Source organism: Tiliqua scincoides, chromosome 3, assembly GCF_035046505.1.
Source record: "Tiliqua scincoides isolate rTilSci1 chromosome 3, rTilSci1.hap2, whole genome shotgun sequence".
Lineage (NCBI taxonomy): Eukaryota > Metazoa > Chordata > Lepidosauria > Squamata > Scincidae > Tiliqua > Tiliqua scincoides.
Window position 1 is genome coordinate 214,413,926 of NC_089823.1, and position 143,551 is coordinate 214,557,476.

Sequence of the window (143,551 nt, forward strand, 5' to 3'; positions counted from 1 at the left end):
GCAACCACCCTGAACTACAACTCCCAGGATCCTTGGGGGGAGCCACGTCAGTTGCTCTCGTTAAAACTACTGTCTCTGAGGTATTCAGCCACCCTCAGTCCTTGAGCTTCCTCGAACTACAACTCCCAGGACCCTTTGGGGGCAGCCATGTCAGTTGCTCCCGTTAAAACGACCGTCTCTCGGAGGTATTCTGGTGGGACCGCCCAGTTCCCTTGATTGACAGCCGAGCGTCTAGGGCGCGGCGCTTTTAACCGTAGCGCGGTGAAACTGGCTGGGGAAGCGCCTGTTCTCGCGACGGGTGCAGGAGCAGCGTGGCGCATGCGCACTCGGCCGCCGCCGGCTCGCATGATCTTTGCGGCTGGTGCCTGAGGGGAGGGAGCGGGAGAGCCAAGGCGCGTCCGTGGAGCTGTGTGGCAGCGGCAAGATGAGGCCGGCGCTGGCGGCGCTGCTGCTGCTGGCGGCGGGGCTGAGTGGGGCGTGGGCGCAGCCGGACGGGGCCCCACCGGCGAGGAAGCTGCGCATGGCCTACGCCACGGGGCCGCTGCTCAAGTTCCAGATCTGGTGAGGGGCGCGGGCGCTGGGGGAGGGGCGCGGGCGCTGCGCCAGGCCTCTTGCGGCCTGGGCTCGCTTCCTCCTCAGGCCTCGGTTGCGAGGGGGGGGTGAAGGAGCGAGTGGGGCCTGAGGAGGAGGGGGCCGAGGATGGAGCAGGCCGGGGACCCGCGCGGGGGACTGAGGGGAATCTCCTCGCTCAGGAACGGGGGCAGCCGTGGGCAGGTCCACGAGGGATTGTGGGGCCACTGGGCGCCTGAGTGGGGACATGACTGAGACACACAAAGCTATGCAGGGAACGAATAAAGTGGGTGAGGGGTGCTCTTTCCCCCTCACACAACACCAGAACCAGGGGACAGCTGCTGAAACTGAGTGTCTGTGGAACTCCTTGCCACAGGATATGGTCATAGCATGGACACAGGGGTGCTCTTGTCCCTCTCACACGACACCAGAAGCAGGGAACATCTGCTAACATTGAGTGTCAGCAGGGTTAGGACAGACAAAAGAAAACATTTCTTTACCCAGCATGTTGTTAGTCTGTGGAGCTCCTTGCCATATGATGTAGTGACAGCATCTGGCCTGGATACCTTTAAAAGTGGTCTGGACAAATTTCTGGAAGAAAAGTGCATTGCAGGATACAAGCTGTGATGACTATGTACGATCTTTTGATTTTAGAAGTAGGCTACCTTAAAATGCCAGATGCAAGGAAGATCACCAGGATGCAGGTCTCTTCTTGTCTTGTGTGCTCCCTGAGGCATCTGTTGGGCAACTGTGAGATACAGTAAGCTGGACTAGATGGGCCTTTGACCTGATCCAGTGGGGCTCTTCTTATGTTCTTACATTTAACTTCTGCCTTGAGTGTGAGACATGGGGGTAGAGCACCCCCTGCAGTCAAGATCTTGATGCAGACTGCATGCTTTGTCGGAGCAGAGATAGGGTTAAGAGATACAAATGGAGGGGCAGAGTAGGGAGGGGATTGCAAGTAGTACATCATCATCTGGTAAGGGGAGTCAGTATTTGGCATGCCTTTTCAGGTGTCAGGTCTTGGAGCTGGAGGCAGGGCCTCCCCAGTACCAGAAGTGAGCTGGGCATAGAGGAAAGCATTTGACTGAAAGGAGGCAAGTTTTGGTCATTTGGATTGTTAGCAACCCTCTCTGTACGTTCTTCTTTGGCTGCTAAAATGAGATTCGCTCCTTCTTATGTGTGAATGGGACAGACACATGGATGAAACGGCTTTCTGCCGTCACTGCACCTAGTTTGGTGCTAAGAGTAATACCTGCATTCAGTAAGAGGGCTAACCCAAGATCTCCTGGTACCTGAGACAGTGATGTGCCAGCCTGTGACCCAAGACTTCTTGTCATAGGGTTATCAAATACAAAGTGCCTATACCTTTAACCATTGTATGGAAGAGGGAATCTTGGCAGGTGCAGCTTAACACAAAGGTTTAAAAAACTGCCATTGCCAAAATTCCCTCTTCTATACTATGGTTAAAGGTATAGGCACTCTGCCCCCCTTTGTATCTGGTAACCCTAGGCAGAGACCTTCTCTCTGTAAAGGGTCACCCAACATAAAAGAAATAAGAAGATGTGAGAAAGCAGGGAAGGTGGGGAATGTGACTGGGGTATTGTGAGAGTAGAGAACTGATGGCAGAGAGATTCTGGCACTACCTCAGTCCTGAGTCCAGCAGTACTGTACTGAGAGTGTGGTGACTTTGAATATATGCAAAAGGAGGGGGAAACCTGTGGGAGGAAGAATGGAGAACCTTGAGGGGTGAATAGGGGTGGGGCACTGAGGTGGGTTGAAAGCCTGAGGTGAGTAGGAATGGCACACAGGTGTTCGGGAGTAAAAGGTGAGGTTAGTGCATGATGGACTAAGGTTGGAAGAAGCCAGACAGGAAGGTGGTGGCACTTGTTTGGGGAAGAATAGGGAGGAGACTGTGTGTGTGTGTACGCGCGTGCACAATAGATAAAATTAAGGATTTTATGTACTCCAGCGTAATGGAGGAACCAGTTCAGAGAATGGGAATAGGTGGGTGATGAGGGAAGATGTATTCACAATGATGTGTGTTAGGCTGGACACACAGTGGTGTGTCCTACACTGAAGGAGGCAGTACAAAGGTTTTCTACTCCCTCCCTTTCATTTTACAGTGATTAGGGCAATAGATCACACATCCTGTTTAGTGTCCTAGACATGCTCCCTAGGGAGTAACAGCCTAAAGTATGCATATCTACTCAGAAGTAAGTTCCATTATAGTCAATGGGACTTGCTCTGAAGTAAGTGCAGCTAGGATTGCAACTTAAGTCCTAATGAATATAATGGGTTTACTTCTGAATAAACATGTATAGAATTGTACTGTGTAGTTATCTAACATGTCTGCTGTGAATGGAGCTTCCATAAATTTTTCTTAAAATCATGTAGTTAAATGTTTCTTTTGGATGCTCATTCATAATGTTTAGTGTCTACTAAGGGAAAGAATCTAAAATTTGCACTTAACAGTTTTAAATAAAGAATATGCTGTGCAGTCCTGTACTTGCTTATTTGGAAGTAAGTTCTGTGATCAGTTGGGCTAATTCTTAGGTATACAAAATGATAGTCTTTCAGTACAGTTTTGTGCATGGAAGTGGGTATCATAGAGTTCAATAGATTGCTTCCAAGTAGCATGCATAGGAGTGTGACCTTAGGCTGGAATTCTGTGCATTCTTACTTGGGAGCAAGCCCTCCTGAATTCACTAAAGCTCACTTGTGAGTAAACATGCATAGGATTGTGCTATTAGTGGAACTTCCAAATAACTCTATTGATGGCTAAAGTTCCAAGTTCTTTACTGTCGCATGAGTGTAATAAACACTGACTTGTCTTTCCAAATTCTTAGGTTCTCTATGATAGGAACAAAATTATTAGTACACTTTTTAACTTTTGGAAAGAGGTTCTGATCTTAGTATGAATGGTGGATTTGAATTCAAACAAAATTTAGAGGGGTAATTAAAGTTCTGGGCCTGTTTCTTTAAAAATAACTATTTAGTACAGGGATGGGAAAATCCCAGCTTGGAGGCCATTTGTGACCCTTGGGGGGTCCCCACATCTGGTCTGCAGGGAACCCCCAGACTCCAATGAGCCTCTGGCCCATAGGGGACTGGTGAAGCCTGCGCTGGCCCACAACTGCTGGTCATGGCCATCAAATGCAAGCTGCAGGTCAAGGTAGAACGAGGTGTTTTACGGACTCCATGTGTTTTCTGCTTTTCTCTGGGCATTATTTTACACACACACACCACCAATTGCCTCTAATCAACTTATGTCTCCATGTGTTTCTGGCTTGGTCTGTATGCTTTTACTGTGCAAGAGGTGTGTGGCAAACAGTTCCTAGTTCTCATGTGGTTCTACATACTTGTATTATAGTCCTCACATGTATTATAAATAAACTTAGTAAAATTCATTCATTCATAAGAGTTCCATCTCTGGTGCATTTGTTTATATAAATTTATTCAAATTTGAAATGCAAATTCTTTTTTCCCCTGCCCCCTCCCCCACACAGTATCAAGAGATGATGTGGCTCTCCTACCAAAATATTTGCCCACCCCTGATTAGTAGAATAGGAGTTGTTAAAAGTTATGAAGTTCAAGCAATATTTCCATAAGAACAGCCCCACTGGATCAGGCCATAGGCCCATCTAGTCCAGCTTCCTGTATCTCACAGCGGCCCACCAAATGCCCCAGGGAGCACACCAGATAACAAGAGACCTCATCCTGGTGCCCTCCCTTGCATCTGGCATTCTGACATAACCCATTTCTAAAATCAGGAGGTTGCGCATACACATCACGGCTTGTACCCCATAATGGATTTTTCCTCCAGAAACTTGTCCAATCCCCTTTTAAAGGCGTCTAGGCTAGACGCCAGCATCACATCCTGCGGCAAGGAGTTCCACAGACCGACCACACGCTGAGTAAAGAAATATTTTCTTTTGTCCTAACCCGCCCAACACTCAATTTTAGTGGAGTGTTCTGAATTCCCCTGTTTCTGGTATTATGTGAGAGTGTAAAAAGCATCTCCCTATCCACTCTGTCCATCCACTGCATAATTTTGTATGTCTCAATCATGTCCCCCCTCAGGCGTCTCTTTTCTAGGCTGAAGAGACCCAAACACCGTAGCCTTTCCTCATAAGGAAGGTGCCCCAGCCCAGTAATCATCTTAGTTGCTCTCTTTTGCACCTTTTCCATTTCCACTATGTCTTTTTTGAGATGCGGCGACCAGAACTGGACACAATACTCCATCCTGGCCTCATTTTCTCTTTGATGCATGATATGTCCTAGCATTTTATTCTAAAAACATTTTTCATGCTGCTTGTGCTAGTGAAACTTTCAAACTCAAGAATGTTTCCACCTATTTATTACTATTTTTAACAGGCATTGTTACTTCTCTTGTGTACCAGTGTTACATCAGCATAGCAACGCATTGCAGTTGGGACCAAAGGGGGAAAAAAAAGCAGAGACATTTTAAATAAACATTTCACTTATATAATCTTGGTTCCTTGTTAGTGGCCCTTCTAAATAGTACTGTATACATCATTAGTAGCTATTAAGTTCTGAGCAATAACTTTGGAAATGAATTATTTGAAGGAGCCTAACAGCCTAATCCAGTTCAGGAGCAGCAGTGCCAAATGGCTACCACTGCAACCTGTTCTGGGTTTGAGTAGGCTGGTGGTCTCCTTGGAATAAGAGGACATTCATCTCCTTACCCCGAATAAAACCCTTGCTCAATGGGGCTTCTTGGAGTTGTCAGTTAAAGTGCTGGTGCAGACTAGAAAAGCCCCATGTCAGGCTTTTGAGCCAGAGAGAGAATATAGAATTTGAAGGAGAAGGCCTATTTTGCATGCAGTAATCCAATCCAGATTCAATCCACAGTATCTTAAGGTAGGGCAGTAAAAAATATATGTATGTCTGGAACTTTGGAGAGTTGCATCCAGCCAGTGTCAACAGTACTGACCTTAGTGGACCAGTAGTGTGAACTCTGTGTAAGGAAACTTTCTCTGATCCTAAACTATACAGTTATTGTATAAATTTGCATAAGTTGTAAGTTATTGGTAAATGCAGTTATGTGTTCTTAAAACTTGGTTACAGTTGGGAAGAGGATTAGGTAGACAAAATGGTCATAAAGAAATGGTGGGTTTTTAGGAGGGGCATGCTAGAGGAGAGAGGTGTGATCATACCCTTGTTTGGAGTGGTAGCAAGTGGAACTGTGAGTGAGCAGGAGACCTTTAAGTTAATTGTGCTAAAATATTTCTGTTCAGTGTTTCCTGAGGCTACAGGCGGGTGTTTGAGGAGTACATGCGGGTTATTAGCCAGCGGTACCCAGACATCCGCATTGAAGGGGAGAACTATCTTCCTCAGCCTATTTATAGGTAAGTCAATTATGAATTAAAATGTGATAAATAAACACTTAATAGTTTTGGCATATTAAAATATATTTTTCTTGTAATTTCAATCTGTTGTTTAATTATGACCAATTCACTAACAATTCCTATGGCAAGCATTCAGTTTCATGAACACCATAGATTCCTAGATTGGGCTGCTAGACTTTACACACCTGACTAACAAGCCAGTAATGTTAAAGTTGTTTCAGACTGTGTTCTTGGAAGCTACTCTGAGCATTATGGTGAAGCATATAAAATAACAATGGATATGTCTTTCAGCGTGTTTTATAATGGTATTGTCATACTTAACAATTTGAAAATAATAATTCAGAGTGCTGAGGTACATGATAACTCGCTTAACTGAATATAATGCTCTTAGGTATTGCATTTAAGTGAAGACTGATGATGTAGATGTAGCATAATTTTGGTCTTTAGGATTTGGATAAAACTAGGTATCAACCTTTCCAGAGATTGACATGTTTCTTTCTTTTAACAGACATATAGCATCTTTCCTGTCAGTCTTCAAAATAGTGTTAATAGGCTTCATTATTGTTGGCAAGGATCCTTTTGCTTTCTTTGGCATGCAAGCTCCAAGTATCTGGCAGTGGGGCCAAGAAAATAAGGTACAAAGTTTACTTCTCTATAAATAATTTTCTAATGTTGTTGGGGATGATTTTACTGTGCCGTTGCATAAGTGAAGATCTGTTGACATGAATGCTTGCTTCAATTTAACAGACCTTTAACATGCTTTTGCTGAAAATAAGTTGTCTTGCTGTTTGTGAATAATTTGCCTTTTGAGCTCCTATAAAAATAAGAGTTTCTGATTTGGGGAAATCACTGCTGCTGGCAACAGTACAGAAGCAGGTGTTACTATTTGTTTGCTTGGGAGAACATAGTGCAACTTTGCCATGTGAGTAGTGTAGAGCACTTTTATGATAGAAACTCAATTCTCCCACCTTTTCTGGTATTAGTAATATCCTCAACTTCCTTAATTCTAAAACTTTTGAAATAAATGACCAGGACTCGTTTTTAAATTCGTTGGTCCATTTTCATTCTGCTCTTCCTTGAAGAAACTCAGGAAAGCATACATCCCCCCCGTGCCCTTTATGTTGATGACAGCTCTATGAAATAGGCTTAGTCTGAGAAAGAGACTTGTCCAAGGTTACCCAGTGAGCTTTGTGACTAAGTAGTGATTTGAACCCAGCTCTACCCCAAGTTCAACATTGTAGTTCTGTGCTTTTCAACTAGTGGTACTTAACCCCACAGCTATGGTGCTCATTTGGCACTATGCCTTGTCTGACTTCAGTGGAAGTAGAGATGGCTGGGGAAGTGGTGCACCAGTGGGCAAGATTTGTCTTTCTTACCCTTCAGAAGAGGCATGGTTTGGGGAAGGAGGATGCTAAGTTAAGCCCCAGCTGTGGGGCAAGCTGCCCACTCAGCTGCCATTTCGGGTGGCACTTCAAAAAGTGGTACCTGGAAAAATGGTATTTAGAAAGAAAACCCCCTAAAAGTAAAGCTCTGCTGTAGTTCCTACATGACACTGGCTCCCACAAATAAAGGGAAGGGTTCATCTGTGACCTTGTAGTAGCTTATCAAGAGAAATGTAATCTTTTATGATGAGCTGAAACTTACCCTTTTGGTTATGAGCTTTTACAGTGCCACATTGCTAAAGATTGCATCATTTCATGCCTGGTGTATAGTGCAAAAGATTGATGAACAGATTGATGTAAAGGGAATGACGCAACTCAGCTTTAGAACAAATAATAATGAAACTGCAAATATCTGGAACATTTGTTTGCCCACCTTTATTTTAGGCTGTATTTTAGAAATAGTGGCTTTCTTGTAACCATTTAGTATATATTATACACGGGAATGTGGTAGTCTGCTGGGAATGTGGTAGTCTGCTAGGATGCATTTTCTACTAGGTATATAAGTTAATGATAATAGGCAAATTCTAATCATAGTCTTGAACCCAGGAGGGATTATGTGCACCAAGTGTTAAAAGCATCAGTTGCATAACAATATGGTGGGGACCTGATAATGTATGACATGTTTTAAAGATAGTTGCTAATACTAATGCTCTTAATTAATGTTCTTTAGGTCTATGCTTGTATGATGGTTTTCTTCCTAAGCAACATGATTGAGAACCAATGTATGTCAACAGGTGCATTTGAAATAACTTTAAATGGTGAGTTCTAAGACACACAAAGCTGTTCAGTTGAGTGTTTTTTCCCTTTGAGGGGAACTTTGTGTGAATTATACCCATTAAAGTTTTTGTAATATTAGCAACTGCATTTTGGGACATAAAGGCTTGTGTAACACCTAAAGGCCAGGAGGGGATTAAGAAACAGCATGCGCTGCTGCCACCAATCCCATCCTCTTCCTGGGCCTGAACCTCCCCTTGTTCCCCCACCACCACCTTGTTCCCCCACCACCCAATAGCGCCCCCTCCTCACCACCAAATGCCCTCCCAGCACCCTCTCCCACCTCCTGCACCACCCAGCATGAACTTACCTATGCTGACCAGCATGGGAAACAGATCTGGCTCTGCTTATCCAACACTGGCCTCTCTGCCAGCCCAGATGGCTCTAGCATAGTCACAAACTTGCCTTACAGCATGTTTGCAACACTGAGCCAGCACAGCAGCCACTGCACTGACTGAAAACAGCATTAGGATTGGGCTGCCTGTTAGAAACTATGGGGGTGGAGCTCAGTCAGAGACTCAGTTTTGCCCCTACCTTTCCTGTGTTTGCGCAGATGGCAGTTATTGTCAAAAGTTGACAGCTTTCCAGTTTTTCTTACTTGGGAACCTTAAGAGCAAATAAAAATGGTCTTTTCCTCGGGCTACCTTTGCAGCCTTCATATCTTTACTGACACCTTAAACCAGAGCTCACCAAACCCTGGCCCAGGGGCAGATCTGGCACCCACCCAAGTTCCTCCCCTCTGTGAGCAGCTCTTACCATTCTGCTGCTCTGTTCTTCACCCATGTGTGCATAAGGACACTCTGGGCAGTTGCTTCTGTGGCCCACGTCCCAGCAGGCTTTGCATCAGGATGTCCAGGCCATAGACGCAACTGTCCAGAGCATCCTTATGCTCACATGGGTGAAGAATGAAGCAGCAGAACAGTAAGAGATGCTTTGGATGGGGAGGGAGTTATTGTTGCGCAATGGTGTCCAGTTTGGAGACCGCTGCCTTAAACTCTTGTGCATGTATAATTGAGGAACCATTTGTGTTGCAGCAGAATAAACAGAATTATACTTGTTTGCATGTGTAAATGTCTTGTGTGTCATGTATGCAAGATGAGAATGACATTTTCATGTGTGGAATTTTGTCCAAGGACAATTTTTGAATTTTTGCTTTTTAAGCAGGATGTCCAGATTAATTTTGTTAACATTCAAAAACTTGTAAGCAGTAGTTTGACTCTGGATGACCCAGGGTGGATATGATCAAAGTAGCAGCTGGCTATTCCTACATGTTATAAAAAGTAGGGTAGTGTGCATACCCCTAATAACTTCCTAATTACATTCTTTCCCTCCTGTCCTTTCACTAGATGTTCCAGTCTGGTCAAAGCTGGAGTCAGGGCACCTTCCTTCCATGCAGCAGCTTGTTCAAATCCTTGATAATGAAATGAAACTCAATGTGCACGTGGAGCAAATGCCTCATCATAGATCATAGCCCCTTCCTTCAGTACTGAAAACCTCTTGTAAGTTGGTTTGAAGATTGGTCAGTTAGATATAGTCATGCTCCCATATCCATAGGGGTTCCGTTGTGAACCCCCCCATGGTTAAGTGAAACTGTGGATATGGAGGAACACCCCCCCCACACAGCTGTGGGGATCTCCACTACCCTTGCCTCTGGAGAGTCCTCTGAGCCCAGCAGAGGCCACAGACATCTGTCCATGGCCTTTGCCACGCTCAGACTGAGCCTTTCTGTTTAAAAAAAAAAAGTGGCTTGTGGTTTCTCTGTGAAATGTAAAGTGATGTTTTTAGTGCCTTATAAGGAATTAAAAGACCAAGTCTGAAAGAATCAACCTGAGTCCTGTAGAGGCCACAGATGGATGTCCGCAGCCTCTGCTGGGCTCACCCACCAGAGGGAAGGGTAGTGGAGATCCTTTCAGCTCTGGAGGGTGCGCAGGGGGGGCATGTGTGGGGGGGCCCACAGACCCAATCTTCAGATAACTGAATCCATGGATATAGGTGCCCCCATATTTGATTTTTTAAATATCAAATAGATGATAGCTGTAACTTGCAAGTGATGATAATCAATTAATGCATTAAACTTCTAGTCCAGAGGGAGGTTTTGGAACTTGCCGACAGCTTTAGATCTTTCCTTTAATATATCTCCTTTCCACTTGTCTAAAGGACTTCTCTTTGTAGCAGTGACGTAACATGCATTTTATATTATTATTTTGGCTTCCTGAACTTCTCTAATGTGTTGTCCAAGTGAATATTGTTTGTTTTCCTTGGCAACCCATGATATGCAACAGGATGGATTTGATTTAAATGACTGTTTACGTCACTACTGAGAGAGACCCTGTTTAATCATTATTTTCTACAAAAGGTGCATTATTGTTGGATATATCACTACACATTCTTCCCAAGTCATAGATAGATCTAGGCTTGATTTCTTGAAGGTACACACCATATATTATTAAAGTGACTTTCACATACATTTTGAAAATGTCAGAATAATTTTGCTGCTAATCAGAAAATGAATGCTTTGGCATTCATTTGGTGATGACACCACTGGTTACTTCTGGGTTGAGAGGCTAGATGCAACATGACAAACACCAGTACAGGGCTCAGGGTGGAGGGGAAAGTTATTTGAGCACAATAAAGCATGCTTTGGAGCTCTACCCACCAGGCCTCCTATTGCTATTTTTCCCATCGCATTGCTTGTCTCCACTAGACATCACGTCAAGTACCGCCGGTGGTACTGGTACCACTGGTTGAGAAACTGCACTAAAGAATCTTCTAGACTGATTTGCATTGTGTAGATTGGTCATTCTTTATAAATTTATACAGGAGCCTCTAGAACCCAATAAGATTGGGTCCTTAGTAAATGACGTATTTACAGAACTTTTCTTTAGAAAGGTTACATGAGTATATTGTCTGATGGTGTAAAATTAGAATATATTGTTTCTGTTACAAAATAAGAGATTTTTGAGCTATAACATTTTCCTGTGGTTTCTTACAAGTTTTAAAATCCAATCAAAACTAAAACCATATTCCTAAAAATCATGAATTTTTTAAACTCACTATAGAACACTTTTGCAGTGATCTTACTTTATGTAGCTATTTATGTTTGTCTTGCTGTGTTTTCAGACATTAAGTGAATCTTTCCAAAGGCAGCATGAACGAAATGAATGAAGGCCTGTACTGAAGACAGCAAGCTGTTGGTACAGACTGGATGCTCTCCTCGCCTTCATGTTGTTCCTCCTGAAAATCTTAATGCGAGACCCTTTCAGTGCTGGCATGTTTCCAAATACTGCACATTCATGGAGTGCAATAATACTGTATAGTTTTTTTAAAAAGTTAATTCAACCAGTTCAGCTCTAGACATGCAGGCATTAACTGATTGCCATCTTTTAAAACATAAACATAAAACAAAGTTGTAAAGTGAGTTAATACCCTAATTTTTTCATTGAAAAAATTGTTGTCTGATCTGCTTTATATGGAATTTACATTCTGTTTGTAGTTTAAAATGGAATTTTAGGAGTTAATCTTTTGAGCTGGTTTGAATAATAGATGGCTGTCAAACATTGCTGATTTAGTTATGTAAGTTTTTGTATATTTTCAGAGTATATTGCTGAGTGAATGGTGCATTCTATACTAAATTATATAAACAGAATTATATGTAGAGTAACTAACCTCAGAGTCGTGACTACAGAGAAGTCCGACTGCTTTTCAAATTCCCTTGGCAATTTGAAGTCTGTTTTCTGAACCAATCTAAATGATCAAACAGCTGGATCTCGATACTGTCCTAAATATGAGCTAAGCAAACTAATTTAAATAAAGAAATTTACTGAGTGTAAAGTGTCTTGAATCATTTTGTGAATTTGACAAAACTAAAATTAAGGCAGTTCTTGTTTGAAACCTCCTGTTTCCCAAGTTGGAGTACTTGAAACCTACCAGATTATACAGTGAAGAAAATTAGCCAAGAGATAATCCCATTCATTCCCAGAGTTAACTTTTAACCCCATTCTGCAAATGGGTACAGCCCTTCCCTCTCCTTCTCTTTGGTTCCATCGAAAGGAAGCATGACAATTTGGGCAGAGCCCTGGTACTCTTGCCTCCCCTCTTGCCCTGATTTGTCCCTGTGCTGGGACCAAAATCAGTAGACTCCATAGTTACCATGAGGGCAAAGTTCGGCAGAGGCAGACTGACTTCAAAAGCCTTCTCCCAATAAAAAGCCTTCTTCCAACACATCTGTGCTGTAGGGTTTCAGGAATGGGACTAGGTTGAGTTCAACTAGTTGTGGGCAGATAAAGGGTTGAAATTAAATTTATTTGAAATAAAAAGAGGAGGAAAAGGGTTGCATAATAAATGAGGAAATCAAGTTTGGAAAATGGCTGTGGTGTTGGCAGTGTCCAAGTGTAGCTCTTAGTCAAATACACAACCAGGCAAACTTAAGACAAAATAATTCTTTCACCCATTTGATTGAATTTTGTTGGTCAATTTGCCATACTTCAGGTCTGTACCTTTTAAACCATAAAGACATTGCTTTAGGCAAGCCATTCTCTGGTGGAATCTCTATGGCAGGGTGACATCTAGAAGCTCCTTCCTCTCAGGCAGGCAGGTCAGGTTACAAAGTCTTCCTAATGGGAGGGGCTCCCTCGATTCCCCAGACTGACCTTGGCTCTAGGCATGGTAGGTTGGGTTTTTTCTTGGTCAGCTTACCTGACCTTCATAACTTTTTTTCTGGGTTTTTGGCCCCTTTACTTTTAAACAAGTCATGAGGAAAAGGACTGCAGCTGTCCTGCCTGAGCTCCCCTGACTGCTGTCCTTTTTGGGGCAGAAAATGGGGTTGCTTCTCACCCCTTAAGAAGCTGGGCAACTGTAGGGCTCATGCTTCCCCCTGGTTTTGGGACAGCATAGGAGCCTGGCTGCAGAGCAATTCTTGGCCATGCTCCCCTGACTGCCATCCTTGTTGGGGCAGAAAATGGGGTTGCTTCTTGCCCCTTATGCAGCTGGACAACTATAGGGCTCATGCTCCCCCCTGGTTTTGGGAACAGCATAGGAGCCTGGCTGGAGGGCAATTCTTGGCGGTGGATGACAGCACCACAGCAGTGGGTGGTATTTTTCCCACCAAAACTGCACCACAGCAGTAGGCTGTCGCCCAGAAGCTGTGTGGAGAAGGCAGATCTACTCTCCCTATTCCTGCTCAAACAGTGCTGCTGCAAGACAATCCTGTTTCCTGCCAAAGCACCACACAGCAGGTAAATTGCTGCCAAGACCCCATGAGGGCCAGACAGAGGGCGACACAGACCTTCAGAAGCCAGGTGAGGCATCTTCTGATTCAATAAGGGTGATTTGTGCAAGGTGGCAAGCCCGTCTAGAGAGGCATCTGAGAGCCCAGGTCCAGGCTCTCTGCCTCTACAACTGGGAGGAAATGGCCGTGATTCAGGCCAATGTCTCCTCCAGCTCAGCCACAGCTGTGGCGACCCTCCAAAGATTGCTGGCCCAATGCAGATTTGATCCCTTCTAAGCCTGAGCTGGCCATTGAGCTTTCTCCTCCCCCCCCCCAGTACTAATTCCCTCAATGTTGGGGGGGGGATTTAACCTCAGAATTTTTCCCTCAGTAGCGGCTACTGCAGTTAGAGGATTGTTTAGCTCATGCCTGGCCCATCCCTCTTCTCAGCATCTCAGCTGAGAGGGATTTCGGCCTGTTCCATCAGGCATGGAGGCTGCACTCCTAAGAAATCATGCGGCTGCCAACAGAGTTGTCCCTGACTGAGGCACCACATCCTGCTGGGACTGTTATCCCTTTTCGTCTCAAGTTGCGAGGCGGAGGGTTCAGGAGCTGGCAGACTTAAATTTGGCGTCCAGCCTGTCCCATGTTCCAAGCTTCACCTTTTCTCCACAGTGCTTGCTGTGGAGTGCCTTAAGGACTCCATTTTGTGACTCATGGTTCCCTCATGGCTTCCAGGCATGGGACAACATGCCTGAAGTCTCTGCTTTAGTGTACGCAACGTCAAGTTCCCTCTCCCCAGAGCATTGGGGAAAGTGCTGGTTCGACTGGAGATCGGCCTGAGAGGGGATTTGGGACATCCTGGGGCAGCTGTTTCTCCCCCAGGACAGGATTCCCCAGGCACAGGATGCCTTGCCAGTGTCCCAGGAAGCACAAAATTAAGTGCAAAGCTGGGTTGAAGAGCTTGTGAATCTGACTGCGGCTGACAAATTGAGGCAATTCATGAGGCCTCAGCAGGGGGGAGAGGACAGGACTTTAAGTCCTATAGGTTCAAGCACCAGTGTTCACCTCCCCCCCCAATCTTTATTGGGTTCTATTTTCTCTAACTCTGAGGGGACTCCACTAAGGTGTGCAAGTCTTAATCATCCTCTTCATCTTCCCTGCCGTCCCAAAGCTCTTACAGGGGCAGTCAACATAAGAGGGCTCCAACTACTAAAGGTAACTGGCTTCTTGAAATGGGCACATCAGACTCCATATCCTCTAGAGAGGAAGGATAACTCTTGGGGGAAGAAGCTGCTAACACGGAGTTACCTGAACCGGCTTTTACCAGTGTCGTTTTCTAAACTGTTACCTAAGGCAACTAGGTCTCTCAATCTTGGTTCAGAGGCTGGGTCACCTTCTGCCTCTGCCAGTGTAACCAGGCCAGTGGCCAAGTGTCTGTTTTTTCCTCAGGGTCCCACCAAGTCACCTGAGTGTCTCTTCCAGAAGCATTTAAGTCCATCTCGGGAGCAGAGTGGACAACACCATCTCAGAAGAAACATACTTCCAAATTGCTTGGTAAGCTTTGTTCTCTGCCACAGATTACCCTGCAAACTTGAAGTCATTACTACCTTGTCTTCACATGTGGCGATTCTGTTGGAGGGCGAAGGGGAACTGAGGGACCCTTGTGATACAGAGGTGGCTCTCAAGAGAGACTTAGAACCTCTTCTTATGCTTTCAAGGCAGCTGCCACCAACCTCCTAATGTCTAAAACTACCTTTTTGGGGGCAGAAGAGTTGGCCATTTCTGACCACATCCTATCCAGGAGTGTCAAGAAAGGGCTGAGGAAAATTGCTCTGTAAGTAGCCTTTTGTACAGATGTTCCTCTTGATGCTTGTCAGTTTGCTGCAAGATCCATGGCCTCTGCCTTGGTGGCTAGAAGAAATGCCCAACTCCGACCCTGGGATGTTGACGCAGGTTCCCAGTTCAGGTTGGTGTCCTCCCCTTTGAAGGGAATAAAGCCTTTGAGGAGCTCAATATCCTGTTCCCATTGAGAACTGGACTCAGAGAGAGGTTCTGCCCACTGTCCGAAAGGACTATTCCAAATATAAATAACATCAATTCTTTCATGGTCACAAGCTATCCTTTCATCCCAAGGTTCATTCCAAGTTTAGATCTTAGTGGTCCACATTTAAGTCCCATCATCCCTTGGGCAGGTCTCTAAAATGTACATCCTCCAGCCAGAGCATCAAGTCTAACAGATAATGCAGCACCTGATGCCAGGTTTGCCTTTGAGTCAGCTGGAGTAGGTTAGTAGGACCCCATCACAGGTCTTCTTATACTGATGGGGAAACAGAGATTGATATGTGAGTCTTATAGTAATAAATGGGGTGCTTTGTATTTTCCAGCACATCAGGAGGCACTTCAAGGCTTTCCTGTCACTCAACTGTTTGGGCAAGGGAATGGGTTACTCCCTATAAGAGCAAAGCACACTGGCTGAGCCTCCAGAAGATAGACTAGGCTGAATGGTAAATTCACAGCCAGGTGTTTTCATTTCTGAACAGGAGGTTCAGGCCACTGGGGCTAGACCTGTTGTGTAAGCCGACACTGCAACCAGCTGATAAGATTCTTTTCCAAGGGAGATGCAAAAGGGGTGAACACCCTTCACCTCCCTTGGCCCTGAGGTGTTCTGTATGCTTTCCTTCCTATCAGAGGTGTTCTAAGGGTGTTACTAAAGATAATGCTGGAAGGGGTTTCCACCCTCAAAGTCCCTTGAGTATACTATCTTTTTCACCTTCCACAGGCTGAACCTACTATCTCAGGATCCGAGCATCCATTCTAAGAAAGCGATGCTGCAGCTAACTGTATGGAGCTCGAGCAAGATACACTGTCCTAACTTAAGGTATTGAGAGTTAGTTCTCAAGATCCTACTTGCTGATAGGAGGGCCAGCTAGAGGGTCTGGATAAGGGTCTGAGTACAGCCACTCTGATAAGATAAATATTCGCAATTTCATGTATATTGGGGTATCCAGAGGGTTGACTCCTGTCTTCTTATCCTCATGTTGGAAAATTCACTAGCAGAGTGGCCTTGACCAACCCCCTCTGGTGACCAGAGCCCCTTTGTGGAACTTAGGTCTAGTTCTCAAGGCAATAACACAGCCTCCTTTCAGGCCTATGGCTACTTGTCCTTTTTCCCAGAAAACTGCCCTTTTTTAGTGGGAATAACATCATCTTGATGGGTGTCTGCATTGACTTTTTTCTGTAGCTAGGACTTGTGTTTGTTTCAGAAGAACAGGGTGGTTCTCCTCACCAACCCTACCCAAGGTTAATTCTCTGTTTACCAGATCCTGTCTGTCTTTCCAAACCTTTCAACCTAGAGAGTGGGATTGGCACATTTTGGAAGTGTGCTGGACAGGGAGTATATCTCCAGAAACTCTACCTTCAGTCATATGAAAGCTGTTTTTTGCTGCACAAGGCAAACAGAGATTTAAAGTTTCACCATCCACCATCTCCAGATGGGTAAGGGATGCGATAGTTGAAGCCTACAGGGCTCATGGAATGGAGCCACCTCAGGGCATAGTTTCTCATTCACTAAGGGGTGCTGCTACCTTTAGCATTCAGAGCATTTTTTGTCTTTGGAGATGGTTTGTAGAGCAGCCACCTGCAGCTTTCCCCATATGTTCATTAAGTACTACTAGGCAGATGCCTATGCTTCCAGGGATGCAGCCTTTGCCAGGCACATGCTGTAGAGCATAGTTTCAGATGCTTCAGGCAGCTCCCACCCTTGAGGAGGCACAGCTTGGGTATTTCCCAGATGTCAAGGACTGACCCTGCCATGGAGATTCCACCTGAGACAGGGGAGATTTGAGCTTACCTGTGAATTCCCCTTCTCGGTGGTCTCCATGGCAGGGTCAGTCCACCCACCCTCACAGCCTGAAGCATATGAAAAAAAAGACAGCAAGCACAAAACAATGGGGTGGTAGAAGATAAGGACGAAACATCCCTGACAGGTCCTTGCTGGGATCCTGAACTGGGGTACAGTATGGTCCTAGGTTTTCTTGGTTCAGAGTGTTGAGATTTAGGTCGGCGGAGTTCATCCAGATGGCTTTTCGACACATTGAACTTCAAGGATGGACATCTACCTGAACAAGTCCAAGAGAGAACTGATCTGGGGAGGGGCCATCGAGGCTTTTGTAGTCTGGGGAATTGAGGGAGCCCCTCCCATCAGGAAGACTTTGTAACCTAACCTGCCTGCCTGAGAGGGAGAAGCTTCCAGATGTCAAGGACTGACTCTGCCATGGAGATCACCGAGAAGGGGAATTCACAGGTAAGCTCAAATCTCCCCTTTTCCAACCACTGTGCCATGGTACATTGGTGTGCCATGAGTGGTCCACAGGTGTGCCACAGGAATTTGGGGGAAGGTCATTTATTAGTAGGGCCAATGGGGGATGTGAGTTCCCCACTGGCTGCAGGTGTGCCTTGTCAATTGTCAAAAACCTGATGGTGTGCCTTGAAAATGTTAGTGCTGTGTCAGTGTGCCATGAGATGAAAAAGGTTGAAAATCACTGCTTTAGTCTTTAGGAAACTTCTAAAATTTGAAACTGACAATCTCTTACAAGAGCCAAGACTTAAAATGCTTTACTTTTACACTTGGAAATGACCTTTTTTGTAGCTAGAGATCTCTGGTGTTGAACACTGGGCTGAATGCATTGTCCAGCTCTGAAAAATCAATTCTGCAGGATTGTCCTGTGAACCTTAAGCTGTAGCATCTCTCCATGGTTGCAACTAGCTACTCTTTTAAATACTCAGGTAAACGCTCCAGACCCTAAATGCTTGGCAAATATTCTGTGTGACTTGCTTAGAAACAGCAGGAAGATACACACCTCTTTAAGCAGTGTTTGTGGAGCTGTTACTGGAACTCTCCTGGTGCCCATTAACTGGAAGCCACTAGTACTACCTATCTTGAAATGGCTGACATAAAATCAGAATCTGCAATAAATGAGACCTTAATGAAAAGACTGTTTGGACAGGGGAAAAAATGACCATGTACTAAAGTGAGTCTGTGTTAAACCAGATATTTGCGTATGACTAAATATAGCAGAGTAAAGAACATCTGTACCTATGTTATAAAGTTCTTTCTGATGACTTTTTGGTGTTTTTTCTTAACATACTTCATTTTTGGAAGCAAAGTATAATTTTAGTTCTTTCTTCCCTATATAGGCTGTTTTTCCTGTCAAGTACCCAAATGTCCATTTTATGTGTTCTTAGCCCCCCCCCCCCCTTTGACCTTGCTCTAGTTGCACTCAGAAATGCTGGTGAGAACATTATACTAATCCACAAATGGTGTGGAGCTGGGCTTGGTTTTGGAATTCAGTTCTTTTTAAACTGTTCTTTAGATTTTGCTCATCTGCCTCTTCTCCTACCACTTTAATTCACAGTGTAATTTGAGAAAGAGCCCTCTTTGTGATCCAAATTGGACTGCTAGTCTCCAAAGACCCTTGTCCTTTTGCTTCTTCCTTGACAATTATGAACATTACCACGGAGCTTGACTTTATATTATAATCAGCCCCTTCACGAAAGGGAAAGACTGAAAAATTAACATGCATTCATAAGCATCCAAGTAGGCTCTTTGGGGAGATATGAAGCATTAGATTATGGTGTCTTCTATTTTTTCTTAGGTTCCATGTTTCATCATCCTACTACTAAAACTATTGTAGTGGTAAACAAAGGAGTGGTCAATTCATCCTTCATCCAATTCATCATTTCAGAAAACACTGCTGATACTTAAATTGTAATTTGAAAATCCCTACCATCATCTGTTTTATTCTGTTTTATTCTCATCTGTTTTATTCTTTATTCTTGTACTGATCTATCCTCCAAATCAGCATCACTCTTCCTTCCAAGAACATTGCCCACAATCTCTCTCCAATCACTGTTTCTCACTCACAGGCCTCAGGACATAACCTTATCTTGTGTTCTTATCTTATCCCTTATGTCTTACATAACGTAAGATAGTCTAATAGGGTTGCCAGCTGGGTAGAATCCCACCAATCAGTTACAAGTTAATTGCCCATGCTGGGAGCTGGTTGATGAAAATCTGGAAGCACTGTCAGCCCAACCATGAAGCAATCTGATATGGCTTGAGTCAGTGGTAGATGACAAGAAGAGTGAGGGGATGGCAAATGTGAGGCACACTTCATTTTGAGTCTACCTCCCTCCAGCCCACCATAAATGCAATCTGCACTGATCCACTACCTGCTCACTTGAGTGAGAAGTGGATCATCCCTCTCCATACTGAGTTGATGTGGTTTTCTCAAACCCCAAGTGCAGGACTTTTAGTTGTAATAATGGACTGTGTGAACAAAGGAGCTTATTTATTGGGGTGGTCCCTTTAAATGAAACCAAAAGTCCTGCTCTTTTGGGTTTGTGAGAACCATGCACAGAACATAGTATGGGGCTTTTTTTCCACTCCAGAGCACCACAGCAGCAGTGGTGGGCAACATCCCAGGTGTCTGGAATCATTCTGGGTGACTGAAGCTTTTGTTTGGCTTTTAATCACATGTGAAACAGCTTTTCAGTCATATAGTGTTTCTTCTGCATGTTCTTCTGCAAGGAAGTTTTTTTTCCACAGCTATGGAGAAAACAAGAAGCAGCTATAGCTACATGGCAACTATTTGGAGGTGTGTAAAAATTCTGATTGTTTCAATACACAAGTAAGATAGTCAAATGAGTGGAAATCGAATGAACAGCTTTATTTACTACATTTCTTGCATCACTGTGGCTGGGGGGGGGGTGTTAAGTGCCTGTGGTCTCCTAAAACTGTAATGAATGGTTATTTGGACCATGAATAAACAATACTGCTGTTTACATGCACGCAGAGATCATGCACTTTCCCTCCTTTTAGCACATGAGCTGCCTCTGTTTAGAAAAAAAAATGCAAAACGATATGTTGGAAACATTCAGACTTGCATATAATGTCTATTTCCAATGCATATGTGTTATCAAGTTCCGGCTATGAATGTTTGCTTTCCTAGATAAGCTCCAGAAACATTATCAATGATCCTTTCAATTAGTTGCATCTGTTCATTTACACAAATATTGCCACAGAACTTCTTACACTGACTTATAACATGATGTACAGAAATTGGTTATAAGTTGTGCACAACAGCATCACTTGCATACTTGCCTATCTAGAAAAATGCAAAACTGTGCAAAGCATGAATTTTTTGCATATGTAGAGGTTTCCCATTGATACGTATGATGAGAGTGAACTGATACGTTTAAGGAAACATAGCCTACCGCTGAAATGAACATGGAAGATACTTGCCAGGATAGCAAATGACTCCATGCATCAGAGTTCCTATAATCAAAAGTAATCTGTAAATTGGGACAAATAACTTGTGACAAGTGATACTTAGAGCCTGATCCTATTCTCTGTGGTGCCAGTGGCTCCTACTGCCTGCTCCAGGTGTCACAAATGTGTTGTAAAGTTTGTGGCACCTGGTGAGGAGGGAGCCCAGGTGCTGGGCCTCAGCGCTAAGAAGAGTTGCTGCAGGAGCACTGGGCAGTAAGTAGCACTGCCAGGCAGCAGTGCAGCTTTTTGGGACAGGAGGGTGGAACTGGGTGGGGGAAGGGACAATCAGCCCTGGGAGGGGGTTGGAGGCCGCAGCAGATTCTGTTGCCATAGCCTGTGCTCCCTCCCTCGCCAGACAGCCTGATATGAGCTTCCTCGAGTCTGCATCTGCTAAAAAGCAGGCACAAAGCCGAGGAGACCCATTGGCACCACAGCTGTGTTACCTAAGGTAAGAGCAAATGCTCCTTTACCCTGAGTAGACTCCTGGAGCTAGCCTGGCACCCATATGATGCAGTGGCAGCCATTTTGGCACCGCTGCCTCCCTGGGCACTGGGAAGGATAGCATTGGGCTGCTCTTACTGTGTCTTTTCCAAGTGCTGGCCAAGTGCTTAACGGGAAGAGTGACTGTTCCTGTTCATCCAGCACAGTGTCTTTTTTAGTGATTGCTCCCTAGTGTCTTTTCTGCATCTTTTTAGATTGTGAGCTCTTGAAATTTAGCATTTTTATAGTTCCACTTTTTGCCATGTATGTTCAGGGCAATTTCAGGAAAGTAGCAAATAATAATAATTAAAATAAAATGACCAAATTAAAAAAAAATCTGTATTTTTGAGGGGGATGTATGAGCAGTTCAGAATTCTGGGGGTGCACGAAGCACAGAATGTTACGAAACCGTTCTAGAGCATATTGACAAATGAAGAAAAACCAAACAAACAAATCACTGAGTCCAGTCAGAATTTATGGACAGTATGAACTGTCCAAGAGTTCATAAGGAACTCAAATGTGAAATTGCTCATCCTCTAACAAAAATATGCACTTCGTCCTTTAAATCAGTGTCCATGCTAGAACACTGTGGTGAGATGGAAGGCTGGTGATGGGAAGCTTCAGAGGTTCAAACCCATTGTTTTGTGGGCCTCAGAGGCCTTGTTTTTCTCCATTGGCAGGATGTCTCAATGTTTGTGCCATGTCCTGCACATCTGGACAATGCAGGTGGAGCAAGGGGAAATTTCCACACAGCTTTACTAAGCAAAAAAACTGGGAAGAGGGGGAAAAAGATGCCCTTTTAAATCCAGCTTGGGCCTAATGTAGGGGTTCTCAGACTCCTTAACTTGCATCGTCTATGGTGGATCTGGGATGTGCTGAGGCCAGGAAGCTGCACAGTAAAATGGTACACAGCCTGGAAGTCCCTTCTAGGTCTGGTTGGTACATGACCCGCTCCACTGTTTGTGTTACAGTGCTTTTCTCAAACTGCATGTTGCAACCCACTGGTGGGTCACAACCCAATTTTTGGACCAGTAACCTCTACGGAGAACTCGTGCAAGGAAAGCGCCTTACAGGTAGACCACAGCTGCGATACAAGGACATCTGCAAGAGGGATCTGAAGGCCTTAGGAGTGGACCTCAACAAGTGGGAAACCCTGGCCTCTGAGCAGCCTGCTTGGAGGCAGGCTGTGCAGCATGGCCTTTCCCAGTTTGAAGAGACACTTGGCCAACAGTCTGAGGCAAAGAGGCAAAGAAGGAAGGCCCATAGCCAGGGAGACAGACCAGGGACAGACTGCACTTGTTCCCAGTGTGGAAGGGATTGTCACTCCTGAATTGGCCTTTTCAGCCACACTAGACGCTGTTCCAGAACCACCTTTCAGAGCGTGATACCAGAGTCTTTTGAGACTGAAGGTTGCCAACAGACAACCTGCAAAGTGGTCCAGGGCACAATGTGGCCAATGAAAGCAGGTGGCGTGCCAGTGTGACCCAGAAGCAATTTATCAGTCATGCACCATTTTACCCTGCAGCTTCCTTGTCTCAATGGGCCTGCAAATCCACCAAAAACAGAGTTGCAACCCTTGTGGGTCATGACCCTCAATCTGAGAAACGCTGGCCTTATGCATTTGGAGCATTGCCCTTGGACAGAATGAGCATATGTATGGTTTGGGCTTTGTAGCAACATGGTGATGGTCACTAACTTGCATGGCTTTACAAGGGAGTTGGACAAATTCAAGGTTTATCAATGGCAGCAAGTCATGATGGCACCCTCCAGGCTCAGCAGCAGGACGCCACTGAATTCCAGGGGCAGGGGAACAATAGTGGGTGAGATTTATGTCTTCCCTGCTTGTGATTTTGGCTTCCGGGGCAGCTAGTAGGCCACTATGGGAAGCAGGATACTGGACTAGATGGGCCTTTGGTCTTATCCAGCAGGAATTTTCTTATGACTATGTTTTAGATTCTTATTTCCAGAGTTTTATGTTTGACATCCAGCACCCAGTTAGCTGGAAAAAAAATTACCTTTTTCCTGGATCTCTGCAGTACCTGAAACGTTTTTCTCGGTGGATCAAATTATCAGCACCATCTCATTGGCGATGCTCTGTGTCTTAACTACATCAATACGCAGGATCATTTTCCTCCATGAATTCAGAAAACACTGAATTATACGGACTCATTTTATATGCCTCATTACAAGGTGACTGGGGGCATGTTACAGTGTCTTTCTGCTTTGTTTGCCAAACGCCTTCCTTATCTCTCTGCGTCAAGACGCTTTCAGGCATTGATTGGACCAGCCTGCCTCTCTCGCTGTTTTCTTTTTCCAGTACAGCTGATGAGTTCATTTTGCAGGTCTTCCGCTGGTAAGACTTTGGTCCTCCGTGCATCTTCAAAACCACTTCTGCCACTAGAAGACGACAAACCTATATTAGCTGAGGGAAAATAAACAGGAGGCTGGAAGCTGCAAAAGCGTCAAAAATGTGTCAGAGGACAGACAGTTTCCATCAACTTGAAGACAGCTATTGATAGCAGAACCAAGCCAAAGGATTATCGCCAAGAGATCTTCGTGGTTTGCTGCTATAAATTTAGCAATTTGCTAACATAGTCCATGTTTCCAGATGACTTCTTGTGGCCTCGTGTGGATTCTGTGTAGCTGGCTCGTTCAAGGCCCACCTTGAAGTCCAAGTTCCCGTCGCTATCTCTTAAGGAAGATGGTCAGTATTGTGTATGCAGTAATACATGCCATCTTGAGTATCCTTATCCCCTCTGCCAATGTTCTGGTGATCATAGTCATCTACCAGCTGAGGAAGAAGAAACCATGCAGAAACTACATTTTCATTCTTAACTTGGCAGCTGCAGATCTTCTGGTTGGTGTGATGTGCATTGGGGAAGCTTATGACCATGCAACTAAAGATCTGTTTGACACAGAGCTGACCCTTTGTCTCTTACGGATCTGTTTGAGCATTACACCGTGCATTGGCTCCATTCTCACCTTGCTCTTGGTTTCTCTGGACAGGTATTTGGCAGTGAAGTTGCCCTTGTATTACCCCACCCTCATGAGCAAGAGACCTATTGTTTTCGCTCTTGTCATCCTGTGGACTGTTTCCTTCTTGGTGGGGCACCTGCCACTGATTGCCAAACCCCTGCAGCAACCAAAATTTTTAAACTACTGTGGGATCCTGAATGCCACCAAGAGTGACTACCTGTACATAATCTGCTTTGGCATTTTCATCCCTGCCCTGCTGACCCTGGTCTGTTTGCATGTCTCAGTGGGGAGGATTGCTTACCTGCACCACAAGCAAATTCAACATGCCTGCCTGTGCACAGACACTACTGTTGCTCATCTCCGCCATTTCAAAGCCCTGAGGACCGTCCTTGTTGTAATCATTTGCTTCATCCTCTTCTGGGGACCTTATTATGTGGCTGCCCTTGTAAGAGCTATCTGTAGTTCCTGCAATCTGAGTGTAGGAGTAAAGGATTTTTTATTCCTTCTAGGAGAAATCAATTCCCTCATAAATCCTTTTATCTATTCACTGTATAGCAAGGATATAAAAACCCAGTTCATCAGCCTGATGAAATGCAAGAGAAAAAAACAAATAAAACCTTACAGGGCTAATGGCACAGCTCAAGCCCATGTCAACAATAGAACTCGAAGCGACTTAACCTCTGGAGGATCTACAAGACAAGATTCGTCTGGGGATCAGGCCTCAAACTCTCCTCCCTTTAACAGTTCTTCCGATTACCAAGCAGTGTTTTCAGTTTCTTGATCTTATGCTGTACTCATACCAAAAGCAGGTGGAAAAGTTTCTTATGCACTGATCAATGAAAAGGTAATGTGGGCCATGTCCTAATCTGTAACCAGGCTTTGTGAACCAAGGTCTGTTTTGTCTGTATGGTCTTCTGTCCTCATGGACAAATAAGTATTGGGTGATACAGGGACCACCCAAGGTGAGTTAAATGATATGAATAGTGATAGAAATAGTTCACTGCCAGAGTGCTTTAAAACAAGAAATACCAGGGATCTCATGCACTTCTTCAGAATCCCATCCCATGCATATGTTGGGAACAGTAGCAGCCATAAATTGAATATTTTCTTCGCATGTTTTGATGTCCATTTAAAGGGCTAAAACCAACCTTCAGCAGCTTCCTTGATAAAAGTCTCCCTTTTCTACAGTAAAGAATAGATTCAGATGTGTTTATGGTCTTTCTTCCTAAAAGGAGAGTGTGTCAAGGTTCATTAGTTCATTGAGAATAGCCAGGATGAACCTGGAAGCTCTCTCTCCAAACAAGGACTTTCTCTAGCATTTTCTCTGTGCCCTCAATATTTCATAGATTCTAGAACAGGGGTGCCCAAACCCCAGCCCTGGGCCCACTTGCAGCCCTTGGAGGCTCCCAATCCGGCCCACAGGGAGCTCCCAGTCTCCAATGAGCCTCTGGCCCTCTGGAGACTTGCTGGAGCCCATGCTGGCCCAACACAGCTGCTCTCAGAGTGAAGGCAACTATTTGACGCTTGCATGAGCTGTGGAACAAGAGTTCCCTCCACTGCTTGCTGTTTCATATCTGTGATGCAGCAGTGGCAGCGGAGGAAAGGTCAGCCTTGCTTCGTGCAAGGCTTTTTATAGACCTTGAGCTATTTCAAGACCTTCATTCATTCATGTAAGTTCCATCTCTAATAAATTTTATGTAAATTTATTCAAATTTTAAATGTAAATTGATTCTTTTTTTTCCTGGCCCCTGACACAGTGTTAGAGAGATGATGTGGCCCTCCTGCCAAAATGTTTGGACACCCCTGTTCTAGAAGATCACAGTGCCATTTTTGGATTTTAAAAAATGTTTTCCTTTAACTTTACAAATGTATATATTGCTATGTATTTGGGGAGCCCCCCCCCAACACTATACCCCAGTAAGCAGAAACCGCTTCCTTATTTTTGGGTGGCCAAATTTTCTTCCAGACTGAGAGGCACTGCCCACTGTTAGATGAAATGCTCACCATATGGAACCACCAGACTTAGATGCAGCAATAGAGGCAATACTAGGAAGCATGGCAGGGATTGACTCTTGTCTTTATACCTTTCTTGGGAGTTCCTTAGAAGCATTTGGTTGGTCACTGAGATGTTGAACTAACTACATCTTTTGCCTGATCCAGCAGAGCTCTTTTTCTAAGCTAGAAAGCTATGTTCTATGTTCTAAGCTATGTTCTATGTTCTAAGCTAGATTCTTTTAGCCTCAGTCATCCATCAACAAATGGGGATATTACTACTAGCCTTGCTTACCAGACTTTTTAAAGCATTTCACTGGATGTGTTGTCATTTTCGCACAATATGTTCTTCGTGGTGCTTTTGTGCAGGCAAAAGATACGTATGTTCCAACTTTGGTACAGACTTCAAGAATGGAACTGCTATGAACACAGGAGACCTAGTGTACTGAGGGTGCAATCCTAACCCCTTATGTCAGTGCTGCAAAGCACTGACATAAGGGGTTAGGATTGCGCCCTTAGTTAAAACACCACTATTTCAGAGGGCATTTGGGACCAGTTATAATGGTGTATACATTCGTGATTTTTATTTTCTCTGCTCTGTTCTGCTTTGCTATTTTATGATGTATTAATTTTTCTATTTTTATATTATTTCAGTGCTGTTTTGTTGTTTGCTTTTATATTGTCAGCTGCCTTGAGTGTCCTCACTGAACAATTAAAAATAATAATAAAAATTGGGAAGATGATGGCTTAAATTCAGCTAGGATAAATGAACAAGGACAACTTTAGAGAACAAATTGCTCTTCAATAAAGCATTGATCCCTATGTACCTGGAGGTCTTTGAGACCAATTTTTGGACATAATTTGTGTTCCCCAGTTAGCCTCTGTTAGATTTGTTCCCTTCTCCTACCAACAAGAGTGTATATAGTGCTGGATATTATAGCTGCTTTGAATGCTCTTCTGGGAGATAAAGCTAGCTAGCAATGTGGGTGCTCCTCTTCCACTGGCACTAACTGCCATAAAGCAGAAAGCACCAGCAGTGGCACAGCTAGGGGTCGCGTCACCCCGTGTGGGAGGCCAGCGCATCACCCCCCCTTGCAGTGGGTGGGGCAACACTCTAGGCGGTGGGCGTGGTGATCTACCATTGCCCCGCCCCCACTGGTTTTTTGGCTGTACCTTCTGATAGAATAAAGATATTTCAACGTAGTTTGTTTCATCGCATTCTGCATGAAATTACATATTGATTGATATATAACATTATGGTATTATTCCTCCAGACTCTTGATTTTAGTGATTTTGGTCACTAGTGGTGTCACCTCCCCCCAGGGTGTCAAACTTACTAACACCTTATTGGAGCAGTTCTCAAACTTTTAGCACTGGGACCCACTTCTTAGAATGATAATCTGTCCAGGACCCATCATAAAGCAAATTAAAATAAATAATTATAAATAAATTAAAGTAAAATCAATAAATAAGGGAAAGCCAGCCCTGTTCCACCAAGTGAATTTTCTCTGTAGCCTGCCTGCAATAACACCCCCCACAAAAGAATCAGTAAGATTTTCACCCCTGCCCAGTACCCAGTTCAATTTAAGTTCTTATATTTCAAGCATATGACTATCAGGACCCACCTGGCTTTGCAAGTCTGAGAGCCCAACCCTATGCCTGTCTACTCAAAAGTAAGTCCCATTATAGTCACTGGGGCTTACTCCCAGGAAAGTGTGGATAGGACTGCAGCCTAAAACAGAAAAAAATTTCACCTTACCCTGTCAAGCCTGTTTCATTCTTTTTATGGGGGGGGGGGCTGCCTTCTGGAGCATTTGTTGAGCTCCAGTTGCATCAAATCAGGACCATTCTGGTGGCCTCACATTTCCCTTTGCCTGACCTGCCCAGGAGCCAAGGTGCGTTTGCTTACTCACAAGTAAACATGACTATGTGGCTTAGTTTTGCTTTCCATAGGGCTCAATACATTCACCAGCTTGGAGGGAGGGACCTCCTTCTCGGGTGTTTATTGGGGGCTACATTCATTGGATCAGGACCATTCCGCTGTTGTTGGATTCCTCTCAGCCTGCCCTTTCATATGGACTAAGGCATATTCACCTACTCATGCGTAAATGCATGATACCCCTTGGTTTCTCTTTCCATTGGGCTCCATGTATTTTTTGTTTTCTGGTTTTTTGCCAATAACTTTTAATAGAAAGGAGATATTTCACTCCTGTTTTTTGCATTGCATTCTGCTTGAAATTCCACATCCAACGGTATATAACATGATGGTATTACTCCTATCCACCATGATTTTACCGCGTCACCCTCCCAGTGCGCATCACCCCCTCTTGCGTGTCATCCGGTGTGGCCCACACCCCCTAGCGACGCCACTGAGCACCAGTTGTAAAAGTCACTCCAACAGTGCGCTCCTCAGCATGCTGCTGGGAGCGCAGATGGAAAAGCCTGCACCTTCCCGTCAACTTCATCACCTCTGCCACCACCTGTCACAGCAGGGTCAGTGGGAGAGGCGGGAAGGGTGGAATGGGACCAGGGAGGGGGTGAAACTGGGTGGGGAGAGGAAGATTGGGTCTGGGAACGGGGTGCGTTCAGAGGTAGCAGCAGCCACCAAACCCTAGCCCCCTTTTTGGACCCAGTCCTACAGTGAGGGTCCATGCGGACCTATGCCAGCTATTTAGCTAGTGCAGGCCTGGGTAGTTCCTCCCCATGCCCCGGAAGCTTAGTCCCAGCTAAGGGAACAATTGTTTCCTTTCCCAGTGGAGACCTCTGCAACTGCCATGCCACCACAGGATGCCATGGTAGCCATTTTGGCAGGAAGTATGGGTTTGGGCTGTTCAATCAATGTTTGGTTTAACCTGGCCCGATTGCTTTGACGACAAAATCTGTCCAGCAACAAGAGGCTGCTGAGATTTCAGTTTCAGCTGCTGTGTTTCCTTATGAGGTACAGGGAAGTACTCAGAGGATGGAACAGGCTACCAGAGAAGTTTGATATGGCTCATAGGCTACCTGTTTAGAAATTGGTTTTATACTATCTTAACATTATCCAACTGTAGATCAAGTGCTACGGCAATAATCTGTGCAGTTAACTTGTGCCATTGCTGTTTGTGTAAATCCCACAAAAGATTCCACTCATGCGGATGGGTGGTTAAATAAGACAGGAGTCAGGCTAAGCAGGGAGGGATCTAGACTAAGCTCAAATCTAGATTCATTGGCATCAGCAGCTGAATTATAATGTTGGAGGGTACCAAACACTAGCCAGTTGCTCCTCAAGCAGGCTCCATTGTTCTAAGCAAAAGCTAAATGAGTGGGATAATTCAAGAAGGTACTACATGTTTTGCGCCTGGTATAAACAAAACAGTTATTAAATATATACTTAAACTTGTTTGCTGATATGTGCAGAATTCAACATATTTGCAAACATTCCTTAGAATGATGAAACAAACACAATACTCACAATGCCAATCAGGTTGGGGTATTTACTAATGCCGTGATTAAATTGTCCAGAGCAGAAGCTACTTCACACTCTTTACAAAGATGCATTAGCTTCAGAGTCTGTTTTGAAATATATGAAGGAATCTTGAGTTTAGCCCACTGATCGTTGGTAGGAAATTCTAAGCATCCATGTAGTCTGGCAAAGATTTTGAGAATCCTTATTCTGCAGGCAAACAGCATAAGGTCATCTTCGGATACATGCTTTGGCCATGGATGATGATCAGTAGATAGCTTTTAGGAAAACACAAAGCAGAGAGTTGAACAGTGTCATACTGCTTCTGATAGAGATAAATTTATTAAGGGCACAATCCTAACCCATTTTCCAACACTGAGATAGGGCAATGCAATTCCAAGGTAAGGGAACAAACATTCCCTTACCTTGAGGAGACCTCCGTGACTGCCCCCTAACTGCAGGATGCAGCACATGCCCCACTGGCACAGCTGTGCCAGTGCTAGGAATTTGGTTAGGATTGCATCCTAAGTTGCATAAAGTTGGAATAAAACCAGGGTGGATTCTGATTTAAGTGAAAGAAAAACAAATCAGCATTTCAGATCACCGAGAAGACAAATTTAAATTATTGATTAAAATCAAGTTTCCCACTGATACTTCAGATATTTCCTAAACAAATGTAATGGTGACTGGCTGCTACTAGCTATCATGGTGATTTCCAGCTAGCTGGAGCTCTTTTACCAAGGAGAGAAATCAAAAGAAGTTGTTCATGGAGCAATCACTTCTTTTGTAAGTCATTTACGGTCTAATCCTAGCCTGAGCCAGTGCCAATCTCCTGTGTGCTGCCAAGGAGACAGCTGTTGCAAATGTGCCATAAGGCAGATCATGGTGGCCAGAAGGATGGAGGCCTTCAGAGGACCACTAGAAGCTATTGGTGGTCAGCAACCTGTCAAGCAGCAGAGGTGTTCTGGGGGAGGGCAAACATGGAGCAAAACTGAGTGGGGAGAGGGCACTTCAGGCCTGGGAGGGGGTGGGGATGGCCAAGAAGGTTGACACGGCAACCTATCCCCCCTTCCATGCCTGAAAGCCCCATATGAGTCTACTCAGTTCTGCCCAAGCCGTTGAGCTGGACAAGATCCAAGGAGACCTCTGGCTACCTCTTTGGCCCCATAGGATCCAGCAGCAGCTGTTTCTGTGCCACTCTACTGTGGCTTGGGCTGCCCAAGCTGGAAGGGGCCAACTGTTTCTCTGTCTCCTTCTGTGGTGTGTATCTACATGTGTACATATAAACATGTGTTTGCACTTTCATCTAAAAATACAGGCATGTGTACATGACAACAATACATGTTTACAAACACATGTATCAAACATGGATACCCATCAGAAAGCTAGGATTAGTTACAGGTTGTGTTCTTGAATACTCTTTGCAAAACCTGGGTTTGCTGCTACAAGCTTGAATTTGCCCCAAGTACTCCAAATTTTCCAGAAATAGGAGCTGGTAGTGACTAGTAGATGAGTGTTTCGGCATTTGATAAGTAAGTGCCTTTTGTATTTAGTTGGAAAGCTGAGGAATGGGTGTTTATCATTTGAGAATGAAGCACACAGCAGAACTTAGAAAGTTATATGAAATAAAACCGAATTTTGAGATCACGCAGGTGACTTCAACAGTAATCGTACTGAGGATTGGGCTCTTGTGTGGAGCCCATTATAGAAATGACTTCCGCTGTTGGAAAATGGCTGCCGATGGATTATGGAGAACTCTGTCTGTGGCCATTTTGTGTGCACTGCTGCAAGATGCAGAAGGGGCTGCAACTTTGCTGCTGCACCCACCGCACCAGGTAGGGCCATGGTGGGACTGGGAGCTGAGAGGGGGAAACTGGGAGGGAGGATGAATGAGGGCGTGGAGGTGGCAGGAGGAGTGGGTCAGGCAGCAATGGTGCACACTGGATTTTATCCCCTCCGTTTGGAAGCTCCCTGTCCCTTTCTTCTCCTTGGACTTGCAACAGCTAAAGAGCTGGCACAAGTTTGAACATACCCACTGGTAAGCAGGAGACTTATGGAGGAGTAAGGGGGAATAATTTCCCTTTCTCCTCCCAAGTCTCCTGATCTACTCTCCCCACTGGACACAGTGCATGCCTTTTTGGTGTGGCTGCATGGGCAGGCGGGAAGGTAGGATTGGGCTCATAGGATGGTCTCCTGGAGCCAGGCTGATGCCTGTTGATTTCCTAGTCCCCTGCCCCAGAAACAAGACCATAATAACAAATGATCTATGAGTGTCATAGTTAGGACACCATCTCAAATGGCAGCTATTTTTCTCATAGTTCTTTCATGAAGCAGAAAGAAGCAAGAAGCTTGTATCTAAATGTGTTAAACAGAAGGGGAAAGGATTCAACTTTTTAACTACTATTTCAGCTCATAGGACCCAAGCCACCTGGTCCTTGTTCTGTGCACTTTGCATGTTTGCAACATGCAGTTGTACCACAGATGGGGTTGGTGACAGGAAATTCTTGCATGTCCAAAGGGGCGAGTTCAAAAGGCCACCATATTACTATGGAGCCATTACAGCATTTTGGATACAACCCCAGCTTATCCCTTTCCCCCATCCTACCACCTGGCAATTCAGCTTTTATAATAAGTGATCCTTTTATATATTCTCTACGTGGGGTGGATCCAGTGTTTGTGTTTGCGGGGGGGGGGGGGGCATGAGCACTGCCTTAACTCCAGAGCCCAGGTGACCCAGATTGGTAGACCTGGACTCCAGTCCAGACTTGGAGCCCAGGTCTACCTGCTAGGTAGACCTGGGCTCCCAGTTGAGCTTGTGGCTTCTGTGGTTGTTTGCTGGGCAGCTAGACCTGCACTCCCACCTGAACATGGAGCCCTGATCTATCTGCCAAATAGACTGGTCTCCCATTCCAACCCAGCTCCATCAGCCACTAATGCCCCACCCAGTGGGCATTCCCCTGGCTCCCAACTTTGCTCCCTGCTGGTGCAACAGTTTGTGGGGGGGAACCCTTGGACCTGCCCATGTTTCTATGTTAATTTTAGACTTCATTTGAAACCAGCTTCATTTACTGGTGAAATTTGATAAAAATGAAAATTAAAAAATTAAATTCAATTTTTTTGAAATATTTATAAATAATATTCAGTGTTTAAATAAGTTGATGTTTTTTTAAAAAATCATTTACTTTTGATTCATCATAATTCAAACGTACAAATAGCAAGAGTCATAAAACCAAACCAGACCATCTGAGTAGTTCAGAAACATCTCTCTTGGCATGCAATTGTGTGACACCCTTTGTGAAACCTGAGAAGAGTAGAATTCCGTAAAACACCTGTGGAGATGTGTTCTTTTATTCTCACAAATTTGTATTTCTCATCCACTAAAGACCCCAAAGGTCCACAGTTCTTGCTCTTGTTTTCAAATGTTCTCCACATGAATCCAGTGCACAAAGTCTGAAACAAAACCTATTTTGTTGCAATAGAATATTATCCAAACATTTTCTATGGTCCATTGAACCATTTGATCAAATGATGCTGAACACCTTCCTTTGGTAGATTTAATGCCAGTTCAGTAGTTCAAACTAAGCTGATCCTTTTCTTTCTGCCCAAGAGCACAACTCCTCCTCAACTGTGACTCAGGATAACTTCTTGACAATTAGGAGTGAGTTGTGCCTAAATCAACTTTTCAATAGTTTATACTTATTCCTTCTTATCCTGTTCTCAGACTCTGATGTTGTCCCCGTCATTCTAAATATCTGTGTCCTATATGCCACATTGTTTGAATCCTGATTAGCCAACTTTCTTAAGTCTCCAATTCCAGTTTTTGCATACCTGCCCTTGTAACTTCTTATGAACATTCCTTAAGTTCATAAAAAAGTCACCTTCAGTGCAACAGAAGAGCTTTTCCCAAAGTGTGGGTCACGATCCACTGGTGGTTTATGAGCCCATGCAAGATGGGTCAAAGGCTGGGCCCTCACATCATCCTTGTGTCCAAATGGCTGCAAATCTGAGCCATTCTGGAAGCATTGGGTGGCCCTGGAGGCCTTGTTCTGGATCATACTGGGCTGGCAACACACTCTACTGGCCTCCATGGGCAGAAGCCTCCAAAAACTGGTTTGCCTCTGAAAACTGGAAGTGGCTTTTGGAGGCTTCTGAGGCCATTGGTATTCTGAGGCCCGCAGAGGCCAGTAGAGCACCACCAGGAACCTCATGACCCACCATGGAGAATAAGGTGGGTGAAAGAACTGTTAAGATTGGGAATTGTTGCAACAGACTATTATCCAAACATTTTCACTGATCTGGGAGAGTTTGAGAGCCACTACGTTCTTGCGTGGGTGGGAGGGCGGAGGCAGCGGCGCGATCCCCAGGATCGCGCTGCTCAGGGGGGCTGCAGGGGCTTGGGTACAAGTACCCAAGCCCCTGCAGCCTCCCGGGGGTACGGGGAGCCCGGTGTGACTTCCCGCTGGCTTCCCGCAGCAGTGACTTCCTGCTGGCTTCCCGCAGCAGTGAAAGTAGATGCGGAGCGATCGCACCCTGCCTCCGCTAAAGCTAAAGCGGTGCGGGAAGCCCGGCGTGGCCTGCAGCAGGGCTCCCCGCAGCAGTGAAAGTAGATGCAGAGTGATCGCACCCCGCCTCCGCTAAAGCGGAAGAGGAGCGTGATTGCTCCACATCTACTTTCACTGCTGCGGGGAGCCCTGCTGCAGGTTGTGCGGGCCTCCCTGCACCCCCAGGAGGCTGCAGGGGCTTGGGTACATGCCCCCCTGAGCAGTGAGATCCTGGGGATAGCGCCGCTGCCTCCTCCCTGCCTCCAGGCTGCCCCCGCCCCAGCTTGAAAAGCCCTGCCTTAAACCATTTGATCAAATGATGTTGAACACCTTCTTGTATAAATTAGAATAATTTTGCATCTGTCTTTGGTAGATTTAAGTTCAATTTCTAACAATGCCAATGCAGCAGTTCAAACCAAGCTGTTCCTTTTCTTTCTGCCCAAGAGCACAACACCTCCTCAATTGTGACTTGTAACCCATACAATTATTCCCCGTTTTTCTAAAATAAAGTACCTTCACTTTTGTTCCTACGTTGATTTTTGCTTGTTTCCCCATTGCAAGGAAAGAAATGGCAATTTTGTCTTGCCCCAGTATCCTGACACCAACATTTTGGTTCAAGGACAGGAAGACAGGTTTAAATGCTACACTGGGATTGTCCTTCTGCAAGTGATTTGGCCAGTACCAAGTTCTCACTTTGCTGCCACTTTGGTCTGAATAATGTCCTCCTCTAATTGTAATATTTATCCTAAATGAGGAAGAAAAAACAATGAGAAAAGCTCTGATAAAAACATAACATATATTCTATGGACCCAGCCCTGCAAAACTTAACACACCCAAATATTGCCAGCCTGTACTGGAAAACATTGCTAGGGTGTAAGGTCAGATACATGTTCTAGATTCTGGTCAGCAATGACTGGCTGGCGGGCTGGCTTCCCCACCATGCTCAAGACTTCAAGGTTTCAGCTTGCTCACTCCATTCTTAGGACTGCCATCTCTAAAAGGGATGTCCTGTTCACGAGATTGTCTCAGATGGCAAATTAGCAAGAGGTGTTACTGCTGTCCACATCTACCTCATTCACTTTGGTCCAGTCCTATCCCCACTTGTGCTGGAGGAGCTTGCACTGGTGCCAGTGCGTGGAGCAATATCCACCAGAATAGGTGAGTGCTGCACAGGGAAGAGCAGTTCAGACCCAGGAGGGGGAGGGATAGGCAGTGCCACTGCATGCCATAAACAATCCCCATTCCCGGGCCTGATCTGCTGGCACAGAACAACATGAACTTGTGCCAAGCCAACTATATAGCCAGTGCAGTTCTGAGTTGACCTGTTGCACACCCTGGGGCAAGGGGACAAATGTTCCCTTACCCCTCCATTTCCCAAATTCAGAGAGTTTGGGCTGTTTTGTTTGTAGGGATGGAGGGATGGCAGTGACCTGATCGCCATAATCACGCTACTGTCAGGGACAAACTGTCTGCCAGTGCCAGCCTTCTGGTGGGGAGGGTGCAGGGAGCATGCAGACACCTCTGCAGGGTTCCCCGTACCTCAGAAAAGCTAAAATAGCAATCATGACCCACTTCCAATTGTGTGATCGCAAACCGGAACTGAGTAGCAAGAACTATTTTTAGCTTTTTTGTGGTGCGGGGAATCCTGCAGAGGCTCCGCTGGCTCCCTGTAAACCCCCCCCCCCCCAAAGCAGGCTGATACTGGCAGATGTAAGTTTAAAAAGCCCCAGATGTGGCTCAATTGTGATGCCACCATTGTCCTGCCCCACCCCTTAAGGGGGCAGAGACAGGTTTTTCCTGGTTGGGGAGTTGCAACACCCCAGTTTTAGAACCCCTGCCTCACCCTGAGAAGACCTCCAGCCTGCACTGAAGTGGGGGAACTTAGGTAGAATTGGGATGTTTCTCCTTTGTCACTGGTGGTAGAAAGGTGCAGGTGCCTACTCAAACTCTTTATGCCTACTGGTTTGCCACCAAGCCTACTCCTAGATAAGGAGGAAGCAGCACCTGGAACTGCTACCTCAGGTTCTGGCAGAACTTCAGCTTGTCCTGTCTCCTTGCCCATTAAGAAGAATCACAATGTTTAGTTGATTAATCAGTTTAAAATTTGTGATCAGTTAGAAACTGCACTGAATTAATCAGAGTGCAATTCACACACACACACACACTCCTATTTTTTAATTGCAAATACTTATAAAAACTGAACGACTATCCTCAAAGATGAATTTGCCCTCCTGTCTGATGAAGAAAAAAATTCCTCCCTAAAATGGTGGCTGTTTTGACACATAAACCAAAAAATCAGGAAAGTATGCCCCTTTCTTCAAAACAAGTTTCATAGGAAAATACATGCAAATTGAATCAATCAGCTAAACCCCATGGGATTAATCAGCTAAGATTTATTTCACTGGAAGATTACAAATAAAACTACTATATGTCAAGTACACTATAAGTTCAGTTGGTAAAGTTATTCCTATTGCAATGCTGCAGTGGTGGGAACAGCCATATTTGATGAGCCTCTTCCTACCATACAGTTATTAAAGGCACAGCAGCAGCCTCTAAAACTAGGTGGAGGCCAGGGCTTTTTTTCTAATGGAACGCGGGGGGACGGAGTTCCGGCACCTTTTTGCAGGGGCCCCTTCCCTTTGGAGGCATTCCAGGAGGGGGGGAGCAAAATAGAGGCATTTGCTGGGTGGGTGCTAGGGGGTGCAGGGTGGGCGGGTGCCTGGCCCCTGCCTGACCGCACAACAACCCCCTCCTGCCCCATCTCCAAGCTCTTGCCTGAGACCAGCCTGCCTCCCCTCCCCCCGCGCTCTGCTTCCCCGCGCAGCTTCCAAGCTGATGGAGGGCGCAGGGGACATGCACCGACACTGAGGAGGACGGACAGCCAGCCAGCCAGCCAGCCAGCCAGCCAGAGAGACGGGCTGCGGCACCCATGGAATGCCCAGGTACTGGCTTGGCGGAGGAGGAGGGGAAGGAAGCTGGCTGGTGCAGCCCCCGTGCCAATCTGCAGCACGAGCCTAGGCATGTCTACTCAGAAGTATGTCTCATTGTGCTCAATGGGGCTTGCTCCTGGGAAAGGGTGCATAGCCTTGCAGCCTGAGAGCCCAAGCATGTCTACTCAGAAGTAAGTTCTATTGTGTTCAATGGGGCTTACTCCCAGGAAAGTGTCATAGCCTTGCAGCCTGAGTAGACAGGCAGAGAAAGAGCTCTGAGGCTGCAGTCCTCTCCACACTTTCCTGGGAGGAAGCCCCACTGCCTCTAGTGGGACTGACTTCTGAGTAGACAGGCACAGGATTGGGCCCTGAGGCTGCCATCCTATCCACAGTAAGCCCCATTCACTAAAGTGGACTTCTGAGTAGACATGCATAGGATCGGGCTCTTAGGCTGCAATCCTAGGCACTTTCCTGGGAGTAAGCTCCATTGACTAGACTTACTTCAGAGTAGACATACCTAGGATTGGGCTCTTAATCCTGGCAGAGATATATATCTGCACCCGTTTTCACATGCTAAGGGCAGGTGAAAAGGGATTCTACGTGTGTACAACGTGCTGTCCAGCCTTGCCAGAGATCCTCCTCATCCTTCCCCCACAAGCATGCCCTCCGCCAGCCAGCGTTTGCAGCTCCTCTCCAGCAATGCACAGCAGCTGCTCAGGGCAGCAGAGAACATACAATGCATGCCAAGCGCCTTCCCAAAGACAAAGAGTATCCTGATACCTGAATTAAACCATATTTAATTGCTTGTTTGCAAACGTAGCTGTTTCTATGTGCACCTCAGGACCCCTCTCGTGTAAGAATTCCTTTTTTGTTCTTACTCCCACAGTTGCTTAGAGTAATTTTACTACATGGAACTCATGTAAGCCATTTTTCAGAATCCATTCACTGCTTCCTCTCCTCGAAGTAATGCCTCACTACATACTACACGCTACAAGTGCACCTGTACAGTATTTTTCCCCATGTGTAGAAAAAATAGCTAGGGGGAAGGGGATGTAGAGATTGACAGCCCTTTCCTATGCATGTCTACTCAGAAGAAAGTTCATCTTTAGGGGGGAAGCACTTAAAAAATATTTTATTTCTCCAATAAAAAATGGTTTATAAATAAATAAATAAATAAATAAATAAATAAAAGATTAACAAGTTGTGAGTTCCTGCACCCTTTTATTTACAGAAAAAGCACTGGTGGAGGCAAACCCATCACACCTATTCTATCCCTCACTCCTTCTCAACAGCACTTTATCCTGGCCAGCACACTTTGCTCAGATTATGGGTCCTTTGGTATCATATGCTTTCCATTCCTGTGACTGCCCATAAACACCTTCAGCTGTATAGAGGTCGGCAAGCCAGGGCTGCTGGAAGAAGAGGCCTGTTCTCTCTGAGATTTCCAGGTTTCACAACAGGTTAGAGCTTATGCAACTATTATGTAAGTAAGCACAAGTGTTTTGAAACAGCTCTTAAGGTTCCGGTTTTGTATTTCTGGGCCTTAAAAAGTGTCCATTCTAAAAGTTCAGCTGGAACAAACATTTATCAGAACATCACAGTGTGCTTTGTGTCTGTAGCTCTTACCATTTGGAAATTTCATGCATGCTAATATTCAGGCATGGCAGCATCTGAATATATTATGCTGCCTTCTACTGAGACTTTTGATCCATATATGTCAAGATTGTTTTACACTGTCTGGCTGGCAGCAGCTGTCTAGGGTTCCAGATAAGCGTCTTTCCCACTTCTACCTGGAAATGCCAGGCACTGAACCTTGGACCTACTGCACAGAAAGGAGGTGTTCAGTAGCTTTCACATCATGGCTCCTCCCTAGTTCTAGTCATCAAAGGGCACTCAATAGCACAGCATTTGGTTTTGAAGGAACAACTAAATCTCCACTCATTGTTTGTATTAAATACAAAACACAGACGTGTATAATCCATAAATCCAGAGCAATCCTTCCTAATTTAAATCAACATACCACACAAGTCCATTTGGATGATAGCAAGTCCCTTTACCAGAGGAGTCAAACACTGCTTGGATTTCTGCATTCTCAGACTGGTCTTCTTGTACTATACAAACATAGCCTGTGTCGTCCTTCTTTTTTACAACGATGACTGCCAGATTTCCAGAGGGATAGCTGCACGTAGCTAAGGTTCCTAGATCCCTTAGGAATCTTGTCCTATGATCACATGTGTTATCATGAATCAACACCTTTCAGTGAATTTGTTCTTGGGGTTTGTTTATTTTTCTCTGTGATTCCTCCCACAAAAAAACAAAAATAAACCCACCTTTTTGCAATTTTCAAAAGTCCATCACAAACATTATGGCATGGTCGGTTCTCCACTGAAGGGTACACTTCTCATGTTCCATATTGTGAACACAACACAGTCACTTTCTTGATTGCATACAAGGGAAAAATGTCCTGTCAGCCATCCCATCATCTATAAACTGCTTACCTACATTACCTGTATAGTGTCTTTGCACCAACAGCCCAAGTAAACCCCAGGCTTTTGTGGTCCAGCAGCAAACTGGGTGGCATCCAGAAAGTGCCACACTCACTAGATGCAAGTGGGGGTGACTCATAAAACCATTACCTTTACTCTGCATTACCAGATGCAGTAATGGATATGAAGAGTGTGAAACGGAACGGAGTCGGGAGTAGGGAAGATTCCTCTGCCGCCAACATTTAGTTATGTGACTTCATTTGTAAACCACTTTGTGAACTTTCTGTTGAAAAGTGGTATATAAATACTGTTAATAATTAATAATAACAGTCAACTATGTCAATGCAACCATTCACACCTGAAACACTAGTAAGTGTATGTTATGAGGCTGCAGTTGATAGGCAGGAAAAAACACAAAGAGCTCATATGGCATAGTGGCAAAGAGACTGAGGCCCAAATCCTAACCAACTGTTCAGCTCTGACATAGCTATGCCAATCGGGCATGTGCTGCATCCTGCAGTTGGGGGACAGTCACAGAGGCCTCCTCAAGGTAAGGGAATGTTTGTTCCCTTACCTCGAAGCTGCATTTCCCTTAGGTCAGTGCTGGAAAGTTGGTTAGGATTGTGTCCTGAGTTGCTGAGCAGGTCTTTCCTGATTTGTGTATCACCTCTACCATGAGTTCTCATGGTAACCTTTGGCCAGTCACATTCTCTTATCCTCAACTTTCTCCAGCTCCAAAATGGGGATAATAGTTGCTAACCTTACAGGGTTGTTGTAAGGACAAGTTCAAGATAATAAATGTGAAATGTTTTGCACACTCCAAAAGTGCTATACGAAAGTTAAGTACATCTGCAAAACAGGTTGTCCCCCACCTTATTTTGCTTAAGAAGACTCCACTGCAGTCACATCTCTGAAAGCCACAGTGAATCACTGCAATGATGCAGAATTCTAGGACTGGAATGTCTGGTTTCTCACAGGCTTGTACTTCCAAAACTGTGGTAGTCTTAGATTACAGGCCTGTTGAGTAGATACACATGAAACTCATTTCACAATCCTTGTTCACAGGTATGCAGGCATGAATGATATGTGGGATGTGGCCCTTATGAAAATGTTTATCTGTAACTTCTGAATGGCTTTCAAACTGAGGCAGGAAAAATAATAATGGCCAGAGTGCCATGCAAGCCAGTGATGCAACATATGAATGATCATGAACCTAATTCACTGATAATTCCAATAATAATTAATCCCTTGTTCTGTACTGAGATCACTGATGATCTCTCGTCATCACTGATGAGAATGAAAATCTGATCCTTGCCTAGAAACATGCTCTGAAAAACCTCTGTTCTCCTTCCACTTTTTAACCAACCTGACTGTGGTTAAAGGTTAATAGGTACCTGTGTTACATATGTAGATGAAATTGAATTGATTTAGCCCTAGCAAAAACTCCAGTACTAGGACCCAGTTTTGTCTGGTGAATAAAGAAGCTACTGCAAATGGTCACAACTGATGGAATTACAAAAGCATGATCCTACTCAGTATATCTTTTTGGTTGTTATTTTTGTTGTTATTTAAAACATTTTATTTATTTAAAAAATTCAGTTTAAAAACAGGTAAAAAGATAAATCAAGAAGCAATGCAAAGAAAGAAAGAAATGAACACTTGCCATTTACATGGGCATCAGAATGAATACAGCACCCAGCAGTTAGTAATGTCCTTCTTTCCTTTCTTTTCATTTCCTACTTCCTCTTACTGGTCAAAGTGGGTTTAATGGGGAATTGGTAGAATTCCACTGCCACCATCCAGTCAAGTAAGCTCAGACAGAAAGAGGTTGCCTTGAAAAGCCCCTCTTCCAGGATAACTAAGGAGCCAGTAAAATCGAAGGGGTTACCCTTGAAACCCAACAGTGTTGAAACTGGGGTGGTCTGGTAGACTTAGGGTGCAATTCTAACCTGTGCTGGAACAGGCAAGCCAGGAGGCTTGTGCTGTATCCAGCGCAGGATTGTGGCCAGAAGCAGCTCCGCCAGAGGTGATGAAAAACGTTTCCCCTTACCCCTGGGTAAGGGCTGCTGGCCACAATGGGTCTCCTTGGACTTGCGCCACCTTTGGAGGTGGCACAAGTCCAAGGAGAGCAGAGCGGCTTGAAGCCACTCCGTTCTCCCCGGGAATGGGGGTTGGGATCCGGCATAATTGCAAGTTAGGATTGCGCCCTTAACAACTTGCTCTCTCGCTCTCTCTAGCAAACTGCAGCCAGGTAGGTAATTAGTGAAACAGAAGGAGCTTTTTTGAAGCATGGAAAACACCACAATGTGTGTGTGTGTGTGGGGGGGGAACAATGGTAAAAATTACAGGCACAGTTCAAACAGCAACCAGGAGATGTACATAGGAAAGGGGGGTTTGCAGGGTCCTACTGCAGCAGGAGACTGAGGGCTCAGTCCTATCCAACTTTCCAGTGCTGATGCAGCCATGACAACAGGGTGTGTGCTCCATCCTGCAGTGAGGATGCAGTCATGGCAGCCTCAAGTTAAAGGAACATTTGTTCTCATACCTTGGGGCTGCATTGCAGTTGCATCAGTGCTGGAAAGTTAGACAGGATTGGGCCCTTAGTTGCTTTTAGGAGATGAGATAACACAGAAGCCTCAGATGTGTCCAAGATTAGTGAAAATAGGAGAAAAGCAGTGATTATTTTTTTTTAACCACAGTAAAGCTCATTTTTTTTTATTCTCTATTTCAGTGGTTGTCAAACTAGTGGGCCACAACCCATCAGTCTAAGAAATACTGCCCTTTCCACTTAAAGGGAAAGTGCCACTGCTGGGGGAAAGGCAGCAGCACAATCCTCAGAATTTGCTATGCTGCTGGGGATCGAGGGTCTTTTTTCTTGGAATGTTCAAAAAATCTTGGAATATTAATCTTAGAATGTTCAAAAAATGTGATTGCAACCCACTTCCAGCCTGCGTTCGTGAAACTGGAAGTGGATTGCAATCGCTTTTGTTCAACATTCTGAATCACAGGGAACCCTGTACAGGGCTCTGCGGGGCTCCCTGCACCCCTAGGGGACTGACGCAAGGGGGGGTCAGTTGAGTAAAAAAGCCCCTCAGTCCCCAGCAGTGGTGCAATCCTGAGGATCATGCTGCAGCCTTCCCCCCGCCCCTGCAAAGACTTAGTGGTTCACAAACCTTACAGGAGAATTTGAGAACCACTGTTCTAATTGAAATTAATGGGATGTAAATGTGCTTAACTCATTTACTTTTTGATTCTATATCCCACTTTTCTTCCATGGAGCTTGGGATGGCATATAAATTTCTTCCACCCTTTTATCTTTACAACAACCCTGTGAAGCAGGTGAGGCTGAGAGATAACGACTGGTTCAATATCACATGTAACTTTCAAAGCTGAATGGGTATTTGGACTCAGTTCTCTTCCAGCCTGCTTTGATGCTCTAATCACTACACCCTACTGACTCTCCAACTTCAGCTGCTTCCAACTCTAACATTATGAAGGGGGGCAAAACCTCTTCCCGATAGTCAAGTAAGACAAACCATAAAAGGATACAATATTTGTGCAGTTCCATCTGGAAATATAGTAAGAAACTTGATGCCATTTTTGTAATATTGCTGCAAGAACGTGTTTTTCAGTAACTGCACATGAAAGACAAAGAAAAATATCCACATGAAGTCTGTATTTTTTTTTCCATGAGTATTCAGAGGCAAGATTTGTAAGCACATAATGGACTGTCTCTCTAGGAGGACTCAGTTCTCACCAGTTGACCAGAGGGGTGCAAGGGAGGGCACCAGGATACAGGTCTCTTGCTATCTAGTGTGCTCCCTGGGGCATTTGGTGGGCTGCTGTGAGATACAGGAAGCTGGACTAGATGGGCCTATGGCCTGATCCAGTGGGGCTGTTCTTATGTTCTTATGTGCTGTCCTCAGGAGACTGGGTGTTATTTGCCTCTCCTTTAGGTCAGCCCCTCCACACAACATACTGTTTATGCTTTATTACTATAGTACTACTACTGCAGTTATGTCAGCAAATGCATTGTTCTGCCAGTTCTTGAAGATATGCTAAACCCATTACCTGGCCATATAAAGGTTAGGTAGATAACACTTCTATGGCCTCCAGCGCACTGTATTAAAAGTACCCACTTTTCCTCTTCACCACTGGTTGTCAAACTTTTAGCACCAGGACTCACTTTTTAGAAAGAGAATATGTCAGAACCCATCAGAAGTGAAGTCATGACTGGAAGTGACAACAACAAGCTGGAAATTTTTTAACAATCTTAGCATGCAATCCTACCCACGCTTACCAAGGAGTAAGCCCCATTGACTATCATTGTTAAAATCATATACATAGTAGCCTGTAAAAAGTACAAATGTGTAACGTTTCCCCAAATGCATTCACATACCACGGTAGCATTAAGTCTAATATACGAAAAATAAAATATTGAAATGAATGGGAACCCATCTGAAATTGACTTGCAACCCACCTAGTAGATCCTGACCCACAGCTTGAGAAACACTGCTCTACACTCAAGAAATCTTGGGATTTTAGTCATGTATGGCTTTTTCCTACATTTAGCATTACAATTTTGACTTCAGACCTAAATACTCTTACAATTTAAGGTCACAATTCTATATATGCTTTCCTGAATAAGCCTGATTGAAGGCCCAATCCTATCCTCTATGGCAGTGGTTCTCCAACTGGTGGGTTGCGACCCACCAGTTTGTGTAAAGGTCCCTGTCCCTTTAAGATGCAGGGGAAGGGGAGAGGTAGGGAAGCGGATCCACAGGATTGCGTCTGTATAGGGGGGTGCTTTAGACTTACTTTATGAAGGTAGGGCTGCAGGAGGTGCAGGGAGCCCTGCGCAGCCCTCTGCAGTGCTCCCCGACTTGGAACGTTTGGAAAATGCGGGTGCAAAGCACTTACGGTTTTGCAGGAGCTGCTTTGCTCCTGCTGTTTCTGAACGTTTCAAGCCTCCATTCAGCCCTACCGTCAGCCCTCCAAGCCTCTGTGCTGCAGCCCTACCTTCATAAAGGCACCCCCCTCACTCCCCCTTAGCTGCCCTAGCCCTTCCTCCACAAAGATTTACTGAGGGAGTAAATCTCCCTCAGAGTTTGAGAACCTCTGCTCTATGGCCACCAAAGCAGCCTCTGCCAGTACTCGCTGCAGGCCTGCTGATGGGGAGGATGGGGCAGCTTCCTGTGAGCTGGCGGATGGCCAAAGCTCTGGCTCAGGTAAGCTGGTGCAGGTTTGAGGAAGGTGAGGGGGTCGAATGAGGCAGGTGTGGGTGGAACAGGGCGATGATAGGGTGGGGGAGAAGGCAGATCAGGCCTGGAAGGGGGCAGGTTCAGCAGTGGCAGCGCATGCCGAATCCTGACCCCCTCAGGCTAGTTCCTCTCAGGTTCCTCACATTCCTACAGGACATGTAAACTCAGTGACTTCGTCCTGGAAGCACAAAGCCCTGGGAAAGTGGAGCTGAGCTGAGCTGCAGGAAATGCCCTGCGCTTACCTTTCCACCTGCAATGGTGAAGTCACAGCAAGAGACACTGTAGGTAACATTATCACTGTCTTGTTTTTTAACTGCTGATTGAGTTACTCTTGTCCAGCCAGAAGATGTAATTTGGGACATAGTGTATGAAATTGTTTTAAGTTGCTTGTTATCTAAGGAATACAAAGCAGTATAAAAAGGTGTTAGGTTACTAAATACAGTTGATCTATTACACAACAATGCACAATAATATAAAGTAACCTTGCTTAGCTGAGATTTTTAAGGATGACATCAACAATTCTAATGCCCTTTCCCCATCCAGATGTGTTGGTAAGAACATGTTGGATCAGACCCAAGGATCTGTTTAGACCAATACCTTGCTCTCAAGAGTGGCCAGCTACAGATGTTTCCAGGAATTCTACCAGAGGGCCTGAAGGCAATAAGCTTCTCCCACAGCAGTTGTCCTCTACCCCCAGCAACTGGTAGCCTGTGGCGTCTTGTTTTTGAACATGGAGGTTCCATACTGCCACCATGACCAATAGGCATCACTAGACCTGTTCTCCATGAAGTTGTCTATTTTCTAAAAACTGCCACCCCATCTTGTGGTAAACCTTATGCAACTTATGTTGCGCAAAAAATGCATAATATTTTATTTAACCACAAGCTAATTCTGCAGAACAGAAAATGATTTAATCAAGGTCTAATTAGTCCACATCTTCTGAGGCAGCGTCCTGCCTCAGCCTCATACAAGAACCTGAGATGAAAGAAGAGACTGGGTGTGAAACGATACAGAGTTGCTGGACCCCACAGAACTCCAGGAGAGCAAACAGATGTCCCACAAAGTCCCAGCATCAACTAGGCTTTTTTATATCTCCAGATCCAACAACCACTCACACAGAACTGCCCGGTGTGCGGGGCTGCTGTGGCGCCAAAACGGCTACCATGGCATCCTATGGGCATTCAAGCAGCTGCCAGTGGCTCCCGACCCCTTCTCAGGGGAAGAGGATATTCATTGCCTTCGCCCCTGCAAGGAAAGTAGTTGCACAATGGAACTTCTCGACTCTGCAATGGCTATTTAGTTGGCACATAGTAAAGGTGTGCTGTGTCAGGCCAGGAGGCCTGATGCAGGGCTCTGGATCCGGCAGAGCTGAGCTCAGCTGGTCTTGCCCCCCTCCCACCCCAGCCACACTTTCCCCCTGCCCTTCCCATGCCCTGGAATGCCTCCACCTGCCTCCCCCCAGTTGAATTCTACTGTCTCCCTACAACTAGGGGCATGACCGCAGCTTTCTTTGTCGATGGCAAAAGAGCTGCCACGTTATGGATTTTGAGAGATGTGAAAGAGGTCCAGACCAGGAAGTAGGATGGGACTAATGCGCTTGTGTTCTTGCACACTTTTAGACATATTTGTACACAATGGCAACCCTGATTCTCAGCTTGCCTGAGGTCCCATGGGATTAGAGCACATGTGACAGATTTCCAGTTTCTAAGAGCCTTTCTCCGTGTTGCTTACATATGCTAACAAAACTGTACTACGGCATAATCAAACTCACATTCAGTACCAGTGTGCACTATAGGGATGTCCTTTTCTTGCTCTGTTGCCATGTAGGCAAACTGCTTTGCCAGTTGTCTCTCATGCTGCCTGCAAAATCAAAATACAGACAGAAGGAGTTCTCCGTTTCCTTCTCAAGCTGAATGTGAGGCTCTTGGGGCAGGGCCTCCGCTCAGTCTCACTGGTCCTTTAAGGGAGCCCTGGAAAGATCTCAGACTGGCTCAGGGAGAGGGGGTTACAGCATCCTGATCCTCTTCCCTGGCTGGGCTTTTTCTGCCTGGGTGGGGTGCTGGGTGGGCTGTTGGCTGCACGCACACCCACCCACCTCCCAGCTTCTAGTCAGCCCCAGCATCACTGACCTCCAAGCTTTTGTAGGGCCAGCTACCCTCCCCACAGCCCCTCCCCTTATCCTCAGGGGAGGTAAAAAGGGCAGTTCCCTGGTAGCCACCCTTCCCTGGGCTTAAAGACCTGCCTTCTTCCCATGTTGCCTTCACCTCATCCTTCTTCCCGCCCTTCTGGCTTCTCCCCTCTCCTGTTGCCTGACTCCCCAGCCCTGGAGCCTTGTCCTGAGGTAAGGTGGGGGCCCGGGTGCAGGGTGGGGACCCCGACACTGAATTTCAGATGCTCTTGTAGGGATAGCATTAGAAGATCATGGGTTCACAGCCCAATCCTATGCATGTCTACTCAGAAGTAAGTCCCATTAGAGTCAATGGGGCTTACTCCCAGGAAAATGTGGATTGGATTGGGCTGTCAATCTCTTGCTTCTTCAGATAAGGCTGGGAAAGACTCTTATCTGGAACCTTGAAAAATGACTGCTAGTCAGTGTTGATAATTCTGAGCAAGATAGACCACTGGTCAGACTCGGTATAGGGCAGTTTCCCACATTTAAGCTGGTCCACTCCAATTTAGTGATTTTTCTCTAATGCAGTGTTTCTCAACCAGTGGTGCTCATACCACTGGTGGTACTTGAGGTGGTGTTCGCGGGTACATACTGGACTCCCAGATCCCTGCCACTTGGTAGCAAAACCTAGTAGTTGGCAACCTTCAGTCTCCAAAGACGATGGTATCGCGCTCTGAATGGTGGTTCTGGAACAGCGTCTAGTGTGGCTGAAAAGGCCAATTTGGGAGTGACAATCCCTTCCACACTGGGAGCAAGTGCAGTCTGTCCCTGGTCTGTCTCCTTGGCTATGGGCCTTCCTTCTTTGCCTCTTTGCCTCAGTCTGTTGGCCAAGTGTCTCTTCAAACTGGGAAAGGCCATGTTGCACAGCCTGCCTCCAAGTGGGCCGCTCAGAGTCCAGAGTTTCCCACTTGTTGAGGTCCACTCCTAAGGCCTTCAGATTCCTCTTGCAGATGTCCTTGTATCACAGCTGTGATCTACCTGTAGGGCGCTTTCCTTGCACGAGTTCTCCATAGAGGAGATCCTTTGGGATCCGGCCATCATCCATTCTCACGACATGACCGAGCCAACGCAGGCATCTCTGTTTCAGTAGTGCATACATGCTAAGGATTCCAGCACATTCCAGGACTGTGTTGTTTGGAACTTTGTCCTGCCAGGTGATGCCGAGAATGCGTCGGAGGCAGCGCATGTGGAAAGCGTTCAGGACTCTTTGCATCCCCCAATGGTCCTATTAATAAATAAACCTCTTCCAAATTCCCATGGCACATCTGGGGACCATTTGTGGCACACCAGTGTGCCATGGCACAGTGGTTGAAAATGGCTGATCTAAGGTTTAGCTAGGCCTTATGAGTTCAGGCTAGAGCTTCAAAACAGAAGCAGGAAAACTCATATGTTCAGTGGTTCACTTTCCTGTTTGTTCCAATTTTTAATTATTTTTTCCTTTAGCCTTGTCCCAAAGTTATAAATTTGTTCCTGAAAATAACTAGGTAAGTAGGTAAAAAAATCAACCCGCTTGTGATACCTTTGACGGGCTCTTTCTCTGGCCTTTTGCCTCTCTGCCTCAGTTCCATGAGCCTTATGAGGGGAAATGTCAATCAGTTCAGCTCCTTCCTTTGCAAAGCGCATTCTTTCAAGAACGAAGAACTCCTGCAGATCTCTGCATTGCTGGCAACAGAAAAGCTGGAAAGCAAAGCCCTGCTGTTACCTGGGGATGCAGTTCTTGGCTTTGTGGACAGGCTACAGGAGACAGGCTTCCCCATTACTTACAGGTCCATATTCTGCTAATTTTTCTAGACTTTCAAAAGAAGGGAAGTCTCTCAGTAAGCTGCCACAGAACTGACAGCGTGCTGTGTAGCCCCTTTCAAGCTGCAGAAAAGAAATGAGGCATAGTTTAGAAAATTCTGCTGATCATCATCACGCAAGAAAATAAAAATTATCCACTTATTTTGGTTCTGCAATTTTTTTAGACTGGAAAAACATCTTGGTTATAAGCTTGCCTTGCCTGTTACCATCTCCTTAAACAGGCTGAAGTACATCTTAACAATCTTAGGGAGTGAACGTACAAAGGCCAGCCAGTTAGATTAGATTCTGGGGAATGTTGCTTCTGTTATTGTATCACCACTGAAACAGTGCCACTCTTACTCAATACCTGCTGATTTTGAAATTGAAAGGGCAAACAGAGGATGGTCCCAGAGTGCACAGCGGGGTACTAAGGGTAAGTTTGGTACTCAGGTTCCAAACTGTTCAGAGCTTAAGAGGTAAGAGCCTTGAATGAAACCTAGAAATGAATAGGCAATGACTGCAGATTGTGGACATTCAGAGTGCAACTCTCTGACCAACGCCAGCCGGCAATCTGGCTGGTATGTGAAATGTTGCAACGTTTCACAACAGTTGACATTTCCAAACACTTTCAAGGGCAGCACTATGTAAAGAATGTTACAGAACTGAAGACTGGAAGTTATTAAAGCAAGAATGAATGTAGCCAGGTCCAGTTCCTCTAGGAAAAGATGCAGCTGGCAGACTGGATAAAGCTGTCACCGCAATCATCTGAAAAGTATAGCCTGTGAAACTTATGCATGTATAATGCATACATCAATTTATTCCTGTTGTTGGCATCCTTCAGTCTCGGAAGACTATGGTGTCACGCTCTGAATGGTGGTTCTGGAACAGAGTGTCCTCTCCAGTGCGTGAAGCCTGGGTAAAGTAGGTATGGAGGATAGGCTGTTACCCATGCAGCAAATCCCCCCTCTCCACATCGCTGAAATGGTCCAATGGAAAGGCAGAAGCCAATGCGGTTGGTTCCAGCGGCGTCGCAGAAGTTGCCAGAACATGACTGTGTTCAGCCATGAACTGCCTCAGGGACTCCGGCTCCGGATTTTGCCTCAAGGTTAACTCCTGAAGCCTTTTCCATAACTGGATGTAGCCACAAGGCAGTGGAGGTTTGGGATCAGAGTTTTCCTTCTCTCAGATGAGCTGCCTTCCCAGGCTGACGAGTCCCATCTACCCGGTGGCTGTTTAGTCGCCTCTTAGGACAAGTACAGCCAAACTGAGGGCCTATTCTTATCCCCAGCCCCCAGGGGAGCAATTTATTCCTAGACCTCTGTGATTATTGCTAATTGATAGACTAATTGACGGCAAAAAGACCTCACCTTTATTTCCAGAATTTTTCTTGTTGATTCCCGTCTGTATGCCAGGACAGTAGGTGGCCCAACACTGGAGAGTGTGCGCAGTGATTCTTGAAACAGTTTTAAAAATTCTTCTTTAAACTTTAAGAAAAAAAAGATATAATGTACAATAGGAGACGATTCCAGTTCAGTCCTCAAACTACTTTGTCCAGAATACTCTCTTAGTGTTACTCTAGCCTTGGTTTGGCTGCAAAGGGTTAGGCAGTGGATGGAGCAGGAATTTCAGATGAGAATATGTTCTAAACAAAATGTGTACAGACCATAAGTGAACAGTACCTCCATGTCGCACAAAATTTCTAAACTGCTGGTGTCTTGGGACAGGACAGCATAGATATCTAAGCATCAACAAAAAGAATGTTAGATAACCAAATTTTTATGTTTTAGGTCTGAATCTTACAAAATGTCCAACATGACTCTGAGGGCCAAACTAGAATAGATGTTAAATGCATCATCATCTGTTTCCCAAACTGTGGATTGGGACCTCCCAGAGGGTCGCGAGCCAATTTTTGGGTGGGTCGTGAAAAGTTTTTGATACATTAAAAAAAAAAACACAACTTTGCAAGCACCTTTGCTCAGTTCTTCCAGTTTTAGAAATTTTTTAACTGGAATGGTAACCTGTGGTATGAGGCAATCTTTATACCCCCAAATTTAAATGTCACATTTTCCAATGTTCTCTAGTAATTGGTGTGTTATAGATCATGTGAACCCAGTTTCAGCCTTTTGTCTGGCCTGGAAGTCCCTAACTGCACATTTTGCTCTCCAATTCAGCCTTCTGGGAACTCTGGAATGATGGTAATGGTTTGGCAGAACAGTTCATCAACTCCATTTTGACGGAGGGTCTAGCAAATGTCCACACACATACCATAAAGTCTAGAGGTAATAAGAACACATGTTATAATAATTGGAGCACTGATGATGATGATGATGATGATGATTATTATTATTATTAAATAAATTTTTTGTCTAGTGGGTCACAGTAGATTGTAGTTTTAAAAAATGAGTCCTGGTACTAAAAAGTTTGGGAAGCACTGATCTAGTTGTACTTGTGGATTGGTTTGACTTCAAAGTAACAGATCCATTGGGCAAGCACCCCCTACCCCCTCACTAAATTCTTGATCCACAGCCTGGCCCCAAGAGACTGCTGCTTGAGAGTAAAAATGAACCTCTAACTCTAGCCAATGATGCATTTTAATGTCACATCTAGATGGCTCTTATTTAGGATAGTGGAAGTGTTGACACAGCAAATATAATCCCACTATCACCACCCATACCCAAAGAAAGAGGGCTATAGCTTGCCTCAGTCCCTGTCTTGTTGAACATTGGGGCATGAAACAATTGTTGGGTCAGTTGTGCAGCCCTCAGGAATCTTGGAGGAACCTAAACGTTCTCGTCATGCTTGATGCAGCACTAGACTGGAAAGGCCGAACTCAGCCTTGCAGATGTGGCTGAGAGACTCAGGGTCCAATTCTATGGGCTGCTTATTGCCTTCTGCTGTGTAAATGCAGCAACACCAGTGCAAACGGCACACCATTATGGGATAATTCAGAGGTGCTTGACGGAACTGGTTGGCAGTTCTGCACGCCTGCCACCAAGGAGCCTCCCCAGCCAACACAGGCAAGTTGGCAAAGGGGGCTTGTCATGGATGGTTCAGGGGAGGGAGCAGTGGATCCTAGCAGCAGTGACCTGTGCTAGGATCCTATCCCCCATTTCCCAGCCCGCTCTGCTCCCTTCCTCTCCTTAGACCTACACCAGCTACATAGCCAGCATAGGTCTGAGGAGACCCATAGGCCACCAGCCAGCCAACTGATGGGTAAGTAAAAAATTACCATTCATTGGCCTTCTGGTTGTCTCTTTCCCCCACTGGATGCAGAACACACTCCATCAGTGTGTCCATACAATGGCGGGAGATAGGATTGGGTTGTTTGGTTGTAATATTATAACCCTTTCCTGAGAGTAACAGTGAAATCCTATGCTTACCTTACGCAAGGAAAGCAGCTGCTGTGCCAGCCTAAGATGTTGCAAACATGCCAGAAAGCAAGTTTGTGGCACCCTGTGAGTAGGCTGCACTAGTGGGAAGGCCTGTGCTGTCCTGCCAATGCCAGATCTGGAGCAGTGGCCAACAGAGCAGGTAGGTGCTGCTCCAAGCAGTGGGAGGGGGGAATGGGTGTTTGGAGCAGAACAGTGGGGCTGGAGAGGGGTGTAACAGGGAAGTGGGGAGGGGTAGATCAGGCCCGGAAGGGGGTTGAACTAGCGGCACTTACACCATATCCTATTCCCAAGCCTCTTCCCTCTGACCCAGAGTTTCTGAAATTTGTGCTGGTGATTTCGCTTGCGCAGATCCAAGTAGCCCCAATGGGCAGGCTGGGGCTCTACATGGGGTAAGGGACCCCAAGGAGACCTCCAGCCTGCTCCTAACCAGCGCTGGATAAAGCATGGGCTGTGTGGCCCTGCTGTGCCAGCACTGGATAGGATTGTGCTGCCTGTCTCATAGAATACAATGGACATGCATGCAACTGTGCTGTTGTGCTCCAGTTCCACACTTCAGTGCATGTCTACTGGCAGGAACATGACTCAAGAATCATTACTAATACGCAAATCAGCGAGGTTGCTGTTCATCAATATGCTATGCTCAGGGGTTCCAAAGGGCCTGTTTGTATGGCTGCCAGCCTACTCAATAGTTGCAGTCTTGCCCCCATTGACTTTCAAACAATTAAATGCAAGGCCTCTGCTTCCTATGCTGATATCTGCAAAGGCAGACTGCAAATACACCAAAAGTAGCAGAGAAATTACCTGGAAAAACAGCACACTAAAATAAAATAAAATAAATAAAATAAGATATAGAGCATTATCATGAACATCACCTTAGGCTGAAGACAGATATTAAGGACATCAGAAATGCTTTAGGAGAAGCATGACTTCTCATGATGCGTACACACATAACTCACTCTCACCTCTGCTCAGGTCAAACTGGTTTTTCAGGATTTTTTGAAATACCAAAAACCTACAAAACCTGTTGCCAAAAGCAAGAGAGGGAATGTACAGCCCATTTGCTGCTATCCTTCCTGCCAACTGTCTTCTATTCTCTGACAAAACCTTTAGTGTGGAAAATGCTTTTTTCATGGTCATCCTATCATCAGCGTAAAACAGATCCTCAATACTATCACTTTTACACCAGGAATTAAAAGTGAGAAATGCCAATTTGCTTAATACTTTCCAAGGGGTCTACGCTGAACAATTATACCACTTCCTAAGTTCATACCCAACACATTCTTGATTATATTCTATTGATTCACAAAAGAAAGATTACACTCAAAATTAAAAAGAGGTTGATGTTTTGATGGTTGATCTACCATCTTCTGGAGGAGGTTTTTCTTCCTTGCCCTTTTTTTCTTTCCTCTTTTCCTCATGAGCTGAAAAGAAAGCAAAATAGACATGACACTGACATACGAACATTCTTTTTCTCTCCTCAAGGGAAAGAGGTATAGTTGGACTGTATCTTGTCAGGAGACAATAACAGGCAAGCTGAATTCTCCAAGAAAATCTGGCAATTCAGTATGAGAACACAGCAATGGTGTAGCTAGAGGGGGTGCAAAGCACTAAGTTTTGCAGGGAGCCTCACTGCACCATGCAAGTAGCCCCTCTGCCCTTTGGAGCCATTCCAGGCAGTGAGAGCAAAATGGAGGCATTCCATTTTGCTCCCACTGCTTGGAATGGCTATGAAGGGGACGCGGAGGGCAGTTGCGGACCTACCATTAGGTCTGATAGGGCAAAAGCCCCAGGCGAAACCACTAGGTGAAAGCCACTCTCTGAGGCCCCCGACGGGGTGGAAACTGTGCTTCCGGTTTCCTGAAAGCACAGTTTATAGTGTCGGGGAACCTCAGAGAGGTTTCCCTGACCCAGGTGCAGGTCAAGTGAGGCTCCATGAGCCTCAGGTGAGTGGGGGAGATTTTTTGCGGGGGGGGGGGGGTGCCATCACATACCTTTGCCCTGGGTATGGGACTGGGGAGGTCTGCTGCTGGGGAAGGGACCGCTTGCATGCTGTGGTGAAGCTCCCTGCAAAACTTAGTGGTTGCACCCCCTCTAGCTATGCCACTGGAACACAGCAAAAGCAAACATACATATAATGAATGATACACAGTGTCAATGCTAACAACTCCTGCCTCGGTTTAGTTGCCATTGGCTGTGGCTTGGACCAAAGATGTCTTTCCATTAGTGAAAAATGATAGAAGAATTGTTTCTGACCTAGCAAGAGTGCTGTGTGAGAAGATTGACCCCAGACTCAGAGGAATTCCTCTGTGCATGCTGTGGGTAAACTCTTCTCAAAATCTTTGTTTATGGCCCGCTCAAATTTATATGCTGCAGCCTATATCTTCCTTATTCACTATAAATCTTGTAACACAACCGTCAGGGCACTGTAGCTCCGCATCATGAGCACTCACACAAAACCAAATGAACGAAGTCATTTTCTCCCTCTACTCACTGTTATTTTAGTTCAAGCCAAGAGCTACAACAGGAATGTTTCCATGACCAAACATTGGAATATGCATGAAGCACTCTTATATCTGCCAATGAGACAAGGTTCTTTAGAACAGGCAGAAAGGACTCTGAATGTTTCTTGTGTGAGACCTGAAGGATAACGGGTGTGAGGTTTAATGTCCCCAGCAGTTATTTGAAACATGCCACCTCATAAGGGAATACTGTCCACAACCACACATGCAATGTTTCTGTTCTCCTACCTGCTCCTGGAGAACACTGGAAATTCCTTCAAGAATAAACCTCTTGCTCTTTATTTTTTTTTTTTAAAGTGGTTGGAGGCCATATTTAGAAGACTTAGGGTGCAATCCTGCCCTTAACTTGGGCTGGCGCCTTAAGGCACGTTTGCGCCTCCTCAGAAGGAAGCCGGGTTGGCGCTCCAAGAAGCACCGGCCTGTGGAGGCTGATGGAAGCCTCCATGCCAGCTTCCTCCCAGCACGTTGCGTCGGCTTGGATGTGCTGATGCAAGGGCAGAAGGTAGGTGGGGGAGACGGGAGGAAGGCACTCCTGGGCGGGGGAGGGTGGACTGTGGGCAGTCCCAGGAGCAGGGGAGCGGGGAGCAGGAGGTGGGGCTGGGGTCTGGCAGTTATGCCGGATCCCAACCTCCATTCCCAGGGAGAACACAGCAGCTCCAAGCCGCTCCGCTCTCCTCTGACTTGTGCCACCTCAAGAGGTGGTGATATTTCCCCTTGCCTCTGGCTGAGCCTCTTGTGGCCACAATCCTGCGCTGGATACAGTGCAAGCCTCTTGGATTGTGCCCTAAAGCAAGCTACTCTCAGGCTGTAATCCTGTCCAGACTTCACTGGGAGTAAGCCCATTGACTGAAATGGGACTGACTTCTGAGGAGACATGCATAGTATTGGGCTCACAGTCATTTCTGTATTCCTAGTCTTGATTCCTGCTTCTACACTCTATCAGTTTATTGCATGGGATAAGACAATAGTGTTACTAGTGTATAAATTACTACAACTTTTAAATCTTCCCCTTTACCTTCTCTGAAATGAGGAACTGCCGCAAGAACAACAAAAAGCCTGCCAAACACTACAATTCTCTATTCTGCATCTTGGATATACGAGGTTGGGTAAATACAATTGTGCCTTGGCATGCGCAAGGGTTCCATTCCCAGAACTCCAGTGGATGCTGAAACCCGTGGATAATCAAATATGCAGGTCAGGGAAAGCTAACTCTCTGAACGTGATTGGGGCTGCGCTCCAGTTGCATTTGGAGCGCCGGGGTGGCCGTGCGCAGCCTCCCCAACCCTCAGAAAGCCTTCTGAAGCCTCCAAAAGGCTGAAAATAGGCACTTTTGGTTTTTGGCCCCAAACCAGAAGTGCCAATTTTTGGCCTTTCAGAGGTCTCAGAAGGCCTCCTAAGGCTTGGGAAGGCCATGCATGGCCTTACATTTGGAGAATTACAATTGGTAATCCATTTGGAGGATTACCGGTCAGGCAAATCTGCAGGTTTGGGACCCTTAGTCAGGTAAAACCGTGGGTCCTGAATCTACAGATATGCAGGCACAACCCTTATAACAGAACTGTAACTCTATTACAATTTCCTGCTACTTGTTTTATGTTGTAATCACCAAAAACTATGACTTACTTTTTGTCTTTTTGTAAACGTGGTCATAGAGCCAGCTTGCATCTGTCTGCATTGAGATAGATCTTCCTAAGGGTTTCTGAAGTTTATCATCAGCAACAGTATCCAATGCCTCCCTTTCAGTGGATGCAACAAAACACATGTAAGCAAGCTGAATAATTTGTTTAGTCTCCACACAAACTCCAAGCTCCTCTGTTATCTTTGGAATAGATAATTTATCTTCTAAGAATTCATCTTCTCTAAGAAGTGTGAAAGCAATGGATCACTAGGCTCAAGGTAAAATATAAGCTAAGCTAGATAGAATCAGTATGAGAATTCCACTCCTAATGTTGGTGTCATGTTCCTTCTGACTTAGAAATGGCTACTTAATTGTTCATCTGTTATTATACTTGTTCTCCAGGAAAACAGAACAGATAAATATGCAACCTTAAAGAACCAGGCATGAAAAGACTGGAATATATAACCCAAATAAAATCACACAAATCTCAGTTCTAAGTGTGATATTGTGAAGACTAAGGTTCAGTTAAACATGTGAACATAAGAACATAAGAACAGCCCCACTGGATCAGGCCATAGGCCCATCTACTCCAGCTTCCTGTATCTCACAGCGGCCCACCAAATGCCCCAGGGAGCACACCAGGTAACAAGAGACCTCATCCTGGTGCTCTCCCCTACATCTGGCATTCTGACTTAACCCATTCCTAAAATCAGGAGGTTGCGCATACACATCATCGCTTGTACCCCATAATGGATTTTTCCTCCAGAAACTCGTCCAATCCCCTTTTAAAGGCGTCTAGGCTAGATGCCAGCACCAATCAAGTGACCCAATCAAGGCTTAAATTTATTATTATTATTACTATTACTATTACTATTATTACTATTACTATTACTATTATTATTAACAGTATTGATATTCTCCTTTTCAACACAAAGTTCATAAAGCCGTTTACGGAAAAGAAATCAAATAACTAATGGCTCCATGTACCAAAAGGGCTCATAATCTAAAAAGATGCAACACCAGTAGACAACCACTAGAAAAGACACTGCTGGGGTGAGGTGGGCCAGTTACTCTCCCCCTGCTAAATAAAAGAGGAGCACCCACTTGAAAAAGTGTCTCTTACCCAATTAGCAGGGGTTAATTATTAAATTATTAAATTAAATTATTTTATTTAATTATTAATAGTAAAGGGGTCCTCAAAATGGGGCTAAACTACAGGTGGCAGTAGGTAGGCTTTAGAACGTAAGAACAGCCCCACTGGATCAGGCCATAGGCCCATCTAGTCCAGCTTCCTGTATCACACAGCGGGCCCCCCATATGCCCCAGGGAGCACACCTGATAACAAGAGACCTGCATCCTGGTGCCCTCCCTTGCATCTGACATAGCCCATTTCTGAAATCAGGAGGTTACACATCATGGCTTGTAACCCATAATGGATTTTTCCTCCAGAAACTTGTCCAATTCCCTTTTAAAGGCACCCAGGCCAGATGCCGTCACCACATCCTGTGGCAAGGAGTTCCACAGACCAACCACACACTGAGTAAAGAAATATTTTCTTTTGTCTGTCCTAACCCTCCGAACACTCAATTTTAGTGGATGTCCCCTGGTTCTGGTGTTATGTGAGAGTGTAAAGAGCATCTCTCTATCCACTTTATCCTTCCTATGCATAATTTTGTATGTCTCAATCATGTCCCCCCTCAGGCGTCTCTTTTCTAGGCTGAAGAGGCCCAAACACTGTAGCCTTTCCTCATAAGGAAGGTGCTCCAGCCCTGCAATCATCTTAGTTGCCCTCTCTTGCACCTTTTCCATTTCCACTATATCCTTTTTGAGATGAGGCGACCAGAAATGGACACAATACTCCAGGTGTGGCCTTACCATAGATTTGTACAACGGCATTATAATATTAGCCGTTTTGTTCTCAATACCTTTTCTAATGATCCCAAGCATAGAATTGGCCTTCTTTACTGCCGCCGCACACTGGGTCGATACTTTCATCAACTTGTCCACCACCACCCCAAGATCTCTCTCCTGATCTGTCACAGACAGCTCAGAACCCATCAGCCTATATGTGAAGTTTTGATTTTTTGCCCCAATGTGCATGACTTTACACTTACTGACATTGAAAGCATCTGCCATTTTGCTGCCCATTGAGTTTGGAGACATCTTTCTGGAGCTCCTCACAATCACTTCTCGTCTAATAGTTCTGGTTTAATAGTTTGACCCTGATAAGGCCTCCTCATGTGCCATTTTTTTTTTCAAAACTTTTATTGAAAACCAATTGAAGTTTCTTTTTAAAGTGTGTGTGTGTGTGTGTGTGGGTGGGTGGGTGGGTGGGTCCAATCAGGATCCAAAGCATAGTGGGAGAAAACTTCTAAAAACCCCTACCACCTGCAGTTTTGCCTCATTGTGTTATCCCTCACTTCCTATTTGTAATTAAACCTAAGCCCCAATGGAGAAAAGCTGCACAATTAAGCACATATCTGACCCTGAAGTATGTTTAAATGGGGAAGCCAGCTTGACTTTGCACGTCAGTTTCTGAAACTTGCAACAGAGTGCCAGCTTGAATGATACTTTACTTGTCCAACTGACTTTGTGTAATTAAAGACATGTGCACTCCTGGAGCACACATGACCTGGCCCCTGCCCTTGCTTCTATGTAAGGGCTCAATCCTATATTCCCTGAGCACTGGTGTTGAGCTCCAGTGCTCAGTGTTGCAAACATGCCGTCACGCACATCTGCAGCACAGGGGAAGGAGAAGCTGCTGGTGCTGGGCTCACACCAGTCAGTGCTGGGCCTCAGCACCGAGTGGAAATGCCTCGGGACTGCCCAAGGATAAGTTGTACCACTGGTGGCAGTGCAGTTTTTTGGGGCAGGGGGGAGGCATTCCAGGGCAGGGGAGGGTGGGAGAGGCCAGGTCAGGGGGAGTGACCAGCCCTGCTTTGCCAGATCCTATCCTCCATGCCGGGCTGCAAAGTACAACATGGAGGTTCTCCAGTCTACACCAGAAAAATAGCCCCTTCCCCTGAGGAGATCTCCGGTGGCCTCCGTGGGGCTGCAGATAGAGCAGTTGCCATTTTGGCACTGCTGCACTTGGTGCCCCCCCCCCCCCGGAACAGAATTAGACTGTAATTTTCCTTACATGGAAGGGGGGAGGTTCATTTAAACTTCCTCTCTACACACACTGCTAAACCCCTCACACAATTAAGAAAATTCATGTGAAAGCAAGGGGAGGGGCCAGGATGAGCGTCACATGCACTGTGAGCGCACCTTTCTTTAATTCCATGGGGCCTGCTGGATGATTAAGATGCCACCCAAACTGACCTGTTCACTTTTGTCTATTTTTGTGTGTGTTGTGTTCATAAGCTTTCCCTTCCATGGCTAATAGCTGCTTCGGTGTGTGAGTGTACAAGAGTGAGTGTGTATGCCAAGGCCATAATGAAATGAGGAAGGTTTATTGCCCCCCCCCACCCAGTACCAAGTCAAATTCCCTCTCCCACTACAGTTGTTCTCTTACGAAAAAAATGACACGTGGAGTTCTAAACAGAGTTTCCATGTCATGTTTTTCACAGCCCACACTTATGAAACAAACATTAAGTGATTTCTTCCTACTTTCATAACTAGCAGGAGAAGAAAGGATTATTTTCAGTAGTGATACCACAGCAGATTTGTATGATGTCATTTAATGGCAACATGAATGCAGTTTCTTTTGAAACTCCCCTCTTTTATTTAGCAGGGGGAGAGTAACTGGCCCACCTCACCCCAGCACTGTCTGTTCTAGTGGCTGTCTGCTGGTGTTGCATCTTTTTAGATTGTGAGCCCTTTTGGGACAGGGAGCCATTAGATATTTGATTTTCTCTGTAAACCGCTTTGTGAACTTTTGTTGAAAAGCGGTATATAAATACTGTTGTTGTTGTTGTTTGTTGTTGAAAAGCAAAACACTGCAAGCGCTCACCTGCTTAATTTGTATACTGTGGCACTTTCTCTCCTGACTCTTCCCAATATACTAGGATGGCCCTTTAGTCCTGCTGGATGCAAACCAAAATAGTTATACTTGTGTGATTATTAAGGTCTGTGGTGTCTGCTGTTCGAGGAAAAAGTAGATGGATGAGAATTCTTCTGTCTGGACAGGGACCTCTCACTTGGGAGTTGGGGTGCAAAGAATTGTCGTAAAACACCCCAAACATCCTCTTCCAGCCAAAACCTCCTATCCCTTTCGGGAACAAAGAAGGGAGCATAAGAAGGGCAAACGCTTGGCAATGGAAACAGAGACTTTTTGGCAATGGGGAAGGAAGCACATTTGCCTTAATAAAACTAACTTTTTACCTTTCTCTCAAGCACTTCAGCTGGGTCATGTTTACTTCCACCATCTACCATGGCTTTCTTCTCATCAATTCCTGAAGCTATCTCCCCCTGAATAGGTGCCTTGTAAAACCTGGTTAGTAGCTAGATCAACTGGGTCTTCTGAGGAGTCCATTCACACAATATGGGATGATTCCCACTATAGTTCTCATGACAGCTTTCCCATGTCAGTGACACCATCTTGGTTTACCATGTGGCAAAGAATTCACTCCAGTCAGAGGCAACGTGTTCTGCCTTTAATTATGTGGTTATGCTACCTCACCAAGCTGGGAGCTTCTCATCCTGACAGGATAATGTAAGAAGACTAACGGATCAATAATAATCCTCTCCCTGCCCTCATAACTAGCAATGCACAACGGAGGCTGCTGACACCTGCCAGAGTAGGTAAGTCTGCTCAGGGAGTTGGAGAGAGGTGAGGAGGGGGCTGAATAGGGTGCAGGGAGAGGGCTGAGTAGGACGATGACACGGCAGGGAGGTGTGTGGTGCATGCCAAGTCCCAAGCTCCTTCCTGGGCCTGTTCCACCTACATAGTACAACGCTGACTTGCGCCAGTGATCGAGCTGGCACAGGTCTGAGTTTCCCCCTAGCAGTTGCTGGAGGAAATGTCCCCTTATCCCAAGGAGGCCTCCAGCAGCCAAAAATCCTCCACAGGATGCAACAGAAGCTGTGCTGGCACTGTTGAGTTGCCACGCGGGATTTTAGGTAGGATTGGGCTCCCTGCTCAGGTGGGAGAAGCCCATACTGCAACTTCCTTCCTTGCCAGCATCAACCCAGTTCTTGAAAGGTGAATGCTGGAATGAAGGGGAGTCACAGCATGAGCTTCCCTGTGCGGTCCAAATTTTCTCACATTACTTTGGTGACACAGGAAGGAGTGAATGTATATGAATCGACTTTAGACTGAGTCGGATAATATGTAATGATAATTTTTAGGTTTTGCATAGTCCAAGGCAGAGGTCTCCAAACTGGGGCCCAGGGCTACACCCAGCCTGCCACAAGATTTTTTCCGGCCTGCAGTAACTTGCTTTTTTGGTCAGAGCATTTGCTAATGTTTGACATTTTTACTCATTGTATATCACTTCTCAGTTTAAGCATGGCATTTTTTTTTTGTAATTTTCACTTTTCTCTTTTGTTCTGAAACATATCATGCTGATAACAAAAAAAGATCCAAGTAAAACCTATTCATTCATTCATTCAAATTTCATTCATTAATTTATAAAACGTCATTTTTTCGGTCTGTGAAAATGTGTAAAATATACACTGTGACTCTTGTACTGAAAAGTGTGGAGACCACTGGTCCAAGGAAATTGCAGGCAACAGCTCAGATAAATAGCTTTTCAGCTTCCATGTTGCCTACTAAACATGCTGCATATTTCTGCAACAAAGCTAAGCTACTTTGTCAAGGTTATAAAAGGAAGTCCTTCGCTTCCTTACATCATTATTTATCAAACATCAAACATGAAAACATTTGCACTTGAGGGAATTAGGACGCTGCACCTGCTCCTGGAGATGGTAGCTCAGTTCCTTCTGAGGAAGGTGGCTCAGGCATCTCTTCGGAGGGCGTAACAGTCACGCTTGGCTCTGGCCTGCCATCAGCCTCCCCCTCTTGGTTCTCCTTATAAGAAGATCTAAGCATGAAGGAGACAACATATAAACCCCTTTGTGATGGCAACCAACTCAGTGCCCAACCCTTCAGTCACTCTCTTGCACATTCACATTCATTTACAGTATGTTGTTCATTGTAACGCAGGTGTGTTCTTTAACCAATTTCCCACCCTACCTTGAGGAAAATTTTTTTTGTATCCACAGCACACACATTTCACAGGTAAATTTCTTTTGTCAGTTCCTGAAGAATTCTGATTCTGACCACAATGTGGTCTATAGGAAATAAACATATTTTAGTGTAGTTGAGCAGTCTACAAAACAATCACATTTCCTCCCAATGAGCACCGGGGCAGAGTAAGTGAAAACAAATTTGTACTAAAGTTGGAAATACTGTTATGTAGAAGGGAAAATTCTCAAAAAGTATAGGAGCCTGTTTCTTCCAAGCAATACTGCACACAATTCTGAAGTGAGGCAGGTACCCAGCTCTCATGGTACACTGCAGACTAGTCTGAATAAGACAGAGAAAAGTAAAATGATGGTCAAAAATAATGTCTGAACCAGCCCTGAGGACAAATTTTGTTCTATCCTCCCTGTATGTTGATCAGGGTGGATCCCTCTGATTATATACTAGAACAGTGATTCCCAGTCTTACCACAGTCATGGTGCCCTTCTTTCACGGTGGCATAGTCTTCCTGGCTCTTCTGGGTGCCACCATCTTGGATCTTGAGCAATCTAAAATGAAGGCACCTGGGACAGCTGGGAAGAAGAGCTTGCTGGGCTCCTGTGAAGCTTGCTGTGGTGCATAGTTTGGGAACCACTGCACTAAACTTCCTATAATCCACCAGTTCAGGAACCTAGAGGGTGCCAGATTATTGGAAATGCTGAATTATCAAGTGGGTACTATCCCATCATAGTTGATCCCGGGATATAGTATCCTAATTGCTATAAAGAGAAGGTTGCTGCAGTACTTACTTTACTGCCAAGCTGCTTGGGTTGGTCCTTCGTGGCTTCTGTAGCCTGTTTCCGTAATGCCAAGTCAGGTACAACTGCACCTGCACAGGAGCTGGCAATGCTGGGAATATGCTCCTAAACCAGGAGTGCTCCCAGACAATTTTGATGCCAGACAAACGGGGTGCCAGCCAATTGGGTGCCAGATTACTAGAATTCTACTGTAATTAGGAAGAGTACAAGGATGGGAATGTTTGTTGTTGTTACCTATCTGAAGATTTGGAAGCTCTACTTTTAACTCTTCCTGGATGATCTTCAGAACCTGTTCACACAAGCACCATAAACACAGACATGATGGCATTACATGATTAGACATACACAAAGCAACCATCCTGAACGTTTTTAGAACATTTTTTTTTCCCATTTGGACAACCATTATGGGACATCATGTTAAAAAACAGGATATTTACTACAGCAGCTGATGGGAGACTTTCCCAGACCTGCCTTAGGGCCCGATTCAGAACCCTGTGCACTGGCTTGGCTTACCGCTGGCATGCATTGCTGCAAATGTGCCATAAGGCCCCAGCGCTGGAACCAGCATGAACCCGTGCTGGGCCAGCTCCGGGCAGTGGAGAGGTGAGTGAGGGTGTGGGGGAAAGCATTCCAGGGTGGGGGAGGTGGGGGATGTACGGGCAGGGAGGAGGCATGGCAGGGGGAGAGAGTGGGGTGGGAGGGGCCGGGACTAGTGAAGCTCAGATTCACTGAATCCTGAGCCCTACGTCAGGCCTTATGGACCAACATGGGACTTCTTGATTCTGCGCTGGTTCAAGAGCTGCCACAGAATCAAGTAGCCCCATAGTAGGGCTACTTCCCTTACCTGGAGGGACTTTCATCCCCTTCCCCCAAGAAGCCACTGCAGGCTGCCTGGCATACACTGGATGGTGTGTGCGGTAGCCTCGCACACTGGGCAGTTCAGGATTGGATTGGGTTGCCCATGTGCAATGTTCTTATACAAAGTGGAGATATAATCTGCTCTAGTCTGTGGGTCTCTGTATAGCTAGGGAGCTGATGGGATGCCTGGAGAACAGACTCTACTGGATAACCAGCTGCAGCCAGAAACTCCTTTTTCCAGGCAAGGTGGGGGTGGATGGATCACATACACTTCCAAGAATCAGAGCTAAAACCAGTTGTGCCTGATCTGAAAGGCCACAGAGGGAGCTTGCAAAAACCAATGGTTGGCAACCTTCAGTCTCGAAAGACTGTGGTATAAGCCTACAGCACCTGGTATTCCCAGGCGGTCTCCCATCCAAGTACTAACCAGGCCTGACCCTGCTTAGCTTCTGAGATCAGACGAGATCGGGCATGTGCAGGGTAACAGTTGCTGCAAAAACCAGTTTTTAGCTTATGCCAACAGCTAGTTTGGATTTCTGGGTAGCTGACCTAGAACTGCTGCTTGCTTACACCATTGTTACACCTTCTCAACCTGTACATTTGTAAATTGATTACTACAAAAACACTTAAGTTTCTGGTGTGTTCTCTCTCCTCTGAGAGAAACTGTAAATGCTTCTGCCATTCAAGGAAGTGGAGGGTGCAAAACAGTGGTTTGGGTTTTGCTTAGGAAAAGTGGGGGATAAACAGCCAAAGAATCTGATGATACAGAGAACTCAAGGAAAGAAAATGGAACACTCCCAGCAGCAAAAAAGATAAAAAACAGAGTTGGTTTTGGCCTTTGTATGAAACAAAGCTGGTTGAGGAAAAGTAACAGGAATCCAAGCAAGGTGAAATTGGTTTGTGTGTTTATGGGAATATATATGTTGGTTTATGATGAGGTTTCTAAGCCTCAGGTTCTTGGTATCCTTCCCTGGTGTACTTCAGATATAAACCTTTCTTGTTCTGTTCATCAAAAGTCTTAATAATACAGTACTTATGCTTGTACCCTGGTCATCCGATTCCATCTCTCTGCCTCTGTCACAGTCTGGATTTGTCACGCCATCTTCAAGTGCCCTGTGTTCAAAATAAATTAAATTAATTCACAGAGAACAGGTATAATCCTTATGGCACTGAAGACCAAAGTCTACAGCAGGCCGATTTTATTTATTTATTTATTTAGGGCACAAGCCTAACCAGGTCTACTCAGAAGTAAGTCCTATTTTGTTCAATGGGGCTTACTCTCAGGAAAGTGTGGTTAGGATTGCAGCCTTATTTATTTATTTATATCCCGCCTTTCTCCCCAAAGGGCACCTAAAGCTGCTCACAACAACATAATATATAAACATATAAATCTATCACATTGAACTACAATGGAGAATTCCACTTAGCTATTTTCCTATACCGGTGTTTTTCAAACTATGGGTTGGAACCCACTAGGTGGGTTGTGAGCCAATTTCAGGTGGGTTCCCATTCATTTCAATATTTTATTTTTAATATATTAGACTTGATACTACCATGGCATGTGACTGCATTTGGAGAAATGTTAGAGATCTGCACTTTAACAGGCTACTATCTAACAGGCTACTGTCTATAGGCTAACAATGATAGTCATTACTCCTGGGTAAGTGTGGGTAGGATTGCTAAAAATTTTCCTGCTTGATGAGGTCACTTCCAGTCATGACATCACTTCTGGTGAGTCCTGACAGATTCTCCTTCTAAAAAGTGGGTCCTGGTGCTAAAAGTTTGAGAACTACTGTCCTAGACTATTTGCTTTCCCTCACTTTAGGCTGAGGAGTAGCAAGAGGCAGGGCATTTGCTTTCCTAATTTCTATGTCCAGTTGGCTGAAGACTCATGCTGTGCACTGTCCTTAGCTGCCAGCATTCATTTTCAGCATACAGTCAGTGTGCCATGTATAACTCACCCCTCTCCAGGTCTGAAAGCAGATGAGTTTTTTTTGACCCACAATATTTTTTGAAAGAGTAGGAGAGTTTAACTGCAAGGGTTTCCATTCTGGTACCCCCTGCAGATAGCCAAAACTGCAGATACAGCTGAACACCCATCCCCATGGCCTGGACCCTCCAAAGAGGCTTCTGAGCTCAACAGAGGCCACAGACATCCATCCATGGCCTCTTCCAAGCTCAGACTGAGCTTGGCAGCTCAAAACACATGACTTCCGGTTTCACGGAGAAACCGGAAGTGACTTTTTAATGCCTTATACAACATTAGGAGGCCTGGAGAAGCCCTCTGGAGCATGGTGTGCCTTGTCAACTGTCAATAAACGAATGGTGTGTCTTGGTAATTTTAGCACCTCGTCAGTATGCCATGAGATGAAAATGGCTGAAAATCTCTACTCTAGCTCACCACTCTCCTTCTTCTGCTCCATTCCCCTCTCTCTTTTCCAAACCAGAGATGAAGCAGAGCAGAAACTGGTACATCACCAGGTAAGGGGAGGCAGCATTTGGCCTGCTGCTTTAGGTGCCAACAGGTCTTGTGAAAAGCCCTGATACTACATGCATACAGAGATTAAAATATGTCTAAAGAAAAGGGCTACATGGGGGTGGGGGAGGAGTCATTATAGTTTATAATCTGGGAAAGAGATACTCCAGGAAAACCTGCCAACAGGCTTATACTTTTACGTTCTTGCTACTGTTCACAGAGCACAGGGGATTAATGAGTTTAAAGTTCAAAGTTAGCAAAACTTTTAGCCCATCAAGATTAATCTCTGTGCATGCTATTTAATCTTGCTTGTATACCTTGAAAACAAGCATGCAGCATAAATTAACCAATGGGTAGGTACAATAAAGTCATTATTAAAAAAAATAATGGATGGTAGTTCTATCATTTGCTCAGGCTCACATGATAAAAAAACATGTGTATTCATGGTGTGCACATGTCCTGGTGCCTCTCTTTGCTTCCTCTACTTTCTTGGTATTTCTAATCGTGGAAATGAAAGGACGGGTGGGCAGTGATGACGGTTACATGCATTTATTTTCATTTATTTATACAGCTCCATTAAGATACATGACATTTTCTAGACATTGAAAAGGCTCAGTTTCTATCAGTGGCAACACATGGTCAGTCTATTTGATCGGGGTGTCCAAAGTTTTTGGCAGGAGGGCCACATTGTCTCTCTGACACTGTGTCGGGGGCCAGGGAAAAAAAGAATTAATTTACATTTAAAATTTGAATAAATTTATATAAGTTTTCATAAATGAATATATTAAAGATGAACTTATATGAATGAATGAAGGTCTTGGAATAGCTCAAGGCCGATAAAAGGCCTTGCACAAAGCAAGGCTGGCCTCTCCTTTGCTGCCGCTACTGCATCACAGATGTGAAACAGCAAGCAGTGGTGGAAGCCCTCATCCCACAGCTCACATGAGAGGTCAAACAGTCACCCTCACGCTGAGAGAAGTTGCATTGTGCCAGTGCGAGCTCCAACAAATCTTCAGAGGGCCAGAGGCTCATTGGAGACTGGGAGCTCTCTGAGGGCTGCATTGAGAGGCCTCAAGGGCTGCAAGTGGCCCCAGGGCCAGGGTTTGGGCACCCCTGTATTTGATGATAATTTAAACCTGTCTATCATGGGGGTGACACATTGGCCTCCCGCCCCTGGTGACACAAACCGTAGTGATGCCACTGCATAGATGAGCAAAATTTAGTACAAGCTTTCTGAAACTTAAGACCTGCTTTGCTAGATAAGACAAAAACTCAATGTTTCATCACTGCTTTTAACAGCGGTCAGTCAGATAACCCTGGAAAGCTCACAACGAGCTGCAACCCGAAAAAAAGTGATCACAGGTATCTTGCCACTTGGAAGTTCTTTTTATAGCTATCACAACTAATGTTCATTAACATAGGCCTACCCACCAGAATTTGTCTCTTTCTTTAAAGCTTTCTCAGCTATTGGCCATCACCACTTCTTAGGCAATTAATTCTATCAGTTAATGAAGTCTTGTGTGAAGCACTACTTCTTTTTCTTTTCCTGAACTTAATGCTAATGAATTTCACTGAACAGGTTCTTTGAGAGGACATTCCTTCCTTCTTCACACATTGCAAAATTGCTGCAGCACAGTGACAAATGGCAATTGTAGGGCACTGAAGGGGAACGAAAAGAGATAAAAGCAAGTTTACTGTTTACTTGCCTGCCTGAATTATCAGTTGCTGGGGATACACATCGAACTTCTCTGTTCTCTGTTGAAACAAACAGCTGTAAGCAAATTGACTGCAACATAATTCTAAAGATATCCACACATAATTTCCAATACTTTGGTTGAAAGGTTGGATTTGAAGGTATGAAAGTTCCTTTGGAATTTTAGGGCATGAAAGCCTACAGAATATTGGTTATGATCCAGCTGAAGTTAAAGATTGGCAAACCAAATACACACTTACTAGGGAATAAATCCCTCTCAGCTTAGAGGAACTCACCACTGAGTAAACCTGGTAAGGATAGCACTGTATGGTTACCATTCTATGCACTTTCTTGGGTGTACGCCCCAGTGAGCTTTATGGCACTTACTTCCAAGTAAACATGCACAGAATCAGTCGCTACTTTCATTACAACTGAAGCACAACTGAATCTAGTTGGATGTCTTTCCTTTTATTGGATCTCTCAATAGAAAGAACATTATTAAGAGCAACAGTTTAATAACCAAATTGTGCAGAACTAATACATTCACTAGAGACTGCTCTCACTCCTGTGAGCTTCTGCAATGGCCTGTGTTGTGTAGGAAAGGGGTGTGTGTTTTAAAATAGGCATCAGAACAAAACTGGGTTTTGTACGAGTACAGGGATATTGCGTTGATATCTAGTCTTCCCCTCTCACTACACCTTTACCCATTTGGATGATTGACCTATGATGTGACACAAGGGCATCTTTGGAAAGAATCCTAAACTGGTTAGCAGGTCCACCACTGATATGGTATTCTCCCTTAGACAACTGCAGGAGAAATGCAGGGAACAACGACAGCCACTCTTTATAGCCTTCATAGATCTCACGAAGGCTTTCGACCTGGTCAGCAGGGATGGCCTCTTCAAGATTCTCCCCAAGATTGGATGTCCACCCAGGCTCCTCAGCATCATCAGATCCTTCCACAAGGACATGAAGGGCACTGTTGTCTTTGATGGCTCCACATCAGACCCCTTTGACATCCGAAGCGGCGTGAAGCAGGGCTGTGTTCTTGCACCAACCTTGTTTGGGATCTTCTTCGCTGTCCTGCTGAAGCAGGCCTTTGGAACTACAACAGAAGGCATCTATCTCCGGACCAGATCAGATGGAAAGCTCTTCAACCTCTCCAGACTGAGAGCAAAGTCCAAAGTCCAGCTGAAATGTCTGCGTGACTTCCTCTTTGCCGACGATGAAGCTATCACTACCCACTCTGCCAAAGATCTCCAGCAGCTCATGGATCGTTTTAGCAAGGCCTGCCAAGATTTTGGACTGACAATCAGCCTGAAGAAAACACAGGTCATGGTTCAGGATGTGGACTTACCTCCCTGCATTACAATCTCTGCGCATGAACTGGAGGTTGTCCATGACTTTGTGTACCTTGGCTCAACGATCTCCAACACTCTTTCTCTCGATACCGAGCTAAACAAATGCATCGGTAAAGCAGCTACCACGTTTTCCAGACTCACAAAGAGAGTCTGGTCCAACAAGAAGCTGACGGAACATACCAAGATCCAGGTCTACAGAGCTTGCGTCCTGAGTACACTTCTGTACTGCAGCGAGTCATGGACTCTTCACTCACAACAGGAGAGGAAACTGAATGCTTTCCACATGCGCTGCCTCCGACGTATTCTCGGCATCACCTGGCAGGACAAAGTTCCAAACAACACAGTCCTGGAACATGCTGGAATCCCTAGCATGTATGCACTACTGAAACAGAGACGCCTGCGTTGGCTCGGTCATGTTGTGAGAATGGATGATGGCCGGATCCCAAAGGATCTCCTCTATGGAGAACTCGTGCAAGGAAAGCGCCCTACAGGTAGACCACAGCTGCGATACAAGGACATCTGCAAGAGGGATCTGAAGGCCTTAGGAGTGGACCTCAACAAGTGGGAAAGCCTGGCCTCTGAGCAGCCCGCTTGGAGGCAGGCTGTGCAGCATGGCCTTTCCCAGTTTGAAGAGACACTTGGCCAACAGTCTGAGGCAAAGAGGCAAAGAAGGAAGGCCCATAGCCAGGGAGACAGACCAGGGACAGACTGCACTTGCTCCCGGTGTGGAAGGGATTGTCACTCCCGAATCGGCCTTTTCAGCCACACTAGACACTGTTCCAGAACCACCTTTCAGAGCGCGATACCATAGTCTTTCGAGACTGAAGGTTGCCAACTAACTAACTAGCAGGTGACTTCAACCCCCATGTGCTCACTTTCAAACCCCCCCCCCCACAAAATCCCTGGAATCCATTAGCCATAGTATGTTTCTGAGATACTGGATGTTGCATGAGAAACTTAACTTGCAAGCCGTTTAGAGTAGTGATTCCCATACTTTTTAGCACTGGGACCCACTTTTAAAAATGACTATCAGGACCCACCTAGATTTATTAGGCTTTTAAAAAAGGAGATCTAGAAAGAAATAATATTTATTTATTTATAATAACCAGAGAAAAGACTCTCAAAGATTTATCTCCCTATGTTTTCACATGCTTGCAAATAGGAGTTGGGCACTTTGCAGGGTCATTAGCAGCTACAGAATCTGATTTTTGAACGGCCTCAGGGCTTGAGGCAATTAGTTATCTGATCTTCCCAACACCCTTCCCGGACCCGCCAAAAAGCAGGTTGCAACCCACCAGTGGATTCTGACCCACAGTTTGGGAACCACTGCCTGCAGTAACAGAAATTACTTTAAGGAAGAGGTTGAAAGCTGCCCCCAGCCCATTAGATAGGGCAGAATACAGATATAATGAATGAACCTGGAAAGTGATTGGACCCCTTACTGGTGTTATTCGGATCAAAGCGGATGGACAGAGAGAGAGATCCTACTCTTTTTATGAGCGGGACACCAAACAGCAGTACCAAGTTGGAACTGCTTCAGGTGGGGGGGGGGCACCATCACCCTTTAAACATAGCAAAACGCATACATAAGAAGAACCATCGAACTGCTTTCAGCCCACAGGAGAGCCACAATCTACGACATGAGTTTGCATCTCTGGAGGCGGACCAGCCTGAGAACCACCATTTCCTGCAGCCCAAATTCCTGCATCTTGGTGGGTGGGCAAGACTCACAGGGCTGGTAAACTGACCATGACCCCTGCCACCCTCCCACGGATGTTTCCTCGCCTACAGGTCATATCAGCTAACACACACACACCGCACCACTCTCGGAGCCCAACCCTATGCCTGTCTACTTAGAAGTAAGTCCCACTATAGTCAATGGAGATTACTCCCAGGAAAGTGTGGCTAGGACTGCAGCCTTTGTGAGTCCAATCCTATGCCTGACTACTCAGAAGTAAGTCCCATTATAGACAATGGAGCTTACTCCCAAGAAAGTGTGGCTAGGACTGCAGCCTCAGGTTCTGCCCCCAGACTCCAGGAGGTGGGGTCCTGAACCTCCTTGATCTGCCTGATCCCCCATTTCCCACCCCCTTCCGCGTCCCTGATGGTGATACACGTCCCAGGGGGGACGTGTCCCTCGAGAAGCACCTGCAGCTTCATCGCGCTCCTTCCCCGGGTCTCCGGGAGCGCCTTCCATCCAGCAGAGCGCGAGGGAGCGTGCAGGGGCTGCGGCCCCTTTAAAGTCCCAGCGCCTGCTTCAAGAAGCGGCCTTCTGTGGTCTCTGTGACGCGCTCTGTTGTGCCTTCGCATCTCCAGGGAGACGCACCGCAGAACGAGCCAGGCTCTGGCTGGGGATGCTGAGCAAAGGCAGGCGTCGCTGGTGCTTCTTCTCTTGGCATCTTTGCAAAGGCTCCGCCCTCTGCCAAGCAATCCTTCCAGCCGCTTCTGTACTGAGATCCTGCCTTGTTTTCTTGCACTCTCCTCCCTTGTGCTCAGTGGCGTAGCTAGAGGGGAGGCAAAGCCTCAGAATGCCAGATGCAAGGAATGGCACCAGGATGCAGGGCTCCTGTCTTGGGTGCTCCCTGATTCACCTGGTTGGCCACTGTGAGACACAGGAAGCTGGACTTGACCTGTGGCCTATGGCCTATGGCCTGATCCAGCAGGGCTCTGCTTACGCTCTTAAAAGCAATAAGTTTTGCAGGGAGCCTCACCGCAGCATGCAAATAGCCCCTTGATGTCCTAACCACAAAAGAGGACCAGGCACCCCAAAATGTAAGACACCCAAGAAAAATGTAGGGCATGACAACATAAAAGCTAAAAACACTCATGTGTTGATTCCATGTGGTTAATTAAAAACTCTATATTACTTATTGTTAAATTTAAAACCATATTATATATAATTTATTAGTTCCAAGAAGGCTATACGCTGCCTGCAGAGGCCTGCTCACAGGAAAAAGCAGGACATTAAGTTCTTTTCCAGGACACGAGGTTTAAAAAGAGGACATGCCCTGGAAAAGGAGGATGTCTGGTCACCCTGCTACTCCTCCCCTTTGGAGCCGTTCCAGGCAAGGGAAGCAAAACAGAGGCATTATTATATATTTATAATATATTATAGTACTAGTCATTTTCCCATCTGGCATAAAAAGTCAGTGTAATGCACATGAAATATACAAGGCCTTTTGAATACCCTGAATGCACTAGGCAGGCTGTGCTCAGTTCTCTCCACTGTAGTGTGCTACACGGATATGGTCAAAAGGTGATAAGTATTTGTCCGCTGACACCTCCATGTTTGTCCCTTTGGTCCCTCCAAGTAAAGAAACACAAGCACCATCCTAGGAAGTGACAGGGAAAAGCAGCTGCCAGCATTGCTGTGCTGGCATCTTTTGCTTTCAGTATTCGTGAGGTCACTTTTGGAATGTACAGTAGCTATTCTAGGACATGGTGTCACAATTAAAAGGCTCCTGAGCCAACTCTAGAGTTCTAGGAATCAAGAGACTTGCAATCCTCATTGTGCAATAAATCTATCCCAGGGAAATCAGTCACACACCCAGAAATATATTAAGGACACAATCCTAACCAACTTTCCAGCACCGAGGTAAGGGCAATGCAACTTTGAGGTAAGGGAACAAACATTGACTTACCCTGAGGAGACCTCTGTGACTGTCCCCCAACTGCAGGATACAGCACATGCCCCACTGGCACAGCTATGCCAGCGCTGAAAAGTGAGTTAGGATTGTGCCCTAAAATGCTTGACTTCTGCCAGCAGACAAATGTACACACAGACATGCACACAGGCAATACTGCCATTCAATCTGCTTTATGGATGGTGTGTCAACATGGAAAGGCCTGACCTGCTTGTGCAGGAGCAAGCTGCTGCCGACTCCTTGGGGCTTCTAAGCAAGTGGGCATAAGAACATACCCCAAAGAAGATCCTACCCCCCACACCCATTCACAGCCACACTCAGACAAGCAGACAAAGATATTTCAGTTTCCCTTGCCTCACTCTCGTTCATGCACTGCTATGCTGCATGACACTCTCCTGGGAGTAAGCCCCGTTGAACACAATGGAATGTATAGCCCAATCCTATCCAGTGCTGATGCAGCCATGCCAAAATGGGGCATGTTGCATCCCACAGAGGACTTTCAAGCTGTGAGGGCCTCCATGAGGTATGGGAATATTTGTTCCTTGCCTGGGGGTAACCTTCACCTTGTCTCACCATGGTGAGAAATCAGAAGCAGCAATAGTTAGAAGCACAGGGGAAGGTTGGGGTTGCTCCGCGCCCACTTCTGTCGCACAGTGCTGGAGGTTGGGCAGAGTCAATCCTAGGGACAATCCTAGGCACATCTACCCAGAAGTCCCATTTGTTTCACTAACGCTTACTCCCAGGTAAGTGCATATAGGATGGAGCCTTTAAGGCAAGGAAGGAGGCAGGTGGAGTTTTGCCTTATGTTCAAAATAATGATCTCCTAATCTGCCACTTCTTATGCCCTTTACATATCAGTACAGATCAAGAACTCCCACAGACTGAAGTTCTGCTGCATGCAGCCTACTCTGATTTTATATTTACCAAATGAAAACTCCTCTAAGAGACAAAGCACAAAGCTCTGCATGGGGGAAGAGCGCAGAGCATTTCAGCTTCCTGGCTGTTGCAGAGTTTTATATGAAAAATGATGCTTTAAAATACTATTTTGTACACCTCATATTGGTGCCCTAGGAAACTTTCCATGAAGTTTTACAAACCTTTACAACCTTACATATTACATATTTACATATGTAATATGTAAGGTTTCAACCTTTACATATTACAAACCTTCTTCTGCTTCTCTTTTGCTTTTTTCCTACTTTGCTTCCTAGTGTCTTGTTCTTTCTCTCCTTCAGGTGCTTGCTATCTGCCTCTTCATTTATATATATGGGAACGAGTTTAATTAAATGCTTTAGGGCCCAGTCATATCCAACTTTCCAGTGCCAGTGCATTTGCAATGCAGCACCAAAGCAAGGGCACCAATGTTCTCCATAACTACCCTCCCACCACAGGATGCAGCGTACACCCCATTGACACAGCTACACCAGGGCTGGAAAGTTGGATAGGATTTGGCCCTTAATTGGCATTTTATATTTCAATTTTTAGTATTTTGTCAATTTTATTAGCTGAGTTACAGCTCAATTCTATCCACACTTTCTTGGGAGTAAGCCCCATTGACTCTAATGGGACTTACTTCTGAGTAGACATGTATAGGATTGGGCTGTTACTTATTTGAATATATATTTAAAATTTTGATAAGAGTGTTTCTGTTAGTATTAGGGAATTAATAACTCACATTTATTGTTAATTTGAATTTTGGGGTATATCTTAATGAAAGCACTTATTTTTTATCCCTCATTTTAAACAGAGAGAGAGAGAGAGAGAGAGAGAGCGCCATAATAAGTGCTCCCCCTATACTGGTTGAGTTATCCCAGGCCCCACACCCTTCTAGGGATTGCCGTGAAAGGGGGCTGGACTGGTGAACTATAGCTCCTCTTTAGTATCTCGAATGTGTTACATTTCTTCCTTTTTATTGTACTTTATTAAGATTTTGAGCTGTTTTTAATCTACATTTTTAACTGCCTTGTGGACTGTTGGCAAACTGTAGGATATAAATTAGGGCTCAATCAATAAAGCCATATATATATGTGAACACATATATAAGAAGATCTTCCTGGTGTTTCAGCAAACGCCAGAGCATTACACTGGCATAGCCATCTCAAGAGAATCTGTTGTAGGTTAACTCCCTTCAGACCTTAATCTAATTTTTACACTGGGTATCAGCTACCTGACTCTATTGTCTTCATGGATTACTGAGCCTAGTTAACTCCTTCATGTGAGTTTCTGTATATCAGAAACAGTCATAACAATGGATTAAAAGACATGAAATAGAAAATAGCTCCTATTATTATTTGGCAAGTCTCAACATGGCAGACTTGTTCAACATTTCTTATGGAATGCAATCAACATCTGATGTGATTCTAGGTCAGTATTATTAGTTTCACATGGGGGGCTGAGGGAGAGAGAGAATAGCTTGCCTAACAGCATCCAGTAAGTTTGTGGCAGAGGTGAGATTTAAACCAAGAACTCCTTGATTTGTAGCTCATTCTCTTGCACCACACCAGCTCTTCATATAAGTACAGGTGCAGCTGATTTATCCACGGATTTTTTTATCTGCAGATTTGTCTCAAATGGGGCGAATGGGGTGGGGGTACTGAAAGTCACACACACCTTTTCCCTGCACTGGCATCTCTCTCTGTTTCCAGGTAGCCCAAAACACTGCAAAAAGGCCCTGGAAGAGGTTCCCCTTGCGAAGGAACAGTAACATTCCTGGAGCCCCTGAGCCAGCAGAGGCTGAAGAGGGGAAGGGGGGGGGAACGGAAAACCTCTGTAACCAGAACATATACAGCAAGGTGGAGCCCGCTGTCGTGCTCTCTCTCTCACTCACTCACTCACTTGGGGCAGGTGTGGTAGCAACAGAAGGGATTGCTTTAAAAAACCCAGGGAGTATTTGCTGAATTCCCCCCCCCCATGGTACAAGCTATCACCGACACATGGAAGCCTTCCCAGCAAGCAAAGCATGAGATTTAGCCTACAATCCTCTCCACACTTTCCTGGAAGTAAGCCCCATTGACTACAATGGGGCTTACTTCTGAGTAGAATCACATAGGGCTGGACTCTTAAAAGCTCAGCATCCCAACTGTGAAAGAAGTGGGACAGCTGGCAACAGGGAGGGCTGAGTACAGAGCAGAGGGGATTGATAACAGCTGCCTTAGTTTCCTTCCATCCGGAAGTGTCAGGCTGCAGCGCATTTGCGTAACTCTGGAATTTAGCACAACATGTTTTTTAAGTGCACCGAGTCATGGAACGGAACTAATGTGGATAAATAGGCTCCACCTGTAATGGCTATTTGAGGAAATGCAATCAATGGGGGGGGGGCGACGAGAGTTGAGTGAGAAAGAACTGCAAGGCATACACGAATGGGAGGGAAACAGTATCGTGCTGCTTAGGACAGTGATAGACATCTGACAGGACACACAGAACAAGGGCAGGTTTAGCATGGGGTGGGGGTCTCCTGGAAGGCCATGGTACACATTCATTGGGCTGCTCATAAAAGTGTAGTGACAGAAGTGATAGGTTAGAGAGCAGCTCAGCATATGAGGCCCCCTTACCCGGAACCAGAACAATGTTCTCGCAGCACTGTCTACTCTGTGTTGCTGCACCTCCCCAAGGCCCAGGCAGGCATTTTCCCCAGTCCTGCTACTTGAGATTCTTTGTCAACAGGAGATGCCAAGAATGGAAGCTGGGACCTGATGAAAGCAAAGCACGGGTTCTATCACCAAGTGAACTTCTGGGATATCTGTATGCTGCTAACAAACATTTTGCAGGGCAGTGATGATGCCATCGTCTGATGGATGTGCAAGTTGTTTTTTCCAGTCCACAAGTTATTTTTGCAAAATATTTATTTAAAAAACTAGAGTAAATATGGAAACAATAACAACCAGAAGGCCAAAACTTAAATAGGAAAAGAGACAAACCAGAGCCTAGCATGTTGTACTGGGGTTACTGTCAGTTCTTACAATGTCACGGTCAAGCATGTCAAGTAGTCTTCTCAAAAGGAAGCCAAATGTAAACAACCTGGAGATATTTATAGAGGGGGCCTAATTTTAACTGCTCAAAAATAACTTGATTTGTGCCACTCCACACCCAAATAGCTCTCACCAAAGTGTTGAGAGTCTTTAGCCACTGCTGGAAATGAATGGATGATGAAGAGGGTCAAACGTTTTGCAGGTTAATGGAATTGATCTCTGTAAGGGAGCAAACACATCTGTCGAAAAACAGAAGCAAAACACAGTAGAGGAGCACCAAGGTGGCAGAAGTTCTGTACAGTGATATCTCCTGGAGAGTGCCCATGTGATGGGGAGGGGAAAGCAAGAACATGCTGGTAAGCCACACCCCTGCACTAACATGCTCCTAAAGCCATGCCCCCACTCTTCCTGTGGAGAGCATTTGTCACTGCAGAGAGAGAGGTGTGCAGCTTCAGCAGCACATTGGCAGGCTCCCCTATGCTATGTGGACACAGACCATGATATGTCTGTACAGAGCAAAAGCACCTTTTGCTCTTGTGCAGCTGTCAAAGTGTCAACCAAGTCTTAGAAAGTCAAGCATATCCTCCCAGTTGCACCCTTCACCTTTTGCACCAACAAGGTAAGTCACAGAGAATATCAATACTTTCCACCTTAATTTACACTTCCTTCTCTACAAATGCAACCGAATGAAACATTAAAGTTCTGAAACAATGGACTGTACTACTTCAGGCTGCAGGTGAACTATGACAGTTTTTAAAAAAGCTCCCCTGCATTAAAAAAAAATACCTTGCAAGGAAAAACTACCACAGCAGGGAGGTGACTGGACTCAGTATTGCTCTCCTTGATATGTTCAGTTTCTACTTAAAAGGCAGTTGTGTCGTGGAGCATTAAAAAATTGTATCCACCTGCAGCTTGAAGTGACCCCATCCACTTCACTCTCATCCATCCATTTAGCACCTCATTCTGTGGCAGGTGGAAAGTACCTCTTTCTGCACAGGAGATCCATCTCTGATGAATGCCCCCCTCCAATTTTATAGTTCTAAGAAAGCCTTGATTTCAAGAATAGAGAGTTGCTTCCCTCTCTAAAAAACACATCCAATTGTACTTTTAAAAAATAAACTTCTCCCTTCGTTTCAGACTAACAGGACAAACTCATCTTACACTCAGTTTAACTGTCCTGTTAATTGTATCTCTTAAACCCCTTCAAGGGGAAAGAGTTACAAAATGGTAGGCTAAGCAAGAACCCTATTACTTACGGACAGACCTGAATGCCATTTAAAAACCCATTAGAGAGCCAGTGAAGAGCATTATATCCAGCAAGTAAGAGCACTATGTCCACACACAAGGGGAGCTCACTACACAGAAATGTCACGGACAACACGTAGAAATAGTCACATTGATTCCAAGGTTTCCATTATCTGCAAAAAGATGTGCTATGGCAGTATCAAAGACAAGACAGTCACTGTTCATGATGGCCGCTGCCACACCGTCATGGATAGAACGTGGAGTGGCCTCCCAGGTCAGCCTCCGCCGGTTACCGTTCAGTTCAAGTCTGTACGCAAAGTTTTCTGCTTGTTTGCGGGTGCCAATGAGAAGGACAATGGCGAAGAACTGCTGGTGGCCCTCGTACTTTTCCTGTTTCTCTAACACCAGCATGAAGTGATGACCGAAGCAAGACTGCATCATCACCCAGTCAACGGCCCCCGGCAAGTTAATATCTGTGGCAAGGAAGACAATGTCTTCTCCTTGAAGGGTAGTAATGCTCTTGTGGGCGTGCATTAGGTGAGACATGACTGCTTCCAAAGAGCCCTGCCATTTGCAAGAGGCACCAGGACATGGGCAGGAATAAGGGCGGTATTCACAAATGTCTTCATGTTCTGGCTTCTCTGTATGATGGAGTGTCAGAGAACATCCCGTGGTAGCATACTGAAAGGAGATAAAACAGAAAGCATGGTTGAAAACTTAAGGCTGCAATCTTAACCACACTTTCCTGAGAGTAAGCCCCACTGAACAAAATAGGACTTACTTCTGAGCAGGCCTGGTTCTGATTGTGCCCTAAGGCTGCCCCCCCTCCCAACTTTGATTTAATTTTAGTTACTCCTCAAAACATCAGAGTCTTGATTTTGGCTGGTACTGGATGAAGGAACCATGATCTCTTGATGAGATAAAATGTATCATTTTACAGAATATAGAACTCACTGTTAGTTGAGACCTGTCCAAGTCCAGTTATCAAAACTTTAGAGAAGCAGTGGAAGACCATCCTGTCCGGCCTTATGGGACCCAGGTGTGATATTCTAAATCAATGAGTAAGAGTTTGCAGGGGAGGGAAGGGGGCAGCAACTCACCAGTTTGATAACCACTGCCCTAGACATAAAGCAGTGTTTTGCAGGATGCTTTCCATGGATTAATCATATGATGCAGCTGCAATGTACAAAGCTCAGCACCTTAGAGGAGAGCCAATTACTCAGGTTCTTACCGCACAATTGTCTCCTAGCTAGGATCAATGAGCAGGTAGTAAAGACCCACATCTTAAAAGTTACACCATGGAAAAGTGACTTCCATGCCACTGCTGTAATATCCAAAGGCACTCATATATTACCTAAAAGTTAAGTTTAGGGTATTGAGGCCACCTGTATAGGCTCATACAAATGCCCCCTTACCCCAAGGAGGCCTCCAGATGCTGAAACTCCCTGTGGGATACAGTGAACGTTACACTGGTGCCACTGCATTGCAGTGCAGGGAGTTGCACTGGATTGGACTGTTAGGCACGCCAGAGACATCTCAGAAATGCAGTAGCAAAAAAAACTCCCAGCTTTTCTTCCAACATTGGATCTGGAGATGCAATTACCATCAGTCTCTACAACTACAAAGACTGGAAGGAAGGCTGGGGCTTGTCAAGCAAGCCACAAGGTAGTAGCCCTCTTGCCACAGAAGCAAAAATATGGAACCCTATAATTACCTTGTGTTGTGATGTCATGAAATTATTTGTTCCCCATTTGTTCATTTGGAAACCCATTTTGTAATGATCTTCCAGTACAAACCAAGTGTATACACATTTTATTCTTATTCTTATTATTATTAAGAGTATTTACATACTGCTTTTCAGCAAAAATAAAATAAAATTCTATACTGTTCACAGAGCAAAACAAAGAGAAAAAAACAGTTCCATTCCACAGGAGATCAAAATCTACTCATACTAGAGAGAGGGGAGAATCTGAGGAAGATTTCTAGGGCAGATGCTCTCTAGGACCTCAGGGGCTTTGGTAGTGGCAGTGAAAACTACCTTTCCCTAGCTCAGAGTCAAAATGGGTGCCAGTTTTGAGTTTTCCCTTTGCCTACCATTACAATATGAAACTTTAATAGTTTTGTAATTAACCAGAGTAAGTGGCACTTCTAAAACTCCATTTGCTTTATTGCAAACATTTTTAACAACAGTCTCAGCAGCAAACACATTCCATTTTCTCCTGCCCTAGTGACTGCCAGGATTTTTGCTCCCTTAGTAATTCAACTATCACCACGGACTTCACACAAGTGTTGCAAATATAATTAATTTTTAACAGCTACTCAGGATGTTGACAGGGTCCAATGCACACCACCCAAAAGTCACTTGAAAATAATTCACATGCAACCTAAATTCAGATGTAAAAACTTAGCTCACTAAACAGTATTTATATATATAGCCGCTCACTTTCAGTTATATATTTCAAAGTTAGGGAATCACTTGATGGATGTTTTTGAGGAAGATTTTTTCATGGATGTTTTTGAGTCTGGTTTAAATTTCTTTCAGGACTTCAAAACTAAAGTTCCACAATATGGTAGTTTTATCATCAGACACCTTTGTGCATCAAGATGCACAAAGTAGATTGACTTCAGTAAATTGCATTTGATACAGAGTAAGGTTTGCTTGCTCAACTATCCTGTTGTGGATTAATTGCAATTCAATAGCATAAGAACATAAGAACAACCCCACTGGATCAGGCCATAGTCCCATCCAGTCCAGCTTCCTGTATCTCACAGCGGCCCACCAAATGCCACAGGGAGCACCAGATAACAAGAGACCTGCATCCTGGTGCCCTCCCTTGCATTGGCATTCTGACATAACCCATTTCTAAAATCAGAAGGTTGCACATACACATCATGGTTTGTAATCCATAATGGATTATTCCGCCAGAAACGTGTCCAATCCCCTTTTAAGGGTATCTAGGCCAGATGCCGTCAACACTTCCTGCGGCAATGAGTTCCACAGACCAACCACATGCTGAGTAAAGAAATATTTTCTTTTGTCTGTCCTAACCCTCCCAACACTCAATTTTAGTGGATGTCCCCTGGTTCTGGTGTTATGTGAGAGTGTAAAGAGCATCTCTCTAACCACTTTATCCTTCCTATGCATAATTTTGTATGTCTCAATCATGTCCCCCCTCAGGTGTCTCTTTTCTAGGCTGAAGAGGCCCAAACACTGTAGCCTTTCCTCATTAGGAAGGTGCCCCAGCCCAGTAATCATCTTAGTCACTCTCTTTTGCACCTTTTCCATTTCCACTATGTCCTTTATGAGATGTGGCGATCAGAACTGGACACAATACTCCAGGTGTGGCCGTACCATCGATTTGTACAAACTTAAGGGGCATCTTACCAATAGTGTCTGCACAGGGAATTAGGCATGGAGGAAGTCTCTATTCACATAGCCAGTAAAGCCACCTGCAATACGGGGATAACAACACTGGCCGACCTTACGCACTGTTGTAAAGATTACTGAAATAACTTATGTGAAGTGTTTTACATACCTGAATCACACTACGAGTCCAATCTGATCCATTTCCCCATTACAGATGCAGCTGTGCCAAAATAGGCTGCGCTGCAGGTTATGGGGAGGCAGATTTGGAGGCTTGGGAGAGGGAAGGGAAAATATATTTCTTTACCTCCCTGTAAGCCTCCCAATCATCAATGAGTTTTCTCAGATCTGAGCCAGACTTTTGGCTGGTGCAACCCTAGAGAAAGGGCGCGTGTTGGGAGGCAAGGCATCGGATAACATTCTGGTGCGGGTCACACGCTCCAGAACACTGCCCCTTCTGCCTCCTACATGCCCCATTCTGCCCACCCTGCTAGCTTACCCGTGTTCCTCTGAACAGCCAGGTGCAAAAGTGGGCCGCCGCCGCCATCTTGGATGGCGGATTTGAGACAGCTGCCAGTGGCCCGCTGTTTGCAACACTGTAGGGCCTTCATGATGTCGTAACTCGTGTTATGGCATCACAACCAGCCCTATAGGATTGGATCGTAGTATTCCTGTGCCCAAGTCTTTATGATCAGTTCTTTCTGGCCTAGTAGTCATCACTCTATTTTGCAAGGAGACCTTATATAGTAATTGCATTAAATCATTTCCTGTTGTGCAGTGCTTCAGCAGCTAAGCTGCATTAGTAATTGTGCAACATATAAAATCTATGAATTTTGCTGAGGTTGCGAAGTACAATATTACAACAACAGCTTGCATCTACTGTAACAAAGATAGGAAGCATTTTGCTGCCTGAACACTGATGGGAGACATCTGCTGCTGCGTTTACAAAAGTCTCCCTCAAAGAGCCAAAGCTACTGCTTTTTGTTCAGTGCAGCCTAGGGCCGCATCTCAGTTTAGAATTGACATGACCTTGGTAAAGTAGGGGGAAGACAAGAAAATTGGCCAGGCTCTGAAAGCCTGGCAGGCAGCTACTGTGCAGCTCTCTGAGAAGATACACACTGCTTCCTATTATGGAGGGGCCACCTGAAGGCAAATGGGAGGTAAGTAATCTTTGTGTCAGCACTGGGGCGGCCTATGAGTCTTCTCAGACACGACACCTATTTTGGTGGCATATGTCTGAGGAGGGAAAAGGGGCAGGGAGATTTTCAAAACAAAGGATAAGATCCGGTGTGCACCACTGCCGATGGATCCACCTGGTTCCACCCTGGTTTCTCCCAAACCTTTGGTCCTGTCACTGACTTACCAATGCAGGGGATCCAGGAAGGCTGTGGTTGCTCTTTCTGGCCTAGATGCGCACCATAGAGTGTCACATTTTGCAACACTGTAAGTCAGACTGCGCTACCAGAATGCTCGCTCCAACAGCGTAGCATGATGACAGGATTGGGCTGTCAGTAAAGGTGCTGGTGGGGTTGTTCCTTTACTAAAACATTCTGGGGGATCAATCCAAATCTGTGCTGGCACAGCTAGGCTATACTGGCCTGCACTGCATCCAGTGCAGATTAGCTGCCGTCTGGAGGTCACCTTGGGGTAAGGGGATATTTCTACCCTTACCCCATGTTGAGCCCCAGCCTGCCCTGTGAGGCTACCTGGATCTACGCCAGGGAATCTGAGCAGCCTGTGTAAGGGGCGGGCAGGCAGGGAGTGGGAGGTGGGGCCAGGATTCGGCAGTTATGCCAGATACTAACTCTGTTCCTGGGTGGCCCGGGACAGTCCTGGGCTGCTCGGATTTGTGCCAAATTCGAGTAGCCCCATTGGAGCTGCTGTGGCTTTACCTGGGGTAAGGGGAAGTGATTCCCCTTGCCCCAAGCTGAGCTGCTTTCAGCCCCAATCCTGCCTTGGATGCAGTGCAGGCCTGCCGACTTGCCTGCTCCAGGGCAGGTTAGGATTGCGTTGCACGTGTTTTAAGCAAATTCACTTGTGAATAATATATTGCACGTGCACTGTTTCAGTTCACTTGGAATGCAATTCTTCTGGCAAAGAATGCACACAGCCTGGATTACAAGTCTTATCCTACACCGTATACCAACAGTTTAAGAGATTTTCTTACAGCCCAGAAAACGGAGCTTTGGCTTTATAGCCCAAGTTGTAAAGCTCATGTCTCCATCTTTGTAACTGCCTGGAGAGAGAGAGAGAGAGAGAGAGAGGTACTGAAGAACATAGCAGGTATTCCATATAATATATAAGCACAAGCCACAGTGGACTGGTTCCTCAGATGTCAAAACATAGGCAGGAACCTCCTGTGGTTGTAGCACATTACTGCTAACAACACAGAGCTGAACTGACCTGTTTTGATGTCACTCTTATCCATTCATTCTCCCAGCAAGTAAATGTGGTGGAAATCATAACATGACTCATTGGCCTAGAAAGGATGGTCCACAGAGAAATGCCTAGATAAAACATCTCCTTCCCTTGGGCTCGGGATATTTTAGGTGAGATTCTGGCAAATCTAAGGGTCACCTGGATGTTTGGGTTCGGAGTTACTCGTGGGGTAAAGCCAAGGCAGTGCAGGCATGATAGATTTGAGAATCACTGTACATCTGCATACTATGGTGGGGAAAAAAAGAACTATTTGCATACAGATCTCACTTGTGGTCATTTCCATATGCTCCAAAAGTTATTTTAGGAAGACCATGAGTGCCATTTCTCTGTTAAGCAATTAAAACACTGCTCAGAACACGTGTAATAACACATAAGAACAGCCCCACTGGATCAGGCCATAGGCCCATCTAGTCCAGCTTCCTGTATCTCACAGCGGCCCCAACAAATGCCCCATGGAGCACACCTGATAACAAGAGACCTGCATCCTGGTGCCCTCCCTTGCATCTGACATAGCCCATTTCTAAAATCAGGAGGTTGCACATACACATCCTGGCTTGTAACCCATAATGGATTTTTCCTCCAGAAACTTGTCCAATCCCCTTTTAAAGGCATCTAGGCCAGATGCCATCACCACATCCTGCGGCAAGGAGTTCCACAGACCAACCACACGCTGAGTAAAGAAATATTTTCTTTTGTCTGTCCTAACCCTTCCAACACTCAGTTTTAGTGAATGTCCCCTGGTTCTGGTGTTATGTGAGAGAGTAAAGAGCATCTCGATCCACTTTATCCTTCCCATGCATAATTTTGTATGTCTCAATCATGTCCCCCCTCAGGCGCCTCTTTTCTAGGCTGAAGAGGCCCAAACACTGTAGCCTTTCCTCATAAGGAAGGTGCCCCCAGCCCAGTAATCATCTTAGTCGCTCTCTTTTGCACCTTTTCCATTTCCACTATATCCTTTTTGAGATGTGGTGACCAGAACTGGACGCAATACTCCAGGTGTGGCCTTACCACTGATTTGTACAGCATTATAATATTAGCAGTTTTGTTCTCAATACCTTTACTAATGACCCCAAGCATAGAATTGGCCTTCTTTACTGCCGCCGCACATTGGGTCGACACTTTCATCGATCACCACCACCCCAAGATCTCTCTCCTGATCTGTCACAGACAGCTCAGAACCCATCAGCCTATATGTGAAGTTTTGATTTTTTGCCCCAATGTGCATGACTTTACACTTACTGCCATTGAAGCGCATCTGCCATTTTGCTGCCCATTCTGCCAGTTTGGAGAGATCCTTCTGGAGCTCCTCACAATCACTTCTGGTCTTCAACACTCGGAAAAGTTTGGTGTCATCTGCAAACTTAGCCACCTCACTGCTCAACCCTGTCTCCAGGTCGTTTATGAAGAGGTTGAAAAGCACCGGTCCTAGGACAGATCCTTGGGGCACACCGCTTTTCACCTCTCTCCATTGTGAAAATTGCCCATTGACACCCACTCACGGTTTCCTGGTCTTCAACCAGTTCTCAATCCATGAGAGGACCTGTCCTCTAATTCAGGTAACACATGTACAGTATGTTCCTAGTTCTATGTCCCAGGAGTGCATCCTCTTAGGACCGTTGTTCCCAAACTTTTTTGACTGGCGGCTCCCTTCACCTCCTGAGCAATTGGCCATGGTTCCCCATTAGAGCTACAATCCTATACATTGCATAGTGCAGCAGCTTTTTTTGCGAGGATTCCATGGCTCTCTTGGCTTATTTCTGCGGCTCCCCAGGGAGCCATGACTAACAGTTTGGGAATCACTGCCTTAGGAACAAGAGCTGATTGGGGAATTTAATTTTGTGCTAGGGGAGCTCTTTCCCTCTGCAACCTCAGGTTCTGTTCCTTCTGGAGGGCAGGTGGATGTGTCTGATCTGTCTGGTAGAGCTAGTTCAGAAAACCAGCATTTAGCCAACTGAATTGGAGTAATAAGCATAACGGACCAATGGTCTAGAAAAGGGGTGTCCACACCCCGGCCTTGGGGCCATTTGTGGCCTTCAGGAACTCCCAATCCAGCCTGCGGGGAGCCCCCAGTCTCCAATGAGACTCTGGCCCTCTGGAGACCACACTGGCCTGACGCAACTGCTCTCAGTGTGAGACTGTTCAACCTCTCGTGTGAGCTGCGGGCTGAGGGCTCCCTCCAATGCTTGCTGTTTCACGTCTGTGATGCAGCAGAGGCAGCAAAGGAAAGGCTGGCCTTGCTTTGTGCAAGGCCTTTTATAGGCCTTGAGCTATTGCAAGACCATCATCCATTCATATAAATGCTATCTCTAATATATTCATGTATGTAAATTTTTGTAGATTTATTCAAATTTTAATGTAAATTAATTTTTCCCCAGCCCCCAACACAGTATCAGAGCGATGATGTAGCCCTCCTGTCAAGAAAGCCCCAGAGGCAGGCGGACAGGGAGCAGGAGGCGGGGCTGGGATTCAGCTGTTATGCCAGATCCTAGCCCCCATACCAGAGCAACACAGAGCAGCTTCAAGTCACTCTGCTCTCCTTGGACTTGCGCCACCTACTGCAAGTCCAAGCAGACCCATAGGGACTGCAGTGGCTTACCCAGGAGTAAGGGGAAGAGTTTCTTCTTACCTTCGGCTGAGCTATTTTGCAGCCCTATACAGCGCAAGCATCTTGGCTTGCCTGTTCCAGTGCAAGATAGGATTGCACTGAAAGAAGAACAGAAAAGTCTGCCTGTTTGTAGAAGCAACCCACACATCGCCAGTTCATTTCTCTAACTGCCATCGCAGGGCAACCAAATGAGTGAAGTAGCATGTTAGTGTGCCCCCCAATCCCTTGCTATGTCGCAGACCATGCTGGGAGCATGGGAAACTTACTGGTGAGATGCAGCTCGGTATCCTCTCTGTAATGTGTATGTCTGCGCACATGCACTGTACAAATTGAGCTGGCCCTATTTCACTGGAAATGGAATGCGCAGGAAAACCCTTGATTTAAACCAGTGTTATTCAAACTGTGTGGCATGGCTCTTTAGGGAGGTGCCAGGAACTCAAAGGGGAGGTGCGGGATGTCCTGTTGCAACGATACAGTCACACACCTGGGCAGAATACGAGACCGTCTTCTGCCCCGTCATCTGCGCTTTTTTTAAAGCAGAAGAAACGGGAGTTGCTCAGCTGCGAGAGTGGCTGCTGCCGCCCCGCCCTCTTCTACCTCCACTCTGTGGCTGCTGCCTTCTGTGTTCGCTGCATGTTGTTTGCTCTGCTTGCACTCCTTAACCCTCGCTGATCCTTGTCTGGTTGGTTCCTAGTTCCCAGCCTGGGATCGCTTCTCATCAAAGTGAAATCTCTCTTTTCAACCCCTCCCTCTTCCACTCCCCCCTTTCAATCTCCAAACCTTCCCAATTTCCTCCCCCTTCCCAATAAAAGGCTTCCCATTTTACCAGTCACCAGGGGTCTTAAAGTTGCTTCCATGCAGTTGGCAAAGGGGGGGGGGGGGGAGACAAGCACACACTTTACTTGGCCAGGAGCAGAAAAAGGACACTGTTTTTAAAGTGATTTATTAATCTTGTTGTTTGACTGAAAAGGAGAGGCTGTATTTTTAAAGTGATGAATCTTGCTATTTGAAGGAAATACTTATCAGCCATTGATGAAATGATTACCAGCCCAATGCTATCCACACTTTCCTAGGAGTAAGCCCCATTGACTCTAATGGGACTTACTTCTGAGTAGACATGCATAGGCTTGAGCTGTGCATCTTCTAGTATAGGAGACAAATCAGCTTCCTAACCAAACCCTTATCAGCTCTGATATATTTTCATGGTCTATTTTTGTTTTCCCCACCAGCTGCTGGAAAAATTTAAATTCATTAAATTAATAAAGGGTTCAATGCTATCCAATGAGAATAGGAGAAATGACTAGTTGGATTGGGGTCCACGGGGTGTGTGTGTGTGTGTGTGTAATGTTGGTCAGACTGGTTGTTCACAAAGTTCATTTGATAAAACAATTCTATTGGTATGCTTACAAAGTTAAAAAAATGAGTCTTCCTGGACCAGACAAAATCTACCTACTCCAGCATCCTGTCTCCAACAGTGATGAGCAGCTGATCATTTATAAAGCATGTATATTGCTGTGAATTAATAATATATTTTTAAGATCTGCATTTAATTAATGACATGATTAATATAATTAATATTAATATAGTTAATATATTTAATATTATATTATAATAAATATAATATTATAATATTATATTTAATATAGTTTATATAGTTAATATTTCTGGCCACTTCCTGTTTAATGATGTCACTTTCAGCCCTAAGGAACATGATGGGGAATCATGGCCAACAGCCACGGGGGTCAAGGGAGCCACTGGCCAGAAAAGTTTGAGTACCACTGATTTAAACATACAAGGTGGTATGAGGAGGGGTGGAGAACATGCTCTGCATGCACAAGGCCCCAAGCTCAATTGCTTGCATCTCCAAAAGGTGTTGAAAAAGATACCTGTTTAAAGCCTTGCAGTGCCAATGATGAGACTAATGGCTTGAGTCTGTATGAGGCATCTTCGTATTCCCCTGTATACACCTAAACCTCTTATACCTTGCAGAACTCACCGGCCCACTGGCAGCTAGTTAGAATGTCTTGTCACGCAAGTTAGATCTCAAATCTGAAGGTGGAAAGCTTTAAATCCTGTTAACATTTTTGACCTATCCTGGCCCTTTGACTGTTTTCAATTATTCCCTCTAAGATGCGCCTAAAGTTCTCCTTCTCCCAATCACTGTTAATTGCAATCTCAGCAGCTGTATAGGTCAGCACATGCTGTGCCGGGCACATAGCTAATTGCTAAAGTAATAATATAGGCAAGCATTTGTGAAATACCATTCCCTTACACTGCAAATTAAAGGCAAGAGCTCCAAAATACCATCGTTGTCTTCTGCTATTAATATGCTGCTATCAGGGTGCAGGGCAGATTTGCCCCTTGCAAGCACAGAACTTGAATTTGGAGAGTGATGCAGTGTAGCTTAGCCGGCTCAACATTCCACCACCTCCAGGATGTCCAGAATTGGAGTAAGGGAGCTGGGGGTCAGCAACCGCAGTGGCCTCCCACAGATTGGGAGGAAGAGTTGGAGGGAAAAAAGGAAAGGAGGAATACTGGGGTCTGGACACACAAGGGGAAAATAGGAGGGTAATGCTGGAGTTTAGGCACATGCTGCACAAGGGGAAGGGGTGAGATGTGGCTGTGGCTACAGAGCCCTCCTGCACATCAAAGTTTACCACCACACCATTGGTTTTGAATGCAGAATTTTCATCCTGAAAACTTCACCTAGTCAAATAGAAGCTGGGAAGAGATTTTAAGCTTCACAGCAATCAGAAGCTGAGTCTGATTGCTGGTGAACAAAAGTGAGCAACAGTTGCTGGTGAAATAGTGGAAGCCAAAAGGGAACCGAGCAGGACTTCCCATCCCTGGCTAGCAGGTGCAAAACTGTGCACCCACCAACGTGAACGCATCTTGAGCAAATATGCACAATTTGTTGGGGAAAGAGGGTCTACTTTTCTTGGGGTAGAATTGTTTTTTTAAAGTATCAAATATACAAAACCCTCCCACCTTCTGTCAAACCATAAAGATTCTTACACACCATGTGTGATTTCCAGAGAGGGAGTGGGAACTCTGCCCAAAGACAAGGCAAATAAGAGGTATTTAACCCAAAGGCCTGGTTCAGATATCATATTCCAATCCCTAAACTATGGTTAGAAGACTGAGAATGCCCTACACATTTGCACACTGTTCCAATTCAAGGTTCATTCTTTCCCTTACTCTTCACGTCATACTGCAGCAAAGTACCATTGCCTTCTGTTTTGCATTCAAGATTAAACATAATCAACACCAATAAAAGAGACAAGGATTGGTGCGTGAAAATATTCTAATTAACTTCCCCCCAACCAGAGACAAATTTCAGCTACAGCTAACAATAGATGGGAACGATCTGCACCTGGTACAACAATGCTGATAAATCAGCAGATCTGAACAAGCTGTTGCTCAGGCACTGAGCAGGTGCAGAAAGGGAAGAGCTCAGAGGGGAGGGGAGAAACAAAGATGCCTACCAAGATGAACTTTAGGCAGCCGAGCATTGGCAGCTTTACAGGATCAAGGCCCAAGAGATCAGGTCTTGCACAACCATCAGCAGACCCAAGTGCAAAGTAACAGCCTGCGGAGGGAGACAGTGAAGAATACCACATCATGTTGTGCCAAAAGCACTCAGGCTACAGAAGAAACTCCAGTAGACAGATGGGGGAACAGATGGGGGAACAGAGCCGGGGTCAAGGGTGTCGTCAGGTATAAGCACTGGCCAACCTTCTAAATCAAAAGCACAACCAGAGCCCTGAACTGGGTTCAGCAAAGGAAGAAACTTCCTAAGACATAAAGGCCTAATGTCAGGGCTGGGCCAGGAGTGGAGTCAAAAACAGGAGGAACAATGTTAGGCCAAAACAGGCCAGAGAGCCAGGAAGACTGTTATTGCCCAGGCGAAGTCCCAGTACAATCAAGAAGTTTTTTATAGCTCTTCTTGCTTGAGAGGGACCAGTGACCAGGTGAGTGGGCTAGTCCTACACTGCCCAGGCAGCTGTTCCAAACAGTGAGTCCCAGTGGCTCCTGACATGCAGCCCCAGTTGCTTCTTCCTGCACAGACAAGAGGCTAATAGGGCTTTTCACATTTCTAAGGAGGAAGACAAATTGGTATCCTTGTTATATCAACCAACGAGAGAGAGAGAGAGAGAGAGAGTCTGTTGCCCAATTCATACCCTCACTATGTTAGCAGAGTCACCCGTAACATGGCCTACTCCCCTTCCTTCCCCAAAGCCCTGCAGATAACTTCAGGGATGATACTACTGCTTCACAAAATCAGGCAATTTACACAGTACAGTCCTTCCATCTAAACAGGGGAATTCTACTTCACCACTTGAAGGCCAGGTGTGCATGATCTACAGCTGTACATAAGAACATGAGAACATAAGAAGAACCCTGCTGGATCAGGCCAAAGGCTCATCCAGTCCAGCTTCCGGTATCTCACTGTGGCCCACCAAATGCTTCAGGGTGCACACAAGACAACAAGGATGTGCGTCCTGATGCTCTCCCCTGCATCTGGCATTCTGAAGTAGCCTACTTCTAAAATCAGGAGTTTGCACTTACCTATTGTGACTTGTAGCCTGTGATGGACTTTTCCTCCAGAAATTTGCCCAATCCCCTCTTAAAGGCATCTAGGCAAGATCACAGCACATCCTGTGGCAAGGAGTTCCACAGACTAATTACACGCTGGGTAAAGAAATATTTTCTTTTGTCTGTCCTAACTCTCCCATGACATTCCCTAGTTTGGGGAGACCAAGGATGGCTGAAGCACCTTATCCAACTGAAAATATCTGGCTGAACAGTGGAGGAACTAGGTTCATACAAAGCCCAAGATTCCCGACCAAAAAAGAGGAACTCCAGATGATTCTACTGCATGTTGATGTGAATGGATATTGACGTGAATTGATATTATTTTATCAACACTGTGATGACTGAACAACCAGATTCTCACTCTACTGATGCTTGACCATCTTGTAACAAAGCTAAAGTCCATAAAGGTAAGGCAAGGAGAAGTCTATCAAGAGTAGAATCCAAGTATGTTAAAAGATTAGAAATGAACTGGATATAGCTATGGCAAAGCAGGAATAAGGCTGGAAGTACAAACAAGAGTGCACAGCTACAATAGGCTGAGACTCGCTTCATTGATTGGGATTGAAGCAATGGTTGGCAAAGGAGAATTTATATGGATTGTGCGGAAAGGCGGATCCAGTCAGAAGAAGCTTGTTAAGTCTGTATATTGAAAGAGAGACTACAGCAACATCTCCATGCCCCATGAACTTGCCAGGAAGATTAAGAAACTCCCTTTAGTCCCCTAAAGAGCTATTTCACTCAAGACATGCTGGGACCATCAATGCTGACAAGTATTTCATTTGTTGCTAGTTTTCAAGAAACAAAGCCTGATTAGAGCAGAAGTTCAATTTATTACTGACACCGTCCATGACACCATCTGGGGTTTCGTTCCAAAACTGACCAAGCCGCAGCAAAGGTCCACTCTAAAGAATCAAAATTCCACCCCTGTAATTAAGAGCCCTAGGCCTATTCCCAAGTCATTCATTAAATCTATCAACAACTAAGAATAGAACCAATTCTTGTGTCCCTCCCATTGCCCAGTATCATATTTATTAGTAGCATTTCTGTAACCTAAAGCTTCATCCTGCTGCTTTAATCCTACCTTGCAAGTCTTGTTTGATCACTACAAAGCAGGTATGAATCCAGCCAGACAATGGCTAGCCAGAGGCAGGAAAACGGATTATTTTAATATGAAAAACAAAGGTGTACCAATCTGGCATTGATGCACTGATTTCATTAAGACCAACAAAGCAAAACTGCAGAATCAGATTAACAAAGTATATGTTAATAAATGAAAGAGGCAAGCTAGACTAACAGTAACTGTTATTAAAAGCACTCACCATGTAAAAAAGATCTAGATTATTGCTCTGGAAAGAATTGGGCATAGTCAGGTATTTTATTCTGTTAGGATTTTTTTTTTAAACACAAAAGTCACATATAGCTCTCAGCCAGTGTAGATAATACTGAGCTAGATGGAACAATGAGCTAAGGCAGGATAAAGCAGCTTTATCCGTTCAAATGTGGACCTCCAGTACATGGTTGTCATAGATAATCGGCTTGCCTGTGGGACAACTCCAGCTCCTCAGAAATACAGGGCTATCTGCACACTTCATGGAGGTTCTATCTAAGATAATCATATTACTAACACATTTATATAGTTCACAGATAGTGACATAGCTACAACGGGGTGGGGCGGTAAATACTGCAGGTACAGCAATGTGCCGTGTAAGCGGCTCTGACAGTGTGCAGGATGGGCAGCTTACACAGTTTGTTGTGGTGCCTGCAGTATTTACTGTGCTGCCCCCCTATAACTACACCACTGTTCACAGCTCAGTACTGTACTAGTTCACATTATAACATACATTAAATGTCTCCAGTTAAAGAAAAGTACCCCAGATGCAACAGCAAACATTCCAGTATGGGAATATTTTGATTCAGTACAGGACTGAACCAAAGCCAGTTGAGAGGAAACACAGACGGGAGGAATGGGATCAAGCCGGCAGCACCACCAACTCCTCCTGCGTGCTCAGTTACAGCTCGACACACAGCAACGAAGCAGCAGATGTTCTGCCAACCACATCTTCATGCTAGGAAAAAAAGGTTTTCCTGCTAAGTTAGCATGGATCAGGGTTTTGTGAAAGATACAGGGTCAAGGCCGGTAAAATTGTTGGTTAGTCCTAACCTAGATCTTTGGTGAATGATACTCTGCCCTCTTTTTAGTACTAAGGACACAGGAACATAAGAAAAGCCCATCTAGTCCAGCATCCTGTTTCCCACTGTGGCCAACCAGCTGCCACTGGGAAGCCCACAAGCAGGAGAGAAAGCTCTCTCTCTCTCTCTCTCTCTCTCTCCCTTTCTCTGTGTTACTCCTCTGCAACTGGCATTCAGAAGCATACTGCCACTGGACCAGGAGGCCACACACAGCCATCACAACTGATAGACATTGATAGACCTGTCCTCCATGAATATTTCCAATTTCCTTTCAAGGAAAGGCTTGATAAAGAAATCTGCAAAACCAGTGTCCATCGAAAGAGGCTTACTCAGGTCAGATTTGCATTGCAGTGAAGTTACTTATTAGAGCAAGGGTATCAAACATAAGGCCCATGGGCCAGATTGAGCCCTCAGAAGCCATTTTTTCTGACTCCTGTTATAATTCGGCTGTCCCAGCATAATTGGGCTTTCTCATATCTTTAAATTATGAACCAGATTTTCACATTTTCTCTTCTGTCACTTGCAGCTAACGAGTTCCTGGTTGGCAACCTTCAGTCTCAAAAGACTATGGTATAAGCCTACAGCACCTGGTCTTCCCAGACGGTCTCCCATCCAAGTACTAACCAGGCTTGACCCTGCTTAGCTTCCAAGATCAGACGATGTTGGGCATGTGCAGGGTAACAATTAATGAGTTTCTATGTGAGAACAAAGTGCTTATTTCTGGCCATCATCTGTTTAAAGATGTCGCTTCCTGCTTAATGATGTCACTTCTGGCCCTCAGCAGGTGCCATGAATGCTATTCAGCCCACTATATGAAATGAGTTTGACACCCCTGTATTAGAGGGATAACGCTGTGTTGTTTTTTTTTGAAACATCACCTCTCTCTTCACCTCCTGCCCCTGCATTCACTAATATAATCGATTCTTGGAGCAAAAACATTTCATTTGCTGACGTTAGGTGTGATCCAGAGCCACTGAAATCAATAGCAATTTTGCCATTGATTTCAGAGGGATGTGCCCATTTGTTGACATTTTGAATTAAAAATAAAAATTCATGAAGCAATTTTCCCTTCCAACTGCCAAGCAGATCTGCTGCTGCTAGTTTTGGATTAGTAAAGCTGTCCCATAACTTCAAATTATCATATTTTCCATATCATGCCAGCTATGAGAATTTGATTACAAAGCCAGACCTCACACCACAAATCAACACAATTAAGGATCTAATCGTAACAAGTGGTTAATCAGTTTTTCTTCTTCTTTCCTCTGATTCAAATTTTCCCGATTCAAATGGTGAGGCTCTTGAAGGTCACTAATACTGTGATTTCTCTTGTTCTTGGGGTAGCAGTTAGAGCTGGTCTGCTGCTGGAGTAGGTGAAAGGGATGCCTGAATAGAGGCTGGGTGCCTCCAGTAACAGATCAGTGCCAGGCTCTTCTAAAAATGCATTAGCATTGCTCTAAGCCAGGAGTGGCAAACCTGCAGCACGCCACGTACCCCTTTTTATGCAGAGAATCTTAACTAGGCCACTCCACCTTAAAATCACTTTTAGTGATTAACATGATAGCTAAATAGAGCCTCCAGTTTCAAGGGCAGTATATCTTCAAGTGCCAGAAAGTACAGAGCTAAAAACACAGGAGTGCTGTTGCCTATTTGGGGCTTTCCAAATACACCTGGCTGACTGCCAATGAGACCAGAAAGGTGTCCTGCATTAATCTTTAGTCTGACCCTGCAGGATCTGTTCCAAAGTCCATATAAGTTGCATTCATTGCCCTTCTGAACTGCCCATCCCCCCTCTGCCTGTCCACCATCTTATCTTCAATCATGATCTTAGCCAGGATCTCTTTGCAGATGATTTTCCTGAAGATGCTATCTCCACGCAGCTGGACCATCTGGACTTTGCTGATCTCTCCAGCCATCTCTGCACTGTTCTGCTCAGCCTGCATTGTCTTCTACAGCCCGCCCCAGGCCTTCTTGGCTAAGCAAGTGACTCACCGGTATGCAGCTCTCTAGCACCTGCCCTATTGACTTTCTCTCCTGTCCATTGTTCTTTTCCTGCATTTCACCTCATTTTCCAACCAGAGCAAATCAAGTAGAGGAGGTGTGGCCGCCCAGAGTATGCCCACTGCAGTGTTAGAAACTTGAGAGCATGCTGTATAAGGAGTAGCAAAGAAATCAAGCAAACTGTAAACTGCTGTGGTGCTTTTTGTTATTGTTTAAATGTTTTTCCAAAATATATGGCAACTTTGCATGTGTGACTCAGAAAGAGTCCGTGTGCCACTAATGACACCCATGCCGCAGGTTGGCTACCTCTGCTCTACGCAATGATCCACAAATCCCATTCACTAGCAAACTCAGGTTGTAGAAGGCCTACATTTTCAGAAGATGGTATGCTGGAGGCATCATATGAAGCTGCCGTATACAAGATCTAGTCCATTGAGCTCAGTATTGTCTACACTGACCAGAAGCAACTCATGGAGGTTTCAGAGAAGGCTCTTTCTTTGCCCTATTTGAAAGTGCCGGAAATTGAACCCGGGACTTCCTGCATGCAAGGCCAGTGATCTCCCACTGAGTTACAATCTCTCTTCAGTTCCCATATTGTACATTCTCATTTCCTTTCCCCCACAGTTGACTCTGGTCAAACAGGTTTCACAAGTGTTACAAAACCTACAACCTGTACATATAGTTGGCAGAGGGTTCAGTGTGCATATGATGGGAAAAGCTGCCTCTATCGCACCAGCTTCAACTCTCTTTCAAACCTCCTGTTGTATCCAAAGAAATTCATGACTAGTTCAGCACACCCAAGAGACAGTTAGATTTGTGTTTCTTGAATAGCAGTTCCTCACTTCCACGCCATGTGTCAAACCTCCTTTGAAATAGAGCAACATTTGGAAAGTAGTTTGTGATATGGCATGGGGATGTGCCTGACATATGGAAGAAGTCACAGATATTGCTGGGCATGCCTAGTTCTTGGAATTCCAAGCTTTTGTCTGTACTTCAGGGTATTTCTAAAATGTGAATGGGAAGCAACGATAGGATGCTTTGCAATGGTTGAAACTTTGTGCTTCTAAGAAACTGGAGGGAGGTCAGGTCTTGAGATGGGGTTTACACAGGGGTTCAGCTACCATACCATGAAGGACTGCACCATAAGTCTGACAGATTAAGGCTGCAATAGGCAAGCAAGGGACCAGCACACAGCAGTTGCATTGAATCAGCCTCCCTGCAGGCATTCCCCAGATGCTTAAAGCACAGACCACCACATGCTCCCTAGTCAAGGCATTTATAATGGAGCTTTGGTAATATGAAACATTTATTTTATTTTTAATGGATGAGGAATCTGTTTCAAGGCCAGATGGTTAATCCTAAGCACTTTAATTAGTTGACAGCTCTAAGAATGACGTTTCTTCATTGTCAAACAGAGAAAAATCCAGCATGAGTCCTATTCCAGGTGACCTTACACTACAACTAACTGGAACAGTTGGAAAACTGACTAGTCATGCCCTAAGATCTTTCTGTTCTGTTTGGAAGTTACAGGCTTGCCAAGAACTGGGTGATTGTGACATAACCTGATTGCTTCAATTTTTTTTTTTAATGACATGTTTAATACTGACTTAGAGGACAAGCTCCACACTTTCACTGAACAGGCTAGAATACATCTTCTTTGATTTTATGTCAAACTGGTCAGGTTATGTACAGACTTGCCAGTTTCAGTTACCAGGCAAAGCTATAACCAATGTCTAAAGCAGCAAGCTACAAAGTCTCAATTTCAAATCACATCTCAGTCATGAACTAAGTGCAAGTCGGGCAGATTATCTGGGCATTGCATATATGTGCAAATCTAACTTTATACCTGGAACGATGTACAGTACACGGAGACAACATGACGATAGAAAGTTTTTTTTTAGGTGCACGCAATGTGAATGTAGCATGCAGAGCTGCCATTCAAATGGCAGTAGGCCAGCTTCTCTTTCTGCTCCCCCATTTACAATTTAGAATAAATATGGTAGGGCTTCTAAAGTATTTTGAACACTTAAAGAAGTGCTACATTCTATTATTACTGCTAATAAACTTTATTCTGAGACGTTTTTAGAAGCTGTCTGCCATCACACAAGTTGTTCTCAAACTTTTTAGCACCAAGACCCACTTTTTAATATGATACTCTATCTGGATCCACAATTTTTATAAGATTTACAAGATTTAGCTTTACAAGATTTTTTTACAAAGCGGTTGCATGCCTACCATGGCGTGAGATGGGGCAAAAGCCCCAGGCGCTGGCTGCTAGGACCCCACGGACGCCTCTCTGAGGCTCCTGACGGGGGCGGAAACTGTGCTTCCTGTTTGCTGGAAGCACAGTTTATAGTGCCAGGGAAACTCACAGAGGTTTCTCTGGTGTGGGCAGTCACGTGAGGCTCCGTGAGCCTCTGGTGAGTAGGCGGGGGTTAATATCTGCGCAGGGGGGCGGCAATAGCCCGTGGAAGGCACCATCACAGAGCTTTGCCTGGGGTGCGAGGCTGCAGAGGTCCGCAGCTGTTACAAAGGTGATCTAGAAAGAAATATTTTCATTCATTCATTCATTTGAAAAAAGAAACAAAAGATCTATTTCTTATAATGAGACAGCCCTGATGAATAGCTTCTAGGCTTGAAGGGCTTAGTACTGTGATCCAGCCTTCACCTGACCCCACTACCTCTCAACAACAGACTTGGGGGAAAAAAAACCACCAGAAAAAAAGATAGTCAAACATTTATTTTTCTATATTTACACAAGCCTGCAAACTGCAGGAGCTCAGCTCTTTGTAGGACAGCAGCTACCTGCTATTTAAATAGCCTCAGAGCTTGAGGCAAGTAGCTATCTGATCTTTCCATTAACTGTGTTTTCATTGAAAGGTCTGTGCGACCCACCAGAAATTGGGTCCTGACCCACAGTTTGAGAAATGTTATATTAGAGACTTAGAGCCCAATCCTATGCATGACTACTCAGAAGTAAGTCCCATTGAGGTTTACTCCCAGGAAAGTGTGGATAGGATTGCAGTCCTATAAGGTTCTGTTCAGACCCCACATGTACCTATGATGTGTGTATTTAATACATTTTTACTCCCACTTCCCCCAATACCAATTGTGGCTGTTTAAGTAGCTAGGATTGGCATCATAGACAATCACCAAATCCTAGCTGTTTCTGTCTCCTTCCGATTTATTTGTGCTCTGCCTCTTGTGCCTATCCTCCCGTGAAGTTCCAGGATGAAATCCCTTGCCCCTTGTTTCTTCCCGGCTGTTGGTAAAGCATTGCCTTGTCAGTTGTGCTTTTGCCATTGGTCGGGAGAAGAAATGGGGTGTTGTGCACCAAAGAAGCGAGTGATTGGTCACTTCTGCCTCCTCTGCACAGTCCTGCTCTCTGTTCTGCTTTCCTCACCCTCCCAAGAAAAGTTAACAAATACTTGCCTATTCTCTGCAATGAATACATTAAAAGATCTCCAATGTCAATATTAAAAGAAAAACTTTCTGGAATTCTTTAAACAACTGTACAAGATGGTACTCCTCCCCAATCACTTTTAAATTTGGGGGGATTGAGAGAATAACATTTGGGATAAGGTGCTTTTGACCACTTTACATTTCTTTATTTGGTGATGTGGATGGTTAAGCTGCCTGCCTCTGCATTTCAATGCGAGGGGGACATGCGTGAGCAAAACTGTTGCTAAGCAGACAAAGACAGCAGGGACTGTTTGGCTAGAGCACAAGTGAGTGCAGCTTTCAGCCAAGAGCATCTCTCTTTCCTTGCTGATCTAGGCTGGCATCTCTATGGACACCAGTGCTGTGGGGGTGAAGCTGGTGAAACAATGTACAATGAATTTAGGATCCTTAATTTGGATGCAACACGGAAGCAAGTCAGGGCAAACTCTGGTTAACAAACCAACTTCAAAGTATGGGTTCAGGCAGTGTCTTAACCTAGGTTTGTTCGCCCTGAAATAACACAACTGTTAGTTGAAGATCCCAGCCTGGACAATCAAATGGACCACAGTTACATTAAAGCAGGAGTCTCCAAACCCTGGCCCAGGGGCCTGATGCAGCCTGCGGAGTTGACCAAACAACAACCAGAGTTGTGCTATTGGGGTGGAGAAATGGGGAGCTGTGTGCTTTATTTCTTGGGCTGTGTTCATGCTTGGAGAAGTCCTGGACATTTGAGCCCATTCATTTATTCATTCATTGAACTTCCGTCTCTAATGTATTTATTTAAATTTTATATTTAATTTATTTTCCGGCCCTCAACACTGTGCCAGATATTTGATGCAGTCCTTTGGCTGAAAAGTTTAGAAACCCCTTCATTAAAAAACCCATGGCTCCATGTGATGTCCGAGTCAACCCTAAGAAATTGGGGAATGGTTCCTGTAGGTCTGTAAGTCTGCCTCAACATACAAGAAAATGCTTGCTTCTATCAGATATATGTTCACAAAGTGTGGGTTGCACATCTCCAAGCAACTCAGTACAGGGGAGGAACACACTCAACAGTAATTCCTTTCTCAACCCACACATGCACCATATCTCTACCAATAAAATGAAGATGTTTCCAAATGTACGTCTAAAAATTGTTAAACGTGTATGTAAAAACCATGTGTTTTTACACATGCCTTGTGCAGGTTCCTTGCCAGACAGCCTTGATTGGCTGCAATTCCTTGTTGAGTGTACACTCGGAGGGAAATCCTGGTTTGCCTCTGCGTGTCTGAAATGGACCAGGAAGACCCTGGTTCAAATCTCTATGAGGTGCACTGGGTGGCTTTGTGGGAAGTAACTTTCTCTCACTTATCCTAGCTCACAGAGGGACTGCTAGGACAACTGACAGATGTCAACACAAATTCCTTGGAAGAAAAGACAGATAGAGACATAAGTTAATCCATGTCCTAACACCAGAGGAGAATTTCCAAGCACCTTTTGCTCCCAAGGGAAATATATGGATTCACTCCAGCCTCACCCTTCAACAACCTTCATAAAAGAGCGAGCAAGAGCTTTATATTAAGAAGCAAGGCCAATAGAACAATTTTCACTTCCCAAGAGACTGGGCTGGCAGAGGGGAGAAGTTTCCAAGAAATAGAATTCTATCCCTTCAATAGCAACAATATATTTCGGTCCTTTTTGGTCCTTGGGGATGGGGGATAAGAATAGGCCCTCAGTTTGGCTGTACTTGTCGTAAGAGGCAAGTAGATGGAACTCGTTAGCCTGGGAAGGCAGCTCATCTGAGAGAAGGAAAACTCTGATCCCAAACCTCCACTGCCTTGTGGCTACATCCAGTTATGAAAAAGGCTTCAGGAGACAACCTCGAGGCAGAATCCGGAGCCAGAGTCCCCGAGGCAGTTCACGGCTGTATACAGTCATGCTCTGGCAACTCCTGTGACGCCGCTGGAACCAACTGTATTGGCTTCTGCCTTTCCATTGGACCATTTCAGCAACGTGGAGAGAGGGGATTTGCTGCATGGGTAACAGTCTATCCTCCATATCTACTTTACCCAGGCTTCGTGCACTGGAGAGGACACTAACCATCATTCAGAGCGCGATACCATAGTCTTCCGAGACTGAAGGATGCCAACTGTATATTTCGGTCCTTTTCAAATGGGCCTTTTGAACAAGGAACTGCAGCTAAAAATGATCAAGAGGCAGACATCTTTTCCACTGCACATTTATTTCAGGGTGGTGATGCTAACCAGCATTAAGACTAGGTTAAAATGTATGATCCTATGCATGTGTATTCACTCTTACACCTGGGCATGCTTCCACCTCTCTTTACATGCTCACCACGTGAGGTCCACTTGTGTGCTCAGCATACAAATGCAACTGTTTCCTGCATACACGGATCAGCTTTTCCTTCAGAGGACAGAGCTGGACAGCCCTGCACTTAATTGAGGTTTGTGTGACAAAAGAAAGAGGAAGCCTTTCATTCTTGCAAATGCAAGCTGCTCAGAGAGAGCTGCTATAGCGCACCATGTCACAACTATTCAAATATATGGTCAGAAAGTCAGATTAATTTAGAAGTGAGAAAGGCATTTTAAAAATAATAAAACGAAACAATATAGTTTCCAGGACAGCTGTAAGATGGGGAAAGGTAAATCACATTTTTCATTTTGGTGTGAAATTCAGGTGGCGAAAGCAGAAGAAATACCATTGGGCAAATATAGGGTTCATAGATGATATCAATATTAAAACTAGAATATAATGCACACAGCACATCTTGCTGTATTCCCTACACTCTCAATCTTACACAAAAACAAGCTAAGCGTAAGAACTTTAAAACTTTTATAGAATTCCAATGGGAGTATGACCCAGAAAACATTAAGATTCATTTCACTCATAATATGAGACAAATGCAGGTTTTAAAAGTTAAGTACACATCAGAAGGGAAAGTTGACAAATTATGCTCCTCTGGTGCAAGTGCATAAATGTTAGTGTATATGACTTTTAAAGTTTATGTGTCTCCTTCAAGCTTCATATTTAGACTGTTCATGCAAACAGTGCAATGTATAAAGTAACCCTGTCTTGGGGCCCAATCCTAAACAGTGCATGCCATCTTACCACGCATCTTACCACCAAATGCACGCATTTTTGCAAACATGCCATAAAGCATGTTCATGAGGCCAGTGTTGCTCCGCTCAGTGGTCGTGTGGACCACTGGGTAGCAGAGAGATAGGTGGGGGCGAGGGGGGAGGCAGTGTTCTGGAATGGGGGGAGGGTGAGAAGAGGGCAGGGAGGAGGCGTGCTGGGGAGGGAGAAAGGCTGGAAAGAGGCAGGACCGGTGGAACTCTGCTCCACCGGATCCTGAGCCTCCATGTTGGGTCCCCATGTTTGGCCACCCAACATGGAGGCTCTTGATTTTATGGCAATCCAACGTTTGCTGTACAATCGAGTGGCCCCATTGCAGGGCTACTCACCTTACCCGGGGGAAGGGGACGAAAGCTGCCCAGTTAGTGCTTAAGATGCATCGGCAGCCATTTTCGGCGCCGTGGCAGCCCCACACTCCAGGCAGCATAGTATTGGGCTATTAGGCTATAATCCTATCCACACTTTCCTGGGAGCAAGCCCCAGTGAATACAATGGAACTTACATCCAAGTAGATATGCATAGGATTGGGCTCTAATGCCTCATTTTCCCACTTATAGTCCTTAATAGCCTAAAGAGGCCAATAGATTATTGATACTAAGCTTGAAACCACCACATGTCAAACACATGTTAAACGTGTGATTGTGCTACCACATAAGCCCCACTGAGAAACACATTTATCTCTCACCAGATCACAGAAACAGCAACGTTTATTAAAGGCAACTTAATATAGTTCAGTCTCCAAGCAGAGGCTACAAAAAGAAAAAAAAATCACCTCCATATTTGTGCGGGGGCTTTAATGTTTGAGGACCACTGTCCATGAGGCTTGACGTAATTGCAGAGATACTCTCCATGCCAGCACCAGAGCTACTGACAACAATGTGGGAACTCTCCATGGACTTATGCTGAGCCAGACAGAAAGCAGTTTTCAGACATACTGCTGCCGCTGCCCCCCCCCAGGTGCAACATTAACAGGTGAATTTTGGTTGCCTTCATGCAGGGCCATAGAATTTCACTGATTTCACCATCATACACCCCAATACTACACTGGCTAGGTGCTGGCTTATCACACACTGGTGGAGGTTGCTATATGGCAGTCACAAAGCAGCCTCTGCTCACATGCGATGCCAGGCGGCTGGCGGGGAGGCTGGAGTGGCCTCCTGCACCCTGGCAGATGGATAAAGACCTGCAATGGCAGGTAAGGCCATGCAGGAGGTGGAACGGGGCAAGGAGATGGAACGGTGGAGGCAGTGGATGGAGTGGGGCAGGGAGGAGGACAGATCAGGTTTGGGAGGAGGGGTTTGGAAACAGTGGTGTACACCAAATCCTGACCCCCTTCCTGGGCCTGATCTGCCTTCCCAGATCAACAAAGACTTGCATCAGCGATCGAGCTGGTATAGGTCTGGGTTGACCCATGGCAGCTGCTGGGGGTTACCCTGTGGCAAGGGAATTGATATTTCCTTCCCTGAGGCTTCCAATGGACAGATATCCCCCATGGGATACAGTGGAAGCCACACTGGCACTGCTGCATTGTTGCTTGAGGATTTAGGACCCAATTCTATTCAACTCTCCAGTGCCGCAGCCACAATGCAACCCCAAGGTAAGGGAACAAATGTTCCCTTATTTTGGTGAGGCCTCTGTGACTGCCCCCACCACCACAGGATACAGCACATGCCCCATTGGCACAGCTGCATCAGCACTGGAAAGTTTGGACAGGATTGGGCCCTTAGTTACCACTGGGCTAACAATCACTTGTTTCTCCTTAAAGAATCAGAACTTGACAATTTAAACCAGCCATTTTCAACCACTGTGCCACACCTCCTTAGGACAACCCTAACAACCTGTGATTCTGATCTGACAAGCACTGTCTACCAGTTATGAATAGTGGAACTCAACTATAGTGGAGTTCCCTATGAGCTCAATACAGTGTGAAATGGATAGGCAGCCAAAAAGCTGACTGGTCACACTTCTGAGCAGGTGGCCTGAGTCTGGCTTAGTGAGCCACAAATTCCACCAGCTTGAATGTTTGGGAGGGCTCAGTGGTTGAGCACTTCTTCTCCATGCAGAAGGTTCCATGTTCAATCTCTGAAACCTCAGGAAAGGCCCCTACCAGGAGACCTTGGAAAGCAGCTGTTAATCAGAATAGGAAATACTGGGTCAGATCATTTGTTCATTGAGCTCATTATACTGTTCGGCAGTAACTAACTAGCATTTCAGACAAGGACTTTACCCTGCCCTACTACTGGAGATCTTAGGGACTGAACATAGTACTGTTCTACCACCAAACTCCTTCCTTACACATAGAGAGTAGGTACTCTCTCCCACTGTGGTTCTAATCAGGTACTCTCTCCCACAGTGGTTCCCAAACTGGTTTGTGGTGACCCACCATTCGGGAAAGCACTTGTCCCTGCCCCTTTAAGGGGTGGAGAGAGGAGGAAGGCAGCAACACAATCCCCAGGATTGCGCTGCTGAAGGGGACGGGAGGGGTTTTTTTTAACCTACCTGCAGCTAGCACTGCAGTTCTGGAGGGTCCAGAGGTGTCTACAAAAGTGTAAAAAAAGAAAGAAAGAAAAAAAAAACTGGCACTTATGGTTTTCAGGACAAAACCGGAAGTGCCAGTTTTTTTCCCTTTTTTTACACTTTTGCAGATCCCCCTGGACCCGCCAGAACTGCAGTGCTAGCTGCAGGTAGGTTAAAGAAAACCCTCCACCCCCTGCAGCAGGGTGATCCTAGGGATGGCATTGCTGCCTTCCCCCCCTCCCGGAATAACTGAGGACCCAATCCTATCCAACTTTCCAGCACCAGTGTAGCTGTAATGCAGCCCCGAGGTAAGGGAACAAATGTTCCCATACTTTGAGGAGGCCTCTGGGACTGCCTCCCCAGCACAGGATGCAGTGCACGGCCCAGTGGCACGGCTACACTTGCACTGGAAAATTGGATAGGACTGGGCCCTCACAGTGCTTCCAAGTCCCTTGTAGGAATTTGAGAAGCACTGGTTTGACACAAGCAACCATATTTCCCCACACCTTTTCAAACATACCCTCCCAAACCTGGTGTGTTGACTGATGGCCCTTAGTGAGTCAATGGGACAACTCCCTATTTTTGCAAGGTTTCCCCCCCCCCTTTCATCCCAGGAGATTTTCTACTGAAGAATTTAATGTAAGTGACATATTTGCCTCCAGCCTTGCTTTTTATCAACATGACCTTAAGATCTGTGTCAATGTCATTTTAGAATGATTTAGAGTGCATATTGATCAGCTTAAACCTGTGTCTTGGGAGTGAAGCAGCTGTGAAATTGACACCAGTATAGCAGGGGCTGAAAGAGACAAGAGTTTCAAGATCAGCACTGAAAAAGCCAGGTTGGAAGCAGCTCTGGACTCTGCCAGCTGTCATCTGTTTCTTGTTTTCTTTTTTTATTTTAATCCTAAGACGCTTCCAAGTGGCTGCTTTCCCTAGCAAAAGTAGCACTAAACAAGAGAGATTAGAGCATGTCACAGAAGAGGTACTAAATAGCATGGGGTGGGTAGGTGCTTACTGTTGCTGTTTTGAGTCTCATATTCAATCGTGTAGATAATCTGGGCTAGAAATTAGCAATAATAACAGCAATAATAAATAAATACATGAAGGGATTGAAATCGTTTCAGCATGGGGTGCAGATATCAGCCACCCTTAGGCTATAATATTTTCACACATGCGTAAGACTGGGCTGCCCACTTACATTACAAATATAAACTGGTTTCAAATCAAGGAGAAACTGTGGGTGAGAGAACAGAAACACCCCTGGCTATCAGTTCTCTCCCATGTCTGCCCATCTCTGCATGAATGAACACACGGTTAAGAACCCTATGTCTGCCTCACTCCATTTAGTTCTGCCCTTAAAATTTGTCAAGTCAGAAGCATGAAAAGCAGCATCTGAAAAATAAAAGTATCAAGTTGCATAGGTTTGTGCACTTATTTCCATGTTTAAACTGAGGCCACAGTTCTCCTAGTTTGCTGCATGGAGTAGTAGAGGATTAGAACAGGCTCAGCAGTACTACTGATGTACCTCAGTGAAGCTGCAACCCTACTATACACACTTTCCTAAATGTAAGTCCCAATAAACACATAGGACTGCCCTGTGAGTCATGTTGGGATGGCTCCCTATAAAAGGTTCAAGAAACTCTGGCCTAAAATATCTCCTTTAAAGACTCCTGTTTTGCCAGTCAGGCTTCTTTTATAGCTGTAAAATTAGTTCAGCACAGTGATGAGTTAAAGATCTTCAACACCCAGTTTTTTTCCTATCTTTGATAGTCCTTTATTTGGCATTAACATGATAATTCTCCAGTGGAAGGTGACTAAAGCAAGAATGAGGTAGGACAACTACCTGAATCTACAAAATAATAATTAAGAAGGTCAGCATTATACACTGTTTTTTCCGAAGTGCTCCACAGACTTTTATTTTAATAATCCGTACAACAGCCCTGTAAGGTAGGTCTCATGATAAACTAGTATAAGGTGGTAGGGGCTGAGAGATCCTGGCTTTGCTTACATCCCCAGAGCTATGGCTGAGACAGCATTTGTACCAAGCATTTCCTGGTTTACAGGTCAATTTCTGTCTTGACACAAAACTGGGGGGGGGGATCAATGGTCTGTGCTGTGGTCTTAATTTTTCACCTGAGAACTCCTTGTGTGAGCAGCACTCTTGGGAAGCCCGTGAGACTATTGACAAGCCAGAAGGGTGGCTGGCCGGATGTTTTTCCAAAGGGGTCCATCCCAGCCAAGGGGAAGAGGGATGAGAGTACAGTACTGTACACCTTAAGGTAGAGGTGTTTGTTTCCAGTAAGACAGCCCAAGTCTTACTGAACACAGTGGGCTTATTTCTGAGCAAATAACACAATTTCCAAACAGCTCTACCTCAAGGGAAAAGGAGGCTGGAACAGACTTTGGAACTATAACAACAACAACATGTGGCACAGACAGCCTCAGGCTGCAATCCTATCCACACTTCCCTGGGAGGAAGCTCCACTTACTCGAACAGGATTTACTTCCTGAGTAGACAGAAATAGGCTAGGACTGTAAGGCTGCAATCCTTTCCTGGGAGCAAGCCCCTTTGACTCAAATGGGACCTGCTTCTGAGTAGACAGGAACAGGACTGGGCTCTAAGGCTGCTACCCTAGCCACACTTTCCTGGGAGCAAGCCCCTCTGGGACTTGCAGAGGCTGGGCTCTGAATCGGCACAGCGACACCTTCCTGGCAGGGAGAAAGAGCTCCCTGAAGTGGGCAGGGGAGCGACTCTGTCGCATTCGCTTCCCGGTTCGGGGGGCGAGCGGGCTTCTGTGTCCAGCGGGCTCTGAGTCCAGCAGCTGGGGCTTGCGGCAACTTCAGGCGGGCTCCGGAGCTCCTGCGCCCCTCCGGCTCCGCGCTGCTCCCACCCCTTCCCGGCGGCTGTGCCGGACAGCCCCTCCTTACCTTGCAGGGGAAGAGGACGGCCGAGGCCACCTTCTCCATGGCCAGGTTCCGGATGCTGGGGGTGAGGGATCCCCTGCACGTGGGGCAGCAGCTCAGCTTCTGCCGGCATTGGTTGCACACCAGGTGCCCGGCCTGGCACTGCAGGATCGGGGGCAGCACGTAGTCGAAGCAGACCGGGCACTCGAACAGCGAGGTCAGCTCGTGGTGCTGGGGCGACACCGGCCCCCCGCTGCCTTCGCCGCCTCCAGGGCTGGAGATCACGGCTGCGGCGGAGGGGGGCACCGCGGAGGAGGCGGCCCCGGCAGCCGAGATGGTGGCGGCGGCGGCGGCGGAGGAGGCGGCGGCCGGGGACGGCGTGTGCTGCTGCTTGCCGCAGGGCTTGCTAGCGCTGGGTCCGGCGGAGGACGGGCGGCTCATCGCGCTCGGAGCCAACCATCGAAGTGCGCGCAGCGAGCCGGCCGCTCACCCGAGCCCGCAGGGGCCCCGCAGCCGCCGCCGCCGCCGCCTCCGGGGCGCACTGCGAGCCTCCCGCCCGGCCAGGCTGCTCCTCCTCCGGGGAGAGCCACCGGCGGGCCTCTCGCCCCGCGACGTTCCCGAGCGCCGCCGCCTCTGGAGACGTGCCACGGCCAGGCCAGGCCAGCCCTGCCCGGGTGCCTCCTCCCGGGCAGCCCTTTCCGCTCAGCCCCGCGGGAGGACCGTGCCCGGCTGCCTGCCTGCCCTCCCCGCCCGCGCGCCCTGGCACGGGGCTCTGACGCAAGGGAGAGCGGCTGGGGGCGCTGGGGAGGCGCAGCCACGACGCGCCGCTGCGCACTGAGCACGCCCTGCTGCCGCTGGGAGCGAGGCGGAGGCGGAGGCTGGGCGGCTGCCTCGGCTCACCTCTTCGCCGTCGCTCTCCCGCCTCCCCTCCCTGGAAGGCCAGCAGTGGCCGGGGACGGCGAGAGGGGAGCGGGGCGCAGGGGGGCGCTTTCTATTGTTCCCTGGCGCGGCACGGCCGGAGCAGCGACCGCCGACGGCTTCCTGGCATGCAGCCCCTCGCTTCCCACAGCCACGTGGGCAGGCCGAACCGCCCCGGCCCTTTCCTCCCTGCTCGGAACGCCGCCTGATGCGCGGGGGCCAGCTGGCCACGAAGGGCCCGATCCCCCCCCCAGTTTCCCGGTGCCCTGCAGCGGTGCCAACGGGGCGTGCGCTGCATCCTGTGGCGGGAGGCAGGCAGAGGCCTTCTCAAGGTGTGGGAACACCCCAGGGCTGCATCACAGCAGCACCAGTGCTGGAAAGTTGACTAGGATGGGGCACGGAAACGATCACAGGGTCGCTCAGAAGGTGGAGGGCAGCAGCCACTTCCCCGCACTCTGAAGGAGCTGGGAAAATCTGACAAAGAGAATCATGATGGTGAACAGGCATTTGGACTTACTAAGGGCATGATCCTAACCAACTTTCCAGCACTGACATAGCTGTGCCAATGTGGTGTGCACTGCATCCTGCAGTGGGAAGGCAGTGAAGGAGGCCTCCTCAAGGTAAGGGCATGTTTGTTACCTTACCTTGGGGCTGCATTGTGGCTAGAAAGTGCTGGAAAGTTGGTTAGGATTGCACCCTTACTCACTCACTCACTCACAGCCTAATCCTGTCCACACTTTCCTGGGAGAAAGCCCCATTAACTCTAATGGCACTTACTTCTGAGTAGACATGCATAGGATTGGGCTCTTACTTACAGCCCAATCCTGAGCTGCCCAGCAGGCAGGGCTGCCCAGCACCAAAATGGCTACCATGGCATCATGAGTACACTGGGCAGCTGGTGGCAGCTCCTCAGAGGAAGGGGACATTTGTCCCTTCCCCTGAGTAAGGGAAGCAGCCCTGCAATGAGGTTACTCAACTCTGTGTTGGCTAGTTAGCTGGCACAGAGTAAGGACACCTCATGTTGGGATGTGAGGCCCACTACAGGGCTACAGATCTGAGCTCCGGCTATCCCACCCCATTCCCTCCCCCCATGCTTTTCCCAGCCCCAGAATACCTCCTTCCCCTGCCCTGACTTACTTCTCCACTGCCTGGCGCTCTGAGTGAGCACCGGGCAGCAGAGCACCGGCCTCCAACGGGCACTGCCCCAGCACATGCTCACACTGGGCCAGCTCTGGTGCTGGGCCAGTGCTAATGCCCACAGACGTTTCTTATGGTACATTTGTGACAGTGCACATTGGCAATAAGCCTGCACGCACTGCTTTGGATTGGGCCATTACTTACAAGATTTATACCCCGCTTTCCCTGCCAGGTACTGAAAGCAGCTCAAACATTTACATTTCTATCTCACTCTCCAGTTGCTGAGGGGGTATATAAGGTCCCTCCCGTCAATTTTATCTTCATAACAACATTTTTCAGTAGTCTAGGCCGAGAACTTGTAAAACCCCACTTTCATAAGTACTAAGCCAGCAGAGTTCCACAAAAACGACAAGAAGGCAGTTGCCTACCATATGTACATCCCTAAGTTACCATCAACACTGGAGATAAATGCAGCATTTTTGACTCCTACCCAAGACCACATCTCTTAAGTTGCAATGGGGACAGAAGCCCATTCTGTAGTAAAGTAAGAGAGGACTTGAAAGGGGTTGACAACCAGTGACTGGGAATCAAACAGCTCTCCTCTACTTAGCAGGCAATTGTCACTTGCTCAATGAACACCCACTGTTGTACTATGTGCCAAGTATATAACTGGGAGCCCCGGTTTCCTCCAAATAAAAGATGAGACACTCTCAGTGGGAAAAGATGCATGATGCTAGTCAGGCCATGTGGAAAGGCAAGTTGGGTAATCAGGTGAAGGTTCTTGCACCCACTTGCTGCTTTCACCTTAATGAATTAGTTCCAGCATCTGCCCATTCAAGCAGACATTCCTGTCCTTACCTCGATTTTCCTGTGGCATTTCACTTGCATTACAAATAGGCTTAAAGTACTGGTCCTCTAAACCCAAATGCTGGTGTTGTGTTGTGCCCAGATGCCAACAAAAGAGGGACGGGCCATTTTTTGCTTTATCAACGTTAGGGTTGATTGTGGGAGTGTGTTGAATGAATAATGCTTTGCACCTGCAAGATAAATTCTCAAAGCAATTTTACTCATAGGCACACCTGAATCTGACCTGTCCGGCAGTCAGAAAAGAAAAGACTGTGAAATAAGCTCTCTGCATTACAATCTCTGCGCATGAACTGGAGGTTGTCCATGACTTTGTGTACCTTGGCTCAACAATCTCTGACACTCTTTCTCTCGATACCGAGCTAAACAAACGCATCGGTAAAGCAGCTACCACGTTTTCCAGACTCACAGAGTCTGGTCCAACAAGAAGCTGACGGAACATACCAAGATCCAGGTCTACAGAGCTTGCGTCCTGAGTACACTTCTGTACTGCAGCGAGTCATGGACTCTTCACTCACAACAAGAGAGGAAACTGAATGCTTTCCACATGCGCTGCCTCCGACGTATTCTCGGCATCACCTGGCAGGACAAAGTTCCAAACAACACAGTCCTGGAACGTGCTGGAATCCCTAGCATGTATGCACTACTGAAACAGAGACGCCTGCGTTGGCTCGGTCATGTCGTGAGAATGGATGATGGCCGGATCCCAAAGGATCTCCTCTATGGAGAACTCGTGCAAGGAAAGCACCCTACAGGTAGACCACAGCTGCGATACAAGGACATCTGCAAGAGGGATCTGAAGGCCTTAGGAGTGGACCTCAACAAGTGGGAAACCCTGGCCTCTGAGCGGCCCGCTTGGAGGCAGGCTGTGCAACATGGCCTTTCCCAGTTTGAAGAGACACTTGGCCAACAGTCTGAGGCTAAGAGGCAAAGAAGGAAGGCCCATAGCCAGGGAGACAGGCCAGGGACAGACTGCACTTGCTCCCAGTGTGGAAGGGATTGTCACTCCCGAATCGGCCTTTTCAGCCACACTAGACGCTGTTCCAGAACCACCTTTCAGAGCGCGATACCATAGTCTTTCGAGACTGAAGGTTGCCAACAATTAGTATTGGTTCTATTACAGTCTTGACATTTTAAAAACTGAATGGTACAAAATGAGGAGGGGGGAGAGAAAGAAACTTAAGCATAAAATGTAGGAATAATGAGAGTTCCTAGTCAGTTTTATGGAAAGCCTTCAGTGACAACTAATGGAGATGCAACTACAGTAGAACCTCCAAAGTTGACCACCTCTCTATAATGACCACCTCCTTAAGTTGACCTAATTTTCTAGAGCCTTGGGTTTTTCTAGACCTAATTTTCTAGAGCCTTTTTTCCATATGTTGACCACCTCCCTATGTTGACCAATTCCTCCAGTCCCTTGGGTGGTCAACTTAAAGAGGTTCTACTGTATATTGAAAAATGTCGGTTTTTAACTTTAGAAATTATGTACCAGCTGGCCAAAAGCAAAGCAACGAGTTAATGAAAATAAAAAAGACTTTTGTTCCTTGCTTATTGTCTCAGAAGAGGACTTTGTCTCGTCAGCGATATAATACAAAGTTCATTCATGGTTCGTGCACCTGGAAATCCACATTTAATTGGATGCCAGTCTGCTTCCCCTTTTTATTCACAAATTGCCATGTACTAAAACACTGGAGTAAAAGACCTTCAGTAAAAAGTGGAAGAGGGTGTTACCTGTTCAGTTATGACTAGCAACGAGTTTTGCGCAAATCTAATATTTCAAGCTTTGTTTTCAGACAAAACAAGACTGGGCTTGAGTGAATGATGTCCAAATCACCGCATTCAGCCTAGTGCATCAACACTGCCTTTTAGTCACCAAGAAGTGGCATAACCAGGAGCTATGTTTCGAGGTCAGCACATTGGAGCTGCAGAGTTAGGAGTTGATGGATTCCAAACAGCTTCTTCGGCAGATCTAAGGGCCTGAGCATTCCCAGTGGAATTGTTGGCTTCTCCCTTTGGAGTGGCAGCTCCTCATGTTGAATCACAACCTGCTTTTCAAAACTTTCCTGAGGAGATTTGCCATGTGGCATGGGGGATCAAGAAATCCAAGTCTTCTTGGGAACCTGAATCTAGTCATGCCATTCTTTGGACAGGGCTGGCATCAGATTGTGCTGGATCCTTGGGCAAAGGGGTAGATGAGGCCCCTGGTGAGTAGTTCATGTGCACTCCAACCCTGCCTTCCCCCCCGTGGTTTTTCATTTTCTACCCAGCCTTTTTACACACTTTCTTTCTCCCACTGCTTACCTAGTGGTTGGGTGGAAGGATACTCCTCCTCTTCATATGTTCTCAGCCTTGCTCCCATGTTCAGTAGTGGTAACGCTGGGAACCATGCGAGCAAGCTCCGCTGCTGAGAGAAAGAGGTGCTGCCACAGTCACTTCCTGGATTGCTCAGATGGTGAAAAAGGAGGATGGATTTGGTGCTGCTGGGGTGCTGAAAGAGGATTAGCCCAATCTGCCCCCCTTTTATCTCTCCAGGTACCTATTAAGGTAAAAGGGGGATTTTCTTTGTAGGACCCCAGAGAAGCTGAGAAACAAGCATCCAGAGACCTCTCCTTTGCAATCCAGCAATCTAGGAAGGTAACGAAAACTTGTCTGTCTGCATGCTTCATCCTCAGTGCCCCAGGGATGCTAAGGCAGGAACATCCAGTGGCAGCAGCTGTCTTTTCTGCCCTGCAGGGGTCTCTGAGGAAGCCCAACTGCAGATAGGGAGCAGGGAGATAGCGATGTTGCTAGTAGCTTCGTTGAGCATCTCTTGCTGCCACTGCCTGCCAGCAGCTGTGGGCTTCAGGGTCAGCTCAATGGGTCCTTTGGAGCCTATGAGCCCGACCTGCCTGTTCCCTGACACCGTCCATGTCTTTGGATGCAATGAGTTGTACAGTGCAAGCCTCTGTATATTTACCCAGAAGTAAGAGCCGCTATGTTCAGTGAGACTTCCTCCCAGGTAGACGTGCAAAGGATTGCATCTCTAGTCACAGAGAATCATTTTAAGCTGCACTTCAAGTCCTTGGCCGTCTTGAGGGCCCTTAAACAAGGTGGAAAGGCGGAGTATAAATGAATGAATAAATAAATAGTTGTGTTTATTAAGCCCCCCATCCAGGGCTGATGCAGCCACAATGCAGTGCCAAGGGAACAAATGTTCCCTTACCTTGAGGAGGCTTCCATGACTGATCCCCCACTGCAGGATGCAGCACATGCCCCATTGGCACAGCTGCCTGGGTGCTGGAAAAGTTGGATTGGGTTGGGCCCTTTGTTTCTTTATGCCACAAGTAATGCACCTGCTTCGTGCTTGTTCCGTTGCTGTTCCGCAGACTCCAGTGCGCTGCTGTAATTGGCAAGCTGGCCTTTTAGTTACCTGCGGCTGCTTGACTCATCTGTGATTCTAGCCCATTTTTGACTGAGTTGGTCGTTGATTGCGCCGAATTTGGTGGAAGTGCTTTTTCATGAGGCTCCTCACATGAAGACATTCCCCTTTTGAATTCAGCACTGATTACAGTAGCATGAATGAGTGGATCCACAAATTGGCTCTAGCTGTACTTTCGCTCAGGAACAGCCTGACACGATGTCATCTATCTGAATGTAGCATTTATGCAAATGCAGTGGCGTAACTAAGAAGTCAGACAGGTTTCACTTCCTTCATTTCCTTTGCTTACATAAGTGCTGATTCACTGTCTGATAACTCCGGGGTAGGGGGTCAGTGGGGCTTATTCTTCACCTATAATTTTTGTCAGCTGCAACTAAATGTAGAGGTTTGGAAGCCCGTCTCCTGAATTCATCATGGTACAAGGTTTATGTTAAGCACACTATGGCAAATGCTAAATCAGAACATTGGACAATAGTGGATCCTTCAGCTGAACAGTGCACCATCTCTGCATTTAGCATAGCATGGAACATTTCTGTATGGGGAAGTGTGCTTGATATGTACAGTATGTCTTTATTTTTAACATCTGATGTACTATTAGAAAAGGAACTTGTAGTGAGTAGTGGTGCTGGGTATGCAAGTTCTTCCTGAAGCCAGAGCTTTTTTACATCTCTTCTTTTCCAACTTTTACACTTACTGTGTATAAATAAGCATAGTTCACCCTGTGTCCAGGTACTGTGCAAATTCACCATCAGTCTGAGCTGGCAAAACATCACCTCGCATAAAAATAATTTGTTCCAGACATTGGCAGGGGAATCAGTGAGGACATTCATTATGAGTCTCAAGTAAAAGATAATTTCAATCCTTAATAAAGTCACAATATAGGAGTTTTTTTTTTAATGTCTCCATGATTGAACATACATATAATTCTCTAGTTGAGAAAGTGGCAGGGAGCCTTCATTTCCCAACCACTCAACAGAGTCACGAAAGTAGACCATCCTGCTAACATTACAGGACTGATGGCACATCAACTTTTGTATGTGCCTAGGTGTGAAGTCAGAAGTGGTTTTAATATGAATGTATAAAGCTCCCTTATCTTGAGTCAGACTTGCTGGTCCATCTACTCTGGTCCATCTCTGTTCTGGCAGTGGTTCTCCAGTGGAAGTTCTCATACCTTGAAATGCCCTACTTTCCTGTATGCAATCTTTAAGTGCTGATCCTGAACTCTTGCCCCTTCCATTTAGTTAAGGTCCTTTCAAAGGATTGGTTGTTTCTAGCTCATAAAGATCAGTATATAGATTGATGGTACAGCCACATCTAGAGTACTGTGTTCAGTTCTGGTCCCCACATCTTAAAAAAGACATAGTGGAACTAGAAAAGGTGCAGAAGTGAGCTACCAAAATGATTACTGGGCTGAGGCACCTCCCTTATGAGGAAAGGTTGCAGCATTTGAGGCTCTTCAGTCTAGAAAAGAGGCACCTGGGGGGGCATGATTAGACACACAAAATTATGAGATCCATAGAGTGGATGGATAGAGTAGATAGAGGGATGCTCTTTTCCCTCTCACACAACACTGGAACCAGGGAACATCCACTAAAATTGAGAGCCAGGAGAGTTCGAACAGAGAAAAGAAAATATTTCTTTACTCAGTGTAATTAGTCTGTGGAACTCCTTGTCACAGGATGTGGTGAATGTATCTGACGAAGATGCCTTTAGAAAGGGATTGGGCAGATTTGTAGAAGAAAAGTTCATAGCTGGTTACAAGCCGTGATGAATATGTGCAACTTGCTGGTTTTAGAAGTAGGCTACCTCAGAATGCCAGGTGTGAGGCAATGGCACCAGGATGCAGGTCTCTTGTGCTCCCGAGGCATCTAGTGGGCCACTGTGGGATAAAGGAAGCTGTACTAGATGGGCCTTTGGCTTGATCCAGTGGGGCTCTTCTTATGTTCTAACTGCACATCACTGATCAAAATTAATGTGTTAATGGATCAAACATCAAGTATTATGGTAACCAGGCGCAGCTTTTGAGAACATCATGTTAGAATCAATAGATTCTATTGATTAATCAATCAATATTTTTCAAAATCAGTTTCTGTATCAGTGTGCAATTTCCAAAATACCTTTATTAAAAAGGAGCAGTTTACAAAGGTGTTAGTAGCTTAAATTAGCTGTAATCCACACTGCCCATGTAATGAGAGTTGGGACATAATTATCCGCATACTTAAAAACAGCAGCATAATTGTTCCTGAGTTGAAAGCAGGTTTAATAGCGACTACTTCCATGGTGATAACATAGTTGTTGTGGGAACGGTGTGGCTTCATGTGTAGCTGCCAACTGTACAGGTGACATTTTGGATAACACGGCCATTGTTTTGATGAGAGTGTCAGTTTATATTGTAGTGCGCACACTTAGAAACATCACTTGGCCTTTGCCACATCGCCTTCTGCTCGGCTGGTATCCCTGGGGGCATGTAGAGTGCAAAAAGCTTTTTTCATCAGACTCCCTTGTGACAGGTGCTTCGCCTGGAATCTGAGTGCTTCACTGTCTCCACCAGAAATGTTCTCATTAGGCAGGTTTTCTGGAATACTGAGTCATACTGACTTTCTTATTCTATTCTATTTATTTAAAAATTTTTGGCTGCAATTCCATGCACGCTTTCTTGGGAGTAAGCTCCATCGAACACAGTGAAACCTACTTCTGCATAGATGTGGATAGGATTGTACTGTTTATTTTGCTTTTTTGCATAGTGGGGCTAAAAGAACTATCTCAATAAACTATTTCAATAAAGCCATTGAATTAATCAATATGAAATTATTTTTTTAAAAGGTTATTTAAAAAAACAGATGCAGCAGCAATAAAGTCCTATTGAAGTGAGCAAAAAGCCCATGAAACTAAAAACAATTTTAATCTGCGATCTGCATGATAAAAGTAGACTGAGTCAGGGCCAGCCCAAGACCTCCTATCATCTGGGGCAGTATGCCAAAGGCTGCACCCCATTACCTGCTGCTATGCAGCACTCAGAGAGCTCAGCACCCTCCTCCACTCCACACCTCCTCTTCCCCCTCTTTCTTTTCCAATCTGGGGAGTGGAAGGCAATGTTCCCTGTAACAGGCTGCAGCTGTGTGTGGTTGCAATTTATCACAACACCACCTCTGGGTGTTTGGTGATGGTGTCACGTCATGGCCAACAAAGCCAGTCTTAGGAGCTGCCCAATTGGAAACTTTTTTCCAGGTTCACCAAGGTCTGTAGAATCTTAGAGATAGAATCTGTACAATCTCTGATCCCCATTGTGATGCAATTAGGTCACTAAGCAAACATTTAGCCCAATCTAGTACCTTTGTTGTGTAAACAGACATTCCCTGCCACACACTGGCTGTGCAGGCTGCTGGAGACTGATTGCTTTAAGAGCCTCTTTGTTTAAACAGACACTGTGCTGCAAGCAGTGGGAGACCTGATTGCCTCATTAAGAGCCTCTTTGTTGTGCTTTGCCCACAGTCCAGTCATTAGGTGGAAGGTTGTTAAGCGACACACACCTGTCAATAAAATTTATTATAGACTTTATAATTCTATGGTAGAATGGAAAGCAATCAAAATGTGCACTTAAAAAGTGCACGTGGGTTTAAGCACATTTTAATATATAAGGTTGTATACAATACTAGAGTAAATTATCCTAGCATGGGGTCTCCTCAGGCGCGGGGTTCAATTGGGAGCAATTAGTTAAATTGGCTTAAAGCCGGCCATGATTGCCAAACTTCCAGGTTGCTGAGTTCCATGCTGCATGGAGCATGGCTGAGACATGTGCTGCCAGTCGACTGTGTAACTTAAACTTAATCCACTGCACTGCTCTTAGAATTAATAACACCTGGAAAACCAAGAGTCTTTGGCAGGAGAATTAGAAGAGAAGAAAAGGAAATAGTTCTTTACCTAGCATGCGATTAATCTGTGGAACTCCTTGCCACAGGATGCTGTGTTGGCACTTGGCCAAAAAGCCTTTAAAAGGGGATTGGACAGATTTATGGGGGAAAAGTCATCACAGGTTACAGGTCTTGATAAATGTATGGAACATCCAGGTTTTGGAGGTAGCCTGTCTCTGAATGCCGGGTGCAAGAGAGTGGCTACAGGATACAGGTACCTTGTTGTCTTATGTAGCCCCAGAGGCATCTGATGGGTCACTGTGAGATACAGGAAGCTGGACTAGATGTGCCCATGGCCAGATCCAGTGGGGCTCTTCTTATGTTCTTAAGAGTGATGCTGGCTCTTTTACTGCCTCAGACTATCTTACCCTACCTCTTCTACTCCCTGCAGTGATGTAAACATAAATGATAGCAAAAATAGCAGGATCTTATGATATATTTGGCTGTTGTCATTCAACATCGTTGCTGCTTTGAAGCTTCTGGAGGCTGGGTCAATGTGTGGGGGTTCAATGCTTTATTTTTTCAGGGTTATGCAGAACATATATTTCTTCAAGGGCTCAATCATGTCATTACAATAGCAGTTATACAAGGTTTGAAGCATTCCAGGAGCACGTATTTGTTTCAAAACAAATGCTTCAGCCTGTGTCATAGTGCTTGAAGGTAAGAAATAGAAAAGGAGGTGGATTCTATGGATCATCACCCAGTCAGTGACTGAAAAGTAGTAGACAAGCCAAAATGTTTATCTGCTTCTGTATTTCACCCCCTGACCCCTCACTATGGATCTCCAGGAATACAGAGTGCGTCCTGGGATATCAACTGGGAATTCAAGTAGGGCAGAAATATTATAGTTGGCAAATCATTAACAGATTGGAAGGACATTTGAAAAGCTATCCTCCTGAAAAAGTGGGTGATGTTGCTGGAACAGCATGGTACTGTTTGCTTCCATTCTGCCAGACGGTGAATTTCCCCATCAAACACTTTGTAACTATTTAAAATTTAATGTACCTTGCAGAGTGCAGAGTGTGAATATCTTTAATTTTATGTGTCCAAGTTTGCTCTGAAATCTTATATACACTTATATACTGCAATCTTATATACACTTTGCTAGGAGTAAGCACCAATTGTGTACCATTGAACATATTGGGACTTACTTCTGAGAAAACATTTATAGGATTGTGATGCAAGTCACCAAACAATTCCAGAACTTGCAATCCGTAAATGATAGAGCGGTTTTTCTCAAACTGTGGGTCAGGACCCACTAGATGGGTCGCGAGTCAATTTCAGCTGGGTCCCCATTCACTTCAATATTTTATTTTTAATATATTAGATGATGCTAGCATAGAATGTGATTGCATTTGGGGACAAGTTACACATCTGTACTTTTTACAGGCTACTATGTATATGCATTTAACAATGGTAGTAAATGGGACTTACTCCTGGGTAAGTGTGGGTAAGGTTACAGCCTAGGATTATTAAAAATTTTCCTGTTTGATGATGTCACTTCGGACATGACATCACTTCCAGTGGGTCCTGACATTCTAAAAAGTGGGTCCCAGTGCTAAAAGTTTAAGAATCACTGTGGGAGACTATAGCCCTAAGAATACTGTGGTCTAAGTGGAAAGTACTTTTAAGAGATCACATTTTACCCAAGTTTGCATTAGAGGAAGCCCATCATCAGGTGGTTTTTCAGCATACTGAACAAACTTGCCATTTGCTGGTCTCCAGTAGCAAGTAGCAATTACAATGGGCAATCATCTGTGGGCTTGGCATCTGTGGATTTGAGTATCTGCAGATACCGAACCCATGTCTGGAAGGCCTCAGAAGTTATTCCAGATGTGACTGGAAGGCACTTCTAGTTTGTATTAGCCACTCCCAGTTGTGCCTGCAGCTGCTTGGAGGTACAAGGAGGCCACTCAAGACCTCCCCACACATCAGAAGACCTCCTGGACATGACTGGCCAGTTCACGTCAGCAACTTCTGGTCATATTTGGGAGGCCTTTTCAGTAGGCTGGGGGGCTGCGCACAATCTCCAGGCGTGGCCTCAGGTGAACTGTTGCAATGCCGCCACCCCCCCCCCCATAATTGCGGATTCAATTATATTTATGGGTGGGTGGTGGTCCTGGAACAGATCCCCCATGGACACCGAGGGCCCACAGTACTTCCTTGTAACTGGTAAGACTGGCAAGTTGGGTGGACACAGAAGGAGATTGTAATGTCAGGCGGATAGTACTCTTGCCCCTCTCTTCCCAAAGAGCCTATGGACTCCTTAAGGCAGAAAGTAGCCCAGGGCTTTTCCAGATGATATTTCCCATCTCCCTCTATTTAAAACAAACAAACGCCCAGGCAAACACACTAGCCAGGTTTTTTTTGAGCTTCCATGGCATCCGTTTCAGTCCAGAAGTTACAGTACAATAAAAAATCAAAAGCATTGGATATTGTCAGAGGAAGGGCAGTGCCAGCACCATGTCAGTGTGTAGTGGCATGGTGGGCTTGACACGTTAGGTGCTCACCATATTTAGTTATCTATAATAGAGTGTGCTTGTCCTAATTTCTGCATCTAGTGATTTAAGAGCGAGGTTGAATACATTGCTTGTTGGGGAATGCAAAGTAGCAGGTGCCAGCAGGGCCTCTGCCAAAGTGCAACACTCTGAGCTGCAACTGCCACTAAGATACATCCCTGCAAGGGGTTGGAGGAGGCTGCCAGTGGTGGTCCTGCCTTTACGTGCTTCTTGGTGCTGAATGCTGCTGTCTTTTTTTACCAGGGCCTCAGGAGTTGATCACGGACCTTCTGATGGCTTTGGCACCCTGGGAATGAGAGCTGATCCCTGATACTAGCCAGGAGGGGAGGGGAGGGAAGAGACTGTTTGCCTTTTAAAACAGATATGTACTGTAGTGTTAGAGAAGGTGAGTGCACACAACCTGGAATTGAACTATAGAGGAATCAGGAGCAGATTCACAAACTGGCAGCCATTACAGTGGGCAAAATGGAGACCTCGAGATTTGAACAAGAAACTGCAGGCTGACCAAAATGTCCTGGTGGGTGCGTGTTGCCCAACTTTGCATTACAGGAAGACCAAAATCTGGTGGTTTCCCACCATAATGAGTCATCTGCTGAACATGGTGTGGTTTCAATTTCCTTAAAAAAAAAAAAATTCCTTTGACTAGTTCTGTCTCCTTATTACAGTATGGTAGCAATAATGAGAATGTTGATAAGAGAATGAGAGTTTCCCCCTGTAAGTGCAAATGCTGACCCTGTGGTGAGTGGGTATGTTAGGCATGGGATAGATATTGTGGATAGAGGGAACTTCATCTCCCTCCCACACAACAACAGAACCACAGGGCATCTACTATAATTGACTGGCAGGAGAGTTAGAACAGACAAAATGAAATATTTATTTATCCAGACAAAATGAAATATTTATTTATTTAAATAAATATAAATATCTGTTTATAACCTGTGGAACTCCTTGCCATAGAATGTGGCAGCAGTGCCTGGCTTAGATACAGTTAAGAAAAGACGACAGATTTATGGACGAAAGTCCATCACAGGTTACAAGCCATGATGTCTGTATCCAGGTTTTATAGGTAGCCTATCTCTGAATGCCACATGACATACAGGTATCTTGCTGTTTCATGTGCTCCTAGAGGCATCTGGTGGGCCACTATAGGAAGATGGACTAGATGGGCCCTTGACTTGATCCAACAGGGCTTTTAAGTTCTTCTGTTGGTCTAGGAAGGACTGTAGCTCAGTAGCAGAGCATAAGAGTGACATACAGAATGTGCTAGTTTCAATACCTGGTAGGCCTGGAAAAGGCTCCTCTCCAAAACCCAGGAGATCAGAATAGGTAGTACTATGGATCAAGGGTCTGCCTATATACATAATGCATATAACATACTCTGGAGTGCTTTTGCCAGTACTTTCTGCAGCTTTTGTGTAATTCATAGCTCAGCTTTGCCTTGCCACATTCACAGAAGCAAATCCACACCAGCATTTGTTTTGGGCATCTTTGAGGCTGTCTTTGACCTGGAAGGTAAATTTGCAGCCCTGAGCGCCACCTTGTGGATTACTGACATAACACTCCCTGAGAACATCCTTGGTTCTGTAACACCACATGCATTCCTCAGCTTGCTTGAGTCTGCACTTCTGCACTTACATCCATAAATATTGCTGTGCAGGCAACATAATGCCTTGTATCTGCCGTCTGGCTGTAGCACGCTGGGACTGGGTTTCACAGGTTCAGGCGAGGGTTGTTGGGTGATATGGCTAAGCGTCATATAAAGAGAGTATGTAGGTTTTGTTCCTCCCAGTTCCAATTTTCTTTTTAAAGTATGTATTCAGCATGATTGTATAGATATGATTCAGTTTAAAAGTGCAAACGTCTTGGTGATATCACTGTATTGCCCATGTCAATACGTTGCAAACAGTTTTCAACAAATATATCAAAAGGGTGTTTACTTCCTCATATACTGTACATATAAAAATTGATTTTATTAAGTAATATTTGTTAGTTCCCAGATTCTTAAGAACAAATATGTTTTAGGGCACAATTTGAACTTACACTGGAAGCAGGTAGGCCAGTGGGTCTGGTCTGCATCCAGCGCAAGTTTGAGGCTGTCTGAGGCTCAGCCCGAGGAAAGGGGAAGCTTTTCCCCTTACCCTGAGGAGGGTTGCAGCAGCCCCAATAGGTCTACTCAGATCTGCGCCACCTGAGAAGGTGGCGCAAATCCAAGGACCCCGGGACTATCCTGGGCCACCCAGGAACGGGGCTAGGATTCCTCATGAGTGCTGGATCATGGCCCTGCCTCCTGCTGCCTGCCCACAGTCCTGTCTGCCACCCTCCCTGAAATGCTTCCCTCCTGCCACCTCCCCGCCCTTCCCACACCCCAAGTAGACCTCCATGCCCAACACAACTCACCTTTCCCTGGGGCCCACATTGGTGCAGGGAGGCCAGAGCACAGTTGTGTGCCGGCCTGTCTCCCCTTATGTTGGCACGAAAGTGCTTACGGCACTTTTGCTATGATGATGGGCTGGTGCAAGGAACTTACATTGGCCCATCTGCTCTTCAGGATTGTGCCCTTAGATGCATATGAATTTTATGGACTATTCTGAAATCCAAACATTTTTGTCCATTACTTGTTTTCTGTAGTGTGAATCCTAGAAATTTTTTTGTTCATTCCCACATCCAGTGCAGGTACAGCCTGTAGGTTTTGTACTCTACTTGTCTGTGGTGTGTATCTGCACAGATATTACTGAAAAATGTCAAAGAGGCCAGCAGACACCCCTATGGGTAACAGTGAAAAGAGCAAGAGGAACCATTTTTCATTATAAATATTTATTCAGTTATTCTGAAATCCAGACAAATCTGAAATTCAGACACCTTCCCATCCCATGCAGTACAGATAAGGGATACTCAACCTGATGGGCCACTGTGAGATACAGGAAGCTGGACTAGTTGGGCCTGTGGCCTGATCCAGTTGGGCTGTTCTTATGTTCTTATTCACATACCCCACACTCCTGACAGTTTGACCCAATGATACTTTTTAAAAAGTGCATTATTGATCTCAATGATTACAAATGATCTCTGAATTCTTTTTGTAATATACTTGTAGGGATGGAATGTACCCATCCTGTCCATTGCTCTCGGCTTGTGAGGTGACCTCCATAACTGCAGCACACACCCTGTTGGCATGACTGCATTGGTGTTGGAAAGCTAGTTAGGCCTGGGATATTAGGGCCCAATCCTATCCAACTTTCCAGCTCCAGTGTAGCCACAATGCAGCCCCATGGTAAGGGAACACATGTTCCCATACCTTGAGAAGGCCCCAGTGACTGTGCCCTTCACCACAGGATGCAGCACACACCTCCGTAATGGAAATGCTCAAGATCCCTGGAGGAGATAGGGTGTGGTGTCAACAGTTGCTCCTTGCCCTGGCAGGCAAGCATGGGGTTAACAACAGGGCCTCAAAGGCCTCAGATTGCAGTGAGTGTGCTGCACAGCTGCAGCCATTTGAAAGCAATAGGGCCCTCAGGGATAAAAGCAGCACCTGCAGGAAGGAAAAGAGGTGTGGATAGTAGGAGGAAGGAAGGACTGACTGAGGAGCTGATGGACTAACTGACTAAAGGACAGATGGGTGAATAGACTTTGGAGACTGGTGTGTGGCTACCATGCCCAAGACCTGCTGAGGACCAAGGTGTTACTGTAGTGGCTGGAGAAACTGCTGGCAAGAGAAGGGAGGAAGGAGGACCTCTGCAGACTGAACAGGTGAGCTACCCTGATGGTGGGGTCCAGAATTCTTGCAGTGCAGAACTAGGGCCATTGTTGGGGGACACAGGGGAACTAATTAGCTTAAAGTGGGCATAATTCTCTAAATGAAACTTGGACCGGGAATCTGGCAAAACAATCCCACTGGCACAACTGCACCAGCACTGGAAAATTGGACACGATTGGGCACTTAAGTCAACAGTGTATAGATGCCAATGGGGAACATTTCAAGCATTTAGTCTAATTCATTAACTAACTAACTGGGTCGATAAATTGCTTCTGGGTACACCATACATGTACATGTGGGAATTATAGCATAACTAATTTGACACTATAAAGTTTGTGTATATTTTCTTGAGTTGCCCCTCTGTGTATGTACACTATATAAACATAAATTAATTTATATAAATAAATGAGAGATAATGATGCCATATTTCAATTTTTTCTTAGCTGTGTATTTGCTTATTGTCAGTCCCATAATCTTCTGTGGTCCCAATCCTATCCAATTTTCCAGCACTGATGCAGCTATGCCAAATGGGAATGTGCTGCATTCTGTGGTGGGCAGACCGTCATGGCGGTCTCCTCAGTGTAAGGGAACATTTGTTCCTTTACCTTGGGACTGCATTGCAACTGCATTGATGCTGGGAAGTTGGATAGGATTGGGCCCTAATTTGTTGCCTGCAATTTAGAATGGAAATCTGTAGTCCATGCTAGTTAACCAGTTATTTATTTAATTCACATTTTTATGCCACCCTTCCTCCAAAGAGCTCAGGGCAGTTTACACAGATGTTCCTCCCCTTCTTCTTGTCCTCACAACAACCCTGTGAGATAGGTCAGGCTGAGAGAAAGTGACTGGCCCAAGGTCACCCAGGAAGCTTTGTGGCTGAGGGGGGTCACAGTTATGATGTGAGCTGCTAGCAAAATCTTTTTGTTTAATCTCAGGTTTAGATATCAGCATCCAGGTAAGAATAGACCATGGAAAAGAGGCTGGACCCAGCATTATACCCACATTCTTTTTACTCAGAAGAATGGGATAGTCCCATTCCAGTTGATGGCTGCACCTTCCCACTTAGTTCGAATTGCCATTTCCACAGAAAGGAATCTCTTTTCTGGATCACTGTCCTCTTCAAAGTGATGTTCTTCCCAGTGGTGAGAATGAGTGTCTGAAAGAAAGGCAAGAATGATCACCTTCCTTTTTACTGGTGCAAAGGAAGAGTGGCAATCTTAATTGCTTTACACACACACACACACACACACACACACACACACACACACACACACACACACACACACACACACACACGACTGAAGAAACACCTCTACATTCTTAGCTTTGAACAAATTATACCTGTTCTGTTCCCAAACCCCCTGCAGACACCAAAAACTATGGATAACAAAATCCACTGATTTTGAAGCCACCTTTGATCTGAATGAGCGGCCGAGGCCCAGAATGGCGCTCAAAAAACACTCTGGGTGGCTTTCTGAGCCATGGAAAAGTTACCCACACAGCCTCTCTGAGGCTCATAAAAACCTCACAGGTATGACTAGAACAAGGTTCCATTTACATCTGGGAGGTCTGCAGGGAGGCAATCAGGGGTTTGGCCTTTGCACTGAGTAAATCCATGGATAAAGAGGCCCCACCTCTATACTGCTTCTGTTTGTGAATTTTGGTTGGTTCTCTTTTATTTTCTTTCAGTAGAAATGACACTTTCTTTCTCTGGCACTCACACAACAATTTTAACATCAATGCCCAATGGAAAGCTAAATGGGCAGTTGAATGCCCAGAAATGGGTAGATATATAGACAATCCTACACTTAAGGTGCCAGGTTTCAACTTACTTCGCCAGCACTGGAAAACTTTGAATAGGATCTGTACCCTACAAGGTGTTTGTCCAGACTCAATGTTTAAATGGGGGCTAGTATCTACCCCTTAGTGTGATTGCGGGTTCTCCCACCAAACCATGTACCACATTATATCTGGCTGCAAACGGGGGGCGTATACTGGCCCATGGTCTGACTTTTTCTTTGAAGGTAACTCTATCCTTGAATGGCTGCATGAACTGGACACTGACGTTTGATCTAGTCTAACTGCTATATAAGTCCATGTATTATATGCTATATGCTAAATAAATGAAGCAGAAATGGTTTTGTGCTTTTCAAGACTGTATGCTGCTATTGTGGAGACGGGGTTAATTAAAAATAATAAAACAAGTACATGTAAAAGGGAGACCCTTAAAATAGTTATTTCTGGAGTTTCTCAAGCTCTCTGATGCTTCAGCCATCTGTCTTTCTTTCTAGATACAATTTATTTATTCAATTGTTTTACTTATATCCTGCCTTTCAGATGTATCTTTCTGCCAAGGCAGTGAATAATAAAACCATTCATAAGTGCAACATTCCAACACTTGCTGAATAGCCTAGGGTGGCTCATGGAGACTGTTATCCCATAGAAGCAGGAATTTGCAAGCTACACACCCATATGCACTACTATGGGGTGCAAGAACTGCTAGTGTGTCATCAGAAATAAAGGCTCATGCAATGCCATCTGTGCTGAGTCAGACCGTTAGTTTAATTTGCTCAGTACTGTCTAGTGATTGGCAGTAGCTGTCTGGATTTTCACACAGGGATGTTATCCAAACCTACCTGGAGATCCCAGAGATTGAATCTGAGAGTTCTTGCCTGCAAATCATATGCACTGCCACAGTGTTATGGCCCTTCCTCTTGTGAGCCCCCACAGAGGATCTTCTCATAAGTCTTTCATGTGCTCCCACCCAGCAGAATTTAAATACGGTGGCAGCCCTGCTCAGTGGCGTCACTAGGTTTGCATCATCTTGTATGGGAGGCCAGCGCGTCACTGCCATGATGGACCTCCTCCCATGCAGTGGGCAGGGCAATGACCCAAGTGGTGGGCATAGCGATGTACCATTGCACCACCCCACTGGTATTTTTGGCTATACCTTTTGGTAGAACAGATATTTCAAAGTGGTTTGTTTCATTGCGTTATGCTGTAAATTATGCAACAAATGGTATAATATGATGGTATCATTCCTAAAAGCCACAATTTTGGTCAGCAGTGGTGTCACACTCCTGTGCGTGTCACCCGGTGCGGCCCGCACCCTTTGCACCCCTCTAGTGATGCCACAGCTTCCAATAGAACTTCTAACTGCACAGGAGCATGCAACTCTCTTTCAGTTTTCGTTCGAGACAGATACGTGAATGCCTTTAGGTTGTTGCTGCGTGATTGTAAGTTGCAGTATGTTGCTGTCTTGCTGGCTTTCATGGTCCAGCTTATGCTGAATTTTCTAATGATGCTATTGGAAAATCTATCCACAGCTCTTCACCCTGTAAACTTATTCTCCATAGGAATGGGCTATATCAGAATGCCAGGTGCAAGGGAGGGCACCAGGATGTAGGTCTCTTGTTATCTGGTGTGCTCCCTGGGGCATTTGGTGGGCCGCTGTGAGATACAGGAAGCTGGACTAGATGGGCCTATGGCCTGATCCAGTGGGGCTGTTCTTGTATTCCATAATAGTGAGTGCTTTCTTGACATTCACTAGTCACTGAGTGCTTCATACAAAAGGATTTGGGCTCTTAATGGATTATATAGCCTAAAACCACTGTGGTATTTTTTTTCACCTACTTGACAGCGCTTTCAGAACTCTCCCCAGGGAGGTCCTTCTCTTTAGAAATGGTCTCTTCTCCTAATTGCTAGAGTCTTCTTTCAAATCCATTCTCAATCAGAACTGTGTTTTTTGTATTGTTTACTGTGACTTGTCTGGGCTTTGGGTATTTTCATAAGTGTTGCTAAAAACACCTTTTAATCTGGGATGCATCACTTCTGAGTGTTTATACAGTGCAAGAGACAAGCAAAGAATTAAAAACCCAAAAGTGGGTCAAGTCAATAACACTTTTTCATTTGATTTGATTTGATTTATAGAGATAGGAAAAGGAAAAAAAAAACACATTTAAAGCATTGCCTGCAAAAAAAATAAAAGACTTGCTGGATGTATGAAACTGAAGGAATGACAAGGGTGTACCTTTAAAAGATCTCCTTTGCTAAGTGGAAGGGCCTACCTATTGTGAGATGCACTGTTGTCTTCTGCAAAGGCTGTCCATTATAAAAATATAAATCAAAGAGATGCTCCATTTTCCAGTCAGACAAAAGCAACCTGTTAGTGCTGAACAGAACACTGTAGGTTCCATTGATGCTGCACAACCAGATGGGCAATTTTGGAGTCTTCAGCATGCTCCCGACCTAAGTAGAAAGGATGTAGCTAATATACAGTCACACAGTGAGAGAGGATCTTATTTAAAAAAAACTATTAAGATGCTGGCTTTTGGGGGCGTGTTAAATAAAAATAAGCGTTCAAGGTCAATCGCTGCATACAGCTGGCAATGCTCATCTTCTAATGCACAGGTGTGATCATTCTGTGGTTTGGCCCAATCTTATTGAACCCCAACTCCCCCACCAATGTAGCTGTGCTACCGGAGCATGCGCTGCATGCTGTGGCGATACAGACCCAGAGGTCTTTTTTGTTCGTTCCCTTTCCCAGGAATAAGCTGCAATGGGTCTACTCAGACCTGCATCAGCGATTCAGCTGGTGAACCTGGGAAGGCAGATAGGATATTGGCAGTGCCACAGCTGCCAATGTCACTCTCAATCTGCCCTCCTCCAGCCTCTGCCCCATTCCACCCACCTCCTGCCTGCCACCTCCCACTGTGCTTACTGGTGCTGGGGCTTATGGCCCCTGGTGTGCAGCTGCTTGCGGAGGTGGTCCAGCCGTGCAAAATGGCTTGTTACAGTTATGTGGCAACCTTACCTGTTATGCTGTTATGTTTACCTTACCTGTGGAAGTTTGTAATGCTCCACTTTCTCCTTGCTACAGTATAAGAAGCCCACATCACTGCGAGACAAGACTCCATGTAGCTGCTTTTGCACACTGCCTTCTGTGTCAAGCTTCTGGAACCCATTAAACACATGTGGACTTGCTCTGCCTGTTAAAATTATGTTCAGAATTGCCTAAAGGGGGAAACAAATTACATTTCTAGTGGCCAAGCAAAAGCCACTTCTACAGCTGACTCCACTTACCATCAACTTTTTACAGTATCTCTGAGAGAGAATACCAAACTAGATGTGACGTGAACTTCTGAACTGAGAGTCAGGGGATACAGGGGAGGGCACTAGGACTCGGGTTGTGTCTTGTTGTCTTGTGTGCTCCCTGAAGCATTTGGTGGGCCACTATGAAATATAGGAAGCTGGACTAGACGGGCCTTTGGCCTGATCCAGCAGGGCTCATCTTATGTTCTTATGAGTCCCAATGTATTTTCTTTATCAAGAAGTATTGCTGTATGAGTGCACATGTAAGTGAGAGTGCAATCCAAAGGAAGCGCTCAACCAGCACAGGTCCCTTGTGCCAGCCTGGAAGTGTCACAAATGTGCCATAAAGCATGTTCATGACAACTCCAGAGTCGGGGATGCCAGCACAAGGATGTGCGCCGACCTCCCTGCACCATTTCCCTGCCAGGCAGGGGTAAATTCATGCTGGCCTGGGAAGGCCAGTGTGGGGGTTGTGGAGGGTGGGCCAGTGGACACCCCAGGAGGGGGGTGGGACTGAAGCTGTATCCTATCTCTTCTCCCAAGCAGCCTGGCATTACACTGGGCTGCTCAAATCTGTGCCAGTGATAGGTCCCCTTAATCTGAATTATACTCCTTTCACCTTCTAACCTGTGCTGAATATGGCACAGGCCAGTTATCAAATCTACCATAGTTTGGCCCTGACACTAAGGAAAAAAGTAATGTGATGCAAGAAGTGATCAGATCTCCTGCCCTCCTTCCTTTTCCACTTCAAAGCAGCTTTGGGAAGCTCCAGTTTTGATCAGAGCAGTGTCACTGGGAGAGTGGGGTGCTATCCTTCCTCTGCATTATTTTTGCCCACTTGCTATTAAACCTGGAAAAACACATGATACTGATTCTTGTCTTTTTTTTTTCTGTTGTGGGCCCAGTAGCAATAGTAGGATCAGGGGAAGATTTGTATGGAAAAAAGTGCATTGGAAAGGAAAGGGGTTAAATATTCCCTTTTGTGTAGGTAAAAATCACTGGTTTAGGTCTGTTGGCATCTTGTAGACCTGCAGCCATTTTTCAACAGCTGTTGGAATTTACTATAGTCCTCTCTCATGATACATAGTAATTATATCAAGAACTGTGAAAACACTAAGTTGCTTCCTTTATGCTGTCTAATATTTTGCCCCTAGGTGCTGGCTTGCACACCTCTTATACCAGGCATCACTTTCAAGCCCCCCATTATTGCACACTGAAAGCTCTTCATCAGTCTCTGCTGCATTTATTTACTGTGCAATAATCTTGTCCAGCAGTGATTTAAAAGCCAGGAGGCCGATTGTGCTGTGTCTGTGTGTAAAGAAGATATACAAGGAAAGCAAAACTGCTCTGCAATATGCGATCTATACATCCCAGCAGCTGAAATATGTGTAATAGCAAGCTAGCCTGGCATGGCGTCTTAGGCTGCAATCCTATAACCCTTTCCTGGGAGTAAGCATCATTAAAGACAATGGGACTTACTTCTGAGTAGACATGCATAGGATTGTGCTGTTAACTGTTCATGCACATGGGTTGATGTTCATGCGCAATAGAAATTTAAACAATTCCTCTGGCATATTTTCCATGCACAAAGGGGAACCTCCTCGAACCATTTCTGATGTCTGTTCATAGGTTCACTCAGAAAAGGAAATTCCAAAAATGTTCTAGTATTGCAAATGCCTGGAAAAATGGATGGATTCTTTACATGTGCCTATTCCATTAGCATTATTGATTGATAATTGGAAATGCCTTTGACTGAACCAATAATGCGCATAAGAAAAACATTTAAAAGGATATTAAATCCCACACATAAACCTACTTGTCTGCAGACAAAGTTTCCAAGTCTGCATTGTAAGAGATGAGTTGTTGTGAAGTCTAGGTCTTTTTGAAGCCTATTGAACCAAACAGGCAAAATGTTATTGTCACTTGATGTCATTGTGTTATGCATCATCGGCCTGTTTGTCAGAAAGCCTGAGCCAAGGTTCAGCTATTTTGTGGAAAGGAGACATTTAAGAAAAAGACCTGAATTCCCAGGGATGGAACAGTACCAGAATATAACAGTACCCAGCTGTCTGGGAATAGGATGATTATGGACAATATTTCCATAACACACATTGGCTCAAAGACACAGAAGTTGATGTTCAAAGGAAACTGAATGAAAAGCATTATATAAATATTCATAGTAATAATTTTTCTGGAAAAGAATGGTACTAGAACATTAATATGCTTCTACTAACAATACAAAAAGTTCGGCATATATTTGTATATGAGGCAGAGCTCACAGTGGCTGCAGAGGCTACAAAGCATGGGGTCACAGCTTCTTTCTTTCCAACAAAATAGCGATTTGGGTTTGTCTCACAGTGACTTCTCAGTGACTCTTCTGGAGTTTAAGGGCTCCAGAAGGGAGAGGCGAGACCAGAATCTCCATCCTAAAGAGATTCTCTTTTGGGTCGTAAATTAATTTCTTTAAAATCAGAAAAACACACACACATATTCAAATCAATCATTTAAAAATTCCTCAGGTGCAATCCTGACTGTGCCTTGGGCAGGCGCAAGTCCCTTGTGCCAGCCCAGGAGGGTTGCAAACATGCTGTGAAGCACGTGTGTGCCTCCTTGAGTCAACTGGGCCAATGCAGGAATGCACGCCTGCCTGAAGAGGCTGAATCCAGCCTCTGTACTGACTCAGGCAGGGAGGATTGGGTTGGCCGAGCTTGACCAATGCAAGGGTCTGGGGAGGGCGGGGAGGAGGCAGAGAGGGAGGACAGGGGAGGGTGGGTGAAGAGGGGTCCTGGGGTCGGATGGGCAGGGAGTGGGAGGCAGGGCTGGGACTCAGCTGTTATGCCAGATTCCAAACCTGTTCCCCGAGCAGTGCAAAGCAGCTTCAAGCCACTCCATCTCCTTGAACATGGAATTATGAGCACCAGCAGATGTGAGCCTCAGGTTTGCGTGCTATCCCCCTAACATACGCAAGGGAAGTAGATTCAAAGTTTCTGTTCATGATCTAGAACAGGGGTGGGCAAGCATTTTGGCAGGAGGGCCACATCATGTCTCTGACATTGTGTCGGGGGCAGGGAAAAAGAATTAATTTACATTTCAAATCTGAACAAATTTACATAAATTTACATGAATATGTTAGAGGCAGAACTTCATATTAATAAATGAATTTTACAGAGTTTATAATACACGTGAGAACTATATTACAGGCATGTAGAACCACATGAGAACTATGAACTGTTTGCCACATACCTCTGTTGCACAGTGAAAACATACAGACCAAGCCAGAAACACGTGGAGACATAAGTTGTTCAGAGGCAATTGGGTGGGGGGAGTTGAAATAATGCCCAGGGAAAAGCAGAAAACACATGGAAACTATAAAAGACTTTAACTTTGCTCTAACTTGCCCCACAGCTTGTGTCTAGCAGTCACAACTGGTAGTTGCGGACTAGCATGAGTTCCAACGGTCTCCGACGAACCAGAGGCTCATTGGAGACTGGGATCTCCCTGCTGGATTGGCCCATCTTATTTCTCTAACAACAGTTGGACTTCCTATCATTATGCCACACTCCATTGCCCATTATTATTTTCTCCATAATTAGAGAAACATTGCCAACAAGGTGAACACATCCATGATGCAGTTGCCTCAGGTAGCAGGTTGGTGGAGAGCACCAACCTCCATCTACCTATTCCAATCCCATCTGCTTCTCCTTCTCCTCTTCCTATCTCCTGGACTGGAAAAGGAAGAGGACGTGTGGAGAAAAAGGGAGTGGTAGGCTAGAGCACGGGTGTCAAACTCATTTAGCGGGCCAGATAGCATCCATGGCTTCTGTTAAGGGCTGGAAGTGACATCATTAAGATGATGGCTAAAAATAAGCACTTCGTTCTCACACAGAAACTCATTAGCTGCAAATGACAAGAGAAAATGTACAAATCTTGTTCATAATTTCAAGATATGAGAGTCCAGTTATAACAGGGACCGAATAAACTGCTTCTGGGGGCCGCATCTTGCCTTATGTTTGACACCATTGGGTTAGAGCATCTCTGCCAGACCTGATTGCAAAGCAAGGAGAAACCATGAAGTAGTCCAAACATATGTTTTGATAAGTGTTCAGACATCAGTTTTCTTCTGAAAAGTTTCTTCTCTAGTAAGACGTTTATAAGATGTCATTTTAAGATGAACAGACTGTAAATGGTTGCTCTACTAAACTATAAGTATTTATATTAAGTGTTACCTTTCAAATGTCCTTGAGAAAAGTAAACTATACAGAAATAAGATCACCCCATGACTTCCTTCGTAGTTCAGCTAATTAAAAGAAAAACAATTGTGAGTGTTAGCGTTGTTTTGAAAAATATGTTCAACTTACACCTTTTTGTAAAATAGTAATTGAAAAAATGGGCTAAATATGCAGGGCAATTTGAAATGCAGGAGAAGTTTAACAGTGAATACCTGGATCACAATGAAAGAGGAATTTATTTTATAACTTTACTGAATAACGGTAAAGATGCAATCCTATATACACTTACCTGGAAGTAAGCCCCTTTAAGTCAGTGGGACTTAGGGCGTAATCCTAACCTACTTTCCAGCACTGGTATTGCTGTGCCAGTGGGGCATGTGCTGCATCATGTGGTTGGGGGGGGCAGTCATGGAGGCCTCCTCAAGGTAAGGCAATGTTTGTTCCCTTACCTTGGAGTTGCATTGTCCTTATGTCAGTGCTGGAAAATTGGTTAGGATTGTGGCCTCACTTCTCAGTAGACATGCATAGGATTGCTTTGATAGTCTGCTACAGCTTCCCTTGTTGCATATATTTTCATTTTTCTGATACTATTTTTTGGTCCTATTCTTCACAGTGTGGAGGGTCATAGCTATGCAGCAGAACTCATGTAGGAGGCCCCACTATAATCAATATCATTGCCATCAACTATTAACAGTGGTGTAGCTAGCAGGGGCAGACTGGTCCAGGTTCTGCCTTTGGGGAGGGGGTGACACCACTAGCAACCAAAATTGTGGTTGTTAGGAATAATACCATCAAGTTATATATCATTTGATGTGTAATTTAATGCAAAATACAAAGAAACAAACCACATTGAAATAACTGTGTTCTATCTAACATTATATCAAACATTATAGCCAAATAACCAGAAAAAGAAAACACAACTGCCTTAAGAAGATTCCCTCAACTCAAGTGACCAATGACTCTGAGGGCACAATCCTAACCTGTGCTGGAATAGGTAGGCCAACTGGCCTGTGCTGTATCCAGCACAGGTTTGGTGCAGGCTGGGGCACAACTTGGAGTGTGGGGATTTCCTTTCCCTTATCCCAAGCAATGCCCCAGGCAGCCCTTTGGGGCTACTTGGATATGCACCCATGATTTTATGTGTGCAAATTTGAGTGGCTCGAGCAATGTTGCTTGGGCTAGGGATGGGGTGTTGGGATCTGGCTTGCACCACTGCGTCCAGTCCCACCCGCCTGGGTCTGATCCACCTCTTGACCCGCCCTTCCCTTGCCCAGAAATGCCCCCTCCCTGTCTCCATTCCTCCCTTCTGCCGCCCTCTCCCACCCCCTGTGCCAGGCTGGCTTAAACCTACCTCCTTCGGGCACAGGGCTATACTCTGTGCGCTGGCCTATATTCCCCCTGAATCATTGTAAACATGCTTTACAGCACCTTCACAACAGCTGAGAGCAGATACACAAGAAACTTGTGCCAGCTCCTGGGGGGGGGGGTTAGGATTGTGCTAGGAGGGTCAGGATTAAACCCCTGGAGGGTTAATTTTGTTGCATGGGGGCATGTCAAAAATTTATGGGCCCTGGACTTAGCTAAACCACTATTAAACAGATTTCATATATCAGCAACCCATGTTTGTATGACTTGGTTAGAAGTAAACAGTGCAGGGGGTGGGGTTGCAGAAGAAAATGGCCAACGGAGAAAGAGATAGTACATACCCTCTCCCATCTGCCACTTCTCCCCTGAGAATGCCCCCTAACTCCATATTTCTGTTATTCAGCAAATAGTTAGAAACTCATGCTTGTAGAGGAAATGTACGTTAGGTGCCATAAAAAGCAACATAAAATCTGCAACAAACATAACTTTGTAAAGAAATTGAACATCTTCCACTTACATAGTGTATGTGATTGTAGAGAAATTGCTGAGCGGTTTCTTTCTCAAAAAATTCAAACAGCTGAATCTGCAAGTCAAGTTTAACAACATTGACCATAAAACATTGATCATGAGAATGACATCTTGGAAAATTGATCAGTTGAAGTATTAATGAATTAACTCAGCCTGTGTACATACATGTTTAGCCTGTATTTAGGCTAGAGTTGCTAGACATACATACTTTTGTCTAGTGAACCTCACCATCCCATCTCTAGAAAGAAAGGGAAAGTGGACAAGTGAACTCGGGCAGCTCCTGTACTGTGCTATAGATAGTTTGCGTGCAAACCCAAAGTTTATCCCTACTAATGCTGTATGTTGTATTGTATGTTTCCTGTAAGTAGGATTACCTAAATGCTTGAGGAGGTGGGGGAAGGCAGTGATGCAATCCCCAGGATTGCGCCACTGCGGACTCAGAGGGAGCTTTCCCTGGCAAGCCTTACCTGCTGCCAGGGTCCAGGGAGCCTTGCAGGGGACTCTGCAGGGCTCCCGCAGTGTGGAATGAATGAAAAAGGCAATCACGACCCACTTGTGGATTGCGAGCATGAAACCAGAAGTGGGTTGCAATCTCCTTTTTCAATGTTTCCTTGCTGCGGGGAGCCTTGCAGAGCCCCCGCAGGTCTCCCCGGACCCTGGCAGCAGGTAAGGCTTGCTAGGGAAAGCCCCCTCTGCACCCACAGTGGTGCGATCCTGGGGATTGCATTGCTGTCTTCCCCCTGCAAGCACTTAGATTGGCTCAAACTCTCCCTTAGTTTGAGAACTTCTGGGTTGCCAGATACAAAGGGAGACAGAGTGCCGAAACCTTTTACAATTGTATAGAAGAGGGGATTTTGGCAGGTGCAGCTCAACATAGAAGGGTTTAAAAAGCCCCGTCCTGAGCAGCCTATATTCTTAGGATACCAGGGCAACCATTTTCAGCGCCACAGCAGTCCCATGCGCTGGGTAGCTTAGGATTGAGCTGGGTAGTTTAGGATTGAGGATTAGTGCATGCCTGTGCATATTTATTCAGAAGCCCCATTATGTTCAATGGGGCTGTCTCCTAGGAAAGTGTACACATAGGGTTGCAGCCTTAACAGTTTCATTTTGAAAATCCTATTTCATACATACACCTAAATACTCACCCTTTCCGTAAAGTGATCCACTTTGTAGTCTACACTTGGAGCAAAATAAGTATCACTGGTGACAAGGCAGACAGTAGCTTTTTGCCTTTCTCCTGCAGTCCACAGAATATCTGCTAGAGCTGCTGCAAGGGCCTCATCTTGCTCTTTTTGACTTAGTTCACATAAACTGCAAAGTCAGACACACACACACACTAAAGAAAAAGCAACCACACTGGCAAATCAATACACTGTACGACAAAACAACTCCTTAGTTTTCAATCCTCGGAAGGCATTTTGTCTCTTCTTTGTTCTCTGATACAGGGACCTCATAATGCTCATAAGGCATAAGCAAAAAAAAGCACTCCTTACCTTTGAAGATGGACATTTTCCTCTTTATTTTGTACAAACAGTAAGTATTTAATAATATACACCTGAACGGCCATCTGGATCGCTGTTGCTCCTCCCTGAAATAAAGCATTACTGATATGGGTGGAAATTAGGCTACACGTTTACTTATGCTGTTCAGCAATCTCAGAGTGGTGATTATCCCCCACTCTTAGGCATGCTGGTTTTACACTCATTGAAAAGCACCCTAAATTTTGCTTAATGAATAGGCTCTGAGTTTGCAGGCTGGACATTGACAATAATTCATAGAAGGGTGGGGGGGGGGAGGAAGGCATGGTGGGAGGAGGGAGCAGGGTGGGAGGGGGTGGAGATGGCAGCAGGTCCTGCTACTCAATAGCAGGCACAGATCTGAGGAGACCCATTGGGGCTGCCTGATCGCTACATGGGGTAAGGGAGCGTAAGCTGCAGCCCCAGGCACCGCTGCAGCCCTAGGTGCTAGGAAGCTCAGGATTGAGCTGCCCTTTCCATATCGCTGTCAAAAATGTCCAGGACAAGTACTGGAAGCTCGGTGTATAGTTGGCCCCAATATGAATGAAGCCACCAGGCTGAAAGTCTGCAGTACCTCCTAAAGAGTTCTACTAGAATATAGACTAATTGAACCCAGTTCACCTGGCTATGTAGCCCACCTGTGAAGGAAGTGCTTTATAAGATTTCCTGTCTGGGATGGAACATTACTTGGGCAACAGCATTTCTGGCTCTGCTCCTTTAGCACCACTCACACTCACCTTGGTTCATGTTTTTGTGGAAATCCAGATGGGCTTTCTATGCCTAACATATAGTTCCTTTAATTAGAAATGTGCTGTACAATATATTTTTAGCTTAATTTTGTGGGATAGGTACCACTAATTTCTATTTTACATAGGAGGAAGTGAAGGGGATAGTGATTTTGACCTGGGCTGTCTAGTGAGTATGTGAGCAAACTTTGATTAGCCCGAACGAGAGAGTATTTATCCACAAAGATGGCTGACAGATAGTACCTTATCTGTTTCCAGTGCATAAGCTAAGTCAGCATGTGGCTCACGGAATCTGAAATAGGACCTTTTCCATTCATAGCCAAAGATGTGGAATGTACTTCCAAATAACATCCTTCGTAACCCCTTAAGATGAGAAGAGTAAAATCAGTATTCCTTAAATTAAGACAATATTCTTGGTTTCCTACTTGCATTTGCACTTGCAGTAAATCACTTGCATTTACTGAAATGTTGGACCGCCTTTCTTATGAGGAAAAGTGAAACTATTTGTGATTTTTATTTTATTTTAGGAAAACATTGATTAGGGTGAGACACAATAGAGTTTATAATCTTATGGAGATATGTACTAGAATATGGGGTTATTCTATTTATTTAATTATATTCTTATTAATATAACTTATATTAACAAGAATATTAATAAAACCAGTATTTATATACCACCTTTCTTTTGTCATCAGATTTCTCCTCTGACTTTAATTCAAGGTTTACACAGGCAGGCAAATTTAAAAGATTAGTACTAAATCTTTTCCCTTCCAATTAAGAGACACCCAAGTCAGCTAACAATATCATAACAGATACCACAAAATACAATAAAAAGATCAGAATAAAACAATCCAAAATAATTAGAACCATATCAGCATCAACCAAGCCACCAAAAACCAATATTAGCAGCATTAGAACCTACTGAAAAGTCTCTGGAAAAAGCATTTCAAATAAGCAACCCTCATTATGTCCTTTTAATTATTCCTAAAAGCAGCAAATGGTATCCTTGATTCCAACAGTGCTCCTAGATAAGATTTCCATGTCTCTTTAAACCATTTCTGCCCAACGTTGCATATATGCAACAGGGATCAGATGTGTACACCTGTGGCTGGGCAGAAATGGGTTAAATTCTGGAGAGATTAAGTTTCAGCTCATTCTTAATTGACAAGGTCTGCCTTACCACTGCCATTTCCAATGAGATGGGCTGCCCTCCTAGGTTTGATGATGCTATTAGAGCTTTGGGAATTGAACAAAGAATATTGGATGGAAATCGGTCCTGTTTTAGAGAGCTTGTAGTTTGTGATGCTCCAGCTGCATCCTCTTTGTCTTCATCAGATTTGTGATCTTGGCACTTCTTTATAAATAGACAAACAGAAACCAGGCAAAATGGCATATTTTTCCCCATGTTATTCTTTTTTTTCTGGCTCCTTTTCCCAGCCCGAATGCCTTCTAAATAAAGAAGCCATAGCAAAACATTATCAATTCACATGTTCTGTCTTTTATAAGAATAATAATAATAATAACAGGTATTTATATACCGCCTTTCTTGGTCTTTATTCAAGACGGTTTACATAAGCAGGCTTGTTTAAATCCCTTATTAAATAGGAATTTTTACAATTGAAAGAAGGTTCTTTCTTTCAAGAACCACTACATTCAGGTGTTTCATTGCGATCTGGCTTCACATTCTGGCCTCCATCCTCCCATGCTCAGAGCAGATGGAATAGCTCAGCTTCGGCTTGTCAGCTGCTTCAAGGTCGCACGGTGCCGGTGGCCTCAAACTGGCGACCTTGTGGATGTTATCTTGAGGCAGATGGAGGCTCTACTCTCTAGACCAGACCTCCTGCCCAGTAACAAGACAAAGCAGCAACTCCCCCTTTATCAGCAACAAGACAAAGCTTTAAATTGTTCCAAGAATCTTAACTCCCTTTTCAAGGTTCCTAATACTATATTTTTACATAGCATGAGATGTTTAAAGGCCATAGCTTTGTACAGAGCACAGTTGACAAAAGAATCCTTTTAGACTTGTCTTACTAGCACTTACTTAAGCATACTTAAATAGAAGTAAATGTCACTGAAACCAGTGGGGCTTACTTCCAGGTAAATAGGGTTAGAAATCTAGGACTGAGGAGTTTAGGTTACTTTGAAGCCACATAAATTGCTCGTACAATTTCGTACAACGTTCTGTTTGTTGCTTTGTGATAAGTAACATGATCCACAAATCCAAAGAACAGCCCACATTCCCATCACAAAAGGGCCACTTTCTTTTCTGTGACACAAAATCCAAACACTTTTCTTACTTACTAGTTGACTCTTCTTGATCTCTTCCTGCAATATTTCTGTGTAACTCAATTTGGAAACTACCAATCTTTTAAACTGCTGCACTTGTGGTCTGCTATCCATAGTAAGAATAAAAGCCTTCCATGGGAGAGTTACCTAGTGACAGGTGACACTTGAGAAGGAGAACTGCTTTGGCTTGTGTCCATGGATTACCCAGGACAGCAGCTTTCATCCTTGTTTAGAAACTAAGGCTGCAAACCTAAGCACACTTTCCTGAGAGTAAGCCCCATTGAACAAAATAGGACATACTTCTGAGTAGACTTGGTTAGGATTGTGCCCTAAGTGACATTTGTCAAAGGTTCAGCACTACAGAAGCTACAAATATGCATAGGACCAGCATACAGAAATCTTGAAAGGTTCTGTTCTTCATATAACTTAATCGTATTTGTCCATTTTTAAAAATGCTGTTTTATTTTTCTTCATTATGTATTTTGAGGTCAGGTAGGAGTCCTAAACATTTAATGTAGGCTTTATTGTCAACCATTCACAGTTGACTTGGTGAATATAATTTAAGGCTGATAGTTAATGGGCCAGGGATGTATAGGGAAGATAATGTTGCTGAACATTACAAAAATGTAGTAGTCAGAGTTGTATCTAAAGAAAGGTAACCATGACCAAGGCTGCAGTTCTGTGTTCATTTACTAGGGCAGCATTTCCCAAACGTTTTTTGAATGGCAGCTCTCTTGACCTACTGGACCATTGGCCATGGCTTCCCATTAGGGCTACAATCCTTTATATTGGATTGTGGGTTTTTCATGAGGATTCCTTGGATCCCAAGGGAGCCACGGCTCACAGTTTGGGAACCATTGTACTAGGGAGTAAGTTCCATTGAAATAGTGTGACGAGTATACAAGTCCTATTGAAATTAATTTTCATTGCTTTAAATTAGCCATTTACATAAAACATGATTTAATTTGTTTTATGGATTACAGTAATGCTTAGTTATTACTAAGTTTCTTTGGATTCAACTCTCAATCTTTTGTGTGTGTATGTTTCAAGATCATCATGGGGAAATATTGAGTTCCATGTCATGATGTATCACCTTCTGATTTTTGTGGATCAAGCTTAAGGGCAGAGAAGTTACCCAGCCCTCTTTATTTTGATCAGTTGGTGGGGTTTATCTTCACTGACTACTGCAGGAATTATATCTGAGCCCCACTGCTTCTATGGAGCAGGTCCTTGTATGGTCTAAAAACTTGAGGGAACTTTGGAAGTTTCTCTCTGACACTGCAAGAAAAAAAAAACTGGAGAATTCCTGAAATACCTTGGTAAAGCTTATGCCCTTGAACTGGATTTTTATGCCCCAAAGGTTGCAGGTAGTATTGCCTCTCTCTCTCTCTCTCTCTCTAAATGGAAGTGAAGTGATTCCTGGCAAGGAAATAAATGGTATGGAAAGTTTACCTGCTAATTTTGTGTATGCTGGGCTGTGTTCAGGGCACAGGAGCAAAGCCAGAAAAAAAGATGGTAACATTAATTGTAGATTAAACTTTTTCTTAATCTTTTTTTTCACAAGACTGATGCACATTAAAAAGTGCTATAGATGTAACGATTATTCTGAATAACTAGTTTTTGTTCTAGCATGGATTTCAAAACTAGCAAAAGAAAAGTATGATCTGGAAATTGTGGGAGAACATTATATTTATATATTTAACATATGATCTAATTATGAAAATGCCTTCTAAGTAAATTTAAAGGTTGTTTAAAAAATGAAAAAAAATTTCCTATGAATACATCTCCCCCAAAATCTTTTTCTTTTTTTCTTTTACAGTTTGTGTAATTTGTTTCACAGGTGAGATCTGTCATCTCTTGTATTACTTCCATATACAAATAATCTCTTAAATATAATTGCTACTGGCAAGATCACAACATTAACAATTGGGAAAAAGTTACCTGATGGGCTGTATGATTGATTTCCAGTCTGAAAATGAAGAAACATAAACACAACTGAAGAAGTTAAAAGCACTAACCCACCCAAAATACATTTCCTTTGGCTAGCATGAAAACAACATACAAAAATAATTACTGCTAGTGCCACACTACTATCTAACTGTAGTTGGAGAAGCACAACATACACAAAGAACACAATCCTATGCATATCTACTCAGATGTAAGTCCCATTGTATCCAATGGGACTTACTTTCAGGAAAATGTGTATAGGATTGCAGCATAAGCCAATCCATATTTCCTCCCAGTCTGAATTCAGTGGGATTTCCTTCCTTGTAAGTGTTCATAGGGCTGGTGCCTTAAAGATGATCTAGTTAATGGAACATTCAAGAATAAAACGAAAGAAGATCTCACCCATTGAAACTAAAAATCTTCCTCCACTTGACCAGATTTGATATTTTGCTGGAAATCTCCTCTCTGTTCATTTGTTGCAAGTTGGGTACATCACTGGGTATCTCTTGATCCATCTGGGTATCTCCTGATCTATCTGTTCTCTGCATGAAACTAATTGCTTTCAGTGTTGAAATCAGGTTGTAAACTCTCCACCACACAAAAAAGGTTCATCCTCTTTTACTGTATATGAGAGCCTTTAATTACTGAGTGTTTGGATCTTAGGTTTAATGGCAGGGACCTCACTCTCTTTTCCACTCAGTGCTTCTTGCAAACTCAATACTGTCACATTTCAATTAAACTTTTATTAGAGTTGGACATTGCCTGTGTTTTTCTGGTCCATTGTATATACAGCATAAATGTTTCATTTCAAACACAGATTTATATAAAAACAGGCTGCAATTACGTATCTATTTCAGGGAAATCGGAATTATTTAATAATTGATGTGGCAGACCTTGATACTATGCAGTAAGGCTGACAGATTGCTTTTCATGCAATAGGATGAAGTGATAGCATACTTACCGGTTAACATTTGATTCTCTAGAAGTTGATAGCAGAAGGTCTGGTGGAAAAGAATGAGACCAAGCTTTTATCCTGAACTGAATGCCTGATGGACGAATACATTTCCTGAAGATCTCCTTTCGGTACCCCTGTGCAGTATATGCTTTTAAATGGTAACGTAGTGTTATGTTTAGGAGCAGAGAAACTTAAACTGTGGGCAGGCACCCAGTCTTTGCCTAATAGCAGACATCTGCTTAATAGCAGCTAGTCTTGCTTGTTGAGGAGGAGTGATCAAATGAGTATGCACTACAAAACTGTGTGAAGCTTCATAGTTTCAGCTATGTAGAATTTGGTAACTCATTTTTAAAAAATAAATTCAGATTCAGTGTGTAAGATTTGATAGCTCTCTGTGTTATTATTGAATACTCCTATATTTCTGTTGAAGTTGTAAGTTAATTCAGTAGAACTCTCTATCATAGAGCTCTCTATCATAACTCAACATCAAAGCAAACTGGAGCTGTATTCTCACACAGTTGTTACTTTATGGGGTTCCAAGACATACTGGGGGCTCTATGAAGTATGACTGTATGAGCAGTTTGTAAACTGGCTTCTGGGGAATACTGGCGTTCCTTTGAGGGTTGTCAGAAAGATAGCATCCCTATCACTCTTCTGTGCTGGCACCGGGTTGCTGAGGGCCCTGACTGCACAGTATTCCTTGGGCCCCT

At 45.1% G+C, this 143,551-nt stretch overlaps 5 protein-coding genes and 1 pseudogene across 10 annotated transcripts; 2 read left to right on the top strand and 4 right to left on the bottom strand.

Moving 5' to 3' along the window:
• The first annotated feature begins 268 nt into the window (after window positions 1-268).
• SELENOT (selenoprotein T) lies at window positions 269-11,989 on the top strand. Its single transcript, XM_066620297.1, has 6 exons — window positions 269-561; window positions 5,832-5,942; window positions 6,451-6,577; window positions 8,055-8,142; window positions 9,505-9,657; window positions 11,279-11,989. The coding sequence occupies exons 1-5, from the start codon at window positions 425-427 to the stop codon at window positions 9,627-9,629; spliced, it is 588 nt and encodes a 195-aa protein (XP_066476394.1). The 5' UTR covers window positions 269-424; the 3' UTR covers window positions 9,630-9,657; window positions 11,279-11,989.
• An 11,555-nt stretch (window positions 11,990-23,544) lies between these two features.
• On the bottom strand, window positions 23,545-71,905 carry ERICH6 (glutamate rich 6). 6 transcript variants are annotated; one of them, XR_010794084.1, is made up of 20 exons: window positions 71,762-71,905; window positions 68,266-68,314; window positions 65,129-65,196; window positions 63,460-63,514; window positions 62,137-62,267; window positions 60,236-60,308; window positions 56,289-56,401; window positions 53,508-53,567; window positions 50,434-50,492; window positions 50,122-50,238; window positions 48,740-48,838; window positions 48,495-48,652; window positions 46,577-46,665; window positions 45,048-45,199; window positions 43,094-43,179; window positions 39,079-39,237; window positions 34,642-34,873; window positions 29,597-29,865; window positions 24,455-24,625; window positions 23,545-23,574 (listed from the first exon to the last, which is right to left on the bottom strand). XR_010794084.1 is itself a non-coding variant. In XM_066620066.1 (19 exons), exons 1-18 carry the CDS (start codon window positions 71,808-71,810, stop codon window positions 29,605-29,607), a joined length of 2,010 nt encoding a protein of 669 aa, XP_066476163.1. In that variant the 5' UTR covers window positions 71,811-71,905; the 3' UTR covers window positions 24,383-24,625; window positions 29,597-29,604. The 6 variants fall into 6 exon arrangements, 2 of the variants coding, with proteins under 2 accessions (XP_066476163.1, XP_066476165.1); XR_010794085.1 differs by lacking the exon at window positions 23,545-23,574 and adding an exon at window positions 23,609-23,968 and having other exon boundaries at window positions 60,236-60,305; XR_010794083.1 differs by lacking the exon at window positions 23,545-23,574 and adding an exon at window positions 23,609-23,968.
• GPR119 (G protein-coupled receptor 119) lies at window positions 23,879-24,934 on the top strand. Its single transcript, XM_066621525.1, has one exon. It carries the CDS (start codon window positions 23,879-23,881, stop codon window positions 24,932-24,934), a length of 1,056 nt encoding a protein of 351 aa, XP_066477622.1.
• On the bottom strand, window positions 64,462-64,581 carry LOC136646797 (5S ribosomal RNA; annotated as a pseudogene).
• Window positions 71,906-77,120: 5,215 nt separating the features above from the next.
• On the bottom strand, window positions 77,121-108,181 carry SIAH2 (siah E3 ubiquitin protein ligase 2). Its single transcript, XM_066622108.1, has 2 exons — window positions 107,684-108,181; window positions 77,121-79,151 (listed from the first exon to the last, which is right to left on the bottom strand). Exons 1-2 carry the CDS (start codon window positions 108,098-108,100, stop codon window positions 78,594-78,596), a joined length of 975 nt encoding a protein of 324 aa, XP_066478205.1. The 5' UTR covers window positions 108,101-108,181; the 3' UTR covers window positions 77,121-78,593.
• A 17,009-nt stretch (window positions 108,182-125,190) lies between these two features.
• On the bottom strand, window positions 125,191-142,401 carry MINDY4B (MINDY family member 4B). The gene is made up of 12 exons (XM_066621526.1): window positions 142,289-142,401; window positions 141,881-141,908; window positions 138,834-139,007; window positions 137,897-138,016; window positions 136,884-136,978; window positions 136,536-136,701; window positions 135,380-135,445; window positions 133,495-133,565; window positions 131,085-131,157; window positions 129,017-129,190; window positions 128,245-128,425; window positions 125,191-125,333 (listed from the first exon to the last, which is right to left on the bottom strand). Exons 1-12 carry the CDS (start codon window positions 142,399-142,401, stop codon window positions 125,191-125,193), a joined length of 1,404 nt encoding a protein of 467 aa, XP_066477623.1.
• Window positions 142,402-143,551: the final 1,150 nt, after the last annotated feature.

What these genes read in the sequence shown, in the direction of transcription:
- SIAH2 (XM_066622108.1), bottom strand. Translation starts at nt 108,100, where the DNA reads ATGAGCCGCCCGTCCTCCGCCGGACCCAGCGCTAGCAAGCCCTGCGGC. An exon ending in CCGTCCTCTTCCCCTGCAAG is followed by an intron (nt 79,152 to 107,683) that starts GTAAGGAGGGGC and finishes ATCTCCTTTCAG; the next exon opens with TATGCTACCACGGGATGTTC.
- GPR119 (XM_066621525.1), top strand. Translation starts at nt 23,879, where the DNA reads ATGGTCAGTATTGTGTATGCAGTAATACATGCCATCTTGAGTATCCTT.
- ERICH6 (XM_066620066.1), bottom strand. Translation starts at nt 71,810, where the DNA reads ATGGAAGGCGCTCCCGGAGACCCGGGGAAGGAGCGCGATGAAGCTGCA. An exon ending in GGAGCGCGATGAAGCTGCAG is followed by an intron (nt 68,315 to 71,761) that starts GTGCTTCTCGAG and finishes TTGTTTCAACAG; the next exon opens with AGAACAGAGAAGTTCGATGT. An exon ending in GCTACCATCTCCAGGAGCAG is followed by an intron (nt 60,309 to 62,136) that starts GTGCAGCGTCCT and finishes GTTTGCATCCAG; the next exon opens with CAGGACTAAAGGGCCATCCT.
- MINDY4B (XM_066621526.1), bottom strand. Translation starts at nt 142,401, where the DNA reads ATGGATCAAGAGATACCCAGTGATGTACCCAACTTGCAACAAATGAAC. An exon ending in TCAATCATACAGCCCATCAG is followed by an intron (nt 139,008 to 141,880) that starts GTAACTTTTTCC and finishes CTATTTATAAAG; the next exon opens with AAGTGCCAAGATCACAAATC. An exon ending in TCTCATTGGAAATGGCAGTG is followed by an intron (nt 138,017 to 138,833) that starts GTAAGGCAGACC and finishes TCTCATCTTAAG; the next exon opens with GGGTTACGAAGGATGTTATT.